The sequence below is a fragment of the Gobio gobio genome (assembly GCF_949357685.1).
Source record: "Gobio gobio genome assembly, chromosome: 12".
Classification (NCBI taxonomy): domain Eukaryota; kingdom Metazoa; phylum Chordata; class Actinopteri; order Cypriniformes; family Gobionidae; genus Gobio; species Gobio gobio.
In genome coordinates, this window is record NC_137105.1 from 43,334,629 (window position 1) to 43,478,807 (window position 144,179).

At 41.0% G+C, this 144,179-nt stretch overlaps 3 protein-coding genes across 7 annotated transcripts; 1 reads left to right on the plus strand and 2 right to left on the minus strand.

The window, feature by feature from the left end:
- Positions 1-1,469: 1,469 nt before the first annotated feature.
- xrcc3 (X-ray repair complementing defective repair in Chinese hamster cells 3) lies at positions 1,470-8,410 on the minus strand. Its single transcript, XM_079831174.1, has 7 exons — positions 8,037-8,410; positions 7,821-7,958; positions 7,520-7,732; positions 4,135-4,289; positions 3,849-4,061; positions 3,702-3,748; positions 1,470-1,955 (listed from the first exon to the last, which is right to left on the minus strand). Exons 1-7 carry the CDS (start codon positions 8,089-8,091, stop codon positions 1,724-1,726), a joined length of 1,053 nt encoding a protein of 350 aa, XP_079687300.1. The 5' UTR covers positions 8,092-8,410; the 3' UTR covers positions 1,470-1,723.
- Positions 8,411-8,616: 206 nt separating this feature from the next.
- brf1b (BRF1 general transcription factor IIIB subunit b) lies at positions 8,617-116,809 on the plus strand. 3 transcript variants are annotated; one of them, XM_079831175.1, is made up of 19 exons: positions 8,617-8,853; positions 9,408-9,608; positions 27,854-27,934; positions 32,211-32,384; positions 37,069-37,100; positions 40,718-40,790; positions 52,582-52,731; positions 55,770-55,863; positions 56,179-56,305; positions 57,593-57,632; positions 57,969-58,064; positions 58,235-58,522; positions 75,545-75,609; positions 77,135-77,216; positions 77,625-77,677; positions 87,641-87,912; positions 110,303-110,357; positions 115,115-115,307; positions 115,671-116,809. In XM_079831175.1, exons 2-19 carry the CDS (start codon positions 9,428-9,430, stop codon positions 115,706-115,708), a joined length of 2,094 nt encoding a protein of 697 aa, XP_079687301.1. In that variant the 5' UTR covers positions 8,617-8,853; positions 9,408-9,427; the 3' UTR covers positions 115,709-116,809. The 3 variants fall into 3 exon arrangements, with proteins under 3 accessions (XP_079687301.1, XP_079687302.1, XP_079687303.1); XM_079831176.1 differs by having other exon boundaries at positions 8,849-9,287; XM_079831177.1 differs by lacking the exons at positions 8,617-8,853; positions 9,408-9,608 and adding an exon at positions 27,691-27,763.
- btbd6b (BTB (POZ) domain containing 6b) lies at positions 41,702-48,278 on the minus strand. Of its 3 annotated transcripts, none has more exons than XM_079831182.1 (5): positions 48,138-48,278; positions 45,124-45,418; positions 44,949-45,039; positions 44,738-44,856; positions 41,702-43,315 (listed from the first exon to the last, which is right to left on the minus strand). In XM_079831182.1, the coding sequence occupies exons 2-5, from the start codon at positions 45,327-45,329 to the stop codon at positions 42,283-42,285; spliced, it is 1,449 nt and encodes a 482-aa protein (XP_079687308.1). In that variant the 5' UTR covers positions 45,330-45,418; positions 48,138-48,278; the 3' UTR covers positions 41,702-42,282. The 3 variants fall into 3 exon arrangements, with proteins under 3 accessions (XP_079687308.1, XP_079687309.1, XP_079687307.1); XM_079831183.1 differs by lacking the exon at positions 48,138-48,278 and adding an exon at positions 45,638-45,874; XM_079831181.1 differs by lacking the exon at positions 48,138-48,278 and having other exon boundaries at positions 45,124-45,889.
- Positions 116,810-144,179: the final 27,370 nt, after the last annotated feature.

Here is a 144,179-nt window from a genome sequence, read left to right on the forward strand (position 1 = left end):
CACATTGGATGGTCGGGTGCGTGTGCGTCGCTTACCTGGAGAACACATGGCACCAGGATGCACTATGGGAAGAAGACAAGCCAGTGGAGGCAGTGTGATGCTTTGGGCAATGTTCTGCTGGGAAACCTTGGGTCCTGCCATCCATGTGGATGTTACTTTGACACGTACCACCTACCTAAGCATTGTTGCAGACCATGTACACCCTTTCATGGAAACGGTATTCCCTGGTGGCTGTGGCTCTTTCAGCAGGATAATGCGCCTGCCACAAAGCAAAAAGGGTTCAGGAATGGTTTGAGGAGCACAACAACGAGTTCGAGTTGGCCTCCAAATTCCCCAGATCTCAATCCATTCGAGCATCTGTGGGATATGTTGAACAAACAAGTCCGATCCATGGAGGTCCCACCACGCAACTTACAGGACTTAAAGGATCTGCTGCTAACATCTTGGTGGCAGATACCACAGCACACCTTCAGGGGTCTAGTGGAGTCCATTGGCGGGTCAGGGCTCTTATGGCCGCAAAAGGGGGGCAACACAGTGTTAGGTTGTATATTGTATATTGGTGTAGGCTATATTGCTTATAAAAAATATTTATTTAGTCAGATACTGCAACTTTTGAATTGCCATCAGTGTTAAATGGTTTAGCTGGTTATATGCTAACTAGCTAAACATTAAAATAAGTACAACTATCACATTTTTTCATGTCCTCTGTCCTTGTCTCACAGCTGCACATAGATCACTGCCCTCAACTTCAGGATTAGATGATCTATTAATTATATAATCTATTAGGACAATCCCATGCAAGATGTGGCATTTACAGAGTTTTGTTGGATCTTAGCTCCCTCTGCTGGACAGAATCGCTGCAAACCCGGAGGCTGCACTCTCTGGGCCGCATTTCTAGGACCCTAGCAATGATTTCGTTGTTTAATTGATATATTGTCCTAACCAACCCCTAGCCCTAAAGTTGGTAATGCTGTTCAAATATTTAAACTAATTCAAGTAATTAAGTTTAAAATGGCTGTTTTGTTATGGTGGGAAAAGTTTGAATCAGGTCTCCTCTGTTGGAGTACAATCGGCTAGATGGCGCTGTCACAAAAATAACGTGCTTATTATTGCTGCTTATAAAATGGATAGTTCCGGCCCTTGATTATGATTGGTTGAGCTGCTATCGAAGCCGTTACTTGTGATTGTAACATAATATCAGTATTAGTATTATTGCGCCATTGAGTCTGTGTGTTGCTTGGCAACCATTCCGCTTCTGAAGAACAACACTATTTGGCAGAATAATTATTTTTATCAATAGCATTACGTGTCTGTGTTTATGAAAACTTGCATGGGGAATAACCGTTTTATAAAAGCAATAAGCATGTGAAGCCGTGATTTACAGTGAATTTAGCTGTTCATGCACTGTAAATCACAGGCTTTTTACGCTATTGGAACTGTTTTTGTTTGAAAACTAGAACAACACACGGGTATATAAGGAAAACATTTATTCAGTGTCTCAAGGGCATAATATAATAAGTAAAATTATTATAAAAATAGGGTTAGATTTTACAAAATGATTGGCACATAATACCTGTGAGATTTTTATATTAATAATAATGTGCATTCATTTCAAATGGTAAAAATGTAACCATCCTAACAAAATCCCTAAAACATTCAAATGTGCTTTAAAAACATGCATGTCCATTAGCAGCAGGTGAATGTATTCTCCTCCATCTGCAGATCAATCATCATGAAGAGCGTCATCAGGGATCCCTCGGACTCCTTCCTCCCAAACCCCACACAGGCAGCTCGCTCGAGGGAGGTGCGGGGCGAAGACCACTTCTAATTTACGCGGAGCACAACTTCGACTGTCCGATGTTACTTGTCCTGCCAATCTTGTGAGCATGAGTCTCACCATCACTTGATTGGCCCAAGCGATGCCCAATGCAGGAAGCACCTTACTGCCCACCAACCTGTGTACGTTAAGTAATAGAAGACTTATTAGAGAGCTTAAAAAGCTCAAAATATGATCTGTCCATTTTTGTAATTACTTGGGATGTGCGGGAGTAGTCGAATAAAAGACACTGCTGCCAGTCGACATTGGAAACACTAGTTGTTACCACTGCAAGCTTTTCTTGTAATTTCTCCACCTGTCATGTGTACAGGTACTTTTCATACATGAGAAGCTCGTTTAAACCCAGACACACAAGCGGTAATGAACAAAAATACCTTGATGTATGCTGAATTATGTTGGCTACATTTTATTTGAGGAATTCTGTTTATAATAGGCTATTGAGTTTTAACTTATTAATCATGCACTGCCTAATGATTCAGGTGTTTTGAATCATTTATGTCTATATTGGTTAAGATTGATTAAGTGAAGGCTTATGTTTAATGAATTATGATCATAATGCAAGGCAAGCATATATATTTTTTTCATTCAGTGTGGGATTTGACTTTTTGAATACTAGATTAAGTAGGCCATTTCAAAGGAATCGCATGTACAGATTTTTAATTGTACTCTCAGAGTTTGTTAGACTAGTCGGTTACAAAATTTCAGTTTAAACGTTAAAGGTTTAGTTCACCCAAAAATGAAAATTAGACCACGATTTACTCGCCCTCAAGTCATCCTATAGGTGTATATGACATTCTTTTTTCAGACGAATGAAATTGGAGTTATATTAAAAATGTCCTGGCTCTTCCAAGCTTAGTTACAGTGAAAGTAACCCTTGACCCCTTGACGCATGCATATTGACAAACGCAAAACAAAACACTGGTCATGAATTAGAGCAGGGGTGTCCAATCCTCCTCCTGGAGGGCCACTGTCCTGCTGAGTTTAGCTCCATCCCCAATTAAACACAGCTGAACCAGCTAAGCTGGTCTTATTAGGCATATTAGAAACTTCCAGACAGGTGTGTTGATGCAAGTTGGAGCTAAACTCTGCAGGACAGTGGCCCTCCAGGACTGACTTTGGACACCCCTGAATTAGAGTCTAAAATTTGAATTTTTAAAGAGAAATGGCCTTTATTAACCCCCGGAGCCATGCGGAGCAGTTATATGATGGATAGATGCACTTTTATGGACTTCAAAAATGACCCAAGTCAATGCCATTATAAAGCTTGGAAGAGCCAGGATAACTCTGATGTTATTCGTCTGAAAGAAGAATGTCATATACACCTAGGATGGCTTGAGGGTGAGTAAATCATAGGCTAATTTTCCTTTTTGGGTGAACTATCCCTTTAATGAAATTAGTTGTGGCGCACATCCCTAGTAATTACATTAAAGTGCATCACAGTGCTGGGTAGTAACTGATTATATGTCATCTGGATTATGTAATCATATTCCAAAAATGAAATACTTGTTTTATAATACTCCTAATCAGACTACAGTTACATTTGTGTTGATTACATTATTTCTTAATATTCACAAAATGCCAGTCAATTATTTTTTGTTTGCAAGTTTTGTTTCTAAAACAGCATATTGCTTAAATATGTTCAGAAAGTCTTTCAGATTAAAAGTCACATTACCTTTTAATAATATTAGCAAGCTTCAATAGATAAATGAGTCGGGTCAAAACTAATCTAAAAGTAAACAAAAAGTCAGATTATATAAACTAAAATGAGTAACTATCTTCAATTTTCATCATGTAATTTGTACAACCCAGCACTGGCTGTTATATTTTGGCCCTTTTGCTGCTGGCAAAACACAAACACACTCACCCATAGTCGCACCTTCCTGGATTTGGGCCGTCCACAACATCTGTAACCTGGGACAGACAAATACAGTGTGAACCATTTCTTTGTATAGCATATACAGTGCATATTGTAGAATATCTCTGATTCGGTGTTCGACTGCCGCTGTCTGACCTGGTTGACGCAGACTACAGGTGCACCATATGCATGACTCAGGCGGTGGAGTGTACTGGAAAAAGCCAGCAGGTGCCGTGACCTCTGTATAGCCTCATCAGCCTGGAACTCACTGCGAAACAGAGCCGCCACAGAGTCCACCACCACCAGTCTGACCAGACCTTGCTTCAGCAGCACAGGCACACGCTGAGACACGCACGCCTGCAGAGCCTCCTGCTCACATATGCACCAGCATTAATACCCTTCTAATGGTTAGTAACTTGAGATGAATTTTTGCCAGTCTCACCAGGTCAGATGCATGCTCGATGTAGACGCTGTCAGTAAAACGCCGGCTGTGGATCAGAGCTGGAGGCAGATCTGGTCTGAGCCGGGACTGCTGGGTAATGAGTTGCCGTAGTCGTTTGATGGGGAAAGAGTCCTCAGTGCAAATATAAACTGCTCCTGTTAAATGACCATATACAATGTGATTTAAAACAGCATTTCATCAGAAATTTGTCAAAACGATTACTTTCTTCTCAACTCTCCTCGTACCCCAGTAATCTCACATGTTGCCACTAGAGTTTCAGATGATATCTCAAACTGTGCTCATATTTCACAAGATACTGAAATAAGTGTCTATTTGATGCATTTATAATGAAAACGGTCTTTGGCAGTGGTTCTCAATCAGGAGGCCGGGGCTCACTAGGAGACATCAAGATATTCTTTATTTTATTGACCCCACTTAAAGGGATAGTTCACCCAAATATTAAAATTACCCCATGATTTACTCACCCTCAAACCCTCAACTCACCTAGGTGTATATTACATTCTTCTTTCAGACGAACACAATCAGAGATATATAAAAAAAAATGTCCTGGCTCTTCCTAGCTTTATAAACGCAGTGAATGGAGGGTGAGATTTTGAAGGCCAAAAAAGTCATAAAAGTAATCCACACGGCTCTAGGGGGTTAATACAATCTGAAACACGAGCGATGCATTTGTGTAAGGGCGTTTTCACACCTGAAAGTCCGCACCAAGGTCCGAACCGAAGTTCGTGTTTTGATACATTTTATACATTCGGTTAGTTTTGGTTTGGTTTGGTTTCACATTGCAATTATGCGAGCGCACTAAAGAACTTTACATGACACACTTGCGTCCACTCGTCATCTATGTGGGCTGCATCTGGACATTGATTGGTTTGTAAACGGACATGCGTCTGACGTCAGCGTCTTTGATAAGAATGAATGAACGGACGCATATCGTTGCCACTATTGAACAGTGCGCATTGCTTGAAAAACTTTCTTTAAAAGTGGACATTTCAAGCTTTATATACACATATTTCTCATGTTTGTGAGACAAGTAGCCTGGTTTATTTGAGACGCTCTCCAGTTCATGTGCAAAGCATGTGATCGCTCCCGTGATTATTGTCTGCTATAGACCATTTGCTTCTTATTTATTAAATTCAGGCAATTATCTGATGAAACGTTGATTAAAATTAAGATACAATTTATACAAAACAAAATTCACATTAAAGAAAGGCTTTCTAAGCAAAATCATACTAAATTTCTTTCAAAATCATTTCTGACCTTCTGACCTCTTTTCACTTTTCATAATCAATGCAGCCTAGATGAAATTTAAAAATAACATTACAATATTAAAAATAAACAGGAACTTCCTCTAAATGGTCTGAAAGTCCGAACCATACAGAAAATGCTTTCACACTAGAAACGAACCGAACCTTTGTTCAGTTTGATCCGGACCAAGACTACCTCTTTTCGTCTGACCAAATTTCATCAAATTTCAAACAAGGTAGGTGAAAGCGCCCTTAGAAAAACATCCATATTTAAAACTTTATAAACTAAAATAACTAGCATCCAACAGAAGGCGGTGTGCATTGATTTCCGGTGAAAGAGTAACCCCTGACCTGACACATGACGTACTGACGAATGCGGAAGCGCAGAGGATAGCGCAAAACAAAACACCGGTCATGAATTACAGTCTAAAAAGAGAATTTTTAAAGAGAAATGTCAGAGGAGCTTGAGTTTGTTGCCCAGCTCTATTTGTTTGAACCGCGTGAGGCGTCAAAGCTTACGCTACTCCTGCATCCTACGTCACACATCACATCAGGGGAAACTCTTGCCGTAAGTCGACTTGCATAGGCCGTCTGCCGGAAGCTAGTTATTTTAGTTTATAAAGTTTAAATATGGTTATTTTTCTTACAAAAACCCATCTCTTTGCTTCAGAAGGCTTTTATTAACCCCTCTGAGCCGTGTGGAGTATTTATGATAGATGCACTTTTTTGGACTTCAAAATCTATTAGAGCAGTGGTTCTCAGGCTGCCTCTAGTGGTACGCAGAGGAATCACGAAATAGAGTAATGTTAAAACACAATAAACAATGTTGTTTACATTTAAGTACAGTACAGTTTTAAGTACAGTACAGTTTTAATTAAAATTTTAGGTACAACAGTGTTAATGTAGAAACTGTGTATTTATAATGTTAAAGTGGTTGACAACAATAAATATTCTTATTAGGAATAAACTGCCTCGTTTTTTAACTGTGCAGAGATGTAGTTGAATAGCTACTGTATTTTAATGTTGGTCATTAAAGTGGTACTTGGAGGGCCAAATATTTTCTGAGGTGGTACTTGGTATCAAAAGTTTGAGAACCACTGTATTAGAGCAATCCCATATGCAAGATGTGGCATTAACAGAGTTTTGTTGGATCGTTGCCCCCTCTGCTGGTCAGAGCTCATAAAGAGTCACAGGTGACTTTAACATGTCTCAACTCCCAAGCACAGAAGAAAAGCTGACTTCAAAATAAAGACAGCCATTCACTACATTATAAAGCTTGGAAGAGCAATTTATATTAAAAGACACCTGTTAACTGCAAAAGAATTAAGAATTAAGGTGAAGAATTAAGGGTGAAACCATCAGGAACCCTTTGGTCTCCAGCGCCACCATTTTCCAAAGCTGCAACCTACCTGGAGTCTCCAGAAGTGCAAGGTGTCAGGATCTCAGAGACTTCAGTTAGGTAAAGAATCCTAAAAAATTACCCCCACTAGATAAGAATCACAAGCTGAAGTGTTGTAAAATACATGAAGAAGGTTTTTTTATAGGCTTTATGGACAGATAGGTTGAGAGTGACTCTTGAAGGACCAGCACCACATCCTCTAGTACCACTGTTTGAAGAATTCATCTTCCAGAATCTGGCAGTACGTTTTGGGAGTTCATTTTAGTCCATTCTGAAGTCCGTTTTGCAGAGATGGACTAAAAATGAACTCCCAAAACGTACTGCCAGATTCTGGAAGATGAATTCTTCAAACAGTGGTACTAGAGGATGTGGTGCTGGTCCTTCAAGAGTCATTAGTTATTAGGATTACTGTGGTTTGGAATTGGTCAAATGTGCCTGGAAAAAAAATATGATCAGAAAATCAACGTGCCTAATAATTCTGCACTCCCTGTATAGACTACACCTAGGATATCATTTTCATTTTTGGGTGAACTATCCCTATAACATTTTTTTTTTTTCGTGGAAGAATTGGAACTTCCAGTCTAGGAAAACCTGGATATATGAGGGAATTTTAAAAGTGTGATACCTGTAAATTAACGTGTGTGAATACTAGACATGGAAATGCAATTAAATGTTCATTTTATTGAGTAGAAATTGAGTTAAACATAAAAGAGAGACTTACCTGAGTTTAGCCCTCCGTTTTCCTGTGGATACTGGACAGACAAGCAAAGCTGCAAACAAAACTGAGTTTTCCCAGCGGCACTCTCGCCTGCCAGCTCCGTTATTCCTCGTAACGGGAGACCGCCACGCAACAGACCGTCCAGAATGGGGCAGGCAAAAGACAGCCTGTGTCCGGGCTCCAAAAGAGGACATTCTCCCTGGATCAGCTGTAGAGCTGGGAATACATTCAAATAATAGTTTTGCTTCAAAGATAGCTGATTCTCAAATAATACTAGATGGTTGTTGCAATAAACGAAGCCCACCTGTGACCGGGCTGGACCTGCGGACAGAAGCTGCCACGGCACAATGCAGGCGCTGGACATCCGCCTTCGACAAGCGCGTCAGTCTCTGCAGATCTGGACCAGAGACACAGAGGATCTCCTTCGCTGATCTAAAATTGGCTAAACAATAAAATATCATTAAACAATAAGCGATTTCAACTTTTGACTGAATGTACTCCAGCGGGAACTCGTATCAACCTTTTTTAACAGCAGCAATAATCCTTGGATTCAGCTCGAATTGTTCCCAATCCATCACCTCTCGCGAATCTCCATTTAAGCGGCGTAACGTTAATAAAATAACGTTTATTTATTATTTTAACCTACTAAAACTACCAGCTCACATTTTGAACTGCACACCATTCACTTCCTGGTTAACACGTCATAAATCTTGTCAAAATCGAAGTCTTTAACGATTTTATTTTTTTAACCTGGCGTTGTTTATATTTCAAGGACAGACAAGCGACTACAAATATACAGAGTAATACTTTATTTTAGCAAGTCAATAAAAGAAAGAATGAAATAACGTTTCGGGTAAACATCTCACGCCCTTCATATTATCGCGCTTTAAAACCGGGGTCCTCCACTGGCCCAGTGCATATCAAAATGGGGGTGTTTTGAGTGTAAATGTTTAACTAAGTAGATTAACTGGGATTATAATGAAGATACGTTTATTGTTAATATTTTCTAAAAGAGTAAATCTGTCATAAAGGGCACACGTTAGTTAAATAAACTCATCAAAATAACTAAACAAAGAACTACTGCATAGGGGCCACCCCTCTATATTCAGTTTTTCGAACGGCCCCTAATGCCGTATCCAGAAAGCCTTGGTTGAAGTCACAACTATAATGTTGTTATTAGATAAACTTAAATATTTTACCAGAACTTACTGACACGTTGTTCAATAAAATGCATTGTTTGAAAATTAAATAGTTTGTGGAAGCTAACAATAAATAGGACTCGAGGATACGGGTTTAAACTGTGTGATCTTAAGTCAAGTCTTTACTTCCTTTGACTGGTGAGTGGTTTGCTATTGAAAGCTAGCGTCTTTATATTTAAGCGCGTCTGTATAATATGAAATAAAAAATAAAGCGATACATTAGGCTGTCTGTATTATGTTTACGGTCTTATCATATAACGTTAGCTAGCTTTTCATTGTGTAGCATATGTTGACCTTTATAAATCATATCAAAACATTAGCTTAGCAAGGTTTATATATATACTAGAAATATACACTAGATATAATGCTAATATGAAGTTTATCCTAATATAAATATATATTCAATAATATTCGAATGAAAATGGTTTAAGTGTGCATTGTGTGTCTTTCGAGCGAGGTCTGTTGTGTAGCAGAGCGGAATATCAGCGGCGTTAGCAAGCCGGCGACCCGAGTTCAAATCCCGGTCTGGACGTAGTTTGGTTATTACAATATCGTTCACAATATATTAGATGGTATTATACAATTTTATGAAGTATCTTATTATTATGCTATCCGAATAATAATAAACCGACAATGCAGATGGTGTGTGTGTGTTTGTTGTTAAGTAATGGTGTACATGTTGTCTTCTTCAGGTCTGAATCTTCCTGCCAGTATGAGCCGTCAGTGTAAGAACTGTGGTGGAGTGGACATCGACACAGACCCAGCCCGGGGGAGTGCGGTCTGCACTGCCTGTGGCTCGGTTCTGGAGGATAACATCATCGTTTCTGAGGTTCAGTTTGTGGAAAACAGCGGAGGGGTGTCTTCAGCGGTCGGCCAGTTTGTATCTGCTGATGGTAAGAGATGTTCAACTTTAATTGAACCTGAACACCGGTTTTGTGGGGCACCAGTGGCAATCTTTTTTTAATTTATTTTATCAATGCTTAAAGCAATGTACAGTCTGTAGCAATTAAACAAGAGGAGAAAAATGGGGGATTTAAAAGCAATATAAAATGGAAATAATGAAAAGTTTCACTAAAAATAGGAAACTAATTGCAAACAGGTAATGTTCTTAAAGATAAGTTTAAATTATGTGAGGTAGCCTACTGCTCAATTTATTTCATACAAATATGAAATAGAGGACTAGAATTTCAGTATTTGGATATGTGAAAGTGGAAATTGGTAACCAACAGGATCAGATTTATTACATAAAATTATATATATTTTTAAGCTTAAAACCACATCCTTTTAATACAGTGCACATTCATTATAAATTTCACTCCTAATCAAGTTTTTAACAAATGGACAAGTCCCCCAAAAAAGCTGGATTATATAAAGATATAAGTGTGAGATGAGATAGCATTTTGGTTTAGCAAGCAAATGGACTCAAAACCCATCTTAAAGGGATAGTTCACCCAAAAATTAGCCCATGATTTACTCACCCTCAAGACATCCTTCTTTAAGACGAACACAATCCGAGTAATATTAAAAAATATATCATTGCTCTTCCAAGCTTTAATGGTAGTGAGTGGCGGTCTTAATTTTTAAGTCCAAAAAAGTGCATCCATCCATCATAAAAGTAATCCATACGACTCCAGGGGGTTAATAAAGACCTTCTGAAGCGAAGTGATGCATTTGTGTAAGAAAAATATCCATATTTAAAACTTTATAAACTAAAACAACTAGATCTTTATAAACTAAATTAACGATTTCTTAAATATTTTCTACCTTCATTAAACATTTTCATTTAGTTTTGTGATCTTTATTTTCATTAAACGGGATTATTTCTGCTTTTGTAGGCTCATTTAGTAAACATAAGTAACTAATTTAGACACCCAAACTGGGTGCCGATGTGATGGCACATCATGCTCGGCTAGATTCGCCTCGAACTCGTGCATATTCGGAAGTTACAAAATTTGCAGTGCACACCGGCAAGCGGAATGGGGTCTCGCTCTCTCAACGCGCACTACCGCCCACGCCGCGATGACATTATTTTTGTTGCACGCTCGTGCAGAGGCGTCAAGTATAAACCAAGTTTAAGCTTTGACGCCTCTCTCGTTTTCAAACAAATATGGCTGGACAACAAACTCAAGCTCCTCTGACATTTCTCTTACAAATTCTCGTTTTGGATTTCTAATTCATGACCGGTGTTTTGTTTTGCTCTATCCTCTGCGCTTCCGTGTTCGTCAGTACGTCATGCGTCAGGTCAGGGGTTACTCTTTCACCATAAATCGATGCGTACGGCCGTCTGTCGGGAGCGAGTTATTTTAGTTTATAAAGTTTAAATATGGATATTTTTTTTATACAAATGCATCGCTTCACAATTTTTGGGGGATTCAAAATCAGGACCCCATTCACTGCCATTATAAAGCTTGGAAGAGCCAGGAGATTTTTTATTATTACTCTGATTGTATTCGTCTGAAAGAAAAAAGTGGGATGTGGGATGGTGGTCCAGTGGGTTAAACCATGGAACTGATACGCAGAAGGTTCGATCCCAGCAGTCACCACCAGTGTGTCCTTAAGCAAGGCACTTTACTCCATGTTGCTCCACAGGGATTGTCCCTGTAATAAGGGCACTAGTAATAAGGGTAAGTTGCTTTGGATAAAAGCGTCTGCCAAATGCATAAATGTAAATGTAAAAGTCAAATACACCTAGGATGACTTGAGGGAGAGTAAATCGTGGAGTAATTTTAATTTTTGAGTGAACTATCCCTTTAATCCATATTAATAGATTAACTAAGAAAAATTGCAACCAAACTTGACAGCTAGCGATCACAGCATTTCATTTGCAAAAGCAGCTTTGACATTCTTATAGCAAAAGATCTGCGGAAAGGATGACAGGACATCAATTTGAATGGGCTTGACTCTTCTAACAGGGACATTTGCCATGCTATTAACCCATTACAAATAAATCTCATTGCACTTGCCCAGTTAGCTCATCATGACCAGAATCAAAGTGTAAATGTACTATACATAATTCAGAAATGGAAATGACCTCTTATTATTCCTTTATGAATACTGGAACCGTAATGACTTCTTTAACCAGGGAAGAACAGAGTCCCTCTCAATTTGTCATAGGATGATTTTCTTTTAATGGCCTTTATTAAGGAACGACAATATCCAGTTCTGATTGATTTTTGCTGTTGTGTATGCATAAAATATCATTTCTTAATTCTTTGGATTGTAATCATCTTCATGCATTAAATTGTTATGCTCACCTGCTACAAGGCCTGCATTTTTCCATCTGTACTCTTTACGTGGCTGAGCACTGCTTTCAGTGGGAAGTTTGTGCTTACTCTTCATGTTGAATGTGGGAAGTATGTAACTCTTTGAATGTTTTTGGCCCCATTCACTTTTGCTTTCTTCGGATTCCCGAGAAATAATATTTTTGTTGTAGAGCGAAGAATCTTTTAAAGGGGTGGTAAACCACGATTTCACTTTTCTCACTTTAGCTAGTGTGTAATGTTGCTGTTTGAGCATAAACAACATCTGCAAAGTTACAACGTTCAAAGTTTAAGAGATATTTGCTTTTAAATAAATCAATTTCTAAGGACTACAGCAAACGGCCGGTAGGCGACTACAGACATTCCTCTAGGGTTGCTGACATCACCAGCCCCAATATTTACATAAACCCCTCCTCCGAGAATATTAAATAAGGGGGGGCGAGGCCATTTTGTTTCGCCGCGGGTAGCGTTGTTGAGGTTAGTAGGCTGGAGTGTTGTTGCCGCAATGCTGACGAAACGCTGTTATTTTCATCCGGATTGCAGGTCCACTTTGTTCAGCCTTCCTAGGGACGAGGGTGCGTTGCAGTGCGTTTAACACACAACATGTTATATGCATGTGTGTATGAGACAGAGGGGAACAGGTCGCATTTGCAGCAGATATATGCTGCCCATCATAAATCAAAGAACGAGACAGACAGGGGTCTGAGGAGAAGACTGGAAAATGTGACATAATGGACAATATTCGTCTGCATTTGCAATACACGAGCCGCGGTTCAGCTGCGCGAGACAAACACTGCCAGTGTGAATCATGCACGACGGGCGCTCGCGGCTCCCGCTGCACATTTCACGGAGGAAAGCTTCCACAATCTTCGCGAGTTCAATGCAGGATTCACACAACGGCTTGTCCTGAAAGATGGATTTAAAAACAGAAGCTGTTTACGGGCCACAACCTGTAAGTCTGATTTATTTTTCGTCTATGTGTTTTCCTGTAATAGTTCGTATTGTTAATTGTACATTGTAGCAAGGAAGTACACAGATGACAACGCTGTTTGGCTCTGCAAACCAGTCTGTTAAATGCTCATTCATACTTAACGTTATCCGACAAACACCTAATGTTACAAACTTTTTTTTAAATCTCAACAGCGAACTTGGCATTAGTGTAAATTATTCTTTGATTAGAGCTTTTATGTATTGTTTATCTACAGGCTTGCTAAACATGGGTCTGTGTTTGATTTGGCTACTAGTAAAGTCAATGTTTAGTGTTCGTTTTGGGTTAATAGTTCTTGCGACAGATATTTGGCTATAATCGTTCTAAAAATACAAAAGTAACAGTGCCATTCAGTAGCGATCACTATAGATCCGCAGTCTTTACTCTTGAGGACTGAACAGGTTCTGCTCGATCATCTTCACTAAAATTGTCTGGGTCTGATTCGGGCTCAGATTGGTATGGTTTTATTGACGGCATTGTTTCTAATACTACCCAAAGCACAGTCTATCGGTAAAGGTAAGGGGCGTGACGTTTCCGATAAACGTGCACTAGGCGGTTAGTGAATCACAACACACTGGGCCAGCTGACCAATCTGAGCCCATCGCGTATTTTTGAGGGACTGGCTTCATACAACCCGGAAACCATCAGACCGTTTTTACAAGGAGGGACAGAGCAGTGTAGAATAAAGGTCAAATATATGAAAAATAATGCCATTTTTTAAAAACGAAGCAATGTTACAGTGCACCCCACAAACACAATCAAGCCTTCAAAAGAATGTGTTTTACCACCCCTTTAAAGGCAGATTGTTAATTAGTTCATTAAAATGATCTGAGGAGTGTTGAAAACCACCGTCAGGAGTGTAATTGTCCATGTATTCTCTCAGGTAAAGCTGGTCACTCTCTTCATTGCTGTTTAGATTGTAGTTTGTTGGATTACCGATAATAATGAGAGACTGTAAAAAGGAAAGCAAGGTTTCATTTAAGACGTGTGATGAACCTGAACGGTCATCACCAATCATCACAGAATTGTCCTGATTTAGACCACTCCTTTTCATAGGCGTTTTCTGTGTGACATCAACACGGAAAGACTTGTAGTCTTCAAACAAGCTATCAAAAAAGTTCTCCTGACCATGTGTCATAGATGGACCAGAGTTGTGTTTAATAATCGTTTGAGGGGTAAATTGTGCACCAGATTCCTTGAAGAGTTGGGTACGCCTGCATAGATATAGAATATTGGTGGCATCGTAACTGTGTTTTGATGTATAAGCAGGGTGTGGAAGTCCTTTTTGCAGAAATTGTGTATCTGTTGGACTGCAGCCTATGCCAGACTTGATCTGGCTGTAAGAAAGGTTGTTCGGCCACAAGTAGAGGCTGTGTGAGAGCTGATAAGGTTTCCTTGTGGTCCTTGTAGGTTATGTAGAGATGCCAGGTCCTTCATGTAAATGTCTGGATGTAAAATCCTTTTCAATAGAGTCAAGTGGATAGAAGCATCTCACAGTGAGCCTGAAGTATTCATAAGAAAAAAGAAGAAGAGGTGATCGGAATCGTTTTCAAAGATTCAATCGGCACCTCCGTCAGAAATGACCTCATTTTCATGTACAATGTAGCCATCACTCACCTACACAAGCATGCAAATTGCATTGGCAAATATACACTACTGTTCAAAAGTTTTAGGTCAGTAAGATTTCATTTTTTATAGAAATTAATACTTTTATCTTGCAAGGACACCGATCAAAAGTGATAGTAAAGACATTTATAATGTTACATGGTTACAACTTGCATGGTTTCCTAGTAGTGCAACTGCTTTCAACATTAATAGTAATAATAATGTTTTTTGAGCAGAAAATCAGCATATTAGAAGGAAGCATATTAGATCATGTGACACTGAAGACTGGAGGAATGATGCTGAAAATTCAGCTGTCATCACCAGGAATAAATTACATTAAAAAATTATGTATTTTATAAGTAATAACACAGTATTCCTGTTTTTACTGTATTTCTGATTAAATAAATGCAGCTTTGGTAAGCATAAGACATCTTACTGATCCCAAACTTTTGAACAGTTACAGTAGTGGATTCATCATAAGCATAAGGTCAGTGCATTTACCAATAATCTAGTCCCACATGTGGACTCACCAAAAGAAAACATGACCCTTGTCTCATCAGTTTCTTTGGGTCTGCATCTGGGTGTCTGAAGGGTCGTGCTTCTGGCTGGTACCGTTGGCCAGGTGTTTGTAGTGGTCGCCACCACAGTCATCGCTCCATCTGTGGAACACACTGACTAGAGCAGTAGAAGTTTTTTGATTATTAGTTGAATAGTGCTTTGATGTGCTCTTGTGAATCTCCAGAGTCTTTGGGTCTCTATAAGAATCTCAAAGGTGCCAAAGAAACAAAGTTTCTCAATGTGATGTCCTGTAAAAACAGAAACCTAAAATGTTATAGATTGTTATAATAATCCCAGCTTTATTTTGTTGAATATTTAATTACTACAATAGTAATTTCTCGCTAGAAATTACATCAAAGGTGGAAAAAAAACCCACACACAAACTTTCAGCTGCCATATACTTTTTTTAGCTCAACTATCACGGAATGGAACGCAGAGGATTGTGGGATACAAAGGCCATGAAGGATACATCTATACTGCCTTCAAAAATAGATCAGATGAAGGAGACGGGAAGTAAAGCATCCAAAAGTGGATTCGGATGTGCCTTGATGCCTTCCTACTCTACCTTGGAATGCATTCTCAGAGGGCAGCTTTTTTAAACCTTTCGCACACAGCCATTGATCCTGTTGATGCATAATTACCCTATATACTTTAATTGTAGGTGCATTTAAGAGATTTTCCTTTACAAGCCAGTAAGCAAGCCACAGATTATTTCCAGATGTTGTCAATAGAGCATTTAACTTATTTTTAAGCATTGTGGTTTAAAAACAGGTGATTTTAAACAGTTGAAGAAAGATAACTCATTTCAGCATATGAGCACGCTATCAGAGAAACTGTTTCTCAGCGCAGTCTGAGAGACGTGCAACATAAAGCCGCTGCTCAAGCGCGTGAGAACTGAACTAAGTGTTTTTTGCCGTCTAATTGGGCTTGAACGGTTAAATACACATAACTGTGTCAAAGTGACTACGTATTTGGAAGTAAACAGTCATTTATTTCTTAAGTGAATGTTAGCAGGTGAGAAAACGCACAAGTATAATTGATCCGCAGTGGTGGAAAGAGTACTGAAAAAGCATACTCAAGTAAAAGTACTGTTACTTGTCAAAAAATGTAGTGCTAGTAGAGTAAAAGTACCTGTCCTAAATACTACTCAGGAGTAGGAGTAAAAAGTAGCCCTTTTAAAAGTACTCAAGAGTAGTGAGTAGTGAGTATTATGCTATGAATGTTATTCCACCTTATACCCTGTAAATTAAAAATGTAGCTTCTCTTTTATGGATGATTCTCAGTAAGAACAAAAAAACATGAGATCAACAGTATTTCAATATTTCTCCAAGTTTTTTTTGACTGCTAGCACTAAAAATACAGCCATGTAATATTCAGAGGTGGACAGTAACTAAGTACATTTACTTGAGTACTGTACTTAAGTACACTTAAGTACAGTATCTGTACTTAATTTGTACTTTACTGGAGTATTATTTTTTGGGATACTTTTACTTTTTACTTCACTACATTTGAAAGACAAATATCGTACTTTTTACTCCACTACTTTTATATCAAGTTCCTCAAAGACGAAAGTCATTTCTGTAGCAGCTTTGAAAGTCAGTGGATGATTTTTTTCTTCTTTAAAATGTTTTTATTTATTTTTTATAAATTTTTTTGCAGACAGCCTATCAGTAATCACTCATGTAGGGTCATGTGAAGTTTCCTAAAAAATGTTTGAACACTGATCAGTTTATAGCAAAATGGAAGAAGACGGTTCCTTGGCACAGTGTGTGCATCCATGGCCATACATGGCCAAAAGTGTGTTTCAGTTCCCATTCAGTCGGTCACGTTCGACGTACGTCGGACGTACCGACGAATTGGGATCACTTCTGGGAGCCCCTATCAGCTTCGAGCTATCTAGAACCGGCCAATGAACAATTGGCGTGCGAGATTTGCATCTCGCGCTCCGCCCCGCGCCGCGGGTATAAACAGGAAGCGAGAGCGAATGCACGCTGTCATTCACTTCGGAGCCACACGGCATGAAGACAACTCTCACGCATTTGCTTGAGTTTATCGCTGCTATCAGCAAGAGTATTCTAAGAAGACCGGAGAATCCAGGAAACGAGTGTTGGAGAAACGGCACACTTCAGCGGGATCCGCGCTGACTCATCGGCTGCCTCTGCAAACAGAGAAAAACTGCTGTTTTCACAGCAACGAGCACTGTTGGTCTGGTTGGGCGTTTTTCCTGTTTTGAGTACAGGCACGGGCTGCACAACAATCCCGTGCGCTGTCGCGTTTCCCCCTGAGTGCTTCAGCACAGAGCGTTTCCTCACAAAAGAGTTCACGGGTGACGTGCCGTCCTTTTCAGGATGTCTTACCACCCGTGCGTTTCTGGATGCGGTCGTTCCCTGTCCCCTGCTGACGGTCACAATCGCTGTCTCACGTGTTTGGGCACACAGCACGCTGAGGCGGCGTTTGTGGATAGTTCATGTTCCCACTGCGGGAACATGACTATCTCGGAGCTAAGATCGAGACTCTCCTACCTCCGGGCTGGGGGAGTCCCCTTACCCATCCCACGAACCAGGGCTGCCCCTAACCCGGGCGGACCTGCTTCTTTGGATGGCCAGGGTGATCTGAGGATTACGTTTAGGGCAAACCCGCCGAGCGACCCTCCGCAGGCCCCTAATCCCTCAGCTCCGCAGCCGGTAGAGCCTCCGAGAGAACCCGCTGGACCCTCCCACGGGAGACCAGTGGTGACTTTTGGAGCTCCAGCAGACGAGCAGATGTCGATCGCTGCATCGGAGGGGGAGTTTCAGTCCTCGGAGGATGAAGGGTCAGCTGTACTGCCTCCCTCTGGGAGAGTGGCAACGGCTGCCCCGGACCCTGAGATGGCTGCTATGCTTGCCCGGGCCGCCGAAAGGGTTGGGCTCGAGTGGAACCCTCCACCGTGTCCCGAACCCTCTAGGTTGGACGATTGGTTCCTCGGGGTGGGTCGCGCTGGTTCTCAGCGTCCCGCCCCGACACCTTTCTTCCCGGAGGTGCATGAGGAGCTCACGAGGTCGTGGACGGCACCTTTTTCTGCCAGAAACCGGCCGAGTGACTCCTCCCCCCTCACTACTCTCGACGGCGGGCCAGCCAAGGGTTACGTGGGGATCCCGCCAGTGGAGCGCGCCGTCGCGATGCAACTGTGTCCGGCGACCGCCTCTAACTGGCGCGGTGACCCACGTCTCCCGTCCCGGGCCTGTAAGTTCTCTTCCAGTCTGACTGGGAAGGCTTACAAGGCCTGCGGGCAGGCTGCGTCCGCCTTGCATGGCATGGCGCTGCTTCAGGTCCACCAGGCCCAGGCGCTCCTTGACATGCACAAGGGTAGGCCTGACCCAGAGCTCCTCCGGGCCTGTAAGTTCTCTTAGTTCTCGACGGACCTCGCCCTCCGGGCGACGAAAGTCACCGCCCGTTCCATCGGTCAGGCGATGTCCACGCTTGTGGTCCAGGAGCGTCATCTCTGGCTTAACCTGGCTGACATGAGGGAGACCGATAAATATCGGTTCCTGGACTCCCCCATCTCGTCAGCTGGGTTATTCGGCGACGCGGTCGAGAGCTTCGCCCAACAGTTCTCGGCCGCCCAGAAGCAGACGGAGGCGATCAAGCACATCCTGCCCCGGTGGCCCGCTGCTGCCTCCACCCCGCCGCCGGCGGCAGCGCCTCCGACTACTCGTCGCCGAGGACGTCCACCCGCCGCCGCCTCCGCCCCCGCCAAGGCACCGCAGCAGCCTTCCACCAGCCGACGGCGTGGGGCCGGCCGTGGGAAGGATGTCCAGCCCGCTCAGGCCGCTGCCAAGCCAGGTGGCAAGCGTCGTCGCAAGCGACCCTGAGACGGGCCGCCCAGAGATGGAGGAAACTGCTCTGAGGGAGATGGCTGCAGCACCACTCCTTCCCCCGGAGGAGGGCCGGGGGAAAATCTTTTGTTTGTCTGTTCCGCCGCTGGTCCCAGTGCCAGCGGCACCCAAAACATCAATAAAAGAGCAGTTTCCAATATCTCTGGGTGCCAAGAGAGCGCGCTTGGCGGTGGTCGACGCTCCCATGCCTCGCCACCCTCAAGTACCTCTCCCTTCGCCAGCAGGGGACGCCGGCTGTCGGGACGCACACAAGCGGCCTCCCCACACTCGCACGTCCCCTCCGCGGATGCAGGTAAGTGTTGCACAGCACACTCAGATCCCGCTTCGGGCCGCTCCCATGCCGTCCGAGCCGGATCCCTGCGTTCCGCCTCGCTGCCCCGCTGCGGGTACGTCTGTGGTGCCGATGGTCCCCCTTGCTCGGAGTCTGGGAGCCTGGCTAGCGCTTCCCAGCCCGTCTCGGTGGCTCATCCGTACCATCAGACTCGGCTATGCGATTCAGTTCGCCCGGCGTCCCCCCAAGTTCAGGGGCGTTCACTTCACGACTGTAGTGGAGGCGAACGCCCCCGTGCTCAGGGCGGAAATCGCTGTCCTACTGGCGAAGGACGCGATAGAGCCGGTCCCTCAAGCCGATATGAGGTCCGGGTTCTACAGCCCGTACTTCATTGTACCCAAGAAAGGCGGCGGGTTACGACCGATCTTGGACCTGCGATTCCTGAACCGGTCCCTTCACAGGCTGCCGTTCACGATGTTAACGCAGAAGCGCATCTTCAGGTGCATCCGTCCCCAGTTTGCAGCGATCGACCTGAAGGACGCGTACTTTCATGTCTCGATTCTCCCTCGACACCGGCCCTTTCTGCGCTTCGCGTTCGAGGGACGGGCATATCAGTACCGCGTCTTACCCTTCGGCCTGTCCCTGTCGCCCCGCGTCTTTACGAAGGTTGCGGAGGCGGCCATTGCTCCCATGAGAGAGCATGGCGTTCGCATCCTCAACTACCTCGACGACTGGCTGATTCTTGCCCAGTCGCGAGAGCAGTTGTGCGAACACAGGGACAAGGTGCTCAGTCACCTCAGCCAGTTGGGACTTCGGGTCAACTGGGAGAAGAGCAAACTCTGCCCCACGCAGAGGATCTCTTTTCCCGGTATGGATAGACTCGGTCGCCATGACTGCGCGCCTCACCGAGGAGCGCGTCCAGTCGGTGTTGAACTGCCTGAATTCGTTCAGAGGCAGGACAGCGGTTCCACTGAAACATTTTCAGAGGCTCCTGGGGCATATGGCATCCGCAGCCGCAGTAACGCCGCTCGGATTGCTTCATATGAGACCGCTTCAACGCTGGCTACACGATCGAGTCCCGAGATGGGCGTGGCACAGCGGTTCCCTCCGCGTCCAAGTGACTCCGAGGTGCCGCCAAACCTTCGGCCCGTGGTCGGACCCTCTGTTTCTCCGGGCGGGAGTTCCCCTAGAACAAGTGTCCAGGCACTCCGTTGTCTCCACGGATGCCTCATCCACGGGTTGGGGTGCCACGTACAACGGGCTTGCAGTTTCGGGTCTGTGGACGGGGCCTCAACTGCAATGGCATATCAATTGCCTCGAGTTGTTAGCAGTTCGTCTTGCACTCAGCCGCTTCAAAGTGCCGCTCAGAGGCAAGCACGTTCTGGTCCGGACGGACAACACTGCGGCCGTAGCGTACATCAACAAACAGGGTGGTCTACGCTCCCGTTGCATGTTGCAACTCGCCCGCCATCTCCTCTTATGGAGTCAGAAGCATCTGAGGTCGCTTCGTGCCGTTCACATTCCGGGCCTGCTCAATCGTGCGGCCGACGAGCTGTCACGTCAGCAGGTACTTCCGGGAGAATGGCGACTCCATCCCCAGGCGGTCCAGCTAATCTGGAGTCGTTTCGGGGCCGCACAGGTAGACCTGTTTGCCTCCCCAGAGACGACCCACTGTCAGCGGTTTTATTCCTTGACCGAGGGGACCCTCGGGTCGGATGCCCTGGCCCACAGCTGGCCCCGGGAAGAACGCAAGTATGCGTTTCCCCCAGTGAGCCTTCTTGCGCAGACTCTGTGCAAAGTCAGGGAGGACGAGGAGCAGGTCCTGTTGGTCGCTCCGTATTGGCCCAACCGGACTTGGTTCCCGGAACTAGTGCTCCTTGCGACAGCACCTCCCTGGCCCATTCCTCTGAGACAGGACCTCCTGACTCAGAGACGGGGCACCCTATGGCACCCGCGTCCGGACCTCTGGAAACTCCATGTTTGGTCCCTGGACGGGACGCGGAGGTTCTAGGTGACCTACCGCAAGCGGTAGTTGACACCATTACTTCCGCTAGAGCCCCCTCTACGAGGCGCCTCTATGCGTTGAAGTGGAACCTGTTCGTCGACTGGTGCTCTTCTCGCCGAGAAGACCCCCGAAGATGTTCGGTCGCATCTGTGCTTACCTTTCTACAGGATGGGTTGGAGCGAAGGCTGTCTCCCTCCACCCTCAAAGTCTATGTCGCCGCTATCGCCGCTAATCATGAGCTCGTAGATGCAAAATCTCTAGGTAAGCACGATCTGATCGTCAGGTTCCTTAGGGGAGCGAGGAGATTAAATCCACCTCGTCCTCCCTCCATACCCTCTTGGGACTTGACTCTGGTGCTAACTGCGCTACAGAGAGAACCTTTTGAGCCTCTGCAGTCAGCTGAGTTGAAAGTTCTGTCGTTAAAGACAATACTCCTGACTGCGTTGGCCTCCATCAAGAGGGTAGGGGACCTGCAGGCATTTTCGGTCGACGAATCGTGCCTGGAATTCGGGCCCGGTAACTCTCATGTGATCATGAGACCCCGGCCTGGATATGTGCCCAAGGTTCCCACTACTCCCTTCCGGGACCAAGTGGTGAGCCTGCAAGCGCTGCCTTCGGAGGAGGCAGACCCAGCCCTAGCTTTTCTCTGTCCCGTCCGTGCTCTCCGGACTTACGTGGATAGAACGCAAAGCTTCAGGACCTCAGAGCAGCTCTTCGTCTGTTACGGAGGACAGCAGAAGGGAAAGGCTGTCTCCAAGCAGAGGATGGCCCACTGGATAGTGGATGCCATCGTCTTGGCTTATCAGTTCCAAGACGTGCCCTGCCCGCTCGGGTTAAGAGCCCACTCCACTAGGGGTGTTGCCTCTTCCTGGGCGCTGGCTCGTGGCGCCTCGCTGACAGATATTTGTAGAGCTGCGGGCTGGGCGACACCTAACACGTTCGCTAGATTCTATAGCCTGCGTGTAGAGCCGGTGTCTTCCTGTGTGCTCACTTCCCATAGTCAGTAACACCGAAGTACCCGTTCTAGTGTCGGCTTGCTGCGCCATTCCCTCCCCTATGGTATGGATGCGTGCGCTTATTCTGCTCCAGTCGAGTTCCCCGGAACGGCGAACCCTGTTGAGTCCTCCGCAACCCGCGGCAGTCGGACGTGGCGGAGCGTTCGACGCCAGGTCTAACACTTGTATGCATTGGTGGAACTTGTGTTAGGCTGGGTTCCGTATGTAGTGACCCCCACGGCGGTCCCATATGTGTATTCTTCCACGGTACGGCTCCCTACGGCGAGCCCGTGTCTTTCCCTCGGCAGAGCTCCTCTGCCGTCTCAGGTACGTGTTGTCTCCCTCCTAATTGGCCGGGGCCACCCCTGGGACTTCCGTATGTTGTGCTGCCCACGGCCAGCCCATACGTGTATTCTCCACATGTTAACTCCCTCTGGGCATGATGTGGCTTCCGCAGCTGCCTTCACAGGCACGCTTTCCCAGCGTTATCCAATACAGTCAGCTGAGTGGGTCTTGCGGAACAGCAGCTTTGACTCTCCCTGCGTGAACCTACCCGCCCGCATCAGATCGGGGTCTGTGGGGCTCATCGCTGGGCGCTGGAAGTGGTAGTAACTATGGCGTTTTCCATAGGGGATCCCAATTCGTCGGTACGTCTGACGTACGTCGAACGTGACCGACTGAATGGGAACGTCTCGGTTACGTATGGTAACCCTCGTTCCCTGAAGGAGGGAACGGAGACGTACGTCCCGTCGCCACAGTTGCTGTACCATCACTGCAGGTCGAGCCACTACGTGTGGCTCCTCAGTGAAAAACAGCGTGCATTCGCTCTCGCTTCCTGTTTATACCCGCGGCGCGGGGCGGAGCGCGAGATGCAAATCTCGCACGCCAATTGTTCATTGGCCGGTTCTAGATAGCTCGAAGCTGATAGGGGCTCCCAGAAGTGATCCCAATTCGTCGGTACGTCCGACGTACGTCTCCGTTCCCTCCTTCAGGGAACGAGGGTTACCATACGTAACCGAGACGTTTTCTCAAAAGATTGAAGATTAGTTTAGTTGGCATATACTTGACGCATGTCTCATAAAATGTACAACAAATTTTAAATGTCTCGGAGAAAGAGAAGAGTAAACAGTTGGGAGAATATCGGATGCATATCAGAGTATAGGATCCATGCATTCTGCCATAAAGTGACAGCAGCTTTATAAAGAGAATTGTAACTTTTATACAAGTATTGAAATCAGACATCCCAAGTCTCCCGGAAGTTCTGGGAGTCTCACGCAAATTGATAGCGGCTCCCTGATGCCCGCAAATTAGTTAAAATCTCCCAGAATCTAGAGCGGGCACATGCACACGTTAGAGAGGGAGGGGGAGCGAGAGACCTTGTGTGTGTGCCTCGAAGCGCATGTAAGACAGAGAGCATCCTGATTTCGGCAAATGACATTTCGCAGGTTGGGATGTCTGTGAAATGAGTTTAAGGTGGTCGTATGCTAGCATGTCGGATGGAGCATCACCGACTGGCTTAAACCACCATGATGGCATAGAGTGCATTTATACAACAATGCAACAATAATAAAATAATGCATAAATAAAAAAGAAAATGTACTTTTGATACTTAAGTACTTTTAAAAACAAATACTTCTGTACTTTTACTTAAGTAAAAATTTCACTTGTAACGGAGTAATATTTGACCAATAGTACTTTTACTTTTACTCAAGTAATAGAGTTGTGTACTTTGTCCACCTCTGGTAATATTTGAGAAAGCAACCAATAATCTGGTAACATTTATGCCAACCATTCTGTAGAGGTTTTCTTACGGTTAATTAAAAAAAGGTTGCAAAGCGTTGTACATTAAAAATTTTATGTAAAAAAAGAGTTATTTCTTTTCAAGACGCATTCATTGTACTGTTTTAATTTCAATGGATGTTTTCTCTGTAAAAAGAATACACTTCAGAAATCAGAATTGAGTAACCACTGATTATTTTTTGCTTGCAATTAAAAAATAAACCTGATTTAAATATAAATCTGATGTTTTATGAAAGTTATTTGCTATATACATGGACAAAAATTTTAAATCTCCATGTGAGAACACATTACATTAAAATATGCACTTCAATAAGCTGACAGAAAGCAGGTTAATGCGTTTACATGCTGAGCGAAATCGATGTAAGGGACAAAAATCTAGCAGTGCCGATCGGTTAATGCCTAATACACTTTAAAGCCTGGCAGACAATAAAGCTAAATGAAGTGTTTCCAGCAGATGGCACCGCAAGCTCATGCAGCGCTAACAGAATACGTACCATTTGTGCGTACATTAGAAAATGTAATATTCTGCTGTCAATTTTTAATAATTGTTTAAGCCAATTTCACGATTTCAGTCATCATACAGTAACCAGCAACAACCCCTTCATAAAGTGTGTGTGCCTCTCACTCTAGGCTGGTCGCTATCATGGTTGATTAGACGGGAGTCACACGCGTGACGCATGGAGTCACAGGACTGATCATTCATCATAGCCAATCACGTTGACAGGAAAAAAATAAACAATGTAGCGAGTGCAGGTTTAGGGAAAATAGTGCAGTAAAAGTACCGATACAGCACTTAAAATGTACTCAAGTAAAAGTAAAAGTACACTGCTTTTAAACTACTTAATAAAGTACAATTCCTGAGAAAAACTACTCAATTACAGTAACGAGTGTATTTGTAATTCGTTACTTTACACCACTGTGGATCCGTGCAGTCGGTCTTAAAGTGACAGCACCCACATTTGCCAGCTGTCATTATTAATGCTAATCAAACAACAAAAAAAGAGAAAATCTCTCACTGCTCTTGACTGAATCACTTTTGTAACTTTAATTAGAATAAATGAGTGTACATTAAAGTACATTGCAAATGCTGCCTTGGTGAACAAAAGAGATTTCTTTCAAAAAAAAATTTTTTTTAATCTTACAAGCCAACTTTTGAGAGGTAGTGTTTTTTTTAAATATCATCTTTTGTGTTCCACTAAAGAGCGTCAGTCATAGAGGTTTGGAACGACAAGAGGCTGAGTAAATAATGACAGAATTTCATATTGGGGTGAACTATCCCTTTAATTTTAATTTCACCTGCCTCTGTGATTGAATGTGGCTGATTGTATGCAGAGGGAAAGACCGCCCTTTTTGGAGTGGAATCAGCCATGTATTCCATTCGCCTGGCATCAGAGATAGACATCACATCCAAGCGTTACTGATTCAGGAACATTATCTGCCACTCAGAGATAGCCTATCGCTGGGCCTACAAGTGGAGATACAGAGCCAACAATGAGAAATAAAAACCGTAAAAGTTCACATGTGCCAGTAATGCATCAGCATTACCAGCCAGGCTTCTTTAGTAGTGCTGTTATCGGATGTGCAGGGTACATCTCTCACCACCGCCACCTAGATCAGAGAACACCAGATAAGGTTGAATATAACTTTATTTTAGTATTTTTTATATACTATTATAGTATTTATTAATTTGATTTAGCGTATATATTTTAAATATTTTTTATTTTAGTTAATTAATTTGAGTAATTTAGTTAGTGCTTTTCAGCTTATATTTTATATTTCAGTTTTAGGACTTGGTGTATTACATTTAGTTGCCAAGTTTTTTTCAATCCAATATTTATATTTTATTTCAATTAATGGAAACAATTTGCAATCATTTTAGTTTACAATAACACTGCTGCATACCACACAGGATTTATATTGCCTGCCTCTCAAAATCCTACCTCAATGTAGTTTTCTTCACAGATGATATCTTTTGCAGACCAGTCAACCGGCAGCGTGCATGTCTTTCCCCGTATTGTCAGTCAAAACAAACTGACTTGAAAAAGACTAGCAAAGCTAGTTTATTGTCATTCTACAAGACATCATACAACAGAAAATATTATCAGAAATATAGACAATACTTCTAAATATGATAGTTCTAGAACTTACCAATCAATATTTCCTTTTTTCAATGAAGTCTTGTCTGGTTTTCGGTGTGGCAGGAGACATAAGAAGTCCTCAGGCCGTTCAAGTTGATCAACGTTTAGCCACACATGGATGCATGATCCTCTCACTAATGATATGCACTCCATTTTCAACTTAAAATATGCACTGATATGAGGATTAAAACATTTTGGCCTGGTTTCACAGACAGGGCTTAGTTTAAGAAAGGCCTTAGTTAAATTTGGATATTTAAGCAGCTTTTATAAAAATGCCTTACACTTAACATTACTGGTATGCATCTACAGATAAAACAAGGGCACTGACATTTTTTAAGATATGTCATTGCAAGTTATTTTCAGTTAAAACAGCTCAAACATGCATTTTAGTCTGGTACTAGCCTTGTCTAGGGGATTGTGTGATAATTTGTGGTATAGATTAACGTCAAGCCATGTCAGCAAGTATGCCTACAGCCTCAAATCTTGGGACACGGCCTGCAAAACCCACATCAACTGACACTCGGTCTCAATGACACCTGGAGCAATTAAAACTCATTATTGGATTTAACAAAATGCAATATTATATGTGACTCGGACCACAAAACCAGTCATAATTGATCAGTGAGATTTATACATCATCTGAAAGTTGAATAAATAAGCTTTCCATTGATTTGTTAGGATAGGACAATATTTGGCGCGAGATACAACTATTTGAAAATCTGGAATCTGAGGGTGCAAAAAAATCGTAATATTGAGAAAATCGCCTTTAAAGTTGTCCAAATGAAGTCCTTAGCAAGGTATATTACTACTAATAATAAATTTATGATATATTTACGGTAGATAATTTACAAAATATCTTAATGGAACATGATCTTTACTTGATATCCTAATGATTTTTGGCATAAAAGAAAAAATTATAATTTTGTCCCATACAATGTATTGTTGGCTATTGCCACAAATATACCCATGCGACTTATGACTGGTTTTGTGGTCCAGGGTCACATATATGCTGAACTTTGTGTGTTCATCACTATAAACAGACCTGTGGTAACATAACTTTCATACACTTTGCACAGTTGAAAGCAAAGGAAGAGAAGAGAGGTTGAATCCGAAATCGCCCCCTAAACCCTCAATCACTATTCCCTATTTTAGTCCACTAATACAGTTCACTTGAAGGAGTGAATGAAAACGGTGCAATGTGGGATGGAATGAGTGCACTCACTAACGTCCACTATGGTTTCGGACACCACTACAAATGGCTGTCCCCTCAAATAGTGCCCTATTTAAGGGTATAGGGGATGATTTCAGATTCAGAGTTTCCCTGACTTGGTTATCAGTCCCAGGTGTGTCTATTAGTCTCTTTTGGTTGCTAATAGGAATACTTGTGTGGAGTGACACTTGGCAACTGGTAGGTGTCACTGTAGTAACCATACAACGATAAAACTGTTATTTACACAAACAGCCACTTGAGGGTGCTATAGAGCTTTATTTAAAGGCTTATATTGTCACTTGTAGTAATAATGGGCTTGTATTTGTAGACCTGTTTATATACTGTAAGCCGTATATATTCCTATATACAGTAATTCATCTTGGCCTTTAAAACTTTAAGCATAATACATCTTTTTTGTGTGTGTTGTTTTCAGGTACTTCCAAAGCTCCGGTCCTGGGCAGTGGGTTCCACACAAGTCTGGGAAAAGAATCGCGAGCTCAGACGCTCCAGAACGGTAGGCGCACCTTTATATTAGTCAGCAGCAGTGTGTAGGTGCAGTCGGGGAATTATCATGCTTATAAAACATGTGCAGGCTTAAAGGGATAGTTAGTTATAGTTCACTCTAAATTAAAAAATCTGTCATTATTTACTTGCACGCATGCTGTTCTAAACCCGTATGACTTTCTTTCTTCTGTACAGCACAAAAGGTGAATTTTTGAGGTATGTTCTGGACACTCTTTTCCACACTGTGAAAGTGAATGGGAAAGGGTGCTGTGCAAGCTACAAAAATGAGTGAAATAAAAGTAGCACTTTGGTCTCTTGCATTATATTCCACATAGACAAAAAATCAAATATGGCGTTAGATGCATCATACAGCATTCTCGTTTGTGGATAAATATTCCTTCAATATTATGTTTCATAACTCATCTACATTCATTTCTGACCCAGTTACATCCCAAGCGCTAATTAAATTTCTATCATTTGCATCTGCGCTTTTCTGAAAATCACACAAGACATAATTAACTGTTGATCCATTTCATAGAGCTCCCTGATAAATGTCTTTGGGTTCCAGGTGTGTGTTGATTTAACAAATATAAGGCATGGCGTTGTGTAAATATGTCCTTACGTGTGAATCAGAGGGACTCTGAGAACAATGTGTTTTCACACATTGCTCAATTACAGCTGCCTGTCCTTGTGCGTTTTCAGAGCGGTTAGTTCACCCAAAAATTAAAATTCTGTCATTAATTACTCACCCTCGTCCCAAAACCGTAAGACCTTTGTTCATGACGTAGAGCGTCGAGAATACTTTTTTTTTACAAAAATAACTTTATTCAACAATTTTCAAATTTTATTGAACAAAAGGGCTCAGAAAGTCAGAAAGAAAATATCTTAATTTGAGTTAGTTTGGAGAGACATGAGGGTGAGTAATAAATGACAGAAGTTTCATTTTTGGGTGAACTAACCCTTTAAGCACTCAAAGCGACAACCCAAAATACTTTGAGAATCAAGGTCACCAACTAACACATGATTCATGATTCACAGAAACTAATGATTAAATGATTTGACACATAAATGTGCATATGAAAATGTCTGGTAGTTAGTTGTAGTTTAGATGAAAGATTCTTGTAAACTCATTTCCGACTTGAAGTGTCCCTGTGGTCACAAACACTAGATTCCATTCATTAAATAAAGGTGTCTCGTGTCCCTGCAGTGTTGCGGCAGTTATGTAATTCTGCTGTCATTCAGGGAGGTCACTGCAAACCTGGCTGCTAATCCAATGGCATGTGCAGTGTGAAAAATACTCTGGGATTATACAGGTCTGGAGTGTGTGACGGAGGGTTGGCACACAGTGGTTCCAGAATAGAGGGATTATGCTCTTAAAAGCTTTCAGAGTTATTTTTGGCCTTGGCCTGCCAACACGACACTTGACACTGCAGCTTTTGGGCTCCAATGTTGAGGGACAAAAAGTCCAACATCCACTTTAACATCTGTGGCTCTGTGATTATGTTAACTCTATATACCGTTAGCTAAAGCAAGGGTTTTCTTACTTTTTGATCCCAAGGACAACCAAATATGATGCAAGGGACCGCTTTCCTAAAGTATAAAAGCAGCTAGTTATTTTAATGTATAAAGAAGATCCATTTGTTCTGTGGGACAATATATATGTACAGTTGTTGGCAGAATTATTGGCCCCCTTGTTAAATTTGAACAAAGAGCCTGTAAAAATAATTCTGCATTGGTAATCCTTTTGATCTTTAATTTTTTTTTTAATCACAAAAATCTAACCTTTCATTTGAAGTAAAACAATTGAAAATGTGGGGAAAATCTCTTAATGAAATAAATGTTTTTCTCCAAAACACGTTGGCCATAATTATTAGCACCCTTTTATTCAATACTTTTTTCAACCTCCTTTTCCCAAGATAACAGAGTCTTGTTCTGTAATGCCTGATGAGTTTGGAGAACACCTGACAAGATATCAGAGACCCTTCCTTCATACAGAATCTCTCCAGATCCTTCAGATTCCCAGCTCTTCTCTTCAGTTCATCACTCATTTTCTACAGGGTTCAGGTCAGGGAACTGGGACGGCCATGGCAGAAGCTTCATTTTGTGCTCAGCGACACATTTTTGTGTTGATTTTGATGTTTGTTTTGGATCATTGTCCTGATGGAAGATCCAACCACGGCCCATTATAAGATTTCTAGCAGAAGTGTCAGGTTTTGATTTTTTTATCTGTTGGTATTTGCTAGAATCCATGATACCATGAATCTGAACAAGATGTCCAGGACCTCCAGAAGAAAAAAAATAGGCCCACAACATTATCCCTGTTTGTACCAAAGCCATCTGGCCATCATTTTTCTTTCATCTGACCCAGTCCTGTTCCAAGTTCCAGTCGTGTCTGACACCTGAATGCTGGAGTTTGTTTTTTGATGAGAGAGGAGGATTTTACTTGAAAACTTCCCGAACAACGTGTGGTGATGTAGGTGCTGTTTGATAAAATTTTTTGGCTTTCTGACCCCAAAACTCAACTAATCTCAGCAATTCTCCATCTGTGATCCTTGGAGAGTCTTTGTCCACTCAAACTCTCCTCCTCTCGTGCATTAGGACGATATAGACACACAGTTGATTGGAACTTCTTAATTATTGCCCTGATGGTGGAAATGGGGATTTTAAATGCTTTAGCTATTTTCTTAGTCACTTTCTATTTTGTGAAGCTCAACAATATTTTGCTGCACATCAGAGCTATATTCTTTGGTTTTACTCATTGTGATGAATGAATAAGGGAATTTGGCCTTTGTGTTTCCTCTTATTTATACTCCTGTGGAACAGGAAGTCATAGCTGGACAATTTCATGCTCCTAGTCACCCTGGTGTGCTAAAAAAATGAATGGGAATATACTATTTTACTCATAAAAAATGCTAGGGGTGCCAATAATTGTGTGCAATGTGTTCTCGAGAAAAACATTTATTGCATAATGTAATCCCCCCCCCCACACACACACTTTCAATTATTTTACTTCACTGAAAGGTTAGATTTAAAAAAAAAAAAGAATGATCAAAAGGATATGTAGATTTATTTTTACCGCCATCTTTGATCATATTTACCAAGTGTGCAAATAATTCTGACCACAACTGTATATATACCATATATAGATAATTATATATGTTAAATATATATATATATATATATATATATATATATATATATATATATATATATATATATATATATATATATATATATATATATATATATATATATATATATATATATATATATATAACATATATAACATATATAATTATCTATATATGGTATATATACAGTTGTGGTCAGAATATATATATATATATAAAAGGTAATTATGTTTATTATTTTTATACTGTCTTTGCACTAAATCAAATAGAAAAGTCTGTAAACCTGAAAGTTAAACTATATAAAACTATATGCACATTCTACAAACTGTCAATATAATACAGTAATAATGATTAAGATTATTATTTACAACCAATATTAATAAAATAGAATAAGGCAGAAATATTTTAAAATCCCAGAATGTTTCCTTGCTCCCACTTGCAGCCACCTGGGGCTCCACAGACCCCGGTTTAAAAATCCCTGGGCTAAGGAAAAAGTTTGATGCGTCTATGCATCTGCTGAATTCATTAACACATACAGTATCTGCAGGTTTAGAAAACAGATCGATGAAAGCATTTGTGTCTTATAAACATGTGTATGTGTGCAATTTCAAGCATAATTAATGACCTGAACTTGTGAAACTCATCAACTTCATCTGAAGCAACCTAAATCATTCTCATTGTTTACAATGGGGGAGACTTTTACTGTCTGGGTGAACAAGGTCTTTTGCTAAATGATGTATTAAGTAAACAGAAGTCTGCCAGATAGACTATTGGAGTGTTTTTTTAATGTGGATTTTAATATGCTAAACACATCGAGGCCCGCCGTGGGATTTCAGGGCAGACTGATTTATGTGTCCAATGAATTACAACATGGCCTGTTGTTTTGAGCTCATCTGTGAAGGAGTAAATGTACGACTGTGAAAGAAGGGGAAAACGGGACGTGGCCTCACACGGGACGTAAAACAGCTGTCTCTCTGCCCGTTTTCACTTCCAGGCTCCACTAAAAGCCTGTCTGGCTGTACACCGTTCTCATGACATCAGTGCTACTGGAAAACCAAACACCTGCGTGTGAAGTCATGCCTCGGTGCGCAAGCGTGCGCGTATGCATGTGTGTATGTTTGCTCAATCTGATGCATATGTGTGTCCTGTCTCTAGGGAAACGGCAGATACACAACCTCGGCAGCCAGCTGCAGCTGAACCAGCACTGCCTGGATACGGCCTTTAATTTCTTCAAGATGGTTGTGAGCAAACACTTGACACGAGGGCGGAAGATGACACATGTCATAGCCGCCTGCCTCTACCTGGTCTGCAGGACAGAGGGAACGCCACGTATCCTTCCCACATTGATCCTTAGGGTGTGAAACCCAAGAGAAACTCTTTGTGAATGGTAATCCTTCGAGAAAAGTGTGCACTGTGCACATTCAACCCGAAATAAGTACAGGATTTAGCTAACTAAAGAAAGTATAAATGTTTAGATTTTTCAGGTCTTTAAAGGATAAATAACAGTAGAGTTTCTGCCAATCTCATGTTAATCTTGAGTAGAGTAGTATTGCATCCTTCATATCTCTGAAGAGTCTTTAGTTTTATCATATTTATAAAAGACAGTTACGCTGTATCGATTCTTTCTGAAAACAGCCACACTCGTACATAATGACATATAACTTTCAATTCACTATACGTTCGTGTTGTTTTCATTATATGTACTTACACGCCGATTGCCAACAAAACACAGACATTTGATGCAGTTTCACTCACGGCCTGCTGTTTCGACTCATAACAGGGAACAAACAAACACACTTGCAGAAGTCCGTTGATGCTCCAGAAAGAAAAAAAACTGCATCCACTGTTTCCTTAATGCTGGGTTATTTGGGAAGCTGAACAAGGTTATCTTTCCCTCACAACCAAAAACACACTTCTTTAGTGACATTGTTGAATTCGTGGTCTAAAAACAAAATGACAGCAGAAATGCTCCGTCATACATCCAACTCGTTTTTTATTTTTATTTTGGCCATGTTTAGCATGAGAAATGAATGTAGCTCAAATAATATATTATGGCACTTGCAACCCCAAGGTCATCGGTTTGATTCTCAGGGAATGCATGAACAGATAAAATGTATACATAAGAGCAATTTAACTTTCTTAGGATAAAAGTGCCTGCCAAATGCATACATTTAAATGCAAAGAAAATGTGAGGTTTGACAGCAAAAATATTAGTTAGTGGCTGTTTTTTTTTTTTCATTCTTTAATTGATGGCAATCCGGTAATCCGACTTCAAATTTATAATATTAATAATATTAAGGAGAACTGGTAGCTTACATGTTGTTCCATTCTGTTTTTACAGGAATTTGACATTTTTCACTTTAAAATGCGTCTAGATATACGCTAGACTTGTCCACAATAGACATTCTACTAACTTTGCAACTACGTGTCATCTAACTTATTAGAATATTAATACTAGACTGTTAAGTTAGGGTTAGGGTTAGGTGTCTGCCGGTAAGTAGAATAAGTTGGCATAGTCAGTAGAATGTCTGTTGGTTGGGGAGCATCAAAATAAAGTGTTAGCAGATATTACGCTACTAATATAATGAGAGTTAGATGACATGTAGTTGCAAAGCTACTTAGTGTTAGTAGAATGTCTAAAGTGGACTATTGAAATAAAGTGTTTCCTTTCTATGCTTAGACAGCTTCATCAGAAGTGGGAACAGAACCAAATCAGCATAAACCAGCATAGAAATTCATGTCTCTTTTACCAGTCCATGCTTTCCCTAGGGAAAACCCGGTTCAGGGTCTAAAGGGATGTGTCAGGATGTGAAAACAATAGTGCTCAAATATACTGTCAGAGGTGAAAGAGAGGAAGAGGAAGAGAGTTTACTGCACCTTTAGGGATCTCAGAGGATGTTCCCTGGAGTAAATTATGGAAAGCATCCCAGCAAGTCACTCTTCCAGTCACTACTCCCTCATTTTGTTAAAAAGATTTTCAGTGTACGCCCTGGTCGTTTAACCTAAATGTATGTCTTTTACTGTAGTGAAAATGTGGAACTCAGTCATAGTGACTAGTGATTTTTAAGGAAAATATAATTTCCCTGTTCCACATTTTAAGGTTGTTTTTTCCCCCAATCTGTCAAAATTGTGTTCTCAAATTATGTGGGTTTGAGACTCGCCACACCTGTGTTACAACAGCATGCCTGGATAGTGTTACACCACTGCTTTCTCTCTCTGTCTCACAAACAAACAGACTCTTACACCGGCAAGCACCATCCTATCTGTCTTCTTGGGTCACACCCAGATCTCCGCTCTGCTTTTGTGTATATCGTCAGGCCTGTCTGGGTACCTGGTGCACCGTTTAGAGTTGCCAAAGGAGAATTGTTAGCTGTCCCTGGGTGGGGCTCTTTCAGTTGCATGCAAAGATTCGGTACTTCACGGTAAACAGCAGAAACACAAAGAAGTCGCCCAGTTCTTTACAGACTGCCAAACCCATTCCAAACAGTGGACTATATTTAAATGTGTTCTGCTTTGCCTCATCGAACGTCCTTACATTTATCTCATGCATCTTTGTGATATGATATACAGAATGATTTGGTCTACACTGTAAACCCGGATAAGTTGGCAAAACTCAAAAAATGAATTTAAAGTTTAAATAAGCAGAACAGATTTTTATTTTGTACTCATGCATTTTAATTGTATGAGTACAAAAAAACCCAACATAAGAGAAACTCTCCTAACAGAAACTCTTCTAAACTAGCATAACAACACATTAAATATCAAAACTCAAAACAATGAAACAAAATTTTAATTACTTAAAATGTGTCAGTTTTGTGAACTCAAAAGTAAAAGAAAGTTGTAAAAGTAAATTTTTTTTTTTTTGAGTTTTAGGGTTTACAGTGTATTTTACAGAATTATTTAGTCAAATTTCACTTAAAATAAGTATTTTACGAAGTATTTAAAGTAGTAGGTATTGAAGTGTTTTAAAATAAGACAATTCTCACATAAAGTACTTGAATTATCTTGACTTTCACTTTTTTAGTGTGAAATTATTAAACTTCTTTCAGCATTTTCTTGTTCATTTTAGCCATTTAGCAGCGTTTTAAAGGGATAGTTCAGCCAAAAATGAAAATTAGCCCATGATTTACTCACCCTCAAGTCATCCTAGGTGTATATGACATTCTTCTTTCAGACAAATACAATCTGAGTTATATTAAAAAATGTCCTGGCTCTTCAAAGCTTTATTATGGCAGTGAATGGCTGTTTCTGTTTTGAAGTCAATAAAAGTGCATCCATCCATCATAAAAGTAATCCATACGGCTGCAGGGGTTAATAAAGGCCTTCTGAAGCGAAGTCATGCATTTGTGTAAAAATATCTATATTTAAAACTTCACAAACTGTAATCTCTAACTTCCGCTATTTGTCCCACGTGTTCACGAGAGACTGGTGTTCCAGCGTATGACATAGGACGCTCCGGCGAGAATAGTTCTCGCGAGAACCAAGTTTTGTTTTGATCTATCCTCTGCGCTTCTGCAGTCATCACCAGAACTTATGCTACGCCTGCGTCCTACATCATACGCTGGAACGGCAGTCTCTTGTAAACGTAACTTAAATATGGATATTTTTCTTACTCAAACCCATCACTTCGCTTTAGAAGGCCTTTATTAACCCCCCGGAGCTGTGTGGAGCACTTTTATGATGGATGGATGCACTTTTATGGACTTCAAAACAGAAACAGCCATTCACTGCCATTATAAAGCTTGGATTAGCCTGGATATTTTTTTTTAAAACTCTGAATTGTATTCGTCTGAAAGAAGAATGTCATATACACCTAGGATGACTTAAGGGTGAGTAAATCATGGGGTAATTTTCATTTTTGGGTGAACTATCCCTTTAACATTTGTGGAGTGTATTTTAGGAACAGCACATCTGTTTAGACCATGTTCTCTAAGGTGTAGATTGGCTGTTGTTCTGGAAACATTGATTCAATGAGCTTCAATGACCTGATCTGTTGATTGTTGGGCTGACCGGTCATGATTTCAGAGGCTCGTCATGCAGAGATTCTTGGTTTGTTGCTTACAAAGACAAGGGGTCCTTCAAATGCAAATCTTACACAGTGGACACTACAAGCCATACATGGCCTTAAAAACTTATGTCAATAAATGCATGTATTTCTCTAAAATAATCTCATAGGTTTTGATCATTTTGGGAGATGCCACAGCATTAAGCAAGAACAATGAAGTCGAATCACAATCAAATAGAACCAGATCAGTATCTGAAATCAGAAATCACATCAAATAGTGTGATACCTGCTGCAAGAACACCTGCTGTATCCCTGATCAGTGATTCTCAAGTAGAGGGCCTAAAGACTAAAATCAAATCGAGACATGAGATTATAGTGCTTTCAGAATACTAAACACTAAAAGTGTCTCCTAATATAATTGTTTACATGTGTTGCTGTTATACCTATAATTTTAATTATTTGCTGTGTTGCTGCAGTTTTTGTCAATGGTTCATATCTTGTCTTGTAGTGTTTAAGAGATAAAGACAGTTATCAATATCACTGATTATTTCAGTCATATAAGTATAAATACTCTCTTTCACACCAGGCCGTAATTAAGGCCGTCAGACTCCTGATAAAGTGGGATTAGCTTGTCTTGTAGTGATGCTAATCTCTGTGCCAAAGGGGGCATTAGTCACCATGGAGACACATGCCTCAGGTGTGTGTGCCGATCAGGTGAGCAATAACAGATGGTCAGGGTGAATCTCTTGCAGAGATAAGGAGATCCTGTCTGAAGCCCATTGATGTAGAGATGATCAGTGAAAATCGAAAATCCCCCAGTGACAATTACAGAGCCGTCCGATGACTATTAATCACTGTGACCAGGATTAATTTAGGAGCGGAATTGACTTCTTATTTTTAGCTATGTAGTAGAACAAAGATGTTTGGATCTTTATTGCCCTTTTAAACATTTTTCTGATATAATCCATTTGTTTTGTATACTCCTTCCCTTCCTTAACTGATGTGCAGACATGCTCCTGGACCTGAGTGATCTTTTACAGGTTAGCTGCCTTTCATTTCAATTTCTTTCATATTTTCCCCACAGTATTCCAAATAACATAATGCAATCTAATGCTAAATTGCATGATGTTCAACCTTCAAATAATCTATTATACCCTCCATATGACCATATGAAAGAAATGCTTTATGAGGTATTGCACATGACATAACAGGCAAGCAGACCATGTCAGAAATTATGATATCCAGTCCAGCTCACTTACTAAAATAGTTTCTCTTCTTTTAAAATGCCAGATTTTTCACTTTTTCAACAAGTTTGACATTTTCAATGGATTTAATGCAGATGCCAAAATGTTGTATTTCTGAAATCTGATTGGAGAGCTGCACATAATAAGAATTATATAGTGGCAAGTTTTTTGATACCCACATACCCAGCACTTACTTGGCACAGGAATTGCTTACTGATATTTATTAATAAACTATTTAATTAAATGTATAATTAACTATTTATTGAACATTAGCATATTTTTCATTAGCGTACTTGATTAAGTCCAGTGATTTTACAACAAGAGCATTATATTGCTTTTTTTAACGCTTTATTAGACAAGATGTTACTATGAGGCTACATTTTGTTTTTGAAACAATAGACAGTGTTGTCTTTATGACAATAAATACCCTATAGGATTTATTTGTAGTTATTTTACGGCCAGACATTTTGGTGCTTAAGCACTGGTGTAATGTTATTTTTACTCCCTCAGCTGTCCACTGAACTGTATCTGCTATTGAACAGACACTAGATGGTTGGGGCGGAGGCTCAAAAATGTCATGAATCTTTAGCAAGTGCAGCCACACCCAAATCTGACAAGACCCCAATATATCCTGCCTGGATGCCAGGCTAACTAGGGACCTGGTGCTGAGGTCATAACCCCTTCTGGTCTCTAATGTGCTGTTAAACGTGCACATATTACAGTGTTTTATATTATACTCTACCACAGAGGTCTTCAACCCTGCTCCTGGGGTGGGGACCCACTGTCCTGGAGAGTTTAGCTCCAAACCTAATCAAACACACCGTAACAAGATAATTATGCTCTTCAGGATCACTTGAAACAGAGGCTAAATCCGAAATCGCCCCATATACCCTCAAATATGGCATTATTTGAAGGAACAGCCATTTTTAGTGGTGTCTGAAGCCATAGTGGACGTTATCAAGTGCACTCATTCTATCCCACATTGCACCACTATAACGAGTGTACAACCGATGTACTCTCTGCGGCTGTCCGAATTCACTCACTCATTCTCATGAACTGAGTAGATTGCATACCAAAGCCAAAGCTCACGTTTTATGTACTCACACTGTACGGTCCGATCGTCGAGCGTGACTTGACTGCTCACACTATACGTGTGAAATATGCGTAATAAACCCCCCCGTACAGATTGCGCCGATAGACCATGATATGGTGTAATATAGCCAAATGCTTGTGTGATATCCACTGACTCACCTTAAAACGGAAAAAATTGTCAATATTGCGACGTGACATTTTTCTTTATCACCAATTGTCAAATGATGGACAACGGTTCACATTTCCTGTGAAAAGTGAAACAAGTAAATGACTGATCAAGTAGCTGAATTAATAAAAGAGGCACTGGATAGGCTACACGGTGGTTTGGAAGACTTGGATTATCCATTTTACCACACAAACTGGAGGCATGCAACCGCTTGCTAAATTGCTGCCATTTGATAGCTGCCTAGAGAACTTAAAGATCGTCCTCTTTTTCTTTTCTTTCTTGCTGCATTAAAGATGAAATGGTTCAACTTCTGCTTTAGTGCACGCGCAGTGAGGGGAAAATAGGGCAATCAGTTTGTAGCTCTGCTTCAGCTGTGCGATAACCTCACGAGGGGCGACTAGAATTTCTGACATACCAGAAATTAATCCGATTGCCGATCGGGAGAGGTTTGTCGCACGAGTCAGAATTCGGCTCAAAATCGGACGAAAATCGCACAGTGTATGCCCAACTTTATTGGGAGATAAGAAGGGCCGTGGCTCTACCATTGGAAAAAGCATTACGGCTAACTTGAATGCCTTGATAACCAATCACATTACAGCCTTGATGTCGTCATCGAATTTTGTTCATCAATCACTGGCTGCGTCCAAAAACCTAGGCAGTGACTCGTTGCCATGCTGCCTTATCAGACAATGTCTTGTAAGGCAGCGTTTGTGCATGAAGGCACCTCACGAAACTAATCTCGGACAGACTTCTTAGGCAGTGTAACCGTTGAATGATCTACAGCAAAATAGAGAGAGCTTTGCTGAGATCTAAACAAATATTTAATTACTACATTAGTCATTTCTTGCTAGAAATTACATCAGAAGTGGGAAATGTTGATAAAAAACGTACATTTACACACAAACTGACCAGCAAACGGGACCCACTTTATATTAGGTGGCCTTAACTACTATGTACTAACATTTTAATTAATCATTTGATACAGTGCACTTATTGTGCACATACATGTTTTTACATTGTACTTACATTTTAAAAAATACCTGCATGTAATTACATCTGTAATTAATTTCTGTAGTTACATTTGTAATTACACAGTTGACACTTCCCTTACACCTAACCATACCCTTAAACTTAACCTTACCCTTACCACCACACCTATCCCTAACCCTACCCGTATCCCACCTCAATATCAGCAAAAGTGTTTTGCAATACAATTTGAACACAGTAAGTACATTGTACTTATTTTTTGATGTAAATACATAGTACTTAAGGCCACCTAATATAAAGTGGGGCCAGCAAACGCAACTCTCAGACCCCATCTTTTTTCCCCCAGCTCAAATGTGACAGAATGGAAAGCACAGGATTGTGGGATATCAAAGGCAGCGAAGGATACATAAGTGCTGCCTTCAAAAATTGATCAGATGAAGGTATCTCAGGAGACAGGAAGTGAAGCTAACATTAGATTCGGATGTGCCTTGGTGCTTTCCTGCCTTGAAACGTGTCCTCCGAAGGCAGTATTTTCCAGCATTTTTCGTTTATTCAGTGTAGTGAAGCCTCTCTTCCATTGACATCTATGCAAAATAAGGCCTCCCTGCATACTGCAGCATTAGCAGGCATTACGCTTTTTTCAGCTAAGGTTGCAGGCTTGTCTTTAAGTGGCTTTGCCTGAAAATTGTTGTGAAATTCAGTTAGGCTGAATCAGGTTGGATATAAACTTTGCAGGACAGTGCTTCTCCAGGAGCATGGTTGAACACCTACCGATCAAAAGTTTGAGCTCAGTAAGGTTTTACTTTTACTTTTATTCAGTAAATTCATTTTATAATATTGCTAAATATTCCTATTTCAAATAAATGCTGTTCTTTGGAACTTTCTATTCATCGAAGAATCCTGAAATAAAATGTCACCATTTCCACTAAAATATCTATAAAGTACTGGGTTATAATCTGGCTTTATGATCATGTAATGGATTTGACAAAATAAAGAATGTTCCTCACTGATTAATTTTAAAGTGGAAATGTTGCTATATATAAGGACTAATGAGAAGTAATTATAGAACATATTTAATTACCCGCGTCAAGAATCAGTGATTGGTAACGTGTAGAGTTGAACCCATTGAATACTTCACAGTTTTCAGTTATATTTCTTATTGTTGTAGGTTAATGTTTACATTCTGGGAAAGACCTTCCTCCTGTTGGCTAGAGAGCTCTGTATCAACGCTCCGGCTGTCGGTAAGTCTCCCTGTAATGACCTCTCTCTGTGACATATCTAATATAATTCAGCTGACCGGAACAATGCTTTTGAATGAACCTCATTAATAAAGCAGGCAGCATCTCTCAAAACAATTCATTTGCTAAATTGGTTATCAATAATACACCATAGCTGGATCAATACAAGTACTCTCAATCTGTTCATCTGATCTGGCCTATGGATTCCTAGTTGCATCAAAAGGGAGAAGATTTGCTGTTGTTGCGTGTTGAGCTCCATTTTCTGCAATTCAAACTACTTCAGACACAGGTTGAAAATGTTTTACCCATCTGGAAATTATATTCATGGCGAGTTGCAGTCTAGCCAGATGTAACTAGGGGGCACTGCGTCATGTCAAAAAACCCATTATGGTCCATCATACTCATTGCAAACCTTTTTCCACCTTCTGTGCACATTATGAGAACAGAACATGTCTGCAGTTTTTAAAACAGACTCATCAGATTATAGGAAGCAGAGACAAAATGATTCAAGTATACACCAGAGAGCATCCCAATGTTAAAGTACTGGGCATAATCCCAGAATGCTGTCTGATTAACAGCTCTCCATGTGTCATAATTCCATATTCATCTGTTTTTGTAGGGGGTTTTTTTGGTCAAAAATCTGCTGTTTTACCAAGCTGCATCTGCTCCATGTTTACTAAAGCCTTAATTAGAATGCAAACGGTGGAGCAGCAGATTCTATGGGCTCAATTCAACAGACTCCCCATTCAGTTCCTCATGCAGCCCGCTGGGGATAATAGGTTCTTTATGTGGCCTTTCAAGATGAATATTTCATCCACTCTTAACAATCACTGTCTCATTAACACAAGCCCACTGCATTTATGGTGTGTGGCTTCATTTTTTTGGGTTTCAGTTCAAATATAATGCGCATGATTACATATAAAAAAGCTGTTTATTTTAACGCATATATACTTGTATACACTTTTAGGGCATCTAAAATATAGATGGAGTTCAACCGCCCTCGCTGCTGAAGTCAGGACTGAGCAGAATAGAATCGTTTCATGATTCATTGATGCATTTCATGAGTGCATGTATGAGAAGTAAAAACAACTTTGAGTCACAAAAACGTTTATAATCTGCAGTTCAGGAAGCGGATCACTAATACAGGACATTTTATTTGTCAATCAGCATCAAGCTGAAAACAAATAAGTTATGTACAAAACATGACACACTAGTGGCTTCCGTCCACTATCAGAGCAGTACAACTATCTCATTTATATATATATATATAGATCTGCTTGCTGCAGCATCAATAATTAAATCAAATATATATTTTTTTGCAATAAATAAAGCTGAAGAACATTCCTTCCATCTGAGCCCATTGTGGTACTGAGGAGCCGTTACGATTGAGTTCACCACTGCTACATAATGAAGGCAAGAGCCTCACAAGACCCTGTATTCAATCCATTCTAATTCCAGTGAGCGGAATGCACTGCTATGGGACGTCGTGACAATTTCAGGCATAGAAAACCAGTTCTGGGATCTGACCCCCCTGCACGCCAGTTCCGTTAGTACTGTCCGAGGAACACTGGAACTGGAAGGTCACCTTTCCACATTGCACTTCCGTCATACCCTCCTGTCCAAAGTAGCTAAGTTCATTCCCATCTAATACGGCACTGACTGTGTAGAAGGTGTCCTGCTCCACTTGGACCGGGTGTTCAAACCATACAGAGAAGGTGCCGCTGGATCCATCTGAAACAAATTTTGTTAGGTTCTGGGCCAGGGTCACGCCTTGGCGCTTGAGTTCGATCTTGACGCTGTACTCTGCCTTTCCACCACTGGAACCAAACAAGCCAAGACCCGCGATAAAGATCCTCTTGTCCACCGCGAACTGGATGCTATCACAGCGTCCGCGGTAGCGCCACTGGTTACTACGGTAGGCCGAGGACTGGAAGCGATGGCAGCGCTGTGGTGTCAGACCCTTTCTTTTTTGCAGTGGGAATTCCAGCTTGGGCTTATTAGCTGCCGTATACCACAGAAAGACATCGTGAGTCTCTTCCAGCGTTAAAATGTCTGACTGCGCAGCTCCGTTGGCAAACTCCTCCAGGGTCATGGTTGGGATGCGAACCAAGTAGAGAGCCTTGCCCAGCACTGCCCTTTTATTACGGGCGGTCGGTCCCAGTCCCTGCCTTTTGCATTCAGCCACAGACCAATCGAGAGCCGCCTGGAAGACCACCGCCTCCCGGGTGTTGAGGGTCTCTCGCTTTAGTATGATCTCCAGCGTTTGAAGATCAATCTCACAGAAACCCTCAGAGTGAAGCGCCAGCTCAGCCTGAGCATCAATGACCTCCCAACATCGCTGAGTCAGATCAGGCTCCTCAAAAAGTCGACTCTGGGACAACAACACACAGGCATTTTTGGCCTCTAGGCTCGTCTCCAGAAAGGTGACACAGGCCTTAGCCAGTGCAGGCACTATATACTTTTTGGCAGCGTACAGAGTGGCCAGCACTGTGTCCGCTTCAAGTTCAATCTCATCGCTGTACATGTACCTGAAAGTGAACACAAAAAGGACTAAGAAATCATATCTTTCCAATAGTTTTACAAGCATTAGGCTTTGCAGTGATTAAGTTTAGAGTCAATGATTTAAAAAATCTTGGTTCAAATGCATCTTGAAAGTGTACTCTTTGTATATTCATTTTAGATTCATATTGTTTTGAAAAACACAACATTAAAGAAAACTCCCAATGTGATGACTCAAAGTAACCATGTCCCTTAAACCTTGAAAACACATGACGATACATTTGTTATTGACAATGTTTTTAAATATATTTTTCAATGTACATCATGAATTCATAAATATGACATTTTATGAGTTGCACCACATGACATTTCATATCCTGAACTAACTTTGTCAGAAAAAGTCACATTGTCTGATATTATAAGAGATTATTGACATCGATACAGTCACAAGGGACTATTTTATGTTTTTCTTTTCCATGTTGGTTGCACCAAATGACTTTGGTGGAAAAAGAAGGCTTTCAAATATTACTTAAGAGTTCTCTAAGATTTTTTGGGGTAAAAAAAGAATATTAATTCAGAAATTAAAAAACAGGGGTGTTTTAAAGTCATTGTATATATGATTTTAGTGCTGTCAAATCGATTAATCACGATTAATTGCATCCAAAAAATTTTTTTACATAATATATGCATGTACTGTGTATAATTATATATATATATATATATATATATATATATATATATATATATATATATATATATATATATATATATATATACACACATGCATGTATACATTTAAGGGAAAATATATATTTATATATAAAATGTATATATAATATAAATATATATACCGTTTATACATGCATATATTTATGAAATATATACATGAAGGAGTGTGTACTTATATATATACATAATTATACACAGTAGACACACATATATTATGTAAACAAACTTTGATTAATCGATTTGACAGCACTATACATTTGTTAGTGACACAATGTTTTTAAATATATTTTTCAATGTACATCATGAATTCATAAATATGACATTTTATGAGTTGGAATAATCCAAAGGAATAACATTTTTTGATTAATCGCGATTAATCGCATCCAAAATAAAAATGTGTTTACATAATATATGTGTGTGTACTGTGTATAATTATTATGTATATATAAATACACACATGCATGTATATATTTAAGAAAAAAATATTGTATGTTATATTATAACATATTATATTATATGTATACAGTATATACATGCAAATATTAAATGTATACATGAAGGAGTGTGTATTTATATATGCATAATTATACACAGTACACACATATATTGGACGCGATTAATCTCGATAAATGGATTTGACAGCACTAGAATAAATTAATCGATCAAGAAAAAGAAAAGGCCTGTCACATCATTCACCCATATGCATTAGAAGTAAGACATACTTCAAAAGGATTAAAAAAGCAGCAGGCTCCACGTCAGGAATATGAATCTCAGATTCTCCTTCCGCTAGATCTCCGTAAAACATGGCACCAAAAACAGAACTCCCCACTGCCAGCACATACTGAAAGCACAAATGTCACACAAAAGCAGTTAAGCATACGGTTGATGAAAGAGCCACTCGAGATGCATGTTGACACGGGAGGATGCGCTCACCTTGTGTGCTGGAACTTTTTGGGATGCGCCAGGAGGACCCACAACAAAATGAACATCTGCCATGAGTTCGTTATTGAACATCAAAGCATTCCTGAAGAGAACAGAATGCAATGGAATATTATGTTTTTGGACCAATAACAGCATCCTAGATTATTTGAACATCATGCGCCCTTACCTCTCTCGCAATGTAGGATGGGTGGACTGCCAGCTGGCAGTCTCGACGTTATTATTGTTGATGTTCTGCTGAGTGGCAGTTGTAGTCGGCGTTGTCACCGTTTGAGTGACTTGGACGATAGTCTTTTTGCCGGCAGCTGTTACTGCTGAGCTGTTACTGTTAGGAAGGTTGGTGTTTATGCTGGCAGGATAGAGTTCTGCAGCCATCTTCTTCCTCAAGGACAAAGTCACGAGTTCATAGCATACTGGCAGCTTGCTGAGCTGTTTCCCACTCTTTCTTGTCCTTTTTAAGGTTTCTGGAAGCAAAAGGAAAAACGTCAAAAACTTCATGATCCTGCCATACAGGCAATCTGGCGTTGTTGGCATCAGCAAGTCTATCCACCGGTTTCTAAAAGACAGGTGTATCGGGGGGGGGGGAACTGCTCCCTTTTGGTTTAATTAGAAACTAAAAGCATCGGTCACTTAATGCACACGCGCTTCCATAGCTCATCTCCCTCTCTGGCACATTTACAAACCCGAAATATTCCAGCTTGAAGGACTTTTTCCTCTTTCTCATCGCATCCTCACGAGTCCTTGAGCTCTCGCCAATACGGTCTTTAATACGATGCTTGGTTGAATATGTCAGAGGTCTGAGTCGACCACGGAAAGTGCTACGTTGTCCTGGTCTGCCTACATATCTGCGTGTATCCCCTCTCTACTCTGTATTGTAAAGCCCGTTTTGTGTAGCGGGAGAGGACGCCCAGCTCTCGGCTGACAAATCAAACTACGAGTGAATCGGACGTCAGTGGCCCAGAGGCGCCTCCCACACCGCCGAACCGCCAGCCCCTCTCTCCGTCGCTCACTCGAGCACGAGTTAACCCCTTGCGTATTGTTTACTACGGATGCGAACCGAGAACCGTTCCGTTAAAAAACAAGCGAATCGAAAGATTTTGTGGAACACATTACTAAAATACTCTGACAGTGTTTCCTACACTACTGTTGTCGATTCCCGAACGGATTCTTATGAGTCGGCTGTTTGTAGTGAATCAAAAACATAGAACGCGACCAAAGAATGATTCTTATGAGTCGACTCTTGTGCATCAAAACATTTATGAATCAATCGGCAAGTTATTACTTTTTATGTACGAAATGATAGTGATGTAAGGCATATGTGAGACTTGCATATGTGACCCTGGACCACAAAACCAGTCATATTTATTTATTTATTTATGATTTAATGCCATATCAGCAACAGTGGCTATATTCATGGCAATCAGCAGTAGCCTATCACTTCAATACATTGTTTACAATAATTTAACAATTTTGTCCTAAAAAACAATCTCTATACAAAATCAGGCATATATACCAATAACAACAACAGCAATAATAACACCAATAACATAGAATCTTTCAATTTAATATTTGACAGAAATTCCAAAAATTACTCCAGGAGAAACCTTTTTAAAAATGTCCGTTAATGCGTTTTCTGAATAAAACCGTCTCTAATATTATTTAAAAAAGGACATTCTATTAAAATATGTTTTACACTCGTGAAATTCTTACACAGATCACAAACCGTTTTCTCTTCCCTGTTCAATAAATATGAACGAGTGAGTCTTGAATCTCCAATTCGGCATCTCGTATATACAACCTGGTCATATCCATTTTCCAAAACCAGTCATAAGTTGCACGGGTATATTTCCTATGGTTATTTGCAACAATACATTGTATGGGTCAAAATTGTTGCTATTTTTTTAATGGTATGTTCCGTTAAGATATTTAGTAAATTTCCTACCTTAAATATATATATATATATATATATATATAGTATTATTATTATTATTAGTAATATGTGTTGCTAAGGACTTAATTTGAACAACTTTAAGGCGATTTTCTCAATATTTAGATTTTTTAGCACCCTCAGAGTTGTATCTCGGCCAAATAGGCCTATTGTCATATAACAACCATACATCAATGGAAAGCTTATTTATTTCAAGCTTATTTACTCAATAATAATAATTAAAAAAAACTTAATGACTGGTTTTGTGGTCCAGGGTCACATTTTTATTTACCTAGTTGTTTACATGACAACGTGTAGTTACGGATAGCCTACAGATGCTGCTGGACACACTGTTTTTATATAAAAATTAATATAATATGTTACTTTATTATTAGAAATGCATGGGTTTCATTTGTGCTGCACCTAAAAAGCTAAACTAAAAATCACTGAAATGTCAGTAGGCTATACACACTTTTTGGAATAAATGTATTGCATTTATTTGTATTCTGTTGAATCTGACTGACATAAATGTCATATAACAATAAATGCAATTTATTATTTAGGCTAGATACTAAAAGAACACTAACTTAATGGGCCGTTAAGCAACCCGAATCGTTAACGGGAATCGGCATCGGAACGGAATCGTTTAATTCACGATTCCCATGTTGACAATATGTTCACGTCACCACTTCCACCAACACGGGCACATAAAATCAAGATGTATCATATCTTACACTAGTGTTATCCATGTCATCCTCACCAGGGGCCAAGCAGATTTGATCTGCGTTATATGAAATCCCGCGCGAAGCTCGAAGACCTTTTTTTAATTTCATAAAGTAACTTTTTCCTCCAACACGCAAAACAGACCTCAGCATCGTAACGCTTTACCAGAATCACCGAGCTTCAGTTGCAGTGTTTCAACTTCATCAGTCAATTTGCTGATGCAGCCTTAAATGTCTCATAAGGGGATAAACATCTGCAACCAACAGCTCAACCTACTAAGCAAATCTTTGATGTGGTCGGTAGAAATATCGCGCGCGCTCACCATTAACATGCACGATCAATGATTATAGCGCGAGCGTTATTTACACACCGGGTTTAAAGAGATAAAGTAGCAGCAGAACAGAGCTACCGTCCGCATAGACTTGTCCACCAAAACGGACTCTTTAGTCGAAGTAATATATATCATTATTCGCGATTCAATAGAGCAATAACCGCAGAGGAACTTAAATAGTACATCATTAGTCATTATTTACCTTATTGTGCCGACCGAAGCGTAGCTGCCAGGAAAATACATTCAGGTTAGATGTTTGAAGGCTCGCTGGCAGCCAGGAGCCATGTTAAATCTACAGTGTGCTATGAGAGAGGGGGTTGGGCTTGCACAGCTTTCCCGGATCTCCAACAGAGGGCTCCGGCGCTGGAAACGGGATCCTTCGCCTACGATAAGCGGCTTATCTATCTCACACAATTTAGACAATGATGTTTTTTGCCAGCCAGAGTCTGTGCAACATGCACACAGTGAGTGAAATGTTCTGAGCACTTTTAGTAAGTCACTTTGGGTCAGAGAATCTGGGTAACGTCTCAACGGTGCACTGAGTAATGTTTTGTTTATTAAAAAGTTTTATAGCTAGCTGCATAAAGAATTTAGTTGCATATTTTGGGGAATTAAAATGATGTAAATGTGCATGAGATGCAGACTCCAGTCATATCAGCCTTTTAGAAAAAGCTGTGTTTATTCTACAAGAAGCAGTCGCTGGTGCCATGTTGGCATTACATGACCAGCCAATAATGCAGTTCTGACTAATGCTACTACTAATACTTTATTATAGTGCTTTTAAGTGTCCAAGGTGCATTTATAACATAACACAGCACTATTTCCGGGTCCAAACACTCTTTGCAATGCCAAAATTACAACAAATGGTGCTAATATACTCACGGTGTACTGTAATAAAACTGAAAAAACTCTATTTCCATATCAAAATCTCAGATCGCCAGACAATGTTGTATAAAACATTGAAAAAATCTATGTCCTGGACATCGTGAGCCTGGAGACTAGTGTACATGACTTTTTAAAAGCTTATAATCTGTGATATGAATAAATAGTGCTCATAAACTGCTGTTGAGAGAATTCTCAATTGAAACGATCAGAGGCTTGAACCCGGAAACAGCATTCCTTACGTCACAACTTAACAAGTGGATAAAAAATAAACAGCTTTGGTGTGAAATGGTTGTGGATAGAAGGGATACAGCTACGGCCGCAAGTGGCGCAAAATCTCACTGTAAAATGGCAATGAATTAAATTTGCTATCAGATTGTGTTAACCTAACCCTAACCCCTAACCCTAACCTACCACAACCCTAGACCTACCCTTACAATAATCCAGATACAGTAATTAATTGTTGTTCAGCGTGACAAAAAATGATGCAATATTGATGTGCTCATGCCCAGTAAGCCCTGGTAGGACAATCTGGCCATTGCTGTATCCCTTTTATACCGCCAACTGTGTGAGATGGCAGCAAGTAAACAAAATCCATGCACCCCGGCCAATAGGTGTCAGTATGAAGTTCAAAAGCACTGATAATATTGGAATGAATAAAAAAACAACTAAATGCTAACACAAAAACATACAAGGGGTGCGTTTCACTTTGCTTTCAGACATAGGCCTACAATTGCAAACTTTCCCTAGAACTTCTCTTCAGGCTATATCTTTACACAGACCCTTGACCCCTCGGTTTTGAGGGAGTGACTTATACAGTATGGCCCTGTCCCAAATGGCACCCTAAACCCTCACGGTCTTCCTCTGAGTCCGCACTTTCACAACATAATGCCGCTTTGACTGCCGGGAAGAAGTCCGTTGCTTAACCCGCACCAGGGCTCGGCACACCTGCAAACTTGTCGCTTTTCGGCGACAATCGGCGTTTTCTTGGTCAATTGGGTCATTTACGTGAATCGTGTTTAGAACCGGAGAGTTTTTTTGGGGGGGGGGGGGGGGGGGGGTAGATTCGGTTCACGCGTGTAACATTACCGAACGGTTTCCGAGTGCAATCTGTAACAGTTCACAGTCGGCTTGTCATTCAGTCCACAGAATTTAATTCACTAGAGGATTCAAATCTTTCTGCTCTATATTAGCCTATATATTCATTATATTCTACTTAACCTGTTAGTGATGTCTTGATTATTTCATGCATGTTAAATAAACCTGTCATGAAAATGACAGACACTGTGTATAAATTATTATATTTCAACAACGAATTGGAGAAAAAACTATTTTATGATTAGATTTAGAAGTGAATGCAAAAACTGCCTTTTGTGAAGTTTACATGTTTGCGTACTGTGTTATTTGAGTGTTGATTATTAGACCTAAAAATAAATTGCAACTGAATTTAGGCTAATAGTTTGGGCTCTCTTGTTAACCTTTAATATTAATGTGCAAGTAAGGGCTCCCTATATAATTTACAGAAATATCTTCAATAAACTTTGAGATATAATTTAATTAATTCAAGGACAGACACTTTTTTTCTTCTTCAGTAAACCACTGTTAAATATAAAAAATAAATAAAAAGCAATTTTGTAAATCTACTGTACCAAACTCGTACCGAACCGTGATTTCAAAACCGAGGTACGTACCGAACCGTCAGTTTTGTGTACTGTTACACCCCTACTGTCAGTCTTTTATTTTTTGTGTCATGCGTCACAACACTTCCTTGAGTTCCAGGCGTTTCCGTGTTGTAAATAAAATCATTTTTTAAAATATTAAATGTGTCATTCTCTTTAAGTCACGCTCAGAAATGTGTCATTTGCATATTAAAACCACAAAAAAATAGAGCCGGGGGCAGCTTCGTATACCACAATGCAACACAGTTGTGACATCACAGCAGAGCATAAGTTACTAACCTCCACCCTATACTACTGTGTTTGATATATGAGATATTTAGAAATAACCACGTAATACTTGTAGTTACCTTAAGATGACCATATATTTTTATGCAGTTATAGTTCATTGTATTGTTAGAGTTTTTCCCAACAGACAGGCATAACTATAGAATGGTGCATAAAACAGTTCTTGAAAAGAAAAGGTTGTAAATAATAAAACAGCTCCAAAGCAAATTCCAAGTGATCAAGAGTTATGGCTTTCCATTTAAACCCATTACTTCAACTAATAGTTGGAACTTGCGCAATGTTAGCAATGATGGCGAGGGAAGGGCATACAAATTTGAACTGGAACACAGCTTGAGTGCACCTTTAACTATAAAGTGGTGGTGGTTGAGGAGATTCCCCCCTTCCATGTAAAGCGCTTTGAGTGCCTAGAAAAGCGCTATATAAATGTAACAAATTATTACTTATACACCCCCTAAATTACTTCTTAAAGCTGTCACAATAGGTGTTACAACAATAAAAATTCAAGGTTGTTGATATCATTCAGCTGTTTTGTTCTCTCAGTTATGAATTATTACAGTTCTATGTTGATTTTTTCACACATTGCCACTTTGTTAGGTTGCAGAATTAACTGTATATTGAAAATACAGTTTACACTACTGCCATGTATTACTGTAATTGCAAAAGGTTTGAATTAGCACTTTAAATTTTGCTCTCTCACTGCATCAAAATCAAGCTTTCCCCTAAGCAAATGATGATTTGAACAATTAGAGACACATCAGACAAGGTCACAGACTGAGTTTGAGACGTTTGATGGTCCCTGGATGCATCTTTTAGGGGATGTCTTTGTTCAGCCTAGATAAGAATACATTTTAGCAACACAATGAAGAACATCATCCACAATTTTGCTTCTGTAGGGTGTCTGACTTTATTTTAAAGGATTTTTCAAATCCTGCTTGTAGTGCTTGTCCACGACCCTCACCAAGAATGCTTTCAAAGGCCTCTGTTTCCCGTCCCCACTAACAATTCTCAAAATATATTTGATTATTTCTCTGTATTCATTTATCATTTTTCCCTTAATCAAACTCTGACAGCCACAGTCTCACAAATCAGATATTTTTTACAGCCATGACTGAAATAGAAGTCTGAAAATCAATTTATTTTTCAGTGCAGTATGGATCATTCCAAAGAATGTTACATGAGAAAATTTAATTTTTCTTAAGCGACTTAGACTATTTCCTGTTTCACAGATGGCACTGAATATTTGCTCTGTCAACTGCTCTGCTCTATGTATTAATATGATAATTTAATATAAAATTACCTAGATGTATAAAAAGGCCAGTGACAGACACAGTCTAGGGAGATTTCAATGAACATACTATGTCTCGTAAGTGCAGGTGCAGTCCCCATAGTGTAGCCTTAGATAGGATTGTAGATGGCCGCCTTTCTTAGCTGAGCTCATTTCCTTCTTAATAGGACAGCTGTGATGTTTGGGCTTTATTGGGCCAGCAGAATGAGTTTACCCAAGGACTTAGAAGTAGGTGGAAGTGAGGGATATTTGCTCCCGCAGAGTGACTCTAAGCCAAACCACTTTTAAAGGTTCCCATAGGGGGACTGTGTTCTAGATTCAACATGGAGTCAAGGAGAACCGCAAAAATGATACTGTTTTTAATCCTTTGATAAGGCGTCAGCTAAATGAGGTTCACAGAGACGTGGAGCCTTGATTTGTAATAACTAGTTTTCAATCCAAAGTTACATATTTAGGTTATATTCCCAGGTTTGTATCCAGACGCTGATTACAGATCTGTTGATTTCTATCTATAGATCCGTGTCTGTACATTCCACGATTCGCCCACATGTTGGAGTTCGGTGAAAAGACTCATGAGGTTTCGATGACTGCTCTCAGACTGTTGCAGAGGATGAAAAGAGACTGGATGCACACAGGGCGTCGACCATCAGGCTTGTGTGGTGCAGGTATATTGTCTAATGTCCAAATTATAAATCCTTTGTTGTATTGTCTCTTAAAGGGATAGTCCACTCAAAATGGACAATTCTGTCATCATTTACTCACCCTGGTGCTGTTGCAAACCTGTATGATTTTCTTTTTTTATCTGTGGAACTCAAAAGAAGATATTTGAAGAACTGTTTTTGTCCATACCATGAAAGTCAATAAGGTCCTATAAAATCATTGTTCAACTCATGTATTCAATGTCAAATCAACACCTAAAGGGGTACTTCACCGCTGGAAAGATGAACGTGTATTTAAATTGGGTCATTTATGTAGTAGAAATGTGAAATTATTTTAGAAGTTGGTGACTTCTAGACTGAGAAAAGACAGAAAATGTATTTTTGGCTCATATGGATGAAAGACAGCAACTCCCAGAATGCACTTGCTTCGCTGCTCTACAAGGCCACTCCCAAGCCACGCCAACCGGTTACATCTCTTGCCCAAAGCGCCTATTTAAATGAGTTTGTCATTTTACCGTTTTGTTGTTGTGTTTTCATGAACCCACAATTCAAGCAACCCGCCCCCGAATTGGCGCTAATTTTAAACTGAAACTAAAATGAGTACGGCCGACCGGCATTCATTCACGGCCGCATTGTCAGTCATTCACGGCTGCACAGTGCTTGTCCAGTTTGGCGCGTTTTCAGTTCATGCCTATGGAAGCACCGTAATGAATATCCGTGCGGCCGTCTGTGTCTTACATTCTGTGAGTGAGATCTCACCCCTGTGGGTGGGTTGAAAACATGCGGAACTAGCTCCTACTATTGGCTGTAGTCTCTAGCCTCTGGCCAAAAAAGCCTCCGATGATGCAAAATGACTTTTTTCCAGACATAAAATACATAAATCTCTCATCTCAGGGGGACATGGGGGGGGGGGGAGCACGATCATTTGAATATACCACCAGGTTTTTGCTGATACAAAGCTTAATGCTAAATCGCTGAAGTAAACCACTAAGATAATGACTTTTATGCTTCTTTTATGTCTGTTTTGGCGTTTGAAACTTTTGAACCCCATTGGTTATTATTGTATAGACAAAACAGCTGAAGCATTCTTCAAAATATCTTCTTTTGTGTTCCAAAGAAGAAAGAAAATAATACAAGTTTTGACTGACATGAGGGTGAGTAAATGATGACGAACTATCCCTTTAAACCACAGTCCTTTGTTTGTTTTGGATTAACTTTCAAGTTGTTAAAAAATTCACTAGATGCCTCCTTTGTCAGCTATCAAAAATAGCCTACTTGTTTTTTCAGTCTTCAGTTCTGCGCATCTGTCAGATCATAAAGCAAATCCCTTAATGTGCTAAAAGTTTGACATGGGAACTGGAGCAGCGAGTTCCATAACAAGGATAAAAACAAGATCAGCAAGTGCTTTACCACCGCACAGATCTTGGTGCCCTCGATCTGAAGCAGAACTGTTGGTCCCTGCACTCTGTCGTCAGCAAGATGCCCTGACTGCACAGGAATAGAAGGCAGACTTCCTGCCTGCATCTCTAGTTCATCCCTCTCTCACTGTCTCACTTTTCTTATCTAACATCCGCTGCTGCAATATCTGAATAATTAATAATTCATCATTAATCATTCACAGTGTTCAGGGGAATATGTTAAGTGTAAATGTCAGTTTTCTGTATTGAGGTTGATTGTTTTAGAACGAGGGGAGTGAACACAACTACACTTCACCTTCTGACTCAGAGTGTGAACAAGGATCAAGATAAAAGCAAAATGAAAAATAATGGGTGTCACCCACTGTACATATGTGTTTGTTTGTGTGAACGTTTTCACATAGAAATAAAAATTCATCAATCATTTTGCAGAATTTAGGATATACAGGTATTTAGAATATACATTTATTTAAAAAAAACAGTAATGCTTTTATTTAGGATGCAGTACATTGATAAAATTGACAGTGAATTATTTTACATCGTTAAAAAAAATCTAATTAAAATAGTGTTGTCAAATCGATTAATCGTGATATGATGATTTGATGCTCAAGAAAGATTTCTTATTATTATCAATGTTGAAAAAATTTGTATTTTTATGGAAACCATGATACTTTTTTTAGGATTCTTGATGGATAGTTTTAAAAGAAAGTTAATTTTAAACGAGTGCTGTCAAATCAATTAATCGCGATTAATCGCATCTAAAATAAAAGTTTGTGTTTACATAATATATATGTGTGTACTGTGTATAATTATTATGCATATATAAATACACACACAAATATTTAAGAAAAATGTGTTATATTTATTTATAAAATATTTATATTTAAATATAATGTAAATTATATAAATATATGTACAGTATATACATGCAAATATTATGTAAATATATACATGAATGAGTATGTATTCAAATATACATAATAATATACACAGTCTACACACATTATTATGTAAACACAAACTTTTATTTTGAATGCGATTGATCGTGATTAATTGATTTAAGAGCATTCGTTTAAAATGAACTTTCTTTTAAAACTATCCATCAAGAATCCCCAAAAAAAGTATCATGGTTTCCATAAAAATAGAAATGTTTTTAACATTGATAATAATAAGAAATCTTTCTTGAGCATCAAATCATCATATGAGAATGATTTATGAAGGATCATGTGACACTGAAGACTGGAGTAATGATGCTGAAAATTCAGCTTTGCCATCATAGGAATACATTACATTTTAAAATATTATTTTAAATTGCTATAATATTTCACAATATTACCGTTTTTAACATAAAATATTATATATTATACATAGAGACTTGTTTTATTGTTGTTCTCTTAAAGCTATATTTAAATAATGTCTACTAAACGGTTACTGTATCGCACAACACACCTCAGCATCTGCAGAGATTCTTTTTACAAATGCTCCATTCCTATTGAAAATGCACTCCCAACACTTTTGTATGGCATATACATTGTATATTTGCATGGTGGTGAAATGTCATACAAATTGAGAACAATACTGTTTGGGGACAAAACATTTATCCTCATTTTCTCTCCCTTGTTCCCCCAGCTCTGCTCGTGGCAGCTCGGATGCATGAATTCCGCCGTACAGTGAAGGAGGTGATATCTGTTGTCAAGGTGTGCGAGGCCACGCTGAGAAAAAGGTGAATGTCATTGCTGATCTGAGCAGATTCTTAGGGAAATTGCCTGATGTGTCACACAAAAACAAGCAGTGTCCCGGCTGTTTGATACATAATGCTTTAATACCCCTCATATTCTTTGTCAGAAGAAAAGTAATCGGAAAAATCAATCAGAATACAAGCGGTCAGCTGGCCTTGGTATAATATAATATAGTTAACGACTTATTGGTATCGCCTAGAATTTTAATACCAGTGCATCCCTAGTTAAAACTCATTTGATAGGTTGTGTACCCCTGATGCCTGTACTGTAACATTTCACCAAACTTTTCTTCTGCCCAGGCTGACAGAGTTTGAGGAGACCCCCACCAGTTCCCTGACCATTGATGAGTTCATGCGAGTGGACCTCGAGCAAGAATGTGATCCTCCATCTTTTGTTGCTGGAAAGAAAAAGCAAAAGATGCAGCAGGTACTCATATGAGACACACTACTGTTGAAAGGTTTGGAGGTTTAAATTAATACTTTTACAGGGTTCGTACAAGGTGCTTAAAGTGCTTGAAGTACTTAAATGTGACTTTTTGAAATGTAAGTCCTGGAAAACCCTTGAAAACAGCCTTTTTGAATTGGTACTTGAAAAGTGCTTGAATTATTGAAAGACAATATATGTGAAATTAGTGTTTCATTTGATCAATAAATAAAAAAATTCACACAAAATGAACGCTGCAGCCCGTCTGGTATAGATATAGAGCAATTTACATGGCTATGAGCATGATATTGCTCCTATAAATATCCAAGTATATGATACAGCTTTCATTTTTCAGGTCAATTATATATTCATGGGGGAAAATCAGTTTGAATAAGAATCAGATTTGTATCCTTTCAATGGTAAAAGTTACCACAGTCATGGCATGTGCTGCACTTTATCTGTACCATTTTGTTTTATTACTTATCTATTTACCTTTTTTAGAATTTGAAAGATGATAAAGATATTGTTTAATAAGTGAGATCTCTGATTCCTTGAAAACCAAAAAAGTAGTGCTTGAAAAGTCCTTGAAAGTCCTGAAATTTCATTTTACAGTATCTGTTCGAAGTTACAAACCCTGCTTTTATTCAGCAAAAATGCATTAAGTTGATCAATAATATGATTATGAACTACAAAGGCACACTAATGTTCAAAAGTTAAAAAAGTTTTTTTAATTAATACTTTTATTGAGCAAAGACACATTAAATTGAAGTGACAGTAAAGACTTTTATAATGTTACAAAGATTTTTATTTTAAATAAATGCTTCTCTTTTGCACTTTCTAATAGAATCCTAAAATAACAAATGTATCACAGTTTCCTCAAAAATATTAATCAGCACAACTGTTTTCAAAATGTATGAAAAGTAGAAATGTTTCTTGAGCAGCACATCATAGTATTAGAAAGATTTCTGAAGATCTTGTGACACTGAAGACTGGAGTAATGATCCTGAAAATTCAGCTTTGCCATCACAGGAATAAATTACATTTTAAATATATTCAAATAGAAAACAGCTATTTTAAATCATAAAAATGTATAATAATAATACTATTTTACTGTATTTTGGACAAAATAAATGCAGGGTATCTTTTAAAAATAATATATTTAAAAAATCTTACCAACCTCAAACGTTTGAACGATAGTGTAGGTATATGTGTGTGTGTGACCAGAAATTAAGCTATGAATATAAGACTCTGGATAAATGGTTCTCTTAATTAAATGTCTTTTTTTTTCAGCTGGAGCAAGAGTTGGTCAAGAAACTTGAGGAATATCAAGGTTAGTCTGTCCTCCTGGAATAAGATATTGATTCTCTATATTGACTCAACAAGGCATCTGAATGCTCTCTGTGGTGCGTTATCTCGACTACACTAAGCATTTCAAGATTTTTTCAATGATTATGAATAGCAAATGCCCCTGTGGTTTGGAGCACCCACCTTACCGACAGAAGCTGTTTTAATGAATGGTCTAAATATATATGGACTATACGTAATGCGTTCCATTAGCAAATGTGATCTGAACATTGAACACACTCTACCAAAGATATATGTTGAGACAGAAAGATTGAACTGTCAATCAGAGACTCATGTGTACATCTGTGTATGTTGTCTGCAGGTGAGATCAACTCATACCGCGATGAGATTGAGACACAGCTGGCAGGGAGCAGCAGAACCAAACTGAGAGGGATTTATGCCTCCTACGCAAGAGAAGGTAGATCAAATCAAGCGCTCTGCATGTTTATTTAGTACACCTAGGCTCATCTCTCAACAGTACAATTCGCTGATGATTTGTTCTTAATAGAGATTATTGTGTGGTTTTATGCTGATGCACGTGCAGAAACGACAGTGTTGGTTTTAGATTATTCTCTAACACACTTTCAGAGGATGACTGTGTGTCTTTGGCCTCTGGGGTGACTGGGGACGAAGATCCAGAGGATGAGGAAATGGAGGCAGCAGCCCAACACCTCAACCATGAGTTTATCAGTCAAGTGCTAGAGCAGGGGGACCAGCAAGAGACGGAGAATAAGGAGGGGAGTAAGAATACAATACCGCTCTCTAGTCAGTCCACACATATGCCCCTGACAGCCCTCCTCGGCCCTCTGCCCAGTGCAGCCAGCCTTGGTCTAACAGACTCCATTCGGGAATGCATCGTAGAGGAGACTACAAACGGTGAGTGTCCCACTTCCTCAGCACAGGTTATTTGGCTGAACAAGATGCTCATTACAGCATACTGGGTTTATCCTTGGTGTTTTATGAATACTACAAGGCTTCCCCTGGTACTGGAAAACTTATTATTGTCGCAAACAACTGGAAAATGAATGTAAATTCAGAGTGTGGCAATCTTGTATTCTTGTTGGTAACTGAAAGCATAATCAGATTAGCCAAAATATTTAAATTCACAATGAAAGCAAAATATATAGAAATAGTGCAGTGTTTATAAGTGATTTATCCATGTACATCATGTAAAAAACAAAACGAAAAGTGCCTTCAGCCCTCGAGTCCAGAACTCAGGGTTTGATTGACAGCTCCAGCGATTGTAAAGGGAGTGTCCTTTGATCGCTTTCTATATATAATTTAATCAGTTTAAATAACAGATTATTTTCATCCTACTGAGAGACACAATGTGAAGTTGCCCGTTGACCGTCACTGGTTTGATTTACTGACACATAGACAAAGAACATCTGACTGTACATGAATCATTACATATCAGAAATCACTGGTCACTGATCAGGCTTTAGAATTAACACGATTACTAATATGTTGTGGCATTACTGTCGAGTCCAGAGCGTAAAAGTCTGTTTGCAAATCCTGCGCCAAAATTGTGACCGATTTACCAAAGAATCCACAGTGAAATGTACCACATACAAATAAATAATGCTCAACTGAGACAAATAACTACATTCCTAGCATTAGGATCCTTTGGAAGGTAATGTTATTTGTAGTCTATCCTGTATTGCTCCTCTCTCCTCGTCATCTCACTAACACGCCAGTGGGCGGGGCCAAAGTTGCAATGATGAAGTAGGCTTTGATTTTCTTCTGCAGAGGCGGTCTTTCACCTGTCTATGACAGGCACATTTCATAATGTGCATTATCTGCTTGGTAACAATAAAAGCTGGAAGGTAACAAGGAAGTTTTCAGTTCTGAAACTTACAGGATATTCTTATAGTATGATGACCTCTTATACACTCACCGAAAGGATTATTAGGAACACCATACTAAAACTGTGTTTGACCTAGGGATGCACCGATACCATTTTTTCAGAACCGATCCGATATTTAAAATACTGAGTATTAGCCGATACCGATACCAATCCGATACCAATGCAGTTTTGTTTAAATCTATGTAGAATTTCTATACCTCAGTGTGTTGAACTGATAATCACTCTTTTGTGAGTTAAACACAATCTACTAAATACAGACAACTTCATTATAAAAAAAAAAAAACAAATTATAAAAATAAATCACAATCTATGACAAAAATACTACTATAAAAGTGAATAAGTGTAGCTCTAAATCTGGTAAAATGTTGTAAAAACATTCATGAAAAACAAGTAAATACATTTATAGATATAGGGTCTATACTAAGAAATTAAAAGACATTTATTTTAAATGTATAACGCAGCTTTTTAATGAGGCAGCAACATTTTATAGGATGATGCGCTTGAAGCAACAGAGTCACAGCGCGCCGCTCCGTCCGTATTGAAAAATTCTACTTTAAAACACAAAGGGAAGATAAATCTATGCGTAGTGTGTCTATCTATGCAATATTTTACTGAGGCGTTTCTTTTAACAGTTCACAGTTCATCAGTTAACACTTCAGTTACCGTGTGTGAAGAACAACACAATCTCTGGTCCAGTGTTGTGATCTAACAGACACCCGGTAGAAAGTAATGTAGGGAATGAGGGAAGCATTCGCGGGAACTTGAATTTAATGATTAAATATTCATTTGTACCTCACATTAAACTATGGAATGGCTTCAGAACACTTTATATGGTGCACGAAGAAGAGTTGATGATGCTTTATAATGTTTTTGTGCCTTTTGTGGGGCACTGGGGCTTAACAATAACACAGAATATTACACGCACAGTATCGGATTTGGATCGGTCCTGTCTGATCGATACCCGATCCAGCAAATAATGGCGGATCGGAGCCGATACGATACTGAGTATCGGATCGGTGCATCCCTAGTTTGACCCCCTTTCGCCTTCAGAACTGCCTTAATTCTACGTGGCATTGATTCAACAAGGTGCTGAAAGCATTCTTTAGAAATGTTGGCCCATATTGATAGGATAGCATCTTGCAGTTGATGGAGATTTGTGGAATGCACATCCAGGGCACGAAGCTCCCGTTCCACCACATCCCAAAGATGCTCTATTGGGTTGAGATCTGGTGACTGTGGGGGCCATTTTAGTACAGTGAACTCATTGTCATGTTCAAGAAACCAATTTGAAATGATTTGAGCTTTGTGACATGGTGCATTATCCTGCTGGAAGTAGCCATCAGAGGATGGTACATGGTGGTCATAAAGGGATGGACATGGTCAGAAACAATGCTCAGGTAGGCCGTGGCATTTAAACGATGCCCAATTGGCACTAAGGGGCCTAAAGTGTGCCAAGAAAACATCCCCCACACCATTACACCACCACCACCAGCCTGCACAGTGGTAACAAGGCATGATGGATCCATGTTCTCATTCTGTTTACACCAAATTCTGACTCTACCATCCGAATGTCTCAACAGAAATCGAGACTCATCAGACCAGGCAACATTTTTCCAGTCTTCAACTGTCCAATTTTGGTGAGCTCGTGCAAATTATAGCCTCTTTTTCCTATTTGTATTGGAGATGAGTGGTACCCGGTGGGGTCTTCTGCTGTTGTAGCCCCTCGGTTGTAACGAGTGGTTATTTCAGTCAAAGTTGCTCTTCTATCAGCTTGAATCAGTCGGCCCATTCTCCTCTGACCTCTAGCATCAACAAGGCATTTTCGCCCACAGGACTGCCGCATACTGGATGTTTTTCCCTTTTCACACCATTCTTTGTAAACCCTAGAAATGGTTGTGCGTGAAAATCCCAGTAACTGAGCAGATTGTGAAATACTCAGACCGGCCCGTTTGGCACCAACAACCATGCCACGCTCAAAATTGCTTAAATCACCTTTCTTTCCCATTCTGACACATTCAGTTTGGAGTTCAGGAGATTGCCTTGACCAGGACCACACCCCTAAATGCATTGAAGCAACTGCCATGTGATTGGTTGATTAGATAATTGCATTAATGAGAAATTGAACAGGTGTTCCTGATAATCCTTTAGGTGAGTGTATGTCAAAAGCTCAAGGAAAATTAGATTTCTCAGTTCATGACACCTTTAACACCCAATGGACAAAATCAAGGCCCGTCCTACTTTTTTTTTTCTCATTTGAGAAGCTGTATCATACATCACAAAAGGGAAGGAAAAAATGGTCACAATGGTCACAAAAAAGCAAGAGTCTAGTCTTCCATTGTTTTTTGTAAATAATTTGCATTGCTTGAGATACAATTTTATAATAATATTATATTATTAACAATATTTTATTCCATTTTCATGTGGGTCCAAACTCTCATGTTCCATTTATCTGTTAAAACTAAATATTTCCTGAGTATATCAAGCAGAATTTGTTCTTCAAAGCCACTGGTTTTCTTTGTTATAAGATGAATGACCGTAGGAAGTATGGTGAATGTTTAATCTTTAGGAAAGCTTTAACCCTTTGCTATTGTGAAAGTCAGCTCTCCGATGGAGGGTCTGCCAGACATAATCACTTTGAGCTTTTTGAAATCCTTTTAAGACATTTAATAAGTGCTGCTCCAATTTGTCTGCTTCATGCTGTACTGCAGAGGAAAAGCCACAGATGTACTTTCTCATTATAGTGTTTTTATGCTGATCTTATTTCAGTTTATAGAGAGCATATGATTTCAGAGATGGGAAACGTATGGGGCTTTACTCAGGGGTTGTTAGATGCTGTCTTGCTTTACTTACACAGATGACTGTATTTGTTGTGCGACTGTTGGTCAGCGGAATACACATGAGAGAATCCAGTTAAACATAAACAATACAAGCACTGCTGTTTAAAAGTTTGGGGTCAGTAAGTCTCTTATGTAGCCTGGCGTGGCCATACTCAATTCTAGTCAGAATATGAGTCTGGTACCGCTCCATTGAGCTTTGATTATGGGGCGTGTTTCAACCGAGCCAGGAAAGACCTCAATTGGATAGATCCACAACCAATCAGAGCAACGGAGCGACGCGTAACGTTAGTTGTCAAATGTCAACAGAACTCAACTGCACTGTGTTGCCAAGTCCGTGTTTTTCTCCATGTCCGCGGGTTGAAGCGACCCCAATTATGTGATTATATAAACCCAGGAATGCGAATTTTAGCAGGCAACCTTGCCAAAATAACATATTTTGCCAACCAAACGTTTTGAGTAGCAATTGTGCGCGACATTGCAAAAACACTTGGAAACCCTGTCTGCACGCACGCATGATTAAGTAACGTTACAAGAAAAACATGAGTGTAAACGATCTTTGGCAGTAATAAAATAATTTAAGGATACACAGAGTACTTACCAACACGATCATCGTTTCTGAGAGAAATAGTAAAGGTGAACGCATATACGAACAAGTTCTCCGTTTAGGATAAGAGCAAATTCAACCCAAGAGCCTTCGATGACGTGGATGATTACGTTACTGTTGATCATCTGTCCATCATCGTCTAAAGCCCGCCCTGACAATTTCATTGGTCCGAACAGTTTCTGTTCGGGCATAATTCCTCCTCTATGGAGCGAGTCCAGACCGAATTGCCCGAGCAAAACATTTTGTGGGCGGGGCTAAATTCGGTTGGCATCCAGGCTATCTCTTATGCTCACTAAGGCTGCATTTATTTGATCATAAAATATGGTAAAAACAGTACGTTTGTGAAATATTAGTTAAAATTAAACATTTAGTTAAAATTAAATGTATTCCTGTGCCGGCAAATTGTCAGCAGTCATTACTCCAGTCTTTATTGTCACCTTCATAAATCATTCTAATATGCTGTTATGCTGCTCAAAAGACATTTCTTAATATTAATGTTGAAACAGTTGTGCTGCATAATATTTTTGCGGAAACCCTGATAAATTTTTTCAGAATTTATTTGAAATAGAAATCTTCTTTTCATGTCAATTTAAAGGTGCAGTGTGTAATATTTATGGGGATCTATTGATAGAAATGCAATATACATAACTATGTTTTCAGTGGTGTATAAAGACATTACATGATGAACCGTTATGTTTTTATTACCTTAGAAGGAGTAATTTCTATCTACATACTCCACGGGTCCCCTAAACGGACAAACTGCTCTACAGATCGCTAGTCACGCTCTGCTCTCTCCGTCGACAATATTTTTGTCCTGTGTCGGCCCCCGTAGCTTCTCTATGTGCTCCGTAAGGGAGGGGTGAGCGTTGGGGGGGATGCAATTCACAACCTCATCACTAGATGCTGCTAAAATTCACACATTGCACCTTTAATGTGTCCTTGCTGAATAAAAGTATTCATGCTTTAAAAAAACTATGTTACCCTAAACTTTCGAACATGGCATATATGATCATATTACTCATAACCAGCACATATGCGGTTAAGCAGTATTGCTCCACAAACATTGATAACATTGAGTTGGACCCATTTTTAAATCATCTGGTCAGGACGCATTGATTGATGTGTATGTCTGCAACAGATTACTTTATTTACCAAGAGCTTTAGATTATTAAAATTCATTAAAGGCAGCTCTGAAAATAAAATGTGATTGGATTCAACAGAATATCACGAGACCATCCCAGCAGCAACACATCTCTGACCTCAGCACCTGCTCGCTAGTTGAACTCGGGCCATTCCCTTTTAACCTTTGACCCCGACCCCTTTACGACTCCTCGACCTAGGTGTTCCCTGCAGCTCAAAGTGACCAGCAGCAGTGGTTTATCTGAACACAGCATATGTCTCCTCAGGCCAGTGCAGGAGATCGGAGCTGAGTCGTTTTATTTTAAAGCAGTCCAGACTGTGATCTGCTGTCTGGGCGGCTTTCCGTGGACTATTTCTGCTATGGCAGTTTGCTGATACATTTCCCTCAGCATCATTGTCCCTTTGCAGGAGAAGGTGATGATTCTGCAGGAGTGAAAGCCTCTTAGAGTCGCTCATAAAGATGGCTTTATGGGGTTTCACTCAGCATGGATGAATCACTGCTCACAACAATACACACAGCAGACTATAGGAGGCCGAAGATGCACTGTTGGTCACTCTGAATGTTGAATTGTGGAAATGTGTTGGTTTGTGTGTGCTTAAAGATGAAGAAAGAGCAAGAAATTGAGAGTTTTTTCAAGCATTGCATTTATTTCCATTAGAATGAAAGATGTGACATCAGAATAGAATAATGAAATAAAATATGCATATAAAAATGTATATTTTACACAGCTATGTACATTAGAATTGGTCCTTAAAATGTATTTATTATTTCATATTCCAGTGTAGCAAGGAACAAAATTCAGGCATTGAAAAAGCAAAAAGCTGCATTTTTAAACTGCTGCAGTATGCAGGTCTGCATAAATTCTGTGTTCTTTAAATAGGGAACACATGAGGCAGACAGAGACAAAGTGAGAGAGAGTGAATGAGGAAGAAAGCGAGTGACCGAGAATGTGTGTGTGTGTGTCTGTGTATGTGTGAGGTCTGGCAGATGCCTCTCTCACTCTGACAGGCTGTCGGTACTGGAGTGTCTCACTCTTTCAGACTGACTGTCTCTTCAGTTCTCTAGGGACTCATGAGATTCACGCTCTCTCTCTTTCACTCTCTCATTTTCACTGCAGTGAAGAAAGTGATGGACAATTCCACAGCCTCCTTTCCATCAAAAGCATCTGTTTCACGCGAGTTCACTTCCCACCGGCTCACCAGTTTTAACCCAGAAATCTTCCTCAAAAATTATTCAAGGAGTCATGCTTATTTAATCGATATATATTTTCCAGAGCAGTGAGTGCAGTGAAATATGAATTTTATCTGATGATGATAAAGGGGGTTGGGAGTCCATTATCAATTCTTGTTTTTCGCTATTCAATATATTCCAACCCCATACAGAGCTGGCCACCAGATCTTGGGTAATGCATTTCAGATTGACTGTGTGTGTGTGTGTGTGTTTGTGTGTGAGAGAGAGAGAGAGAGAGAGAGAGAGAGAGAGAGAGAGAGAGAGAGAGAGAGAGAGAGAGAGAGAGAGAGAGAATGAAAAGATGAAAATATGGGAAAGATTTTCCCTTGGGCTTGCTGTGGTTTTTATGAACCTTATTTGAACTTTGCCATTTTAAATGCCAGGCATTAGCCAACATGTCCACGACTGAGAGGAGAGAGGAACTTTACTCAAAGGAGAGACCTGCCTGTCTTACAAAGCTTCCTGGGACCCTCCCTTTCTTGGATCTCTTTGAAACCAGGATATTTTGATGCTCTAGTGTGATGAGCAGCTTACAGCGTTGAGAACCTCAGTACCGCAGTCACAGCTTCAAAAGAATCTCAATTTCCTCTGCATGGACAGCATGTGTTTTTCATAAATTTGTCTAAATGACTCTGAATCATCTGTGAGTACTGTTACTGTTTTGGAGCCGTGGAGCCGAGCAGTTACAGTAGCACACATGCTCTCATACATTTTTGTTCATGTGGATAAAACAGTGTGACATTTTCTTGTCCCGTCCCCTATTTCTATTCTTCACTATGTAAGTGAAAAAAGTTTCCTCAGCCTCTTGTGGACTTATAACTGGCCCTTTTACACAGGATGTGCTCTTAGGGATGCACAATATATCGGTACCATAGCGGTTATCAACTCAACTCTCAGCTTTATTTATATAGCACCATTAAAAACAACAATTGTTGACCAAGGTTCTGTACATTATATCAAGTACCAGCAATATATAGCACCATGTAAAACATAAATTAGGACTTAAAACAGACCAGACACAGCACAAATCAGCTACAATTAAAAGCCATAGAAAAAATATAGGTTTTGAGTTTTGCTTTAAACTTGTGCAATGTAGAGGCAGTTCGAATGTGCAGCAATGGCAGTTTCAGCCTAGCCCGGGGAACATTTAACAATCTCTGATTGGTTGACCTAAGGGACCTTCCAGAATTGTGAATGGATAATAAATCGGAAATATATACTGGAGAACAGCCAGTATTATTTCTGTCCTGTTGATATTGGTATATTTTTTTTCATGCACATTTCCACTATTTTTAAATTTAGCTTACCTTTGCCGCAGTGTTGTTATTGTAAAAGGGTACATAACACACAGTTTCTGCCAATCTCAATATTTAGGGCTGGGTATTGTTCAAAATCTTTTGTTCCGGTGCCAATTTCGATACCTCAGTTTCGATACCGGTTCCTAACGATACCTTTTTCGATACCATATGTTTTAAAGGGATAGTTCACCCAAAAATGAAAATTTGACATTTATCTGCTTACCCCCAGGCCATCCAAGGTGTAGGTGTCTTTGTTTCTTTAGTAGAACACAAATGGAGATTTTTAACTTCAACCGTTGCTGTGTGTCACTCATAGAATGCATGTCAATGGGGTCTAATTCTATTAGGGTAAAAAAAACATGCACAGACAACTTCAAATTAATCCATGCGGCTCGTGACGACACATTAATGTCTTAAGACACGAAACGATCGGTTTCTGAGAGAAACCCAACGGTATTTATATCATTTTTTACTTCAAATATAACACCATGTCCAACAGCCCCGAAAGCGCAGCACTTCCGGGAAAGAAGGTCAATGTACACGATCTAGTGTAGAGACCTCACTTCCTAAATACCATTGGGTTTCTTGTGCAGTGGCTCAGTGGTTCATGTAGGTTGGCTACAAACCGGATGGTTGGTGGTTCAATCCCCGGTTCCACCTGACCAAGTGTCGAGGTGTCCATGAGCAAGACACCTAACCTCAGCTGCTCCCGACGAGCTGGATGACGCCTTGCATGGCTGACACCGCCGTCGGTGTATGAATGGGTGAATGTGAGGCAATATGTAAAGCGCTTTGGATGGCCATGGGTCTGTTGAAAGCGCTATATAAATGCAGTCCATTTACCAAATACATTAAACACAAAACTTTTATTTTTCACCTTAATTAAAACAAATTCTGTTAACACTTCTCACTCAGGGTAACATTATTAATAAAACTGGTTGTGCTTTTTGTAAGGGTGATCCGATCAGGATTTTTGGAGCCGATCACCGATCGTCGATCACAGATACCGATCTATTTGAAGCCTTCTTTTTATCATGTATAATTATTTATAGGGAATTTTACAGACATTCATTCAGGGCCTGAATTTTATTTCTGACAATGGGGGAATCCCCCCCCCCCTTTAGTGCAGATGCGATGCGCTAATGTGAAGCCATTTGAGCATTTTGAGAGGGAAAGAGAGAGCGCGCGCACGCGATGATTCACTCGCGCTGTTTGTGAACTTACGTCTCACAGAAAGTTTTCCTTTTGCGCCTTTGGTTGCAATACTCTTATCGCATATGTTGCACTTTGCTGACTCGGCATCCACTTTTATAAAGTATAGCCACACTTTAGACCTCTTTGGCATTGTAAAACGACATTAGAACACATGAGAAAAAACAACTACACTTGTGTTGTGTGACTGCGAGTATCTTCAGAAATCCTCCCCGTCACGTGGTGGTGGACAGCCAATCGCCGGTGCTTTAGGTCCTTGCATGCAAGTATGCTACAGGCTCACACAGACACAGCCGCTTGGCTTTTGGAACCGAAATTTGGCATCGAAAGATAAATCATTTTTCGATACTCATAGTTTCAGAGTTTTTCGTTCGATACCATAAAAGTATCGCCGTTCGGTGCCCAGCCCTACTCATGTTAATCTTGAGTAGAGTAGTATTGCATCCTTCATATCTCTGAAGAGTCTTTAGTTTTATCATATTTATAAAAGACAGTTACGCTGTACCGATTCTTTCTGAAAACAGCCGCACTTATGGAGGCGTGCAGTGGGCGGAGCTAAAGAGTCACGAGCACACACACACACCTATGACACACACACATATACAATACATCATGACATATAATTTTCAGTTCACTATACATTCGTGTTTTTTACATTATAGGCACTTAAGCGCCGATTGCCAACAGACATTTGATGCAGTTTCACTCAGGGCCTGCGGGTTCGACTCTATCTGGGAACAAACAAACACACTTGCAGAAGTCCATTGATGCTCCAGAAAAACAAACTGCATCCCCTGTTTCCTTAACACTGGGTTATTTGGGAAGCTGAACAAGGAATAAAAATAAAAAAAATAAATTAAAGCTAATAATAATACCCAAGCATATAACACAATTACTAAAACTTAAAAATAAAGAACTAATTCAAAATATTAATATTGATAAACAATACTGAAATAACACTACTTTGCCATCATCGATTCTAACACTCACTGAAAGTTAATCTTTAGAAACACTTATAATTGAATATTTTAAATTGAAAATGTTTTTCATAATGTGCATTATAATGTTGTGATAAACTTATACATCATTTAACTTTATTGTGGAAAAACAGACATGCATTGCAACACTCAAAAATGTACATATAGTTTATGTTTACATAGAAAAACAATTAAAAATGTCACAGACGAATGCAAGAACATCCTGTGTGAACGGCCCCTAAAGTTTTCAGGTTTAAGCTCCTATTCCAGGGGTAAAAAAGTGAAATTCTCCTCCTGTATGTACTGAGGGGGGCATGTCATGAGTTTCCTGCAGCAGAGACACTGATTGATTACACCTCCTGCAACTCCTCCCAAACTGCATTGCTGCATTGCATTTGCTGTTATGCACTGAGCTTCGTCTGTGGTGATGCTGCCTCATGGTCCAGTGCGCTCTGAGCGCTGTCCCTCCCTCTCTCTGCTGTTAATGCCATTGCTGCTCGCATGTGTAAAGTATCGATCTAATGGCCTGCATGCAGTCAGGCAGCTGTGCTTGATTCAGAGTGATTGGCCAGTGGCTCGGGGAACGAGAGAGAGAAATGGGAGACTGCGTGTAGATGGAGATGACAGGACATTCACCGAATGACGCATGGGAAAGCACGGCTTCTGCAGGCAAATACAGCGTTTAACCTTTCAAGCGGATGTGTTTGACGTGATCAAAACACGTTGAGGGATAGCAGAGAGCAAACGGCTCTTTTGTAGTCTATACACATTTATAGTTAACTGCTTGTGCAGAATGTCAATGTGTTAGGTTAGATAGCTCTGATCTGAAAGATAGTGTAACTGCCTACTGTAGCTGACCCGAAGACAAGAATACACACACACATACATTCTTCACTCATTGGCCTGTTTGCCCACAGCACAGACAGTGGGAGCAGGTGGCGAGGTTGGAAAAGGCCCTTAGAGGTTATCGTGCCATATTGCAAGAGGTTTTTTTTTCTACCTTGTCCTCCTTTTTGCGTGAAACACTCTCAATCCGCAAGCTCTTTCGATTTTTTTTTCAAGCATTCAGCAAAAGAAGCTAGAGTAAATCTGTGGATCCTAAGAACAGGGACTTCTCTTGTTGGCATTATGAGACATCTAATAATTCACTTTCAAAGCATAACACCAGTTGATCAAGAAATTGATTTGATTAAATTAAGTTGTAGTTCAAACTATAATGGCTTGTAAAATAAATATCTACAAACATTCGTTCTTTCAGTCTCAAAATGCAAATGTTGCTCCCAATATTCATCTCATTGGCATTTCACAGCGAAGCATCAAGCTGATCTGTTTATTTGCATAATGATTCAGACGATTCATTATGTAATCTGGATTAGGTTCAGTCAAGTGCATGCTCGGATTAGAGGCTCGTTTCTCATGGAAATATGTTGGAGCATATTGCATTATGAGCATTTAATCTTGTTTTGCATTCTTCATATCATCGCACACCCAACATGTCAAGTTTTTGAAGAAGCCAGTAGTTAAAGGGAGAATCTGGAATCCTTAACACATTATTTTTCACACAATTTACTTATCTGTATACCGCTGTTTTCACTGTCCTCAAAACGGCTTGAAAGATTTCCCTGTTCTATGAAGTCCCTCCTTCAGAAACACGTAACGAGTTCTGATTGTGCCAGCGGTTCCCGTGTTGTGATTCGACAGCAGCTTAGGGCACGCAGAGCGCACGTTACCGGAAAGGTCACGCCTTTCACCATAACGGGGATGCATGCGCTCAATGATCTCTAAGTACAGCGTCCCTGGGAAAGCCAAACAAAGGTGACTTGACTCCGGGATGAAAATAACAGCGTCTCGACGACATGGCAACAAACAAACTATATGAACGCAACCGAACGCAACACTTCCTATTCTCCACGCGGGAGCAACAAGACCACGCCCCCTTTTTCGCGCGTTCTTGTGGGCGGAGGTTATGGTGCGTTCCATTATGGTCAACGATCCGACTCGGCCCTCGGATATGATGTCACTTCCACACTTCAAGCGTTCTGGTATGTTTTGCGCGTCCGAGTCGGAGAAAAACATGGACGGCGCCTCGTCATGCAGTGCGCGCTCCACACTCCGCACACACACTTGGTTATGCGCCTAATAATAGCTAACAATAATCTAGGTTAATGTTATCAAATCAAATCATGCATTTTCTAACGTTACCTACCGCGAGTCAGCGCTGCGCCAGTTTGAAAAAGGCGGGTACAGGACCCTTTTTAATGAACGTTTGTTGTAGGTCTACTAGGCATAGAGATATCTGAACATCTTTGCCAAATGAACATTTAAACAACTAAATCGGTCCAAAAACAATGAAAACAATTCATACTTACAAGTCACACAGGTCGCAGCCATCTTGTATTCCGATTCGGAATTCTTGCTCGGTGTCCTCACGGTTGTCCAAACTTCCGAGCGGCAAAATCCGAGGAAAGGGGGCGTATTGGTGCGTGTTGCTAGGTAACGTCTGTCTTCCTAGTCGGAGCTCCGACACGGATAAATAATAGAACGCAGCATTTGTCGACATACTGCTCTACTGACGTAATTAAAGCAGGAAATACCAGGATGTAGTCCTAACCAGCCGTTCGCTGTAGGCTTTGAAAGGGAACTTCTGTTAAATAAAATATCTCGCTTGGCATTGAACTTTGAGCTTTATAATTTTACAGGTATTATAAATGCTCTAACAGCAACATTACACACTAACTAAAGTTTGAAAAATGGGATCACGAAGAACAGGACCTTTAAGAGATTAGGTACAACCCTTGGACCATGTGCCTGGTGCGCCGACCTTTTTTTCCGTCGTTAAATTAGCAAACGTGGATTCGGACACACCCTAAGTGTGTACCTGCGCCATGCGCTTCAGACCATGCGCTCAGATCGTTAAAATAGGACAAATATTTTCAGCTTTTTAGTAGTCTCAAGCATTGCACACATTTCATTTATGTTCAAGTTGGTTATGTGAATTCACCGTGCTGACCAACAGAAAGCTTCTTGATTTGAAAGTGATTTCTGAACAGCACTTCATACATCTTATTTTCACTTGAGGTTGTATACCGTTCACTGCTGGTTGCATAGCTAAGCCTATGTGACCTTTGGGTGACTTCTTTCACGTTTTTCAACCCCCTTCGAAACCGGAGCACCTTGTGAGAGGCTACCATCATCAATCCAACCACAATCAGCCACACGCCAATCTTCTAAAGGGCAGAAACCTGATCGTGCCATGTTGTTTTTCTTTCTCCCTTCTATCCAAGCCGGCTGTGCAATCGCTCTGGTGAAACGCTGTGATTTGCTCCACTGGGTTTGATATGTGACAGCCCTAGCAAGCTGCCTGCAAACAAGCCCAATTCCCTCATAGACCAGTGTGCCCATGTTGGTCCATGCCTGAGCAAGTATCCTATCTCCGTCTTATGGGCGAGATACTGGATTCAATTACAGTCCTGCTAAAGAGTTAGAATTCACCTCCCCCTTGAAAACCAGGTGTTAGAGGAGCAGGCAGAAGGAGATAGAAGATGTAATAGACTGTATGGAGAAGGCAGTAAGAACAACTACACACAATCCATATGAGACTGTTCAATACATATGAGGCTTTTGACTGAAACTATGTGACATGTACAAAAACATACCTTACACAACTACATCCATACACATTTGCTTGATAAACACATTTGAAGCACCGAGCCATGTTGCACATACTTGAAATGGGAGGATAGATTTACCTTCAAATGTCTGTGCTATTGAACTGGATGTCTTGTTATTCATGAAGCATGTCAACAGTTTAACTAAATTAAACCAGGGGTCTTTAAACTAAAATATAAAGGCAGCTGCATATGGATAAAGACCAATTTGAGAATATAACTATACATATTATAAAGACAACATGTATTTATATTGTCATTATACTAAATAATATTATTAAAATGTTATCTGGACACTTTTGTATATTTTAATGGTAACACATTAAAGTTTTCATTAATTAACTACTTTAGTTAACATGAACTAAAAATGAACTAAGTTTAATAAATTCTGTAGAAATATTGTTCATGTTAAAGGTGCAGTGTGTAATATTTATGAGGATCTATTGACAGAGATGCAATATAATATACATAACTATGTTTTCAGTGGTGTATAAAGACCTTACATAATGAACCGTTGTGTTTTTATTACCTTAGAATGAGTCGTTTCTATCTACATACACCGCGGGTCCCCTTACAGTTAAGTCACCATTTTGCACTGTCATGTTTCTCCAGTAGCCCTAAACGGACAAAATGCTCTATAGAGCGCTAGCTACTGTCTGCTGTCTCAGACGACGACATCTTACACCACCGTAGTTTCTCTATGTGCTTCTAAAGCAGGGGTCTCCAACCTTTTTTCATTTGAGAACTACTTTTTTAAAAATGAAAGTCACAGAGAGCTACTCATGTTATATAATACTTAAAACTCTTAAGTAATGCATCATAATTGTCATATTAACAACTATCCAAACTGTTTTACACCTGAAAGAGTGTAGTAGTAGTTCCAGTAGTCGGTACCAATACCATAAACATTTTACGGTACTCTGCCCCAATTTTGGTACCACAGCCAAATGTTTTTTATTTAAATTTTATTTAACTATTTTTTAAAAATCAATGTTTGTTATTTATGATGATAATCATAAGTAAATAATACAAAAAACAAGTATGCTGTTTAAAAGTAAACATTGTTTATACATGAAAGATCAAGTAAAAAATAAGCAACCATTAATAATTATATAATTAGTATTATTTATTTCATAATTATAATTATTAGTAGAGACATATTATTATTACATAGAGACGTAGCTAAATTGACTGTAGGCTACAATCTGTAGTCAATTTCTTCACGTTAAACCAAACTTTTATTTTGACGGGTTGCCATGAATACCCTTTGAGTGTCTGTGTTCATGATATGACAGTGTCTCAATCAGCTCCCTAGTTCAGTCATACCCCTTTTCCACCAGAATGAACCGGGTGCTAGTTCAGAGCCAGTGCTAATCCCAGTTCATAGTTGGTTCGACTGAGGAGCCTTCTAAGAACCGTTTGCTTTTCCACAGGCTGAGAGCCACAACAGAGCCAGGTCTTACGTCACTGTACACACAGTGCACCTTAAATTTCAATATTTACTAATACATTATGGAAATCAAATGTTGTAATTGTTACTATTAGTTAATGCACTGTAAACTAACATGAACAAACAATGGACAGCTGTATTTTTATTAACTAACAAAGTTGAATAAATACTGTAACAAATGCATTGCTAATTTTTAGTTCATGTTAGTTAATACTAATAATGTAATGTTAACAAATGAGACCTTGATGTAAAGTGTTACCATTTTAATACATTTATTCTGTGTAAATTTTGTTTTTCGTTTTATAATCATATTTTATTTTAATATCATTTAACTGTTGAAGTAATGTTCGATGTATAAAAATGTATAAAAATAGTTTTTATTTTTCACTGTTTGGGTCAAACGGGAGTTAGAATCTCTATTTAGAAGGTAATGTTGAGGTTTGTATCTCAAATGATACTGGAGACTACAGCCTTTGAAGTTGTGTGATGTGTCATAAACCTCACACATGCAAGTGTGCGAGTCTGAGATGAGGGCAGATTGTGACCCATTTTCGTTTGTCTCAGTTCAGATATTTAAATCTGTTCTCCCTGGCCAGTCTTGCTGTGAGAACGTCAGAGCATGCGAATGCGAGTTGGATGGCCACAGTAAAGACGACGTTCAGATCTTTCCATGTTCAATTAATGAACATCTGGTCCTGATCCACCGAGGCTCCACCAATCCAATCACACTTTTCCCAGGCCAACTTTTGCAGATCTTCGTATTTGGAAAAAGGCACTTTTGTCATATGAAAATAAGTTACATAGAAAGTCACTGTTTGCTTTAGTTTAATCCTTGCTTAGATTTTTAAATCTAAGTAAAGGTTAACATGGATAGATCACGCAAAACTTAATAGAAATAGTAATCAGAATCAGAGTGTTTCTTTTGTGTTATTTAGATAGTTTATACTTGATCCATCATGAGTAAACACTATTGATTATTGCATTCCAAAAGTTCACGTGTTTTTAATTCTCTACTCATTAGATTCCCATTTACAGGCAGAGATGCTGCTTTATATTGTGACTGTTTTCTTTCATCATGTCTATTTACAGCTCCCTCTTCTTTCCCTCTTCTCATTTATATTGATATTTTCCTACTGAAACATGCTAATTGTATTCAGGTGGTGTTTATAACACACATTTATGTGAACCTGAGAGCATTGTATTATCATACAGTAACGTTGCTGTTAATTTTTGCCTCGGTATGAGATTTTAATTTAGGGATTAATAAATGTGACACCGTGGATTTCAAGACAATTTGGAAAGTATTTGAGGCACACACAAAATCCTTTAAAATCACTGCTAAGCCTATTAATGGCAATTACACAACAAAGAGCTGGCAGTGCGTGCATTATTGAGAGAATGCCACCAAAGTACTTCCCGTATAGTCAGTGTACCATCTCTGACAGCTGTGGACTGCAGTCAAGCAGGACGATTATCTTCAGTTTCATTCTGAAATAGAAACCCGCCTGAATATCTTGCATGCTGTCTGATGGTAAACACTGTGTCACGTGCATCAGACTCCTTTCATTATTTTTTTCTCATGTTGTTAATGTATGTATCTTTGTCTTTCTGTAGTGGAAGATAAATCAGATAATGGGGAACTAGATCTAAATGGGATTGATGAAGATGAAATTGAAAAGGTATGTATTCGCTTCATCTTACCCTGCAAAAATCGTTTTCTAATCAGTTTTTTTGTCTTTTTGTAAAAAAATTAAAAACATCTTTACAAGAAGATACATTTACTTGAGAAAACTGTGTAAGATAATAAGACATACACCAATCAGGCAAAACATTATGACAGGTGAAGTGAATAAAACTGATGGGGCTACATAGCCGCAGACCAGTCAGGGTGCCCATGCTGACCCATGTCCACCGCTGAAAGCACCAACAGTGGGCATGTGAACATCAGAACTGGGCCACGGAGCAATGGAAGAAGGTGGCCTGGTCTGATGAATCACGTTTTCTTTTACATCACGTGGATGGCCGGGTGCGTTTGCATCTCTTACCTGGGGAACACATGGCACCAGGATGCACTATGGGAAGAAGGCAAGCCGGCGGAGGCAGTGTGATGCTTTGGACAAAGTTCTGCTGGGAAACCTTGGGTCCTGCCATCCATGTGGATGTTACACCCTTTTATGGAAACGGTTCAGGAATGGTTTGAGGAGCACAACAACGAGTTTGAGGTGTTGACTTGGCCTCCAAATTCCCCAGATCTCAATCCAGTCGAGCATCTGTGGGATGTGCTTAAAGTGTAACTTCAGTGATTTAGCATTAGTCTTTGTATCAGTAGAAACCCAGTAGTATATTCAAATGATGGTACTTTCCCCCCTCATATCCCCCTGAGACGAGAGAACTATGCATTTTATTTCTGGAAAAATTCCTCCGATTGACGCAAATATCGTCATTTTGCGTCGGAGGAGGATTTTTTGGCCAGAGACAAAGCCTACAGCCACTAGATGGAGCTGTTCCGTATGTGTTTCAACCCGCCCACAGGGGAGGGATCTCACGCACAGAGTGTAAGACACAGACGGCCGCACGGACAATCATAATAACAATCATAATAACGGAGCGCGGTGCATAGTAAAGTGAGTGTTTAACGCTTAACGTTACCTCAGCTCTGCTCAGCTCTTCATGAGGAATGAAATCTGACACTGCTGCGTCTGTGCCGTGACTTTCGTTCGGCTCACTCACACTTTATTGAAGACACATTCAGTTTTTAATTGCAGTGTTTATTCTCTAACTTAACGAAATTATTGTATTACTATGAAGATCAAAACGATGGTGTACGGAGTGGCCTCGTAGGGCAGCGAAGCAAGTGCATTCTGGGAGTTGTTGTCTTTCATCCACATGAGACAAAAATGCACTTTCTATCTTTTCTCAGTCTAGAAGGCACCAAATTCAAAAATAATTTCACATTTATACTGCATAAATGACCCATAATGTTCATAATGGTCATAATGTTATGCCTGATCCGTGTACATCTCACTAAATGTTGTCACATATACTGATACTGTGTTGCTCCGAGAATGGAGCTTTAAACTTCTGCTGAACTTTAGCAGGTCATGTGAAGTTCAAAAAACTGATGCCTGATGTCCTGCATCCCAGATTCACAAATTATCACCTCTTAGCATTACTTATCAGCATAGCACTGTAATCTTCTTACAGTACATTCTGAACGAGATAGAGGTGGAGGCGAAGACAGAGCTGTGGATGAAGCAAAATGAGGAGTATTTGAGGGAACAGAAAGGTAAGCAAAAAGGAGAAGCAGCTTAATACATTTGCATTTATTAACACAATACATACTCATACATCCGATTTGACGTCAGAGGCATGTGTCTAACTAAGACACTGCTCAGCCACAGAGATAAAAAAAATCCAGTGAAAGGAAGGATTTTGTTTTTTTAATACTCAATTGGCACAGTGAACTACTTTCTGCAATTTCATCTCACGATGTAACCTTGTGCGATTAGGCTCGATTTTTGAGAATACGTAAATGGAAAATACCTGTGATAACTAAAAGACTGACCTTCTGAAGTTAATCTGCTCAACCTTTAAAAAGTTTGTTGAGTTTTTAAAGCCCTTTATTTTGTATTGCTTTTTTGTATCTACTCCATTTGATAAAGCCATTTGGTTTTATTTATTTATTTATTTTTAGAAAAAGAAGAAAAAATAGCTAAAGAGAAGGAACAAGGGACCTATAAGGAGAAGGTGAGTAAGTCATGTGTGTGTGTGTGTGTGTGTGTGTGTGTCTGGATCTTACTTGTGTCGACATGGGCTTCTCTCCCATTCCGTGGTCTTCAGACACTCAGCAGCTAGGGATCCTAGGAGACAGCATATTTTCCATTTTAACTTCATTTGCTCCTCTGGTTTCACCCCAGGCTTTCAGTGTCGTCTCTCCTTAACCTGTCTGCTCTGACATCTGCACCATGACTCCCAGTTGGGGTTGGATTAGCCAGCCCTGCTCTGCACCTCTAATGAGGTGCCTTGAGCCTGATAGCAATTTCAGATACAGTCGTCCACTTGCTGACTGTGAAGAGACTTGTTACACTTTGGTACACGAGAAACATGGTCAGCAGTGACCAGATCAGATGAGCTTGATTGCTTTTCCAGGCTACTAATGGGATTCTGTCACCTTGTTGTTGACAGCTGTTGGTCTGACATCATTATATCAAGACCTAAAGGAGAAAATGCACTGTTTAAATGATACCCAGATGCCCCCCCAAAATTTAGAAATACCCACTTAATAAATGAACAGCATGCTTTTTAGCCTTCAGAAACTGTTTTAGAAAGTCAAAGGACTCTTCGTTATGATTTAGGGTATGTTTACACTACACCGTTTTTAACTGAAAATGGAAAACTTGATGCATTTTGGCCAATCATTTACATGACGACAACATTTGGGGGCCTGAAAACACAAGCTTTTGAACATGGGTTTCAAATTGCAAAGTTTGGCAAACGATTGCCTTTACTATCTCCGTGTAAACAGCAAACATCATGCGCATGCATATTTCATGTTCACGCCATAGACTGTAAAAAAATATGAACGTAGTGTCCGTGACGTCACCCATAGGATTCTGAAGAGCAGTTTTGAAGTGGAAAGTAGGGACGAGCTGGCCGTTGCCATCTTGGCTGCGCATCATCGCGTGTCCCTCCCGGATAATAGAAAATGGGCAATTAGGCAGGACGTGGGCGGAGTTAAGGTGACGCGATGACTAACAGACAGCAGACAAATGGCTATCCACTAGGGGTGGGAATCTTAAAGGTCCCATGGACCTTTAAGTTTTTTCAGGTTTTTCCTGAAAAATCAGGAAGGTTTTTCAACATTAATATGAGTTCTCTTTCATCATCTCGTGTTCGAGATCCACCTATGGGAAGGGCATCCGTACCTGACCTCTGCAGAAGCATCCAATTGCACCAAGTCTGGCAAGACAGACAGGAGCGCGCAGCCAATGCCCGGTAAGGCCCCGCCCCTTACCTGCGGGCATATATAGCCTGCACGCGCTACTGTATTCCAGTTGACATTCGCTTCTCGCGATCTCTGCTTGTACACAGCTCGGTTGAATTGACCCTGCTCACTAACTGTCTACAGGAGGAAATATCCTTTCGATCAGCCTCCGCCAGGCGTGACAGTTTTCTATTCCGCCAGATTGTCTGTGTCTGCTCTCGGAGCCGCCCACGCTCTCACGTTTTCCTGTCCCACGGCTGCCCGCCACGGATTTCTCTACGTTTTTCGCCGGTATGTCGCTCTCTATCCCTGCTTCCTCTGCCACCAGCTTGTCACGGGCCTGCCCGGCGTGTGGTGCGCTTATCGCCGCTAAGGACCTTCACTCGTTCTGCGTGGTTTGCTTGGGCCTCAAGCACGCGGAAGAGGCCTTGGAGAATCCGGAGAACTGCAGCCACTGCCTCGTGCTGCCTAGGAAACTACTGCGACGCCGCCTTAAAGTTGCTGCTACCCAGTGCGGCGAGCTCGACTTTTCGGATTCGGACGTGAGACACGGTGACGACAGCGCGCCACCGGGGGCCTCCCGGGACGCGACTTCTCTTGTTTGGGCTGATCAGCCTAACTCTGAGTTCCCAGAAGAGGACATCTTCGTGGGCAACCTCCCGCTCGTCGACGAACCGGCTGGGTCCGGTGACGACGACGACGACGCGGGCCTTCTCGGGGTCTCCGAGGACGAGGATGCCATCCCGCCCTCTGGTATTCCCCAGGCCAGCGTCCCCGCGGCCTCCCAGTCTATTCTCCTGGATGTTTGTGAACGAGCGGCCGCTCGTCTCAATATTGAGTGGCCGGCTCCACAGAACGCCACCGACCAGGAGAGAGACATTTATGATGGGAAAGTGTTGGGAGCGCCTCCTGGCCCAAGGAAGCAACTCTTTCCCGCCGTTCCAGCATGTGCTAAGCACATGAAACATTACTGGAAGGATCCGCTCGACTTCAAACACGGTCTCGCGGGCCTGGAGGTTAAAGACATGGCGGCTCTTGGCATGGGTGAGCCGCCCGCTATAGAGCCCTCTATCGCCAGGCACCTCATTCCAGCCCAGGGAGGGCTGCTCGCCCCCCCTAAACCGGTTCTTCCTAGTAAGATGGACCGTTTTTCTGCCTCGGTGCACCAGGCCGCCTACAAATCATCGGCCTTGGCTGTTAGAGCCCTTAACGTCTCTTCGCTCCTTTCTGCCTACCAGGCGGAAATCCTAGAAGACCTGGGCCAACAGCTCGACAAGGGATCTCCCTCCCCTTCACTGTGGAAGGAGATCATCACGGTGAACGATCTCGTCCTCCGCAACGCTCGTCAGGCCGTCCAAGCCTGCGGGCGCTCCATGGCGCTTTCTGTTGTAGGGGAGCGCGCGCTCTGGCTCAATCTGTCAGGCCTGGCTCAATCTGTCAGCGAGAAGAGGCGCATCGCAGGCGCCCCGTTAGAGCCCAGCCGGGCTCTCTTTGGGCCCGCCGTCGCACTAATGCAACAGCGGTGCGACGACAAAAAGAAGGAGGACGAGGCTTTTAAGTTATGTCTTCCTAGGAAGGCGGCTCCACGCCAGGCGCCCCCTGCGTGTTTGCCTAACCCGCCGGCCCCGGCGCGTCACTTTCATCAGGGCAAGGAAAGGCCCCGCAACAAGCCCGGCCCGCAACGGCAGAGCAACCCACCCTCGACCAAGCCCTGGGGGAAACCTACTGCTGCTGCCGCCGCGGGAAAACCCCCAAGCTCTACCCCCAGCGACTCCAAACGCAAGCGGCCTGCCTGATGTTTGGCCGATGTGGGTTTGGGGTCCATGTTCTCGAGCGACAAGCTCTCTGGACTCGCTTCCCGCACTAGAGCCCCCGTCCAAAAGACGACGGGTCACTTCTGGAGGGTCCCCCCCTCCCATGTGTTCAGTGGACGTTGTGTGTTCTCCCCCGTTCAAGGGGTCTGTTGTGAGGATGTGTTCAAAAGCAGTGTCACCACACCGCACATGTTGTGTTCCCCTCACTCAGCTAATAAAGGCTTCGGCCCCATTGTTTCCCCGAAAACAAAACACACAAAAAAACACAAACACATTAAATCAAACGAATCAAATGAATTCGTTACAGAGGGATGTCCTCCCTCTGCAGGGAAATCACTTTTCTCTGCAAAGGGCGGACAGCTCTCTGAACCCACACATGCAGTTCCTAGTTTCCCCACTAGAGGGCGTCATTGCATCACAAATAAGCCAGCTGGGCACACACGAAGCCGGCATCGCTCGGGTGGGTACGCTCGCGAGCCGTGCGTCAGTTTGGCGAGCTGCAGCGGCACCAGAATGGGTGATGCGCACAATAGTGCAGGGCTATCGTCTGCAGTTTGCTATGAAACCCCCGTGGTTCAGCAGTGTTCTCTTTTCACACACAGAAGAGAGCACTGCCCACGTTCTGAAGGAGGAAATCTCCTCCCTTCTGAGCAAACGTGCGATTCAGGTGGTTCCCCCCAATCTGATAAACCAGGGTTTTTATTCTCGTTATTTCCTGGTCCCAAAGAAGGACGGTTCTCTCCGTCCCATTCTGGACCTCAGAGTGTTGAACAAACATTTAAGGAAATACAATTTCAGAATGTTAACTCATGGTTCGCTCGCCCGCGCCATAAAACAGAACGACTGGTTCACATCGGTCGACCTGAAAGATGCTTTTTTCCACATAAAGCATTTTAAGCAATTCGTTTGTTACGAATTCACGGTCCTGCCATTTGGTTTTAGTCTAAGCCCACGGTCCTTCTGTCTGTGCGCGGAAGCGGGCTTGACTCCCCTGAGAATGTCTGGTCTACGGATTTTGACATACATAGACGATTGGCTCATCATAGCCGACTCGAAGGAAAAGGTGTTGCAGGACACCTGCCGTGTGCTCGCGCACATCACATCCCTGGGCTTCAGGGTGAATGTGAACAAAAGCAATTTTGCACCCAGCCAGAATGTGATCTTCTTGGGCCTGGAGCTGAACTCAGTCTCCATGCGAGCGCGTCTCTCTCAGGAGCGCGTTCTCTCTCTGATGAACTGTCTATCGCAGTTCAGGGAGGGGGCGAAGGTGCAATATCGCACATGCCTCAGACTACAGGGTCTTATGGCTTCATCTATCCAGGTTTTGCCACTAGGACTCCTGAGGATGAGGGCGTTCATGAAATGGGTTTCGTCACTACATTTCAGCCCGTTACACAATCTCTGTCGCTCGGTAACAGTGACGCGCACCTGCGCCGCAGCTCTGCGCCACTGGAGGAGCACAGACTTTTACGCACAAGGTACCGTCCTGGGGACGGTAATGTTGCGGAAAGTTGTGACGACGGATGCGTCCTTAACAGGCTGGGGTGCCACCCAAGAGGGCAGAACTGTGAACGGTTTGTGGCCGAACAAACTACGTTCAGAGCACATCAATTATTTAGAGCTTCTGACCATTTGGAAGGCTCTGAATCATTTTCTGCCTCGTCTGCAGGGACATCATGTGCTCGTACGCTGCGACAATACCACGGCAGTGGCTTATATCAATCATCAAGGCGGCGTGCGCTCGTCGAAACTTCATGCCCTAGCTTACAAGCTGCTGGTATGGAGCAGACGTTTTTTCCTGTCGTTACGCGCGACTCATGTTCCGGGAATTCTGAACAGAGGCGCGGATCTTCTATCGAGGGGGAACCCGCTCTTCGGAGATTGGCGCATTCACCCTCAGATAGTGAGCATGATATGGATGAGATTCGGACAGGCGTCCGTAGATCTATTCGCCTCGCGCGAAAACAGCCATTGTCCTATGTTCTTCTCGCTAAAGGACTTGGACGCGCCCCTCGGGGTGGATGCACTGGCCCACCCGTGGCCCAAAGTGCTGCTGTATGCCTTTCCTCCCCTGTGCTTGATAATTCCTACACTGGCCAGGGTGAGAGAGGGGGGGCTGTCTCTCATCCTGATAGCTCCCAGGTGGCCCAAAGCGCCCTGGCTGGCGGAGATAATCCCTCTGTTACATGCTCAGCCGTGGCGCCTCCCCCTCCGCACGGACCTATTGTCTCAAGCGAACGGGGAGATTTATCATCCACACCCGGACAGGGTAGCTCTCTGGGCCTGGCCCATGAAAGGACGAACCTGAGCGCGTTAGGGCTTCCCCCGCGCGTGGTGGCTACTATACAGAATGCCAGGGCTGTTTCTACACGGTCCTTATAAGTGGCAAGTGTTCGATGAGTGGTGTGATGGGCGGGGTCTCACGTCATATCAGTGCTCAGTCTCTGATGTTTTGTGTTTCCTCCAAGACCTTATGGATAAAGGAAGGTCCTTTTCCACTATTAAGGTCTATCTGGCAGCTATCTCTGCTTGTCATGTGGGTTTTGAGGGCTCAACGGTTGGGCAGCATCTTCTAATCCGCAGATTTATGAAGGGTGCCCGCCGCTTGTTGCCAGTCATTAAGGGAACGATCCCTGAATGGGACCTCTCCTTGGTGCTGGAAGCTCTGTCTCAATTCCCTTTTGAGCCACTGGGGGATATTTCCCTAAAGTTGCTGTCCTTTAAGACAGCTTTGCTCTTGGCCTTGGCGTCTGCCAAACGTGTCAGTGAGTTACATGCACTCTCGGTTCACCCCTCGTGCATTAAATTCTCTCTGGGCGGAAATAAGGTTTTCCTTAAACCTAATCCAGCCTTCATGCCGAAATGTTTTCCTGCATTCACATCGGGGGTATTGGAGCTGTCCGCTTTTCACCCTCCGCCCTTTTCCTCCGCGGAGGATCAAAGGTTAAATGCTCTGTGTCCGGTCCGTGCGTTACAGACGTATTTGGCTAGGACCAGTGCATTCCGGAAGAGTGATCAACTCTTTGTTTCATGGGCCCCTCCCCACAAAGGGGATCCCCTGTCTAAACAACGCCTTTCGCATTGGCTTGTGGACGCTATCATTTTGGCTTACGAATTAAAGGGAGTGCAACCTCCAGGGGACATCAGAGCTCATTCCGCGAGGGGCTTAGCCGCCTCTTGGGCTCTGTTCAGGGGAGTATCACTGCAGGATATCTGCTCTGCTGCCAGTTGGGCTTCTCCCCATACGTTTGTGCGTTACTATAGGCTGGATGTTACCAAAACTCCGGTAGCACATTCGGTTTTGGAGGTGGGGTCTTCCTAACCCTGCCTTCTCTTGTGTGTGCCACACACATTTCATGTCCTGCTTGCACACCGCAGTTACGTGTGTGCGTCGGTGTGGCGGGTTCATGAATATGAGACGTGTCAAGCACCGCCCCCTTGGGGTGACCGTCTTTTTCTGGCTAACAGAACCTCACTGTGAGTATAATGGGCAATCGGGGAGCTGTCCATGTCTCTCCCATAGGTGGATCTCGAACACGAGATGATGAAAGAGAACAATAGGTTACTGTCGTAACCACGGTTCTCTGAAACATCGAGTGGAGAGATCCACCAGCCTTGCCCCGCTTGCTGCACGAGAAGCGAATATTCTTACTGGAATACAGTAGCGCGTGCAGGCTATATATGCCCGCAGGTAAGGGGCGGGGCCTTAACGGGCATTGGCTGCGCGCTCCTGTCTGTCTTGCCAGACTTGGTGCAATTGGATGATTCTGCAGAGGTCAGGTACGGATGCCCTTCCCATAGGTGGATCTCTCCACTCGATGTTTCAGAGAACCGGGGTTACGACACTAACCTATTGTTCCCCTAGCCTGAATATTGTCCCCAAGTGGATAGAAATGTTGATCGGTGTAAACCCGAGTTCTGGCTGTCTTTCTCTGCCTTTGAGAAAATGACAGGCCAGACGAGCCAATCCTGAAGTCTCCTGGTTTGACGTCCAAGCAGGAACGGTTACCTCCCTTTCCTCCGCCCAGAGAATCTGGCACGCCCATGCAAACGCTCGAGAGATCATTGCTTGTGAACGAGTGAACGCTGGCAGTTTCTCAGTGTTTGGATGTACATATGAAAACAGAAGTCTTTTTTCAGTTCCTTCTGATCTGTGATCAGTGATTTCTGATGTGTAGCAAATTATTTATTATTCGTGCACACAATGCGGCTTCTCTCTCTCCCGACAGAACGGTGTTTTCGTGTTTTCTATCTTGTGAGTCAGTGTTTTTGTACGTCCTCGTCGCGTCTATCGGTTCTAAAATGTGCATACAGTCATGAGTTTCTGCTCAACATCGGCAGAGCCACATCTTTAGAGATAAACCTCACACACGCCGAAGATCGGGCTGCACTGGCCGGTGGCCTTTAACATCCCCGACCCCCAGTACTGCATCTGGCCCACAGCGGAGGCACCAAACGCGGCGTGAGATTAAGCAGAAGGGGGGTAAGCGTGAGCATATCCGGGCTAGCCAGCCTAGCCCCAAAATAAACTGGATTACATTCGATTACTGCTGTTGTGTCTTTGTTTGCGCTGTGTACTCAACGCGCGTCACTGACGCTTTTATTTTATTTTAAAAATAATGCTATTATCAACACTTACTTTTAACTCGTTCATCTCGACAGCTGTAATGGTACTTTGCATGTGTTACAAAGTTGGTAATAATGATGAAGACGGACTCGGTGTGACTGGGACTCGTGTTTATTCAGAACTCTCAGATACAAACACAATAAACTCGCGCTGACTGACAGCGCTCTCATAACTCAGTAGTTACTATAAATAACTTTGTTAGCAATCGCTGAGCTCCATCTCTGGTACATTAGTGATGTCCGGTTCGCGAACGATCTTTCTTTTGAACCAGTTCTTTTTAGTGAACCGAATCAGTTCACCAAATCGGACTGAATCGTTCTAAACGGTTCGCGTCTCCAGTCAGCACTGATCCATAATTTACTAAAGTTACTAACTTTCTGACATGAGTGACAGTCCCTCCGACTAGAAATAGACTAATAACCTGAAGTATATGCTGTAACTAAAACAGTTCAGACATGCTGAGAACTGATGTGAAGTGAACTCAGGTCCATCCGTCTCTCTGGCAGCAGCTCGTGCCTGCTCGTGCCTCGTAGACCTCGTTAAACCACGCCCCCTCCGCTCATTTAAAATGCAAAGATGTCAGCCAATCACAACAGTGGGCGTTTTTACTGAAGTCTCACAGCAGACACGCCTCTTGAAGCAGGGCATTCAGCCACAGGGCAAACAGCAGTATAGAAAAAATGCCTTTTATTTCTAAATTATGACATTTTATGATGTAAAAGTCATACTAACAATATAAGTACACCTCAGGAAACATTATAAAATAATAGAAAAATGCCATGCCATGGGACCTTTAAGGCACTTAACGATTCGATCCGATTCCGATTCTGGGAGTAACGATCCGATTCCCAAAACAATTCTTAACATACATTTTTGGTAACTAATTATCCTGCTGTGCAAATATATGAACTTTACTTTTTAACCAAAATTGGAGCAAATATGTTTTTTGTTTTATAGTTAGAATATCTGTTTGACAGTATTGCCATATTAAAAATTATTATGAAGATTTCTTTCAATACTTTTATTTTATATTCAAGATTAACAAGCTCTAATGAAACATAGGAAGCCATACAATTGCAAAGAACAATCACTCGCTGAGAAGCCAAATTCAGTGTGTGTGCATAACATCTCACATGAGAAAACTTGCAGAGCCGCAACAGTCATGTTAGAGACATTTAACGAATCACTCACCAAAACGAAGTCTTTGTTCAGAATTTTCCATTCGTTTGAAACATTGTGCAGTAGTTCAGCAATATTCGATGCCACGGAGGTTGGTAGGTTTATGCCCCGGCCACCGCATGAAAATTAAAAACTTTTTTTGAAATTAAAAACTTTGCATTTAATAGGCAAAATACATTTTTGAAATGGGGAGTCAGCTGCAGTGAGCGCAGACACAGAGCGCCCAGAGAAACAGAGGAGCAACTGCTGTAAGGCGTTTGTACAAAACTGCATAAAACGTGCGGGTGTTGAACCCTCTCATCAGGAAACGTGCCCCCACGGGTGCGACGACCCTGAGGAGGTCGTAGTTTGTCCATTTTATCTTAAACGAAGCCAATTCACCAGCATAAGAACGTTCGCATATCAACAGGTTTTTCTGTTTGGCCAGTGACCGCACGCGCGCACAGTGGTGAAGTGGCCGTTTGAATTGAACACAGAATCGATTCTGAATCGTTAGATAACGAATCGCAATGCATCGATACATCAACCTTTTCTCCCACCCCTACTATCCACCTGTCACCGCCCTTAATTATGCAGGACTTTAAGGCTTTATATAATGTAAACGAACGAGTTATAAAAAAATTCACCCCCCTCACAGTTGTCATGAAGGACAAAAATAGGCACATAGACCAAAACCACAATTTGTACCAGACTGTAAACATTTTTTTTTCTGCTGTAAAGTTGGGCATTTTAACATGAGGCTCAATGAGATTCTGCTCCATTCTGGAGCCTGTCCCTAGTGGCCAGTCGATGAATTGCTGTTTAAGTCACTTCTGTATTGGCTTCAAGAGAAACTGTGGGAGATTGCCGCTTGGTTCACGTATGCGTATTACCTGTTCGTGAGGTGTTTCTTGACAAAGTGTCCGCCAACTACTGGCCTGGCATGCATAATACAGCCTTTTTAGTAATTTTCACAGATCCATTTTGACAACGTTGTCGTCTGTTTTTAGTACATCGTTGTCGTGTACACATACCCTCAGAGCTATCTAAGCACTGCAGTGTTAAGCTATCTAAGCACTCCAATGTTTGTTTTTCACTGTAAACAACTTTAATCCCAATTTTTCTAGCCAAAGAAGCCATCCAAGAAGCGAGAACCGATCCTGGCCAGCACTGCGGGAGAGGCCATAGAGAAGATGCTGGAGCAGAAAAAAATCTCCAGTAAGATCAATTACGATGTTTTGTGGGACCTCAACAGCAAGGGCAGCGGGAGCAGCACCACCCAGCAAGCTGAGGAAGTGCCCGACGGTGGCTCTGGGCGCAAGAAGTTGACCCGCCGCAAGAAGCAGCCAAACAAGAGCAATCTCGGGCTCGCTAAACCCGCGAGTCTCATGGGCAAGAGGTGAGAATTTAATGAATAGTGAATCTGTTGTTGTTGTTTTTTACTTGGTTACTGTTGGCTCACGCTGCGCTTTGCAACTTTTTCTACTTTTTCACTCCCAGAAACCACTAAGTCTGTCTTTATGTAGTAACAGGGACCCACTCCAAGTGGTAAAGAGCCTCTTTTGTTCCTCACACAAAGGACATGATCAAAAAGGCTGTTCCCTTGCCCTTGGAGGACTACATTTTTCTTCTTGTCGGCCTTCAACATTTTGTCTTTGCTTTGCTCCTTTGGCTGACCTTCACAATCATTTCCACCAGGAGAAAGCTTGTCATCAATTCAGTGCCAGGACTGTCTGTCTGCCATCACCTGGCACCCTGTAGTGCATGCTGGGAGCCTGCCCCTTCTCCAATTAATAGTCCTCCAGGGCTCCAAACGTCCCTGTGAGAGAAGTAATGAATATACGACAGACGGAGAGCAAGATCATGACTTCTACACTTTGGCGTTGAAAGATAATTTCTCATTGTGTGATGTCTTTCCTCCAGTCCATTTCGTTAATGATAATTACTAATTTCATACTGAATAGTGAGATGATGATGAATCAGACATACGAACGCTGCCGGAGACATCATATCCTGAAGCTTAGAAAAGGCAATTTACTGACCCCTTTCTTTTCAATCGTATATTCACGAACGTGTTTGAAACAAACTATACAACTTTCCCATTATTTTTTATTACATTTGAGATTTTAAAAAATATAAATATAATGGATTCCCTGAAGATATAAAAACATAGCTGGCTAGTGTTATCATTTGCTTTGTCTGGTGGGAATGCAATATATATATATTTTAAATTATTATATTTTGTTACAGTATCTTTCAGAAGTTTTGGGTTGGTAAGATTTTTTTGAGTCTCTTTGCTTACCAAGGCTACATTTGATGGTAAATACAATAAACAATAATACTGTGAAATATTATTACTTTTTAAAATAAGTGTTTTCTATTTTAATATATTTTAAAATGTAATTTATTCCTGTGATGACAAAGCGGAATTTTCAGCATCATTACATCAGTTTTCATTACATCAGCTATGCCATAATCAAAAATAATATATATATTTTTAGCAAAGTAAGAACTAATACTACAACTAAGAAACAAATGTGTACAAAGTTGCACAAGTCAGGATTAGTCTAAAAATGTGTGTTAAACTCACAGCACATGTAGTGATGAAGCGCAGCATTCTGAACGGAAACGCTCTGAGACGCCAGTCATGAGCTGCTCGTGTGAAAAGTGCGCTTTGCTTGACTATTTCTTTTCGTTTCGAATTGTTTCATTTAAAAGTGGACATTTCAAGCTTTCTATACACATATTTCTCATGTCTGAGGCAAGTAGCCTGCTGAGTTTTGGTTTATTTATGAGAGCAATGCAAGTGATCGCTCCGGCGCCTCCATGTCACAATTATTGTCTGCTATAGCCTATTTGCTTCTTATTTATTAAATCCAGGCAATTGGCTGATGAAACATTGATTCAAATTAAGATACAATTTATACAAAACGAAATTCACTTTAAAGAAAGGCTTTCTACAAAACAAAACTTAATGAAGTGGTCAAAATCATTTCTGCACTTTTCTTTGCACTTTTCATAATCAATATAGCCTAGATTATATTTAAAAAATAACATTATAATATTTAAAGATAAATATGAAACAAAATACATTGTTTAATGGCTACAACAAGTATAGTAGGCTACAGTACAGATAAATGTCATGTCTGAGCGGGATTGGAGCGAACGCCATTTTACAGATGAGCGGTTCATGAGTGGAGCGCTGGCATAGAGCGGATTATTGAGCTGAGTGTCACACCGCTCTGCTTCGCTCACTACAGGCTCGTTCACGTCAGAACGCCCACGTATTAAAAAATGGTCGGGTTTAATTCGGGCTCGGGCTCATAATTACAATTAATGTGTCGGGCCGGGCCGGGCTTGGACACAACGTGCATGGGCTCCGGTAGGGTCGGGCTTCATTTTTTGGGCCTGATCTAAGCTCTACTTTTTATTGAGTAAAAGTTGTCTTATTTTATTAAGGAATTCTGTGTTTAGGACCACAGGGTACTTATATTTATAAGTCATGTTTTATTGTTATTTAATTTATTTGTTAATTTTATACAACTGTTTATTCATGAGAATCCTTGTTCACCCCAGAAACTGGCCGAACCAGCAGAGGCCAGTGTAAAAATATGAAATCATCATATTCTGATGACACTGTGGAACAAATTGGACGATAAACTAGAATTTAGTTCCAGCTCCAGTTGAGAGAGCTTGTTCCCACTCCTGTTGAATCATGGGAACATTTGTAATGAGCTGCTATTGGAGAGTTTTCAGTTTTTTACCCACGACTTGCAAATAGCAACTGTCTAAGATATTTCACGCAGTACTTTTAGAAACAAATGGTTCGAAAAAGCCAGTAGCCCATTTTCTCTTTCTGGATTGACTAAGCGTGCAGAAATAAATGTCTGAAATTGCTCAGCATTCACAATGCATGCAGTGCTCTCTGTCAGAAAACTCTCACTCTAGCTGATAAAAGCACATTTCTTCGAAGATATTTGGTATATGAACTGGTATATAAGTTATTTTGGGGGGCTGAATAGACTAACACAGATCTATTTGCTTGCATAAAGACACTGTTGTTGCTTCTCTTCACTGCCTTTAGCAGCTCCCAGACTCCTTTTAGACGCTCCGCCAACCAGGTAGAATCAGGGACTTCCATCCCCCTTTACCAGCCTCAAACACCAGCTGCCAGATTAAACCTCTGCATGACCTCCAATCTAACAGCAACAGAGAAGCACTCCTCTTGAAAGATAAGAAGATAATTGCCATCCAGTTCCTTTTCTTTAATTTCTTTCCTCCTTTTTCCACCTGTTCAGACCCCCTTCCTTTTCTACCCTTGTCTTTTAGTAAAGGCTTACCGTTCTTAAAACTGCCAGGATTGGCTTTTTGAAGTGTAAATCTGATCTCGATGCATAGGGATGACCTGTCTATGCCTCTCTTCTCGGCGTACCTCTGAAAAAGTGACAGCCCGACAGAACGCTTCACCTCCCAGCTCCAGCGTGCTGCCTGATCCTGTTTCTGATCCTCGTTTTACAGTAACAGCTACCGCTTTGAAATCAGACTCACGATTCGAGGAGCAGCATTAACCCTGGGGACTTGGGAGTGAAGAAGTATATGTATTTCTGCTCTCTACCAGATCCAGTCTGGTTTTTTAGCTCCATGACAACGTGAGTGGAGATTGATTTGTAAATGTTAGCTTAAGGTCAGACGGAATGAGTTAGAGTTGTTCCTGAGATGTGCTTTCTACCGGGCCTACACTGAGTAAAGTTCACAGCACCTCTCATTTATTTCGCATCCGGAAATAGCCAATGAGCTTGTGTGCCCTGATGCGTTTCGCAGATCCTCCCTTTCTGTTTGACCCGGCTCAGTTTCCCACACTAAAATGTCATTGTTTCCACCCTAACGTTAGTCCACTTCCAGCAGTATGGCGTTTCGCTCATTATTACAGTGGGCTCTCAATGTCCATACTGTTTGAACCCGTCATCTTGCGTTCTAGAGGGCAGGAAACCAAGGCAACCGACTGTGGAGTGTGTCATTCAGTCCGTCTCAATGGAGTTTCTTGTCGCCAAAAGCCTGTCACCACCTCCTAGCAACTAGATCAGCAGAATGAGTCATTTTGTTTGTTTCTAGCGTGGCCACATTGACCCAGGACCAGCATGGAACCGTCTAGCGGTATAGCAAAGTTGTTCTCTAAAGACTTTTGTCATAGAAAATCTCTTGTGGTTGTACTTTAGGCCTAAGTGAGATGAGACGGTAGGAAGGACCTCTTAGGATCATCTTGTGCCTGGTTCTCGACCTCTAAGCTCTGTGAAAAAGGTTTTAGGCTGGGTCTCTCAGCATGGAGGGCTCTATTGTTTGAGGATGCCATTTATCAGTGGTTTGAGATCTGTTAGTCCAGAGGATGTCTGGTGGCGGGAGTAAGGGAGCCACATCCTGCTGATGGGAATCATGTTTGGTCGAGACAAAGCAGCTGGATTGTTTCATTTAATTTTGTGAGGTCATTCGAAATAACTCTGGATTTTAGAGTGGCCATAATGAAATCACAATAATAATAGAAGGAAATCCACAGTTGATCATAGATCTACAAGACAAGCCAAATGCTAGAGATCAAAACTGCTTATAATTGCTTTAGTTAAGTAATGATTTTGGTTACAAAACATCCTGACACCAATGACGCGACACTTTTTTAGCATTCTTCTTGGGTCTATAAGTATTTTCACATTCATTGTCTTCATAGCGATGTCAAAAATAGCCATGAACAAAACTGCCCAGCTCTGAAGCAAAACATATTTGAAAATCAGAGAAAGCTCAAATGCACAAGACTGTTTAATTAAAGGGATAGTTTACCCAAAAATTAAAATTAGCCCATGATTTACTCACCCTCAAGTCATCCTAGGTGTATATGATATTCTTCTTTCAGACGGACACAATCAGAGTTATATTGAAAAAGTCCTGGCTAATCCAAGCTTTATAATAGCAGTAATAGTTGTTCTGTTTTTGAAGTCCAAAAAAAATGCACCTGTCCGTCGAATAACGTGCTCCACGCGGATCCCGGGGGATAATAAAGGCCTTCTGAAGCAAATCGATGCGTTTGTGAAGAAAAAATAACCATATTTAGAACTTTATAAAGTAAAGTTCCAGCCGACCATGTCCCCCTGAGACGAGAGAATTATGCATTTTATTTCTGGAAAAAATCCTCCGATGACGCAAATATCGTCATTTTGCGTCATCGGAGGATTTTTTAGCCAGAGGCTAGAGACTACAGCCAGTAATAGGAGCTGTTCCACATGTTATCAACCCGCCCATAGGGTTAGGGTCTCACTCACAGAATGTAATGCACTCGGCCGCTCGGCTCGGGCATTCATAACGGGGCGGTGCGGAGCAAAGTGAGTGTTTCAACTTTTCAATGAATTCCTATGAAAGTTAAGCTTCCATAGGCATGATCTGAAAACGCGCGTCAAGAATGACTGCCACGCTTACCTCAGCTCTTCGCTCTCGTGATGAATGAAATCTGACTTTCGTTCGGCTCACTCACACTTTATTGAAAAGACACGTTCAGTTTTTAATTGTAGTGTCTATTCTCTTACTGAACTAAATGATTTTATTAATATGAAAATCAGAACAACGGTGGGGGCGGTGTCATGGTGGGCAAGTGATAACCAGTGGCCATGGCTTTGGGAATGGCCTCGTTGGGCAGCGAAGCAAGTGCATTCTGGGAGTTGTTGTCTTTCATCCACATTAGACAAAAATACATTTTCTGTCTTTTCACAGTCTAGAAGGCACCAAATTCAAAAATAATTGTACATTTCTACTACATAAATGACAAAGTTTAAATGCACATTTATCTTCCCAGCGCTGAAGTACCCCTTTAAGTTGTTTGTTGGAATATTCAGCGTCATTACTCCAGTCTTTAGTGTCACACGATCCTTCAGAAATCATTCTAACTTGCTGTGCTCAAGAAATATTTCCTATAAATGTTCATGTTGAAAAATGTAGTATTTTAGTGGAAACCCAGATCCTTTTTTTCAGGATTTTTTGATGAATAGAAAGCTATAACAAACAGCATTTATTTGAAATAAAAAATGTTTTGTAACATTATAAATGTCTTTACTGTCACTTTTGATCAATTTAATTCATCCCTGTTAAATAAAAATATAATTTTCTTTAGAAAAAAAAATCTTACGGATACCAAACTGTTGAATGGTAGCGTATATATATCATCACTTGGATCTCATGTTTTGAAAGGTTTATATGTTTCTGTTAAAATATGGAGAAAATTAATGAGATTTTTGCTTCCAAAACTTGCCTGTTGTGCTCTATAGGCCTCCCCACCGAGTCTCCTCCACACCCGTCACTCACATTAGCAGATGTTACAAGGCCAGGGTTCTGTAGGTGATGCTGAGAGGCCATCTTGAAAGCCTTACGAGCACTCTTACCCTTCTTTTCCATCTGCACTAGAGTCACAGAGGGAGGTTGACTCAGTCACAGCACACTTCTCAAGCTGTGTCAGCAGGAGTCTTCTCCCACTCATCTTCCCTAACTGACTTGAAGTCGTTAATGGAAACTTTTTCTCTCTCCTGGTGGCATGGAGCAGGTATGCATGTACAGATGTTATTATGATTGCAGGTGATAGATCCTCCTGTGCACTTTCCTTGCGACTGCAAGGTTTTGATCTCTGTGTCGTACACAAAGCGCTACAGGTTTTGGGCGAAAGCTGTTCCTAAGCAGCAGTCCCTGTAATGAGAAGAAAATTGCTACTTGCTCCATGGAGGCTTTTCGGCATGTCAAATTCTTCATGTGTGATCGGTTCAGGGCGTTCTCACTCCCACACACTGTTTTGTTTGGTGGTAGGCGAACAATATGAGTGTTTGAGACAGTTTAGAGGATAGTTTTAGTGTATTACACATTTGTGTGTGCATATATTGTAATTTTAGAGTGTCTGTTATATATATATATTTATTTTCAAATGGATATTTAAATATTTTATGTGTGTTTATGTGCCTGTATGATACATAATGCTGATCAAAGTCACAATAGTGAAATCAGGGACAAATCCCACCTTCCCTCTGTTGTACTGGGCAGCTGGAGAGTGAGTTACAAGGAGGATAATCACACCTTTCTTCTCCTCTATGGATCTCTCATTCTCTCGAAGCCTTGTCCCCAGGTCAGAACCCTGGGGCCTTCCTCAGTGGCCTGCAGGAAGTGTGATAAGATGCCTTGTCACCAGGAGGTGTGGAAACCACTGGGCCGTAATTGTTACCTCCTCCAGGGTCAGATTGCATGTCTTCCCTCTGTATCTCCTCCATTATGCTAGATCTGAGAAGAGCTAAATGCATAATAGCTTTGTCCTTCAGGAAAAGGATGCTCTGTAAGTATTTGTTAGGAAAGATTTTTTTGTTACCCCCCTTGCTCAGTTCATCTCTCAGACTCTGTAAGCTTCCCCACTGTTTTATGAGTCCAATGATATTTGATGGTTATTATTGGATATTTTTCTAGCTGTGCAACCACTTTGACGAGGAATGATGTTCACTCCTAAAGGGGTAATAGTGGGTTTGGCTATTATAGGTCATTGGAGTTGTACAGTAGTTTAGGCACTGGTTTGAATCCCATTGCTTGATGTTTTGCTTACATGCCTTCTACCCTTCACTTTTTGGTTGGACTATTTCTTGTGTTTCAGCTAGAAGCTATTTTTCAAAAATAAAAAAAGGCTTTGTATTTGTTTTGAATAAATGCATAAACAGATTTCTAGGGATGAGGGGGTAATTTAGACTGGGTAAACCCAGCCTGATCTGCTGGCGATTGGATTTTGCCCTGCAACTCATTCTGGAAACCTGTACATTCATTTCTACTGCTTCTGTTACACTTTTGCGGGAACCAATCACAGATTTATCCACCTGGCGCGCTATTGGCGGGTTTAACACGATGACGGATAGAGAAGCGATGGGTCGTTGTCCGTTGATCATGCCTCTTGTGGTCTGATTGGTTGAAGGACTATCCAATTGCGTACAGAGTCATTTAATTTATGCTCGTTTATCACGCCTCTTGTGCAGTAGAAAATACATAGCAGACTCTCCAGACCAATGTTCAATCTTAAAATGAGCTTGGTCTGGTGATAGCCAGACAAGGGGTAATTGGCTTTCATGAAACATTTAGGAGCCACATGACTCTTAGTTGACAAATTACAGAATTGCCTTATAGAGATTTGCTTTAGTTAATGTATAGCTTCTTTCATTTTTAATATGCATCTTAATTTACTCATTTTCATATGAACAGCATGTCAGTAAATAGACTGTACAGTTCCGTAAGTCTCACGAAATCTAAAGTACTCATCACAGTAATGATTCCTGGTTCATTTTGAAGCATACATCATTAAAAAATGACTTGTGGTTCAGTGAGGGGATGAGTTGTGAACTCTTTGAACGATTCACTAACTGAGTGAGTCTGATTCAGGCCTGAGCGAGTTCAAGACTCTTTAATGAATCATAAGGTGCAGTCACATTTACTACGGATTTGGGAGTTTCGCATGAGGGCGAAAAAGTTCCCCATGCAGATTTATTCATTTTCAAGTTGGTCATGTAAATTTGTCACGCAGACCAACAGAAAGCTGTTTGGTTTGAAAGTGACTTTTGTGTGAGCTGTGCTTCATAATTGCGCTATTGACAATAGACAATGAACCTTTTAAATACACTGAAATTTCGCTAATGGAACCGCAGCTTTAGATTAAAAAAATTTATTAGTTCTTTATAGCCTTTTTTGTGAGCTCATGGCTCACGTTGTGTTTAAATGTTGGTGCATTTTTTGCGGCCTTTTTTTGTATTTTTCGTCCCATTCTGGAGCCCTGATAAATCAATATTTTAGCTAATTAATTTTTAATTATTTATGAACATTTGCATTTCGTGTTTTGACCTGCCCCTCAATCTGCTCTCTGACTACCCCTACAACTTAAACGCGGATACCCCCAGCTGGAGAGCGGGGATTACAGCTGCGGAGTGGCACCCAAAGCTGGTGGAGAGCCTCCACCCATTACACCCCTCTCCCCACTTAGATTTATTTACACAAAGCCAGCTGCTGTATGATATTGGCTCAACAGAAATATTACTTCCCTCCCCTGTCAGATTTCATCGACATGTATTATTGACAGACTGGCATATGGGCCCAGCGGAGCAAAAGTGCTCCCTCTGAAATGGCTGAGTCTGGCCCCAGTTTTTTTTTTTTTTTTTTAAATGAGATCACACTAAGAGCCGTTTAAATGTGTTGCCTAGCTACAAAGCCCATAAGAACACATCAGTAATAGTGGAAGTGTTTGATTTCCGCCCTACAGCCTTCAACGTGTTATATATAACCCATATGTGAAGAGATTGTTAGCTTTGGTACTCAAATATTCATGAATACTTTGTTACTAGAATTTCATATATGTTTAATCTGCTGCTTCAACAACTGTGTAAATTTAAACTACAAGTACTAAAGCTTTTATCCTATGTTATTAAAGAAATAAGCCATGAGAGCTCATATTTATTTTATTAAGAATCATAATAGACAATCTTCCACAAATAAAATGGTTCATTAATTTTACTGTAGGCCATTTACAGTGCCCTCCACTAATATTGGCACCCTTGGTAAATATCATAGACTGTAAAAAAATATGGACGTAGTGTCCGTGACGTCACCCATAGGATTCTGATGAGCAGTTTTGAAGCGTAAAGTATGGACGAGATGGCCGCTGCCATCTTGGCAGCACATCATCGCGCATCACTCCCGGATAATAGAAAATGGGCAAAAAGGCTGGACGTGGGCGGAGCTGAAGTGACCCGATGACTAACAGACAGCAGATAAACGGCTATCCACCTGTCACTAGAAGTGGCCACGCCCTTAATTATGCAGAACTTTAATGCTTTATATAATGTAAACGAATGAGTTATAAAAAAAATTCACCCCCTCACAGTTGTCATGAAGGGCACAATTAGCAGTATAGACCAAAACCACAATTTGTACCAGGATGTAAACATGTTTTAATCTGCTGTAAAGTTGGGCATTTTACCATGGGGCTCAATGAGATTCTGCTCCATTCTGGAGCCTGTGGCCATTCAATGAACTGCAGTTTAAGTCACTTCCGTATTGGCTTCAAGAGAAACCGCGGGAGGTTGCCGCTTGGTAAATATGAGCAAAGGTGGCTGTGAAAATAAATCTGCATTGTTTATCCTTTTGATCTTTCATTCAAAACATTCACAAAATTCTTACCTTTCATTGAAGTAAAACAATTGAAAGTGGGGAGAAACTCACATTATGAAATAAATGTTTTTCTCCAGTGCATGTTGACCACAATTATTGGCACCCCTAGAAATTCTTATGAGCAAAATATCTCTGAAGTATATTCCCATTTATTTTTATTTTTTTAAATGTTTAGCACACCAGGGTGACTAGGAGCATGAAATTGTCCAGCCATGACTTCCTGTTCCACAGGAAACACAAAGGCCAAATTCCCTTAATCATTCATCACAATGAGTAAAACCAAAGAATATAGTTCTGATGTGCAGCAAAAGATTGTTGAGCTTCACAAAATCGAAAGTGACTAAGAAAATAGCTAAAGCATTGAAAATCCCCATTTCCACCATCAAGGCAATAATTAAGAAGTTCCAATCAACTAAAGATGTTACAAATCTGCCTGGAAGAGAACGTGTGTCTATATCGTCCTAATGCACGGACATTGAGTGGACAAAGACTCTCCAAGGATCACAGATGTAGAATTGCTGAGATTAGTTGAGTCTTGGGGCCAGAAAGACAAAAGAAATGTATCAAACAACCCTACATCAACACAAGTTGTTTGGGAGGGTTTCAAGAAAATTCCAAACCAAAAACAAACTCCAGCATATTCAGTTGTCAGACACGACTGGAACTTCAAAAGGGACCTGGTTCTGTAGTCAGATGAAACTAAAAAAATAGCTTTTTTAATATACCGCTGGATCTTGTGGATGTTGTGGGCCTATTTTATTTGCTGGAGGTCCTGGACATCTTGTTCAGATACATGGTACCATGGATTCCAGCAAATACCAACAGATAAAAAGTCCAAACCTGACGGCCTCTGTTAGAAATCGTATAATGGGCCGTGGTTGGATCTTCCATTAGGACAATGATCCAAAACAAACATCAAAATCAACACAAAAATGTGTCACTGAGCACAAAATGAAGCTTCTGCCATGGCTGTCCCAGTTCCCTGACCTGAACCTTGTAGAAAATGAGTGATGAACTGAAGAGAAGACCTGGGAATCTGAAGGATCTGGAGAGATTCTGTATGAAGGAATGGACTCTGATCTCCAAACTCATCAGGCATTATAGAAGAAGACTCAGAGCTGTTCTCTTGGGAAAAGGAGGTTGCAATAATTGGATGCTAATAATTGTGGCCAACATGAACTAGAGAAAAACATTTATTTCATAATGTGAGTTACCCTCCAATTTCAATTGTTTTACTTCAATGAAAGGTTAGATTTTTTGCTCATATTTACCAAGAGCGCCAATATTAGTGGTGGGCACTGTATGGTTTCCAGGCAAACATATTAATATAAATTGATATAAAATGTGTTGGTTGCGGCTAAGCCATCACAATTTTATTATGGATTGTAGCGAATGTTGATTTATCATTTTTATATTGTATATTATTGATTATAATGCTGCAGTAATAATCTAATAAATAAATTGAATAAATCTAACCTGGTTCAGTTATGTTATGCATTTCTGAAAACATGCTTTAGACTGCATATCGAACCATTGTATATGCCTTTGACTGATTGCCAGTTTATTCAAAGCTTTATCTCTCATAGACCTGATGGTGTTTACATGAGTGATTCAGTCTGCCTTGGAAAGAGTCCTGGGAGATCCTAGGAAATTATTGATGACAGAGCAGTGTTGGGATTGATTGTTAAGTGGGCAAATTTGTCTTGCATGAATTCGCTCCATTAGCCAGCTCATTCACCATCTGGCCCAGGGCGGGTGCAGGATGCCGGGGGGTGTGTGAAGCCTGGCATAAGGGCTGGGCGTCCTCACCAGCTTCACCCACTCAGCCCTGAGGGCACCCTGTCTGACCTGTGGATTGGCCCGTTTTTACCTCCTCCTGAGAGGTCACAATAGGGACACCCAAAATGTAGCACTCTGTTCAATAATGCAGGTCAGCCATCTGGTTCTGGTGATTTATTTTCAGTGAAGATGTCACAGTTCTGTTCTGCAGATTTACAAATTTTGACTTCACACTTTCGCCTGGTGTCAGGCACCTGTGAAAATCCTGTGAGGGGAAAGCAATGCACAGATGCTACCTGATGTTGTAGTATGTGAATTTGCCTCGGACCTCCATGTGAAGATCATAGCCTTTTGCCTCTATGGCTTTACTAGACTGACAAACTTTTTTCCATTTTAATGAAATTCATTACTTAATATATTAAATCGAGCCTTGTATTCTGTCATATTTAACTCCGATTCAACCTTTTAGGTTCCACTGAAAGATCATCCTAAGATTGTTTTAAGCTGAGACATTTCAAGGATCATAAAATATCTCTTTTGTCGGAGAGCAAAATTGTTGGTTTTGGATCCTACATGCAAAGGCATTAATTACCTTTATAATATCTTAGTCTCAGATGAAGTTCTGACAGCGTCGCATTATTTCACATTTTGTATGTAATTGAGGATGTCAGACTGAATACAGGCTCTGGGGACATAAAATGCCAGTCAGTGCTGTCATTTGTGACCAAAGTCTTAGCTAAGATGTATATCTCACAGTCTGACACAAAAGACTGTTGATGTAGAACATTCTGTATGTTCGCTCATTAAAAATTCACAAAATGCATATGTTCACTTACTGGAACTGTCATCATGTTTGCTCCAGTCTCTAACCAACAGAAATGGAAAGTGTATTTTATGGCACGGTACTTTTTACCAGTTACAACGAAGCTGCATGATAAACGTAACAAATTATCCCAGATGCATCTCAAACGTTTGAACGGTAGTGTACAGCGATGTCGCTGATAGGCCTAAGTACCAGTGATGTTTTAGTACTTAATTCATCAGTGTCTCAAAATTCAGATAATCAAGAATCTTGGTATGTGTATGCATGATACACTAACTCATAGGGAACTAATGAGACATACACTATATTGCCAAATGTATTGGGACACCCCTCCAAATCATTGAACTCAGGTGTTCCAATCACTTCCATGGCCACAGGTGTATAAAATCAAGCACCTAGGCATGCAGACGCTTCTACAAACATTTGTGAAAGAATGGGTCGCTCTCAGGAGCTCAGTGAATTCAAGCGTGGTACCGTGATAGGTTGCCACCTGTGCAATAAGTCCATTTCTGAAATTTCCTCACTACTAAATATTCAACAGTCAACTGTTAGTGTTATTATGACAAAGTGGAAGCAATTGGGAACAACAGCAACTCGGCCACGTAAAATCACAGAGTGGGGTCGGCGCACAGTGCACAGAAGTCTGCAACTTTCTGCAGAGTCAATAGCTACAGACCTCCAAACTTTGTGTGGCCTTCAGATTAGCTCAAGATCAGTGTGTAGAAAGCTTCATGGAATGGGTTTCCATGGCCGAGCAGCTGCATCCAAGCCTTACATCACCAAATGCAATGCAAAGCGTTAGATGCAGTGGTGTAAAGCACGCCATCACTGAACTCTAGAGCAGTGGAGACGTGTTCTCCGGAGTGATGAATCACGCTTCTCTGTCTGGCAATACGATGGACGAGTCTGGGTTTGGCGGTTGCCAGGAGAACGATACTTGCCTGATTGCATTGTGCCAAATGTAAAGTTTTTGTCAGGTGGGGGGGATGGGGGATTATGGTGTGAGTTGTTTTTCAGTGGGAACAGTTTGGGGATAGCCCCTTCCTGTTCCAACATGACTGCGCACCAGTGCACAAAGCGTCGGTCCATAAAGACATGGATGAGCGAGTTTGGTGTGGAGGAACTTGACTGGCCTGCACAGAGTCCTGACCTCAATCAATTAGACCACGAATTAGAGTAGAAACTGTGAGCCAGGCCTTCTCGTCCAACATCAGGGCCTGACCTCACAAATGCGCTTCTAGAAGAATGGTATAATTCCTATAAACACACTCCCCCTTGTGGAAAGCCTTCACAGAAGAGTTGAAGCTGTTATAGCTGCAAAGTGTGGGCCAACTCCATATTTAACCCTATGGATTAAGAATGGGAAGTCATTACTGTTCATGTGCATGTAAAAGCAGGCGTACCAAAACTTTTGGCAATATAGTCTACATCAGAAACTGAATTTAGGGTACATGAAGACTGTAAATTCAAACAACCTTGTTCATAGTCTCCCGCATACGTATTTGGTTTCTGGCCTTAATGTGACCCCACTTCACTACATCACACTCCACTGAAATTCACACTTACCTCACAGACCAAACACACACCTGCTGACATCATCGGTCACTTACCCTTCACATTTCAGAGTATGCACACACAATACTCAATGTGTATTTATACAGGACTCATCTTGACATCTAACCTCCACAGAACCCTTACGGTTCCCAGTGGTCCAGGTCACATGCCAGGGGCTGTTCAGCTCAGTGTCACTCGCAGTCGTGTGTGTAATATGTGAGTGTGCTACCCAGGGGGGTTGTGGGAGATTGTGTTGTGATGTGTTCAGCCCCTGCCGGGTATGAATGGGCAGTGCTGTGGAAACAGAGACAGAGAAGACCAGGGTTCAACAGTCACATTTAGAGCATGTCCTCGAGATACACATATCTGAACGGTCCTGTTCACTGTATCTCTCTTTTTTTCTCTCTCTCTCTCTGACGCTCACGGATCTGACATCTCTGGACGGCAGATGCCCGCTATTAAATGCATAAAAGAGCTCTTGAAGAATAATTGGATGTGTTTACAGGGTTTCGCCAATCTGACACTGGAGTTTTGGTGTTTTATTCTGCCTGGTTAAAGGGCCTTAGTGCCGCCCGCATGCGAAGTCGGCTGATTGTAATGTGTTTAGAGACGAGCAGACGGTCTGTCATAAATTGCATCAGTGATTTATAGAGAAGGCCGTGGGAGGGTCAGTATTCACTGTACTCAGGAGCCAGTGTAAGTGTGTCTGTGTTAGAGCGAAAATGTCTGACATGTGCATCAGATTGTGAGCTAATGGCTCAGATCCAAACCCTGATGAGCTGCCTTGCTGTCTGCTGTCTTCATAGGCTTCTACCTTCAAACACTGTGTTCTAATCTATTTAATGGGTCACATTAGCAAAACTTCTGTGAAATTTCGCAGACAAAATAGTTCCGTTGTCAATTATGTAGTTATGCAGGAAGCATACTTTCAAACCAAGCAGCTTTATATTGGTAAAAGTGTTAAATTGCATGTTCAGAGTTCAACAATATCAAATCCAATGCAAAATCCATCGGAGGAAACTTTTGCCTCACGTGTCCCTCGTTCAAAATTATCAAACTGATCTTATTGGAAAACCTAACTGTTACAATGTGCCAAATGAATTTGTACAATGTGAATCATACAAAAATTTATAAATGTCAGAAAAAAGTAAGCATGAAAGGCCATCCCTCAATTTAATAAGCAGATCGCACAAAAACGTATGAATCAGATTGTTTAAATTCATATGAATAGAGTGCCGAAGTAATGACGTCACTTTGTAGGCCAAAACGCGGAAGTGAGTTAGCATTTTAGCCCTATGGGTTCCCTCGCCCTAAAGTCTATGGGTTTTTTGAATGGGGTTTTGCTAAATCGCCTGAAATAAGGTCTGTGGTTAACAAAGCCTCTATATATTTTCACGTTTTAATCTATGACATAAAACACACTAGTTATAACCTGCTTGTGATTTTTTAAGACTTTATTGTGTCTTAAAAACGATGGTTGCTAACAAGTTGCTAAAAGGGACTACATCCTTTGGCGGGGACTTTAGACGTCATCGTGACAAACAGGCAATCTCTCACTAGCCCGCGTTTCAGCCTAAGAATGAAGAACTTATGTGGCGTGAATAAATCGCGCTATTCGCGCAAAGTTGGATGCTTGAACATTTGGAGTTTACTCTCTTCACATGTTTGTCTCGTTGAGAAATGGCTGACATGGGCTGTGTTTACATGTCTTTTTGTGTTAAAATCTACTGTTAATGTGTGACAACTTAGTTTTAAGACTTTTTCAGTCGATAATGTAGTTGTTTAAAGCTCAAATCTGTGGTTTATTTATAAGAAGAGTGCCTATTTAAACATTTTATCTGGTGTTATCGGAGTTGTGAGCTCCAGTGAGTCAGCGGCGGTCAGCGCTTGTTTAGCCGGCGAGAGTTGACTTTCCTCGGCTAGTCCTTCTGCCGTCTGCCGCTGGCTCTGATGTCTCTGTGGCGTCTCCAGCTATAATTAGTCTTGTGGAGATTTAACGGCCCATATTTGCTCTCATGGATCTATAATTTGTTCCCTGGCAAATCGTTTAGGCTGAGTGCAAAGATAAGTTTCATTACTTGTTTATTTTTTAGGCTATAACTACGTTACCGTTGTAAGTTAGCCGACTAGCACTGACTTTGAATGTTTGACTGAATTGTTTGCTTTATTTCATGTGTAGCTTATTATACGTTTTGTATTATTGATCATACATAAACTTGCATTTAACAAAAAGAGTCTGGGTTGAGTTTCATGTAATTTAATGTTATCACAGTGATAATCATATTGTCTGAAAAAACATTAACAAAAGATAAATCTCAGAGAGGCACGCATAAACAAAATTAGTTTCTAACATTTTTGGAAAAAACGAATGGGCAATATTTCTCATGAAAAAGTGGATAAGTGTTCATACACAGCGCAGATCATAATGAGCGAGCGTGCTTTTAAATAAAGTTTGAGGAAGCTTGATGATGACGTTGATCCGCGACCATGGTGTGCTGTAGTCCGTTTATAGCCTGCCGTTAGCATTTTATATCTGACGGCTTTATTTGGGCTTCAAAATGTATACATTTTGGATTAACTTGTAAAGATTATCTTGGTAGACAAAACGTGTAAGGGTCATTACTCTTTGTTGAACACAGATCTTATTTTTTGCGATTTTCCAAAAGTCTATGGGGAAAATGAATGGCTTTTTGATCGAGGGAACCCATGCGCCGCTAACTTCCGGGTTGGCCTACAAAGTGACGTCATTACTTCGGCACTCTATTAGCCACCAATTCGCCGAAACTTAAAATAGTTTCGAAATGCCTTGAGGATAGTGTTGGAAATGACAGATGTGTTGAATCCTATTGAGATGATGTACAAGGGTAAATGTGATGCTCAAGTTTTTGTTCCAAACCAGCCATGACCACAATGGATATTTTTGCTGATATTTGTTTCTACAATATTGTAATAGAGTATCCCCACCCACTGTGAAATCTCATTGGTCACATAACTGTACATTACACACTAAGGGCCAGATTTGCTAACAGCTTGCACCAGCGCAAACCCTCTTTGGGTTACTGTAATGATTTACTAAAGACACGCAGTGAAAAATTTGCGCTGGAAAGGCGTGGACAAAGTTTCACAGTTTATTTTCCTTTTCAGATGCAAAATTCATGGGAGGAGAGTATTTAAATCAATAATGCTATGTGATTTACTGGTGTTTGCGCCATGACAACCCAAAAAAAGCATGTCTTAAACCAGACGCTAACTGGTAGATTGTGTTGGTCGTTATGGAAATTATCCTGCTGTGTCTGTGTTCTTTAATTTGGGCGTCGTCAGTAGAACTTTCCACTCTTATCTGTGCTTTTTTGGAATTGCTCTCTCACACTAATTTGCCCTGTTTAGTAAATCTGGCCCTAAATATTGTTCAATTGGCTGCGTGGACAGATCATTTGTTCATCATTGGAAGTTTGTCATATTGTGTCTATTTAGGACATGATATTAGGTAGCATCCTTATTTATAATGCCCACAGTTGCTAAAAAACTCACACCAAAATGCATAAAATACATAGTACACACAAATATTTAGAGAAATATTCTTCTTACTTTTATCTATTTTGAAATATAGAAAAATATGTAGTGCTGTCTTCAGTTTTGGACAAAACAAGATGCCTTATGGAAGTAGAGCAGTGGGTCTCAGCAAACTTCCAAAAAGTGTCACATGAATTTCAAATATTGTGTTGGACAACAGGGCATTTATAGTCAAAAAGGTTGAGAACCACTGTCAATGTTGGTGCCTACTGTTTGGAACAACCTTATTTTACTGGGTTGTTATTATGAGCAGTATAGGATACATTTAGGGCGCTTTCACACCTACCTTGTTTGGTCCGGATTTTCTGACTTTTCAGTTTGGTCCGAATCAAAATTACAGGTGTGAAACCTCCCCTCGGTCCGGATCAAACTGAACAAAATTTTGGTTCGTTTCTAGTGTGAAAGCATTTTCTGTATGGTTTGTACTTTCAGACCATTTACAGGAAGTTCCTGTTCATGTTTATATATTATAATGTTGTTTTTAAATTTCATCTAGGCTACATTGATTATGAAAAGTGAAAAGATGCACAATATTTCAGAAGACAGAGGGTCAGAAATGATTTTGAAATCAATTTTGTATGAATTTGCTTAGAAAGCCTTTCTTTAATGTGAATTTCGTTTTGTATAAATTGTATCTTAATTTTAATCAACGTTTAATCAGATAATTGCCTGGATTTAATAAATAAGAAGCAAATAGTCGATCACATGCTTTGCACATGAACTGGAGCGCGTCTCAAATAAACCGAAACTCAGCAGGCTACTTGTCTCACAAACATGAGAAATATGTGTATATAAAGCTTGAAATGTCCACTTTTAAACGTAACGAAAAGAAAATAGTCAAGCAATGCGCACTGTTCAATAGTGGCAACGATATGCGTCCGTTCATTTATTCTTGTCAAAGACGCTGACGTCAGACGCACATCCGTTTACAAACCAGTCAATGTCCAGATGCAACCCATAGATGATGACGAGTGGATGTAAGTGTGTCATGTAAAGTTTTTTAGTGCGCTCGCATAATTGCAATGTGAAACCAAACCAAAACTAACCGAATGTATAAAATGTATCAAAACATGAACTTCGGTTCGGACCTTGGTGCGGACTTTCAGGTGTGAAAACGCCCTTAGAAAAGTGAATCATGCTGTAATCTTGTTTTATGGAGTAACTTGGAGCATACATTCATGGAACTACCAGACAGATATCACCGAATTAGGAGTCCTGAGGAATCACACCAGTCTCTGCGGAAAAACATTGAAATCAAAAATGAATCTGACCACTTTAAGGAATTTTCTACCTGTCAGTTATTTTGAGCAGCCAGGTTAGCTGACATTCGACTTGGAGGACAGGACTTTGTAGAGTGCTCTAATTCAGTGGCGGTTGGAAGTTAGTGAAGCGACTTACATCCATTTTAGCACATTTAAAACGAGGCAAATAACAGTAATTAGTTTACTTTATAGCAGATGCTCTTTACTGTAGTGTTTTGAAGACCCAGTTACAGCTCAGTCGTCTCCTCACAGCAAATATATAAGAAATGAAGACTTGTTTACAGAGAATATCTCTTGAATTAAGTTTCTTTTCCTTAACCCTCTGGTCAACAGATTTTTTTGTAATGTTTTAAGCATACATTTAACAAAGTTTTTGTTTAAAACAAGAAAAAAAAAATTTCCAGTAGGTGTAAGAATAATAAACTAGCATATTTCAAAATATATTCTCTGGGGCGTTTTACATAATTTGGTTCGCAAGTAAATCTTTCTTGTTTTAAAAAGGTCTTCCATTGTTCCCCCTTGAAGAAGACAAAACAATCGCTTGGACTTTCTACTCGAGTCTTCTGTACATTTTTAGCAGCATCCTCACTCACTTCAGCTGAGCTCGTGCATTCGGTATTGTAAGATTATCACCGTTTCTCAATCCCCGCAAGCAGAGGCATCCGATACACAATATGTGCTCTAGATTCAGCTAGAGGCCATTTCACTTTCTATGGCTGAAGATTTGTAAGTGTATTAGTCACACTTGGGTTATAGATCTGCGCCTCTTCCCAAGACTATTCACTCTGCGAGGCCGCTCCGGGGTGATTGTGTTTTCCAGTAATGTGTTGGATAATCCTAATACTGGAGATATGTTGAGGATGTGTGCCAGAGCCAGGACACTTGTGCATAGAGCAGATCTGGCCAGAACAGACTCGACTCGGCTCTGCCTGCCCAGCATGCTGCAGATGGCTAATGTAGGCCGCCACTCCTAATGAGTTACGACAAAGGAAGCCCCTTTCTCAGCATGTACTTTCTCTCTTGCTCGCTCTTTCTCTCCTCTTCCTCTCTTCCTTAAGCAGATTAATTAGCAGCACTTTCCCTTATCGGCCAAGAAAGTGCTCTCACTAAGTCCTCGGGGAGATCTCACCAGGGAGGCACAGTCGCTGCCCAGCTTTTCTGCACTTCACTTTGTGTTTATATGCCTGTGTGAGTGTATTTGTGTGGGTTGGTCTGTACATTTAGGCAAGTTTGAGACTATGTGAAGTTGCATTTGCATAAGCAGTACTTTCAGTACTATTGCAACTGCAAGTGTATCATAAATGAATACAACAGAGTGTAACCGAGTGAACAATTTACACCCTTCATGCCTGTTTTGATAAAGCTTTCCAAAATCTGTGGATTATTTGGCTTGCGTTTTCTGCGGAATTTGCTGTTAAAGGCAACTTTCTATTCACAGTCAGTGCTGTTTTGAATAGCATCGTGCAAATGATTGCCTTCTTATGATGCTGTTTTTATGCTCAGTCATTCAGCAGAGGCATTCAAAGACACTTTACACACCAAGCCTTTCAGTATTTTTGATGATTTTATTGGCACACTCTAATTTAAACCTTATGATATCATGCAGAGCGTTGACCGATTGAAACGAAAACATTCGCCAAGCATTCATATTTTTAAAAAAGCAGGTGAAGATGGTTTACGTGTTCGAGTAGAATATATACTCAGGGCTCCAGAATAACATTTGAGAGCAGTGGCACTGGTGCCACTAAGTTGGGGGAACTGATTTGGGGGAAGATTTAAGTTAATTTAATCATAAAATTACTATAATTTTGCATTAATAAGTGCAGTTACTAATAATATTACATGTTTGTTTAATGGAAATTTAACAGTGAAGCACTGAGCTGGAATTGAAATGCAGATAAAATACAGTAATGTGCAGAAAAACTCATTTTTATTGGGACAATAAAATAATAATAAATACTCTACTCTTAAATGTACCATGGTTCTTCTATAGTATCACAATGAACTGACTGACAGCTTCAGTGATTATTAAAGGAGAACTCTTTACTTGCTTTCTGTGTTATTCAATCACAATTTGAAGAAACTTTTTTGTTTTTCATGAGACTTTGTGACTTCATACGTTTTTCCTTATAATAGGGAGTGGAATTGGCAAATAAGTCAATAAGTGCGCCTCTGCCGCCATCTACTGGCTATAGTGGTAATTTTATGTCCTTTTTTAAAAATAAAAGTGCTTGTTTGCCACCAAGTGTTAGTTTTCAATTTCATACATCTTTAAACTTTTAGTTTTACAAATCACCACATTAAAATTGGATAATATTAAGAGCTTTGAAGTACTGGTATAAGTGTGAAGCACTTGAAAGCCCTTGAACGGTGCTTGAATTTCACTCTCAAAAGGTTGTACTGAGATGAATAATGTAAAAAAACAAAAATATTTGACTATTTTTCACAATACCATGGTAACATTTAGCGTTACGACATTAAATCCATGGTGAGTGTTGGTACTTTGTGGATTGAAACGGCTTCTATAACTTCGTTCATGGCATTCGTCCTGGTTTCCATGTCAGCGCAGTTTGATCTGATATGTTTGGTTTATAACAGAATTCTGCGCCGAATTTTAATGCTCGTTCCCTCTAGATCTCGCTGCGAGGTTATTAATACTGCGGCAAATTCAATCTTCAAGATCTCCCAGCGCTGTGTAGTAACCAGTGCCGCGTGATTGAGATCAGCCCGCGAGTAAACTTGTTCTGAGCTCGCGCTGCGCTGTCTATTATTGCTATGAGCTAATAAACGGTCCATGCAGCGCAGCTCAAACGAGTAATGTGGTTTTGTTTCACTTTCGTTTCATTTGCCGTTTGAAGAATCTCATATATAACAGAAATGGCAGCTCTTACCAGTTGGGCAACGTGGTGGCACCACTCTAACAAAATTTAGTCGAACCACCAGGAAAAAAGGTTGCAAAATGCGACAATTTGGTCGCAGTCTGGAATGTATTTTGTGCATAAATAGCTTGCCTATACTGTATATTCTTCTTGTCTTGTGTATAGAAAAGCACAGACAAAACATGTAACTGCCGTTGTACCACTTAAGCTCTGAACCAGCTCATCAATTATGACATAAAAAGCAGTTTGTCTTCACTGGGCACTCTAGACTAACCTGAAGCCAGATCAAGGTCATTCTCATTTCAGAACGTTCACTTTTCCTCTCTCCCTTCACCCATCCAACTAATTAATGTTTTATACCGGTCTCTTTAATATTAGCCCTAAATAGTTCTAGTGTTTGATGTTTAAATCCAGTCGCCGGGAAGTGTAAGCTAAGCATTTCATCAGCGCCACAGGGCTTCTTTAGCCCCAGTTGTGCAGGTCTCAGTGTGAATCTGTTGCTTTAGATATGCCTCAGTAATCTGCTGTGGGGTGGGAGTGAAGGAGGGGGCAGGAAGTATGCTTCATATTTTCATATTTTTAGATAGAAAATTAGGCTTGTTATGGGCTCTTGAGCTCTTCTGTCAATGCATGAGCTGCGGTGAAGAAGGATGAGGCCACTGAAAATTCACTAAATAATTATTTTACCTTTTTACCTTGTTTCTTTAGGCTCCGACCTTTAATATCATCGGCTCCCAAGAAGAAGAGGACAGCAGCCACACCGGTAAGTAGTACCTAGAGTAGTATTGCATCCATCATATCCCCGAAGAGTCTTTTTTTTTAAAATCATATTTATAAAAGACAGATACACTGTACCGATTCTTTCTGAAAACCGCCGCACTCATGGAGGCGTGCAGTGGGCGGAGCTAAAGATTTATATTATATGCTCTTGCACACCGATTGCCAACAAAACACAGACATTTAATGCAGTTTCTCTCACTTTGTTGCTGCTCCGGAAAAACAAACTGCATGCACTGTTTCCTTAATGCTGGTTTATTTGGGAAGCTGAACAAGGTTATCTTTCCCTCAAAACCAGAAACACACTTCTTTAGTGACATTGTTGAATTCGTGGTCTAAAAACAAAATGACAGCACTGCCGACGGCTTCCGTAACCCGAACGAAGCTCGTTGATGGGCGTACTCTTTCTCTTGCTCTGGTTGATGTGCGCACGCACTCATCTGGGAGAATTGCCCATACAAGGAATTCCACCCTTTATGACATCATACAGGGCCATACTCAAAAAAAAAACTTTCCGAAACGTATTTGAATCCTGAAGGAGTGTATTTGGCACAGAAATACTCTGTCCAACTGTTTGTTTTTTTTGGCCATGTTTAGTATGAGAATCCAACTCTTTAACAGTGTAAATAAGTCAGAATGCATGAAATAGCATTAGACGACCCCCCCCCCCCCATTAAAAATGAAATATGAATTTTCTCCTCTCTTTTTGAACAATGCACCTCATTTCTAGGTCTAATGTGATTACTGAATGGCATCTCGTGCAGAACTGTTTGCGGTTTGTTTTCTTGTTGACCTATTGAGCAATATTTCATGAATATCAGCTTAGTAGAGGTCAAATCAAATTCGCTTGACTAACCCTACTTGACTTCAGTGGTAAATCCATCACGATAATCAAATACATCATAGCTAAATGTCACGGCAGTAAATAGCGAACCAGCATATTTCACAATATGGGGTAAATATGGCATATACATTTAATTGAAAGTCAATATCTGTGATAAAGTGATGGATTGGCTTTGTGCTTTCGAGGCCTTAGTGTCTCTCTTCAAAATGGTCTGGCTTGAATATGTAGCAATGTCGCCAGAAGTCAACCATAAGAAAGTGCATGCACAAATAGACAAAGTTTCTGTGGCAGAACAAAATCAAACACAAAATGATTTCAGAGGTCAATGTCCCATCCAGGTTGCTACCAAGATCGGAAATAAGATCAGTGTTATATAATGTATTGTGCCTTTTTCTGTGGGATTCAGAATAGAGTCATTCTTAACAAAGAAACATTAGCAGTTCTCCCTTTTTTCCCACAAAACAAGAACAAGCAGAGCACTGTTTCATACAGAAGGGGTTTTAGTTCAGATGTGGCAGGGAACCGTAGAATGAAAGTACGACACAGAAAAGTGCTGGAATATTATCTCAAATTTTCTTAATTGTCTTGTTCCTAATGAGATCATTAATGCCCCAGCCCAGATTCTCCAGCTTTCAGGCCTCTGCATGTCTCTGTGATCCAAGCCTGGGTAACTCACTCAGGGTGTCACCCACAGGTGAGCTGCAGGGCGTCTTTTAGGCGTTTGCCAATCTTGGCAGTCCCTATTACAAGATCCCCGCTGCTGCTGTTTCCCCTTTACTGGCACCGCCTGAAGAGCGGCCTCACGGTACAGCGGCAAGTCTGTGCTATAATTACCACTGAGACTTTCATGCTCTTCCTCCGTTTTTCACAACATGATAATTGATTTAGGCCTCTGCTTCCCCTGAGCTGTACTTCCTTACACAGATGCCTGCTGGGAGATGTAGCCCTGATTCACTGTTATTTTTGTACTTTTTTCGATTTAATCTCTGTTTTTGCCTTGACTGTAATTTGAAGAATTACTTTTTTTTTCTTTTTTACTTGATTGGAAAGATAGCGGAGAATAATAGCAAATTATTATGGGGAGAGAAGAGGAATGGAATCAGCACACATTGCAGGCCAGATTTAAATGTGTATTTCCTTCATGTGCGCCATAATTGAATGTGTCAGATGCACATATGCTAGTCACCACACTATGGTGCTGACTTAGAATCAGTATTAAACATTATTATGGAAATTATTAATGAGGAAGAGGGGAAATGGGATCAGGACTTGTTGCAGGCCACCTGCATTTCCCACATGAGTACTATGATTGAACATATCAGATGCACGTATGTAGCGCCACGATTTATTATGTTAGATGTATATGTGAAATGTACATATCTTGCTCTTCAGAATTGAAAATTATTGAGATTATTAGGAAGAGCGGGAGGGAATGGGATCGGGACATTTTGCAGATCAAATTCAAACCGCCATTGCCCACATAAGCACCACATTTTAACGTTTTAGATGCACATTTAGGGGCCGTTACACAAAACCATTTTCAACTACACGTCAATGAAAACAACAAACATTGGGCCCTATTTTAACGATCTGAGCACATGGTCTGAAGCGTATGGCGCAGGTGAACTTAGGGCGTGTCCGAATCCACCTTTGCTAGTTTAATGAAGGAAAAAACGGTCGGCAGGTCCAAAAGGGTTGTACTTAATGAGCGTAACGTGCAATAAACCTCTCATCTCCCATTCCCTTTAAAAGCCAGTTGCACTTTCACCATGGCGGATTCACTAGTTACATGGTGGAATTTGCTAAAGGAAAGACTGAACGCTTCTCCAGAGAGGAATCCTTTTATTTTAATATTTAAAAAGGTTTTTTGCTTCTGTGCGTCCCTGTGTGTGTAACAAGCAGAGTGTACATGCGTTTTGCACCCGCCTATAGGTACATATTACTAACACACCCTAGCCTGACAAGCCAGACCCACATCAAGATGTTGGGTCTGGAAACTCACCATTGGCAGGGCTCAATCCGAGGGGCGGGATAAACGGTTGTCTTTCAAATTCCCCCTGCACGCAATTGGATGGCGCCATGAGCGCCACAACCAACCAGAGCAAAGAAGAAGGTGAAGCCGAGCTAACGTTAGTTGAAGGGGTGTAACGGTACACAAAACTGACGGTTCGGTACGTACCTCGGTTTTGAAGTCACGGTTCGGTACGGGTTCGGTACAGCAGTTTTACAAAATAGCTTTTTATTTATTTTATTAAACAGTGGTTTACTGGGAAAAAAAGTGTCTGTCCTTAAATGAATTAAATTGTAACTAAAAGTTTATTGAAGATATTGCTGTAAACTATATAGGGAGCCCTTACTTGCACTTTGCTATAATATTAAAGGTTAACAACATACCCAAACTATTAGCCTAAATTCAGTTGCCATTTATTTTTAGGTATAATAATCAACACTCAAATAACACACAGTACGCAAACATGTAAACTTCACATAAGGCAGTTTTTGCAATAACTTCTAAATCTAAATATAAAATAGTTTTTGCTCCAATTCGTTGTGGAAATATAATCATTTATACACAGTGACTGTCATTTTCATGACAGGTTTATTTAACATGCATGAAATAATCAAGACATCACTAACAGGTTAAGTAGAATATAATGAATATTTATAGGCCCCTTTATATATACTAGTGCATATATTTAGTGAAAGCGTTAATCTCTCTAGTCAACTCACAGCTGTGAACATCGAATGACTGCCTGAGGTAAATGTGAAGCTACATGACATTGTTTAGTTTACAAGCAGTTATATTGCAGTCTTTCCGCCGTTGAAACACTGATTTAGCAATTACATATGTGACACTAAGTTGTAATGTATCCTCAACATACCTTCAGAAGTTCATTCATGTTTATTCTTTAGGAAGAGATGATTGATCGCGTTCACAGATGATCACGGGCACGTCGCGCGACCGCTTGAACTGTGATGATCAGGCATCAATCACGCCACATTAAAGAGCGTCAAAACGGCATTTATCGTTTGAATTTCATTATAAAATGGACTGGATACTTAATGTATTCGTGTGGGAACTCGGACTGAAGTGTGTTCCACGCTTAAAACAAGCCGACTGTGAACTGATAAAGATTGTATTCGGAAACGGTTCGGTTCGAATACGTGTACCGTTACACCCCTAGTTAGTTGATAGACTTTCGACGTATCCGGTAGGCAAAACTTCGAACATATCTTCTTTTCTTAAGAATGACTTTAGTGCCGTTCTTTGTTCTTTTCTCAAAGAAAAGCTCAACTCCAAGTCTTCCAGAGTCTTCCGATTCAAAAGACCGCTGTTCGCCAGCTTCTTTGTTTACGAGTAGCACGCAGAACCTCCGCAACTCTGCCGCGACGTGCCGTCATTATGTTAAGCCCGCCCACCGACTCTACACACGCTGTGATTGGCCTGACCAGAGTTTGGTTATTCCAGCTTTCAGCTCTACCGAGAGTTGCTAGACTACACTCGCGGCAAAATAAATTTTCCGCCGCTAGGGTGCGTCTAGATTTCTAGGCTAAACACGCCCTTTAAATAACACAAAAAATACTGCGCTATTGACTTTAGACCAGGTTTTTGTTAGTCAATTGCACAGTCGGTTTCAGTTGCCTCAAAATAGCAACGAGCTATACAATAGCAATCAGTTTTTTTCTCCGCTCATATTTTAATGTTCATTTGTCTGAATAATGAGTGTGTTGCAGGTCTGTGTTTTATTGGTTGTTGTCCACTTTTCCACAGCTTTACACACCCATTTCTTGAGTCTTTTTAAAATCTGAGGTGTGAACGAGTGATAAAACAGGGGGGGGTTCATGAAACTTTAACAAGCTGATGTTTGTTGTTCTAAAATATTGCTTGTTTATTTCAGGTCACTCCCAACATCACCACGATGTTGCCTCCTGCAGCCCCAGAGCCCCTTCCGGCCCCCACCCCTCCCCCCGTGTTGGAAAGTGGGCCTGTGGCATATGAGGAGCCCGCTGAGGAAGAAGAGGAAAACGAGGAAGAGACGGAAGAGATAGAAGAGCCTTGTGTTAGCGCCATGGAGCTGATAGGTGGAAATGGTCAGTATGTCACTGCGGATTGTAGCCTTGTCACTGACAAGGATAATGAAGTCACGGCTCGAGGGTTCAATGATCAAGGGTTTCCCAGATTAGTTCCAAGGTCTGACTCTTCATCTTGACAAATTGTGTAATGCTAAGTGGGCTGTAACTCTCTGGCATTCGTGGCAGACTGCATTTGAAGTGTTTATCATCTTGATAAACTGCTCCTATCCCGTCTCCTCTGCAAGTCATACATCTACAAATACTTGCTTATCATAGAAGTGTCCTGGTAGCAGTCTACCATCTAATCTAATCTTTACCGTTCTGTCTTTTTCACCATTTATCTCGAAACCACTGAATTCATTTAAACCTTTGTCTTTACAGATTACGGATGTGAAGCTGAAGAAGAGGAGGTTTTTTAGACTGAACTGGTCTGCCCACCAAACTTGTCCTCCTGTCCTCTTGCATTACCCTGGGTAGTGAGGAGAAGAGCGTTTAAGGCACATTTGAGACATCTATAATATGCTGCACATTTACGAAAGGTCACTCTCCCTCACTGTGCATTATGACTGGTTAAACTGCAGCATTCGTGTGATGAGTGAGCTTCTACGGAAGAAGCAGGCTGGCAGCTTTAGACTGAAGAACAAGTGCGTACAACCATTTTTGCACTTATTTACCACCATTTTAGCCAATGTTCCACTAGAGGCAGAGTTCAAGAGGCAGGAAGCACTGAAGTAGTTTCCTGAGGATCTCAGAGAAGAAGATTCACAGGTGCAGTAGGATTTGAACATGTGAAGATACTGAAATCTGCTCAGCTTGCTGATGTTGAATGCATTGTTGGACAATGTACTAGCGATTTGTTGTACATTTACACTTGTACCACATTTATTGTACATATATAGTAAGAAGCTGTAAAAATTATGTCACTGTGTTTAACTTTAAATTTTTTAGCTATTTAATGCGACATATGTCTGTATATATGTATATGTAACAGTATTTTGTTACATGCACTTTTCTATTTCCTAATTCCAAGAAAAGTAAATGTGTTGGCTTATGATAAATATCGATGTGTAAAATACTGCAGTGTATTGTACAGAACTGTTTTGACCCTCGTTTTTATCGGTTTTAACTGAATATTATCATAAGATGTAGATTTCAGAGTATAGATCTGGGATTGTAAACTAGCGACTACAACAATATAATGTATGTGAATAAATTCACGTTTTTTTCTGGATGTTTTATGATGATTTTATAAAATGGTTAGTTCCAGTCCTTGATTCTGATTGGTCAATTGCTGTGTTTATTCAAAAATATGGCCACGACCGTGTATCACTACACAACACCCTTAGCAACCACTCTTAGCAACGTAAACAAATGTTTGTTCTCACTGATATTGTTCATTGAAGCTTACTGTATCATTTAGAGTAGAGTATTGTGAGAGAGTGAGCGAGTGTATTGCCTGGATTTAGATTTAGCATTTTCCTTCAGGTCAGTCCTATGTTCATAATAAAAATGTCCGCTGCAATATCTTGTCCTTTTAAGAGTTGATGGGTTTCCCGTGCCCTGACACTGACAGCGCTTATCAAAGCATTTGTCAGTTGATCTGTGTTCACAACAAGTTTCAGTCCTTTCAATACAAAAGTCTTCGCTACTGACTGACTCGCTCGTAAAGACAGTCTTTACCACCATCTAATGGTGTAATAATGTCACTTCTGTTGCTGCTCTGGGTCAGGGACTATTTTTTCCAGTGGAAGTAAGGCTTTTAGTGATTTTACTTCATGAAAGCTGTATTGATACATATCTGTATTGTGTGGTGCTGTGAATAAGTCACGGCTGAAGGGGTTGCAGGCACTTTGCGTCGTGCCTAACAACGCCCTTCAGCCGTGACTTATTCACGATACGGCACAGCACACTTTTTGCATTATTTTTGAAGTTTAAAAGTCCCCATCCTCTTTCATTTTAATTGAATGAAAAAGAGGAACCGCCACGTTCCTCAGAAATTCTCCTTTTGTGTTCCACTGAAGAAAGAAGGAAAGTCATACGGGATTGGAACGACACGAGGGTGAGTAAATGATGACAGAATTTTGACTTTTGGGTGAACTAATGCTTTAAATTGTGAATTCAGAGTTCATTCATAACCTGCAGATATATCACCCTGTAGCCCAAGACTGATTTCCCACTGAAGCGAAGCAGGGTTGCGCCTGGTCAGTATGGGAGACCTTCTGGGAAAACTAGGTAGCTGCTCGAAGAGTTGTTAGTGAGGCCAGGAGGGGGCGCTCACCCTGTGGTCTGTGTGGGTCCTAACACCCCAGTATAGTGATGGGGACACTATACTGTAACAAGCACCGTCCTTCGGATGAGACGTTAAACCGAGGTCCTGACTCTGGTCAATTAAAAATCCCAGGATGTCCTTCATAAAAAAGTAGGGGTGTAACCCCGGCATCCTGGCCAAATTTTGCCCATTGGCCTCTGTCCATCATGGCCTCCTAATCATCCCCATATACTGATTGGCTTTATCACTCTGTCTCCTCTCCACCAATCAGCTGGTATATGGTGGGCGTTCTGGCGCAATATGGCTGCCGTCGCATCATCCAGGTGGTGCTCCACATTGGTGGTGGTTGAGGATATTCACCCCTTCTATATGTAAAGCGCTTTGAGTACCTAGAAAAGGTAAATATATATACATATAAGGTATATATAAATGTAACAAATTATGAATGATTATTTCTTCATATATATTTTCCCTTTCTTGTTTCTTTTCATATTTTGGTCAAGAAACTACTGTACAGCCTCTTACAGCTGAGATTCCCAACGCTTTTTTCTGCCAAACCCGTTTGACAAAATACTTACTTGAAGTAATTTAACAACATATTTGCATGTTTATAGTTCTACCAGAAAGATTCGAGAGAATTAATGCTGTAACAATAACATTTATTTAGGAGCTCAGCAAGCAATCAAGTTCTTTGGCGTAGGCCCCATTCGTCATTCGCATTCCGAGGGTACGGAATCTGCGTATCCTGCCTGAAGACGAAGGCAGGGGCGCAGCCCACCCCCACAAAGTAAGGAAGGGGGCCATCTGGTGGTGGTGTGGTAGATGGAGGAAAAGAACATCCTGAAGTCTTCGGTGTAGAGTGGAGAGCCCATCTGGTGGTGTTGAGGATGATAGGAGGGCCCGACTGGTGGTGTAGGGGGGGGGGGGGGGGGGGGGGGGGGGGGAGGAAAGGTCCCATCTTGATTGTGGTGCTGAAGCGACAGTATCTGCGAACTCAGACATGAGTAATTACTACCTTTTTATGCTACAGAAAAGGATATGATTGGATAGATGAGCAGGCAATTAGTGACGTAACGATTGAGTCTTCCTGGCAGAACTTGCGCTGGCTTCATTTCTCTAATGTTGGTTATTGGTCATATGCCATGCAGGTAAACAAAATATATATTTTTTTTTATCAAGTGTTTATTCATTCATTGTTTATTTGTATGATTCTATTGATTGTAAGCTTTTCATCTACGCACAAACCCTAGCCCTGCCCTGTCTTACAAAATAACAGCCTAATCTCTCCTTCACACAAGCTACACATCTGTGATACAATCACTAATGTCTCAAATCTGATTTGTTCAGGAGTCATGGTCAAGGTGGTTTAGAACAGCGATTCATCAGTGTTTCCTGGATTTCATTATAAGAATAGAGCAGTCTTTGTGCGACTATGATCTGAGCATCCATGAAACCACAAAAGCTAAAACATACAAATCCCATGTTCATTTGTGAGCACTGTAATGGCTAATGATATAGATTTTATGAGTCTGAGGTCAGACGAATGCATCGGGCTTTGCCTGTGGCTCATATACCCTGACAGAGCTCATCAAGATCATTAGGACGAAAGCCTCCAAAGAGATTCACTTGAACCATTTACCCCTAAATGACCATCAGCCTGTTTGTGTGAACGGCTGAATTCATACATGGCAGAGCAGTATGCGGCTACCTGGAGGTTTAAGATGCCAGCACATAGTACAGTATGTGTTTGCTTTTGAGAATATAGAGAAACTGCAGCCCTTTTAACCCGCTCTGGTGATCAGACTGAAGGGTAACAAGACACTATAATAGTCTGCTTCTGCAGTACTGCAGCCTGTCACTCACATCTGATTTGATTTGTCCACAGATGCAGGTTCAGGGTGCCCTTATACTTCAACTGTATCAGGTTCAGTTTCTTCAAAGCATTGCGTTCAAATTGCGTCCCACTCTGTCTGGCTGTAGACCTACTCTGGTTTCAGTTGGGCTGGTATATTAATCACAGTCTTCTCAGAGCAAGGTCAACACTGTGATTTTAACATCCTATGGCTAACCGCAAGCAATCGCTGGACTGTATATCATACTTACCAGCCCAAATTGATGTTAATATTACCATACAGCTTATTAAGTAGAGTTATGCCCATCACCTTTTCTAGACAACGTACTTGAATGATGATAAAGCAACAAAAAATGCAACAGATTTGTAGACTGGGTAAACCCAGCCTGATCTGATCTGCCCTGCAACTCAGTCTGGAAACCTGTACATTCATTTCTACTGCTTCTGTTACACTTTTGCGGGAACCAATCACAGACTGGCTTATCCACCTGGCGCGCTATTGGCTGGTTTAACACGATGACAGACAGAGAAGTGATGGGTCGTTGCCCGTTGAGCACGCCTCTTGTGGTCTGATTGGTTGAAGCACTATCCAATTGAGTCATTTAATTTATGCTCGTTTATCACGCCTCTTGTGCAGCTGAAAATACATAGCAGACTCTCCAGACCTATGTTCAGTCTTAAATTGAGCTTGGTCTTGGGATAGCCAGACAAACAGATTTGCATAGCCTGTTGAAAAAAACAGCATATGCTGGTTGGGTATGTTTTGAAGCATAGCAGCTGGTTTAAGCTGGTTCTTAGCTGGTCATGAGAAGGTTTAAGCTAGTCAGGTGATGGTCCTAAATTGGTCCTCATAAACTAGCTTATAACCAGCTAAGGACCAGCTCATGACCAAGTAAGGACCAGCATAAACCAGCTCAAACCAGCCACCATGCTTCAAAACATACCTAACCAGTATATGCTGTTTTTTTCAACAGGGTAGAAGGAGGAATGCGAGCTGTATCTAGTAAAGAGAAGGTCTTTTGACTCAGGATAGTAAGCAACCACCCTTGCAATCACCAACAACACTGATATCATGTTCCGTGTCATGTTTATGGGTGTAAAAATGTAAAGTCGATGTCCCTGCATTAACAGAGTGGGGTGCATCTATAAATTATTCATTCAAGAACTTTGAGCAAGTTTACTGCAACATTATATCCAGCATATTGCATATTGCATATTGAAAATCCAGCATTTAGTTGATCCTGGTAAGAGGGGGTTTGGCAGCACGGCATTTGTTTCCAGACGTACCGTTAAAGCTGCTATCCGTAACTTTTTTTGTGTTCAAGATTTACAAAAATGTAATAATGAGAATGTACAACATGAATCCATTTTCCAAAACGTGTTTTTGTCTTACCCTGAATCATTATGGTACACTTATAATAAGTGTTTATATTGGGACTATTTCAGACGGGTCTGGTAGGAACCGCTGCGGAGGAGCCATAGACATAAACAGAGAGAAGTAGCCCCGGCTGCAATGTTCTTCCGCTAGACGCATGCAGTTCTGTTTATTAACCGCTAGAGCACAAAAAGTTATGGACTGCAGCTTTAAAGAACGCAACACACATGTCACATGTCCCGTCGAATTCAACCAATCAGATAACTTCGAAACTCCTGAAGTGTTTCCAGATAAGTGTGCCAAATGTATCAGATGTTCAGCCAATGGTCCGTGGGCGTGACATCTGAGCATACTGTAAAAAATATGGACGTAGTGTTCGTGACGTCACCCATAGGTTTCTGAAGAGCAGTTCTGAAGCATAAAGTAGGGTCGAGCTGGCCGTTGCCATCTTGGCAGTGCGTCATCGCGTGTCACTCCCGGATAATAGAAAATGGGCAAAGAGGCGGGACGTGGGTGAAGCTGAGGTGACGTGATGACTAACAGACAGCAGACAAACGGCAATCCACCTGTCACTCAAAGTGGCCACGCCCTTAATTATGCAGAACTTTAAATGGTAAATGGACTGCATTTATATAGCGCTTTTAACAGACCTACGGCCATCCAAAGCGCTTTACATTTTTGCCTCACATTCACCCATTCATACACTCATTCACACACCGACGGCGTTGTCAGCCTTGCAAGGTGCCATCCAGCTCGTCGGGAGCAGCTGGGGTTAGGTGTCTTGCTCATGGACACCTCGGCACTTGGTCAGTTGGAACCGGGGATCAAACCACCAACCTTCCAGTTTGTAGACAACCTACATGAACCACTGAGCCACTGCCACCCCTTTATATAATAAGGCTTTATATAATGTAAACGAATTAGTTATAAAAAAAATTCACCCCCTCACAGTTGTCATGAAGGGCAAAATTAGCCGTGTAGACCAAAACCACAATTTGTACCAGACTGTAAACATGTTTTTTTCTGCTGTAAATTTGGGCATTTTAACATGGAGCTCAATGAGATTCTGCTCCCTTCTGGAGCCTGTCTCAAGTGGCCAGTCGATGAATTGCAGTTTAACCTTTGTGTTATGTTGCGGGTCAATTTGACCCGTTTTGATTTTTAAGTTGTCAGAAATATCAGTTAACCTATGTTTTTTTTTCTTTAAATTTTGTGACTTTTTCTCATTTAGGGTCATGAACATGCATGCAAAGTTTCAACACGCTGATGTGTTTTGAAATATACACACACATTTACTGTTACGTTCGTGATGTTCACGGGTCAATTTGACCCGCATATTTTAATGTTCTAAGGCAATTGAAGAGACCCAAAATAATAACATTTCTTGGTTATATTTTGTTATTTTAGTTTTTTACTAACCTATGAAGCTAAAAAAAAATAGCTTTTCCCCATTTTTTCAATACAGAAATATTTGTTGTATGCCAGAAATGGTAAAAATTAGCTATAATTTCTTTTTTCAATCTATCTGAAATAGTATCTAACCTACATTGTTTTTCTTGAAATTGTGTGACCTTTTCTCATTTAGGGTCATTAACATGCATGCAAAGTTTCAACATGATAATGCGTTGTGAAATGTGCATATCAAAATTGTATACACTCTTGCTGTTTGTGGGTCAATTTGACCCATATAGGACCGCTATTCAAAAGCAACTGTACAGACACAAAATACAAAACACTTTGTTGTATCTCAGAGCTCTTCAACTATTAACAACTTCATGAAGCAGCGTTTTGAAAAATCGGCCATCACTGTATAAGTCGTAAAAGTAAAGTTTAAAACAAGTTATAGAAGTTTATGAACATGAAAATATATAACATATATATTTTTATATTTTATATAAAATATACATTTTACAAAACATGTTAAATTCTAAAAGCTCAATAAAATCAAAGCTAAATATCTGAACAAATTCTGTACCAAATTTGAGGTTGATATCTCAACAAAAACTTTTTGTGTGCAGTACCAACGTTTTCCACTAGATGACATGTAGACTCTTCGATTTCCATATATGGTTTGAGTGATATGAACGTTATATTTTCATACTTTTCAAAATATCTATGAAGTAGACATCCTATTGTAGTAGTTTGGGCAGTAATGTTAATATTTGATTTGAATTCAATCTCTAAAATGCATATTAAAAAAAACATATGGAAAGAGTCAAAACGTGCATTATAGTTTGGTACCGCATCACAAATGACGAATTTATCGCGATTTATCTACTGCTCTGTCATCTCTTTTGAAAATCAGTCACAAAATATGAAAATTAGAGTCTGAAAGCTTTAAAATGCTATATAGTTGGTCAAGATTACTTTAGGTTTAGACTAAGATATTATTGTTCTAAATGTATAAAGGCAAGTGTCCTAAGGGCCAATCTTAAAAATAAAAATAAAAATGGTTAAAAGTATTTTTATAAATCGTAAATTCAGATATTTATTCTTTGTAATGTGTGAAAAGTATTGATATTAAAAGTTAATTGTTTGTACCTGATTGTATGTGTTTTTTCATAGTGTGATTTTTGGGGAATTGTATTGAATCCAATTAGGGTCAATTTGACCCGGACCATAAGGGGTGTAACCAGAAATCGAACAGTGCACGTTAAGTCACTTCCGTATTGGCTTCAAGAGAAATTGCGGGAGGTTGCCGCTTGCATCTGAGGCTGAGTATACTTAGTTCTTGCTTATGACAGTCATATTGACACCTAGTGGTGTGGATGTACCATCATGCAAAAGTTTTGAGTTACCGAAGCTGTTGCAGAAATACCCTATTCGCAGTCATCTATGATTTATTTATTCTGCAAGAGCAAAATAAAAGCGATTTTATTAGGCTACTGATGTAGTCTTCATCTCATTTGAGTGCAAGCCATTTTTAAAAAGTACTATTCAAACTTTTTAATTAGGAAAAAATTGCTTAATGCACCTTTAAAGGGAGACTCAATATTCTGAAGAATGTTGAAAACCAGTTTCGGTTCCCATTGACTTCCAATGTAATTTTTGTCTATATAATGGAATTTATATGAAAACTGTTTAGTTACCAACATCTTCAAAATATCTTCTTTTATAAGGGTGAGTACATTTATGATAGAATGAAAATGTTTGACTCCCTTTAATGTACGTTTTAACAAAAATATGTGCTTCGTCGAGGGATGAATTGAAATGACTCTCTGTCGTAATCAATGTCATGCCACAGATGCTGTTCGTAGACATTAAGTGGAAAATAATGGATGATAATGTCTTATGACACTCATTAAGATACAATGACTGTGATGATGGTTGTGGTGAATAAGTGATTAATACAGTCCCTTTAGGTTTCAGAGCAAATGCAACAATTCATGCTGTTTGCACCCTTCCAGTCTCAGGCTGTTTTGAGTTGCTCTTCGCCTTGAGCTATGGCAAAGCCTGTGGATTGTGCATAATCATTTTCTTGTGAGCCACAGGCCAGCTGTGTCCTGGAGGTTCAGGGTAGATGGCTGTGTGATTTATACAACGTGACTGTTCTCCTGTATGCTGTGCGCTGGCAGATAGCTCATCTGTCTCTTCTGGCTGTGGTCACTCCATTGGACTCAGGTGAGAGCAAACATGACCTCATTGATCTTGTTTACTGTGTTCGTTAGCGACGGGCCAAACCAAGCACAAAGTTTTGTTAAAAATTATTGGCACCCCTGGTAAATATGAGCAAAGGCGGCTGTAAAAATAAATCTGCATTGTTTATCCTTGTTCTTTCATTCAATCCAAAATAAAATGCTACAATCTGACCTTTCATTTGAAGTAAAACAATTGAAAGTGGGGGAAAATCACATTATGAAATAAATGCTTTTCTCCAAAACACGTTGGCCATAATTATTGGCATCCTTTTATTAAATACTTTTTACAAACTCCTTTTCCCAAGATAACAGCTCTGAGTCTTCTTCTATAATGCCTGATGAGTTTGGAGATCAGAGCCCATTCCTTCATACAGAATCTCTCCAGATCCTTCAGATTCCCAGGTCTTCTCTTCAGTTCATCACTCATTTTCTATAGGGTTCAGGTCAGGGAACTGGGACGGCCATAGCAGAAGCTTCATTTTGTGCTCAGTGACACTTTTTTGTGTTGATTTTGATGTTTGTTTTGGATCATTGTCCTAATGGAAGATACAACCACGGCCTATTATACGATTTCTAACAGAGGCCGTCAGGTTTTGATTTTTTATCTGTTGATATTTGCTAGAATCCATGATACCATGAATCTGAACAAGATGTCCAGGACCTCCAGAAGAAGAAAAAAAAATGTCTCACAACATTAAAGATCCAGCTGTATTTTTAACCGTGGGCATGGGGTACTATATATCCCTGTTTGCACCAAAGCCATCTGGTGGATTTGCTGCCAAAAAGCTATTTTTTTAGTTTCATCTGACCACAGAACCAGGTCCCGCCTGAAGTTCCAGTCGTGTCTGACAACCGAATATGCTGGAGTTTGTTTTTGGATGAAAGAGGAGGATTTTTCTTGAATCCCTCCCAAACAACATGTGGTGATGTAGGGTTGTTTTTGATCCTTAGAGAGTCTTTGTCCACTCAAACGCCCCTCTTCTCGTGCATTAGGACGATATAGACACACGTCCTCTTCCAGGCCGATTCGTAACATCTTTAGTTGATTGGAACTTGATGGTGGAAATTGGGATTTTCAATGCTTTAGCTATTTTCTTTGTCACTTTCTATTTTGTGAAGCTCAACAATCTTTTGCTGCACATCAGATCTATATTCTTTGGTTTTACTCATTGTGATGAATGAATAAGGGAATTTGGCCTTTGTGTTTCCTCATATTTATACTCCTGTGGAACAAGAAGTCATAGCTGGACAATTTCATGCTTCAAGTCACCCAAGAGTGCTAAAAATGTAAATATGAATGGGGATATTTTACTCATAAAAAATTCTAGGGGTGCCAATAATTGTGGCCAGCATGTTTTGGAGAAAAAACTTTTATTTCATAATGTGTCACAATGAAAGGTTCGATTTTTCTGATTTTTTAAAATGAAAGATCAAAAGGATTAACCATGCAGAATAATTTTTACAGACATCTTTAATCATATTTACCTTTGATCATATTTATACAACCGCATACACCTAAAAACATTATTTCATTTCTATGTAAACATGCTCTAAAATATTGTGCATTTATTGCATGAGCACTGGCTTTTTTAAATGCTGTTTGTGCTAATGTGTTTAGTTATGTATTTCCTTTTATTTTAAGAGGAAGCTGAATTTAGTTGTATAGATGTAAGGAATTTATATATTGAAATGTTTCCATGATCATGGGATAGGAAAAGGGGAAAAAAAATATATCTTACATGATTATTGATAGTAAATTCCACATAAATTGAAATGGTCTTTTACACTTCATAAATGCTTTTACTTAAATATTGCAGCATTTTATATAAATGTCAAAACTTCTAAACTTACAATGTGCATTACAATACATGATAAGCAACAATTTATGACAGGCTGTTGAATTATTGAAAAATAATGCACACCCAAGGTGGTAATACCGCCAAGGTCTGAGCGTTACTTTTTAATAATTTGGCTCATCATCAATTATTATAATCATGCTCTTGCAAACTATTCTAACTCAAACTTTCAGGGAAATTTTTTTAGATAAAGACTGAAAGAAGCTTAGTGATAGTGAGAAATCGCTGCGGTGTTGTTTGTTTATAGTCTACGATTAGCTTTTTATTTCTGGTGATTGTTTTTGGGTTTTAAAATTCATAAAAGTTGTGTCCATTTGTGAAGATTATCATGACAAACTAAATATGTAAAAATCATAAACTTGTGTAGGTCACAGAGCTTATTTTCTGTAATACTCCAAGAAAATGGAAAAATCCTGCTGGGTTTTGTCAATGATAACTTCTGGGTCGGCCTACAAAAATATGTCATCTTTGCAGTAAGTGGTACTCTGGCACCTTTTATTTAGACTTTTTATAGTTTACATAACTTGAATTTGTTATGTATTGTAGAAAATGGAAGTTTTTTTTTTTGATGTTGTCATTTAAAGTCAAAATTTCAACTTTTGACACGCTGTGAAGCTAATCAATGTCAGTTTCAAAACAGTGGACCAATCAGAAGAGGCTGGGGGTGGGGCAATTGTCACAAGCATGTGTAAACAATCAAACCATTCTCACTCCCAAAGCGTCAAAATCTGAAACATGGTCAAGTGCCTTCCGTGTCACAATGAAGATGCTAAAGGTACCCCTAGGCGTTCAATGCGCAGATGCTCCATTGATATCAGTTGTTTGCCTAATGTGTCAGATCAAGACACATTTAATTCTTTGCATTAAGCAGACATGATTTTATGAATATTTATAGGCTACTTTTATATTTTGGAGCTATTAACCCAACTCCTACCCTAAACCTACCCACTTCTAAACAATATAAAACACATAACAGACAAATAAAGTATACAGTCACAGGTATTTATTGCAAAAACAGTATTAACTCATGTTGCATTCCAAGTCTTCTGAAGTCATACGATATCTTCATGTAAAGAACAGAGTTGATCTTAATGTTTTAATCGCTGAAATGATGATCCGGCCGTTCCGTGAATGCACTGATTCATATCTCGTTCAAATGATACACCCGACTCTTTAGCATGACACAATCGGTCACGAGACACACACGAGCCAATGACATTTTACAGTCAAAGCTGACGTAATAATGACGCAATTGGTCACGAGACATACAAGAGCCAGTGCGATTTCACTATGAAATCTGCCGTAACGTTTCCTCGGGCGGCAATTTTTAAAATTTTAATGTGTTCATGATCTACGGCGGATGTTCAAAAGTGTCTAAATAGCATAAATAAAATACATGTAAATACAATTATGCTGGCTGATTAAATTGAGAATCACACTCATAATGGTAAAATCATAACCCAATATAACTTCATCATGACGATAACGTTCCCATGCCCAACGCGTGTGTATGACGCCAAAGGTTTCTCATTGAAATGAATAAAGCACCCTGCGCGTTGAAAAATGTCGCCTAGGGGTTCCTTTAGCATCTTCATTGTGATGCGGAAGGCACTTAACCATGCTTCAGATTTCGACGCCTTGGGAGTGAGAACAGTAGATGCTGTTCATCCGTTTCCATTATATTCCGTTTTTGCTGCTGTCTCATAACAGTCTTGTGAACCCTGTGAACTCTTTTTTTTTTTAAAGCAAGAACACATTCTGTGTGAACAACCCCTAATTAATTAGTATTTTTGTCATGTTTTCCCTTTATAATAGTAAAACTGTGTAAGATTTTGGGTCCTCCTGGTATTTGTTGTCCATTTGTCCTCTGTCCTACTCTTCATGTCTCTCTGCATCTCAGTTATTGCAGACTGTACCAGAGATATATGCGACCTATCTCTCTTCTCCTGCAGTGCACCAATTATGTAACCGTTCAGAGGTTGTCCCACGCAGGCACACAGAGATGCTGTCACGTCTCCAAATGATCAGTGTCTAGTAGAGGTACACTGTGTAAAGAACATCCTCTGCACTTTCTTTCCCTGCAGAGTTGTCTTGTGCTGTTGCCTGCTAAATTTACCGCGCTTGCCGTGATGGGAGAGCTTGCCAGGTCTGCTGAAGTGCGTCCCCTCACTGCTCAGCTGTTCTGGGAAACAGTTTAGCTGAAGAAGACCCCCATCCTCTGTACCTTCAAACTCAAAGCCCCATATCCCACATGCCTCTTAATTATGCACAAAAACCCAACGGTGCGGACAATAGAATGTAACACGCACATTAAGAGGTATAACACACCGTAGCCATGAAGAGAGAAACTCGCCAGGGTCCCATTCAAGTGATCTATTTAAACACAACGAGCCCGAGCCCAGCCCCCTCTGAGCCATCTGCTGCTCCGCCACTTGTGCATTCTTCTGGCTCGCTTCTTAAGCCCAGACATTTATTCTCTTCTAGTTGTTTTTACTATAACCTGTATTTAACCAGATTGCCTAATTACGTTCTCATTTATGAAACAAAAGGTGAGGGGCAGTTCAATAACAGAGGACAACACGTGACATTAGCTGCAATGCCATTGCACTGATACATGGTCATGTCAAAGTTATTTAGTAGAAAAAATTACTGCAAAATCTGCAAATAATTGTGAATGACTAGACTGCAAATTAAGTCAGCAAAGCTTTCCAAATCTTTTTGTTGACCTGTCTTTTATCTGAACGATGGTTAAACTCAGTGCTTGAAGTGGAAAAAATAAAGTGCCGGTACTCACCAGAGGGGGCGGGGCTTTGTTGGGGGCGTGGTTATGGGGGGATTGTTTAGTCAATAATTCAAGAAGGTCTGTATTTTAAAGCTCTTTCTAACTTGTTCTCAGCCTTAGAACTAACATATAGTTCTTGTAATTGTTTAACTATATCATTTGTTACAATAAGGGTTTATTTACAAAGCAAGACCATTGACGACACCTCATTAGGCTACCATGCAGGCCAATGTTCACTTTTTTCTTTCTTTTTTCTAATCAAATAGCAACACAGTTAGAAACTATAGCTGGGTCATTCCAGTAATGACCCAGCTATAGTTTCTAACTGTGTTGCTATTTGATGTGGTATGTGGTAACATTTTGGCTTCATAAATGTTGGAAAAAAAAGTACATGATTTTCAAGTTTTTAGCATTCTACCAAAATGGTGAATGTTTAACTAGTCGGAATACATATTGGTCAAGTTCAGGGACTAAAAAAAATAATAATTATGGGTAGTTTCATTGTTCAGACACGGGCCGTGAAGGTGTTCCACCCTGTTAGGGACATAGAAAGAGTTCCCTTTAAGTCGGTCACGTTCGACGTACGTCGGACGTACCGACGAATTGGGATCACTTCTGGGAGCCCCTATCAGCTTCGAGCTATATAGAACCGGCCAATGAACAATTGGCGTGCGAGATTTGCATCTCGTGCTCCGCCCCGCACTGCGGGTATAAACAGGAAGCGAGAGCGAATGCACGCTGTCATTCACTTCGGAGCCAAACGGCAGATGAAGAGAACTCTCAGATTACTGAATATATTGCTGCTATCAGCAAGACTTTCTTTTGAAGACCGGAGAATCCAGGAGACGCGTGTTGGAGGAACGGCACACTTCAGCGGGATCCGCGCTGACTCATCGGCTGCCTCTGCAAGCAGAGAAAAACTGCTGTTTTCACAGCAACAGCACTGTTGGTCTGGTTGGGCGTTTTTCCTGCTGAGTACAGGCACGGGCTGCACACAATCCCGTGCGCTATCGCGTTTCCCCCTGAGTGCTTCAGCACAAGAGCGTTTCCTCACAAAAGAGCTTCACGGGTGACGCTGCGTCTTTTTCAAGATGTCATACCACCCGTGCGTTTCTGGATGTGGTCGTTCCCTGTCGCCTGCTGACGGTCACAATCGCTGTCTCACGTGTTTGGGCAAACAGCACGCTGAGGCGGCGTTTGTGGATAGTTCACATTCCCACTGCGGGAACATGACTATCTCGGAGCTAAGATCGAGACTCTCCTACCTCCGGGCTGGGGGAGTCCCCTTACCCATCCCACGATCTAGTTCTACCCCTAACCCGGGTAGACCTACTTCTTTGGATGCCCAGGGTGATCTGAGGATTACGTTTAGGGCAAACCCGCCGAGTGAATCTCCGCAGGCCCCTAATCCCTCAGCTCCGCAGCCGGTAGAGCCTCCAAGAGAACCCGCTGGACCCTCCCACGGGAGACCAGTGGTGACTTTTGGAGCTCCAGCGGACGAACAGATGTCGATCGCTGCATCGGAGGGGGAGTTTCAGGCCTCGGAGGATGAAGGGTCAGCTGTACTGCCTCCCTCTGGGAGAGTGGCAACGGCTGCCCCGGACCCCGAGATGGCTGCTATGCTTGCCCGGGCCGCCGAAGGGGTTGGGCTCGTGTGAAACCCTCCACCGTGTCCCGAACCCTCTAGGTTGGACGATTGGTTCCTCGGGGCGAGTCGCGCTGGTTCTCAGCGTCCCGCCCCGACACCTTTCTTCCCGGAGGTGCATGAGGAGCTCATGAGGTCATGGACGGCACCTTTTTCTGCCAGAAACCGGCCGAGTGACTCCTCCCCCCTCACTACCCTCGACGGCGGACCAGCCAAGGGTTACGTGGGGATCCCGCCAGTGGAGCGCGCCGTCGCAATGCAACTGTGTCCGGCGACCGCCTCTAACTGGCGCGGTGACCCACGTCTCCCGTCCCAAGCCTGTAAGTTCTCTTCCGGTCTGCATCCGCCTTGCATGGCATGGCACTGCTTCAGGTCCACCAGGCCCAAGCACTCCTTGACATGCTTGAGGGTAGGCCTGACCCAGAGCTCCTCCGGGAGCTCCGGACGGCGACGGACCTCGCCCTCCGGGCGACGAAAGTCACCGCCCGTGCCATTGGTCAGGCGATGTCCACGCTTGTGGTCCAGGAGCGTCATCTCTGGCTTAACCTAGCTGTCATGAGGGAGACCGATAAATATCGGTTCCTGGACTCCCCCATCTCATCAGCTGGGTTATTCGGCCACGCGGTCGAGAGCTTCGCCCAACAGTTCTCGGCCGCCCAGAAGCAGACGGAGGCGATTAAGCACATCCTGCCCCGACGGCCCGCTGCTGCCTCCACCCCGCCGCTGCCTCCACCCCGCCGCCGGTGGCACCGCCTCCGGCTACTCGTCGCCGAGTAGCCGACGACGGCTGAACCGGACCCTTCACAGGCTGCCGTTCAGGATGCTAACCACCGCTCACCGAGACGGGTTATGCGTCCCATCGCCACAGTTGCTGTACCATCACTGCAGGTTGAGCCACTACGTTTGGCTCCTCAGTGAAAAACAGCGTGCATTCGCTCTCGCCTCCTGTTTATACCCGCAGTGCGGGGCGGAGTGCGAGATGCAAATCTCGCACACCAATTGTTCATTGGCCGGTTCTATATAGCTCGAAGCTGATAGGGGCTCCCAGAAGTGATCCCAATTCGTCGGTACGTCCGACGTACGTCTCCGTTCCCTCCTTCAGGGAACGAGGGTTACCATACGTAACCGAGACGTTATCACAAAATGTTAATAATGTAAATGTTAAACAATAATAAGTTTTTCTTGGATAGTATATGTCCCATATGCCATCATGGTATTTTTTTAAATTCTTGAAACAATAACAAAACTATTATTGATAAATAGAATGTCTTGATTATTAAGAACAGGTACTTTTTGTACCCATTTTTGCCAACAGGATGGTAAATAATAAAAAAAAATGTTCAAAAACATATATTGTATATGCTGTTAATGATCCTCACCTCCCAAAATAAAACATAAGTATGCAAAACATTTAACGTTGCTGTCAAATTATTATTTAAAAATGACTTGCCTAACAGGGTGGAAGACCATAACAGTGGATGAGTTTTCCGCCATTGTCCTGCATGATTTGCCATCAGTAATGTGTGGTACTGCACCTATATAACATGGTTTTATATATAATATTTATATATGCATATGTGTGTTTATAGAATTTGCAATATACAGTAAATACGATTTATTCTATTAGAATTTTCACCCTGTTAGGTTTATAGATCTAACAGGGTGGAATCAACAAGATGGAAAATTTTAAGATAAGTTAGCCGTAGCTCTTTGAGGTATCAACATTTAGCTAGCTAACCTTCTACCGATAAACAGAACTTTTATAACTATGTCAGATATGTTTAAAAAAAAATTGACCGGACAAACATTCTTCATAACAGAGCCTAATAGGGTGGAACTTTAAGAGTGGGACAAGCAGGATAACATTTCAAAAACTAAATAAAAAGGTAGAGGTGAGAGTTGAAGCTTACTTAATTTTGTACGGTTGAATTCCAGCAGGAAAAACTAATTATGTAATTTCCTGAAAATTGTCTCAAGGAAATTGTGGTCTTTTTTGGAAGTCGAGAAATACATACTAACAGGGTGGAAGATGACTTCAGGGACACAGTAAATGAAGACAATTGTAAAAAAATAACTATAGTTTCACATGATTTATATGTATAACTAGAGGTAGTTTAGCCTATTCTATAACATAATCTAAAAATATTTTGAGATTTTCATCATTTCATGGTTTATAGTTCTTGTGGAAGGTAATTACTTTGCACTGAGGACATGATAAAATTGAATGCAAAAATCAATAAAAAGGTGTGTAAAATACAAAATAGTATTTTTAATACCTATTATATCTGTTTAAGTGATAAAGAAGACCTACATTTATAATTTAAGCCATTTCTTATGTGACTCATTTTATAGAAAATATGAGTGGGTAAATCATAAAGACAGAAAAGTCACTGTATAACAGGAACGACCCAGCTACAACATGCGGCTGTTGTCATCGGTAGAAGTAGTGCCACTCTCGTCCTCGTCACCACTTGTGACCGCGACCGCGGCACAAGTGCTTTGTATTTTAACCATAGATTTTAAACGAGCAGCTATGGTTGCGCGTTTCACACACCCTCTCCTGAAAACTTGCGCTTTTCAATTGTAAAACTCAAGGGTGTATGGGTAATGTAGTCTCTGCTCGCAAATGAGCGTACCGGTACGCTAAAAGCACCTTCTGGGCACACGGAGAGGTGGCGGTACGCTCAAGAGCTATATTTGGAAGTGGCGGTACTGAGTACCGGCACGTACCGGCCCACTTAAAGCACTGGTTAAACTTCATGTTCTGTTGAGATCGCATTGACTCTTTTTACGCTTGGGGTCCCACATTATTATTTCAATGGTCCACTAATTGTCTACTAATACCGAGTTCACACTGTCCGATTTTAGCCCCAATTTTGACTAATGTGTGCTATTAAAGCTAAAAGTTTGTCAACTAGCAAGTGCAGTATTATAATTCAATTGTGTAACATTAAAGTATATGAAAATGAAGTGGATGAATGAATATATGAAATTGAATGCCTGAATCATGTCAGGGAGCCATATAAAATTCACTTTGACACTACTTCATTGCGTCACTTAAATGTATTAATTCCATGATGTTGAAGTTACATGAACAAATGATGTTTGTTTAACTTAATGGATTCATGTGGGACCGATGTACACAATTAAATAATGTAAACCCAACACACTTTTTTTTCAGTGTTGAACCACTGTAGTCACATGGACTATTTTAACGATGTCTTTACTACCTTTCTGGGCCTTAAAGTGGTAATTAAATTGCTGCCTAGTGGGGTCAGAAAGCTTTCGGATTATATTAATTTGTGTTCTGAATATGAACGAAGGTCTTACGGGTTTACGACATGAGGGTGAGTAATTAATGACATAATTTTCATTTTTGGGAACTAACCCTTTAACCAATGAAATTAGCTGGAGGGCGGGATTTCTGGTGGTTTGGGGGGTAAATTACGCGTTCACCACACATTGGCCGCCATGTTGAGATTACATGACCAGCTGTGTCATGAAATAGGCCAATTCACTACTACTACTACTACTACTAATGTACAATGTATACTTTATATAGCACTTTGCAAAACATGAACATCTAATCAGAACAAGAAAACTAAACAATAAAACAATACTCAAGAACTCTACACCAGAGAGAGATGATAAATGGTGCATGAAGTGGCAAGTATGAACACACTAATGAATGTCTAATTCATGGATGTGTGTTTTATGAGACTGTCAAAACAGTCAAAAATGAACAAAACAAAAGATAAACAAACAAGTAGCGTATCCTAGCCTTCTTATATCAAATAGTTTTACCATCTACTACACTTTGTTTTTCTAGTTATTTACCTAGAGAGGCAAATGAATTTGAGGTCTTGCACGTCTACAGAAAATATCTTACTTTTACATAGAAAAATATTGTGAGGTGGATTATGAAATCAGTCAATGTCTCTGATTTAACAGAGGAATATGCTTCACTGTTTGTCTTGCTGAGGCTAAGCACCAGTCTGTTTGAAAAGCATGTCTGTTGTCAGATGTATTGACTTTCATGTTCATTTATTTTAATGTAATGTTATGAGTCAACAATCCACTTGAGTATCTTACCGAGCACCAAGCATGACAGTATGTGAGTGGGTGAGACAATTAAGTCTGATTGGAAGTTCGTTGAGCATCTATGCCATTTCAAAAGTCAGGTTAAATGAAGTGTGCTACAACTGCAGATTGAAACGCATGACTGCCTAAGCACTCTGAGCTAGAGACATGTGTCTGGATCTGAGAATTGCACTCTGTGTAAGTTTACTTTGGGTATCAGACAAGCATTTTATATCATTTTGTCAGCCTCCTATGGTCCAAGACTAGTTTGGCAGGACACTCAAGCTTCTCCAGTCATTTCAATAGGATACCGCGTGATGGAAAGATTTCCCCACATAGATTTTGCAATGGATTCAAGTTGTTCATGTGAATTTTCCACGCTGATCAACAGAAAGCTGCTTGGTTTGAAATTTCGTGGACACAAGTGTTGCAATTTATAAAGCACTCCTCACACAGAAGTCACTTTCAAACCAAATCGCTTTCTGTTGGTCAGTGCTGTGAAGTGTGAATGCTCTACAACACGACTTCACCATCCAGCTAAGGTCGCTCAGAAATCTTGGAGTAACCTTCAATGACCAGTTGTCCTTCAAAGACCACATTTCAAAGACAGCTCGGTCATGCAGGTTTGCGCTGCACAACATCAGGAAGATCAGAACGTTCCTAACAGAGCATGCAACACAGCTTCTTGTCAAGGCCCTGGTCATTTCTAAGCTTGACTACTGCAATGCGCTTCTGGCTGGACTTCCATCGTGTGCGATCAAGATGCATCAAATGATTCAGAACGCAGCAGGGCGTCTTGTCTTCAACAAGCCCAAAAGGGCCCATGTCACACCTCTCTTCATCTCTCTGCACTGGCTACCACTCGCATCAAGTTCAAGGCGCTTGTGGCGAGGTTAGCGAGGGACATGGGAGGAGCGACCGGTGGGTGATTGAGAATGAGCACCACCTGCGAGTCACACTGGTCTCGAGTCCTCTCATGAGGGAGCCCGGAGACATATAAGGAGGAGCGACATCAGTGGAGGACGGGAGAGGACCAGGCCTGGAATTTTATGTTGTGTTTGGTTTATGTTTGTTTTGTACGTAGGCAGCAGTCGTCCGTGAGGGGCTGCCGCCGATTATTTTCATTTTGTGTTTATTTATTTGTTTAAAGTTGTTGAACGTTCACCAGTTCCCGCCTCCTTCTTCCCATATCAACGAACTTTCCTACATTCGTGCCGAAAACCCAGGAGGAAGGAGAGACATGCTTTCGAAGAGCCCTCGCTGCTGAGGGGGATCGTGGTGCTGAGGAGTTCGGGCAGCGTGGAAGAGAGAAGGCCGCGAGTGGCTGCCCGGGGCGGTGGTGCTGGAACGAGTGAAGAGAGATCCGGTGGGACGGAGAGCTCGCTGGTGTGTCCCAGGGTCGAGGTGGGGTGGCTGCCATTCTAGAGGGAGCGGAGGAATCGCCGGCGTTCGCCGTGGGCCGGAGCCTGCTACCGTCCGCCATGTTGGGGAGGAGCATGGAGCGCGGGACTCGCTGCCGGCTGCCCTTGACAGGAGGAGCCAACGCCGGCCGCCAGGGGGCGGAGGAGGATCGAGCCGTCCACCGAGCATCCAGTACCATCGCACAGCACCGTGAGGAAGAGCCTCTCGGCGGGCTGAGGACCGAGCGGCAGTGTGTCAGGGAACCGGACCAAGATCCGGTCGCTCTGGGTTCTCCATCTACTGTTCTCATACGCAGAGATTGGGGGGGGGGGGGAGTAGGCATAGTCACGGGGTACCCCTTGGCCTACGAGGGGTGTTGGGGGTATGTGGCGAGGTTGGCGAGGGACATGGGAGGAGCGAGCGGGACCGTTGGGTGATTGAGAATGAGCACCACCTGTGAGTCACACCGGTCTCGAGTCCTCTCATGAGGGAGCCCGGAGACCATACCTGTCAAGTATCCCGTTTTGGCCGGGAAAGTCCCGTATTTTACCCTTCTTTCCCGCCGTCCTCCCGTATTAGTATTTTCCTGTAAATCTCCCGTATTTTAACCTGCGTTATTAAAAAACAATAATACCGGAGTAAAAAAACAAAAACATTTCCGATCTGAGCTCTGTAACTAGCCTCGCGATAACTGTCATCTGCAGTAGCCTACAGTATAGGTGTCAGTTGTCGCGAGGTTAGTGTGTGAGGTCAGATGACGAGTGACGCGGGAAAAAACAAAACAGAGACGGATGATGGACGTAACGATAGAGACGCCGAGTACGAGGCACTCCTGCCAAAAAAAAAAAAACCTTGTGTAAACACCGTGATCAATGGGACAGCGAATTTAATTATATAATGTAAGTGACTTAATGTTAATTAATTGTTTATGGAACTGGCGTATGAAATCAGTGTCATTTCCAGTCGTGATGGTATTCAGGAAAACAACACTCTTGTTAGTGTAATGTTGCTTAACTGTATCATATGTTATAAATATAATAACTACACCATTTTAACCTTGTATGTTAACTGAGTTTCTGTCGGCGCTCATTTGTTTTCGATTTTCTCCTCGAGAGGCTGCGCAAGCCTCAACAGCAGAACATTGTTAACATCAGTTTATATTATTATCCACTATCGATCTCCACTTACACTAATGAATGCAGAATCATTATTGCACTTTGGTGATTCCCTAGTTATTTTTTGTTTTGACATTTTACTCAGGATACTTGTCCGTTGGGCAAGTAAAATTATTTTTCACTCAACAAGCGTTCATGTCGAGCCCTGTCCATAGCAATGCAAGTTCAGAAAGGGTATTTAGCATGGTACAAAAGATTGTTACAGAGAATAGGATGACATTAGACAACAGAACTGTTTGTGCTCTACTCTCATGTAAAATGAACCACTCTGGCCCAGCCCACAAATACACTCCTTCCAAAACAGTCTTAAAGAATGCAAAGTCTGCAACAGATTTGTACAATAGCTCACTAAAAGAGTAAAGAAAAGTTATGTGAAATTAAAAGAAAAGCAATATGAAATGAAAAGAATGTGTGGAATGAAAATAAAATGTAAAGACAAGCAATGTTAAATGAACAGAAAATATGCAAATAAGCCTTTTAAATAAAGGCTCATCATATATACCCTTTTGTGTTTTCATTTGGGCTATAACACCCGTCTTAAAATGTAAGGGATATGGAGCTTGGTTGGGGTGGTGGGACTGCTTGCGGTGGGCGCCGAAAAATTTCCCTTATTTTCAAATGCAAAACTTGACAGGTATGCCGGAGACATATAAGGACGAGCGGCTCCAGTGGAGGACGAGAGAGGGCCAGGCCTGGAATTTTATGTTGAGTTTAGTTTATGTTTGTTTTGTACGAACTTTACTACAGCGCTAATGCTTGCTTACAGATCCACCACAAGCTCAGCACCCGCATACTTCGACTCGCTCCTACGAGTCTACATCCCCACCAGAAGCCTTCGCTCGGCAAAGGAGCAACACCACAGCGAGGCATGAAATCCCTTTCGAGAACATTTTCATTCACTGTTCCTTGCTGGTGGAAAGATCTCCCCACCTCCATCCGGAATGCAGAATCACTGACAACATTCAAAAGAAAACTCATCTCTTCCATGAGCACATAACCTCATTTTACATAAAAAAAATAATAATAAGCAACATTTTCCTCTATTTCCTCCCTATTCTAGCTTATGCAACTCTAAGTACTGTCCAAGACTTAGTATTTCAGGCACTTTTTGTGATTTTTTGCCTCTTCATAACAGATTGCTTCCTGTATTCCTCAGTTTTAAGTCGCTTTGAATAAAAGCGTCTGCTGAACAACTTGAAAATGAGCAAAATGAGCCTCCCGATCGCACTGATTCCTATTGGAATGACTACATTTTGGTTGCAAAACTTTGCATAGTAACGCTTTAGACTTTCTTTTACAAAAACCAAATAACTTGATGCGTGTAAAGCGTGTTCTCAGTGTAGCATGTCAGGAATGTACTGCCCTGTCTCGTCATGGTTACCTTGTCTTGATTAATACGTTTGCGGTTGTGTAGAATTCACCACTGTATCATTTACAGGCTACAAGTGAAGTGTCTGATGGTGGAGATATTGCTGCAGGCTTTGATGATCAAAAGCAGAATTATGTCATGATATAGTAACAGATGAATGGGACTTTCCCAAAATGTTTCCCACACAGATGGTGCTGCTAGACAGGCGACAAGGCAGAGCACTGAGAGGAAGCCGTAGCCAAGCTGCATTGTTTTTAGAATAACAAAAGGTTCATTCTTTTTGGGGTCTCAGAGGGTGTGTTGACACTTGTAGTTGGGATGGCTCGGGACAAAAAAACACATTTAGTCTTGGTCCACTTAGCGTTCAGATTGGCATTTTTATCACCGAACCTAACGGCATAGGGATACGTTCACAACCTCATTGGTCGGTTTTTGTGATGTATTGCCTATTTTGAAACTTTCGAACATCCAAAACAATGCTGTGTGCTGAGATAAATGCGCTCGTTGTATGTGCATAGCCTTCATGGTATTTTGAGCTGAGAACTCGTGAAGAGCTTATAAAATGTGTAAAGGAGTCAAAACAGTGGCAGGAATCCCTCTGTCACACACACAAACAATTTGCTGTGAGGAGACGTGGTTCTGATGCCTGTGATGGCAATATCACAACTATATAACTAGAAAAAAATAGGTATGCTTGAGCATTCTGTCCTTTTTAGGGTCTCATCTTCCTGTTTTTGGTTGGTTTACATGTATTTGGTCTGTTTTTCATTCATCATTCGAACCGAAGCAGACCTAGACCCATCTTTTCAGCAGTCTCGATCTGCTTGTTTGGTTGCGCCAGGGTTCAGATGGCAGCGTTCATACATGTTCAAGTGAACCGCACTAACAGAGCAATCGCACCAGGGTTCATTTTAATGGAACCAAACATGCCAACCCTTAATGGGTTACATCCAAAAATGAAAATTCTGTCATTAATGACTTACCCTCATGTCGTTGGACACCCGTAAGACCTTCTTTCATCTTCGGAACACAAATGAAGATATTTTAGTTGAAATCCGATGGCTCAGAAAGGCCTCCATTGGCACAATGTACTTTACACTCTCAAGACCCTTAAAAGGTACTAAATACGTCGTTACAAAGTCCATCTCACTACAGTGGTTCTACAATGACTTTATGAAGCGACGAGAATAGTTTTTGTGCGCAAAAAAACCTAAATAACGACTTATATAGTGAGGACCGATTTCAAAACACTGCATCATGAAGCTTCGAATCGTCATGAATCAGTGAGTCGATTCAGCGGTTTGGATCGCCAAATTTACATGATTTCAGCAGTTTGGCGGTTTGACACGCAATCCGAATCATGATTCGACTAGCTGATTCATAACGCTTCGAAGCTTCATGATGCCGTGTTTTGAAATCGGTCATCACTATATAAGTTGTTATTTCGTTTTTTTTTTGCGCACAAAAACTATTCTCGTCGATTCATAAAATTATTGTAGAACCACTGTAGTGAGATGGACTTTGTAATGACGTCTTTAGCAGGGCCGTACAGAGAGTTCTTCAGGGGCAGGGGCTCAAATGTAAAAAAGGGGCAATATATAAATATATATCCTTATGCTCATCAAGCCTGCATTTATTTAATCAAAAATACAGAAAAAACAATAGCCTAATATTGTGAAATATTATTACATTATGTTCTTTTTAACTTTTTATTAATCCAACAATCTTGAAAAGAGTATCACAGTTTCCATCATTGACATTAAATCTTCATATTAGAATGATTTCTAAATGATCATGTGACACTGAAGAGTGGAGTAATGATGCTGAAAATCCAGCTGTGATATTTTAAATTATTTTAAAATAGAAAACCATTATTTTAATAATATTTCACAATATTGCTGTTTTTTATCAAATAAATGCAGGCTTGATGAACATAAGAGACTTCTTTCATAATGCTGCATAATATTAAAAACTGGTAATATAGGCCTAATAAAGTCCTTTCACGTAACCATGTCGCCAGTCTACACTTCACATAATAGGCCTGTAGGTGCCGCTGGCACTTGGGTTTTGTTAACTTTGATAGTTTCATGAAATAGTAAACGGTGTATCAATATACATAAATACAAGTGAATTTAACACTACTTACCATTAACGCGACTTTTGCTGCTGTGGTTTTGTGCAGGGATTTGTTTGTTGTCAGTTAAAATCCATTTTGTCAGTGATGCAATTTATAAAATGAGACAAACCGCAGGAAATCATTCCACAAACGTTAGTTCGTCTTTCCATGTAATTTTCAACTGATTTATGAATAAGAACAGAAAATTACCGCTTCACATCGCCCAATGGAATTTGAACTTGCTTTGCCAGATCACGATTGGTTGGTGTATATACATGACAAACGGGCATTGGTGAATTGTGTAATACTTTAAAATATATCATTTATAGATTTGTAATTAAATCAACACATTTGCTCTGATTATGGATGAAAAAAAAAATATTGGTTTATTTTTTCCCGTAAGGCCACACACTCTCTGAATGGACCATATTTGGCTCGAGAGCCGTTTCCGAACAGCGGAAAATCAGCTGTCAATCAAAAAGCACGCGACCCATAGCAACGCATTATGGCAACGCCTCAACAGAAATTGTCCGACTTTTGAGCCGTTCGTTACTATTGTATACATTGTCATGTTATAATAATCACATTTATTTAGTTTTATTGACCACGATATTATCATTGATATTTGTCTGAGAAGGGCACTTTTGATTCATTTTGAAAAAGGGCAGGGGCTCGAGCACCCAAAGCCCCCCCCTCTGCACGTGCCTGGTCTTTAGTACCTTTTAAGGGTCTTGAGAGTGTAGAGTGCCATTGTGCCAATGGAGGCCTTTCAGAGCCATCAGATTTCAACTAAAATATCTTCATTTGTGTTCCGAAGATGAACGGAGGTCTGACGGGTGTCGAACGACATGAGGGTAAGTAATTAATGACAGAATTTTCATTTTTGGGTGAACTAAACCTTTAATGTTATGAAGCGATGAGAATACTTTAAGTGCGCAAAAAACAAACAAAAACAGCGACTTTGTTCAACAATTTATTCTCGTCTGTCTCAGTCTCCTATGCTGTTGACGTTGTAACCGCAGTGACAACGTTGTGATACAGAGCCGGAGTTCTGACGTAGAACCCAGAAGTGCTGCACTGGGTGAAGAAATTGTTGACATGAGGGAGAGTAATTAATGACAGAATTTTCATTTTTGGGTGAACTAACCCTTTAAGGTTAGAGTGATGGGTGGGTTTGGGATCAGTGTTTGGTGTAAGCAATCTGTACTGTGACTGACGTGACATCTTTAGAATTGGCTGCAGGGCAGAGTTTCCACTGAACTGGTTTGGGGGGGGGGGGGTGACTCCATTCAGAACCAAACAGCTTCTAGAAGACTGGAAATCATTTTCATTGTTTTATTTGTAAAACTCTTTAAATGAGCAAATGTGCACCTTTAAAATAAAATATATATATATATTTTTTTTTTCTTCACCAAAACAGCACTGATAGTGAAGCTGGCACATCATTAATATAATTAATAGGAGCTCAGCTGCACAAGGCTCAGTGTGAAAATCAAAATCAGGGTCGATTTTAGGGCGATTTGTCACTTCAGTCATAATACATCATCACCATTCAGTCAGTTGCAAACACACACATACACACTTGCAGGCTTGCAGGCATTTGATGCTGGCCTATCTCAACATTATAAAACCCTGATCCAAACCATTGATCATTCACATCTGGTATGGTTTGAAATTCAATTAAAATACGCATTTTTCTCCGTTTTTAAATGTCATTCGGGACAATGCATAAGTAACATCATACAAATTTGTCTATAGCTGTGCCCAAATACACAGATTTCTAATATGGCGACTATGCGACTTTCACTATGTAGTGAATGAGTGAACAAGCAACCGTTCTGGACACATAAAATCCCTCTTTCACTTATATTCTCACACATCTCATGAGTTCAGCGAGTTCAGATGCTGTTGCAAACATGAGCAGAGGCAAAATTTCCTCACTGACAGCTCGCAGTTGTTATATGAGAAAGTCTGCTGACATGGTGTTGAGGTTTACATCATTACTATACTGGAGTACACTGAATATTGACTACACTGTGAACAAACTGATCAGATCATATTGCTTGAAAAATGACAGCGGCGACAGTTTAAAACAGCAGATTTGAAAACCAAATCTCTGACTGATAGTAGACAATTTAAATGAATGCTATTATTATACCCATGCCGATTTTAATGTTAAAATGTAATTATAGACTTGATGTGCCACAAAGCAGTCAAACAAGTATTTTCAATGAAACACACCCACCCTGACACACACTAGCAAAAAAAAAAGGCCCAAGTGCTGATAATTAAATGTAAATGATGTAGTATGCAGTGTTTATCTGTACATGTGGTTAAACATGCTATTTTTCATAATTATTTATTACCCTCTCCTCTGTCCCCAAAGAGCGTAATCAGATAGGAACAAATCACCCATGGCCTTTTAATTTTACATATTTAAAGGGACATCTCTAACATGCAGTGAAAGTGCTTTGCCGTCTGTTCGTTGTTCCTAAAATGTTGTGATGATCACAAATAACCCGCTTGTTATGGTTCATTCCATCCGAGGAAATTGCTGGAGCCGTTTTCACGGTTTGTTGAAGATGTGTGCATATAATGGACATGCGTGCCGGAGGTATGAAATGGCTGTTTTTGATTTGGGTTGTTCTTGTCTTGTTTGACCTGTAGGGCTACGCAGACACTCATAAGGAGCAAAAAGCATAATTATCATCCTCTTCCTGTCCAAATTCATCTGCATCATTGAGTGTGAATAAAAGCCTCTCCTTATTCCACGGAAATTAGTTTTATATCAAAGCAGTTAGTCCATGACTTGTGTTAATAAATGAATAACAATAGAAGGACACAGTTCAAGCTTAATCCACCCCCCCCCCCCTCCATTTAAATATTGCCATCATTTACTCATTTCAAACCTGTATATCTTTCTTCTGTGGAACACAAAAAGAGATGTTTTAATGAATGTTCACGCTGCTCTTTTCCATAGGGCCCTATTTTCACGATCTGAGCGCATGGTGTGAAGTGCATGGGGTAGGTGCACTTAGGGTGTGTCCGAATCCACTTTTGCTAGTTTGGCGATGGAAAAAACTGCGCTAGTCTCTTAATGAGTCATGGCTCAAGGGTGTGTTTTGGGCGTAACATGCATTAAACCACATTTTCAATCTGGGGTCTAGATTGACCCCCCGGGTCCCCGATTTCAAAACACAGCATCATGAAGCTTCGAAGCGTTATGAATCACCGATTCGAATCATGATTCGGATCGCGTGTCAAACTGCTGAAATAATGTGACTTTGGCGATCCAAACCTCTGAATCGACTCACTGATTCATAACGCTTCGA

What these genes read in the sequence shown, in the direction of transcription:
- btbd6b (XM_079831181.1), bottom strand. Translation starts at nt 45,488, where the DNA reads ATGCCAACAACGCCAGATTGCCTGTATGGCAGGATCATGAAGTTTTTG. An exon ending in CATCCTACATTGCGAGAGAG is followed by an intron (nt 45,040 to 45,123) that starts GTAAGGGCGCAT and finishes TGTTCTCTTCAG; the next exon opens with GAATGCTTTGATGTTCAATA. An exon ending in GCTTTTTTAATCCTTTTGAA is followed by an intron (nt 43,316 to 44,737) that starts GTATGTCTTACT and finishes GTTCACTTTCAG; the next exon opens with GTACATGTACAGCGATGAGA.
- brf1b (XM_079831175.1), top strand. Translation starts at nt 9,428, where the DNA reads ATGAGCCGTCAGTGTAAGAACTGTGGTGGAGTGGACATCGACACAGAC. An exon ending in CCAGTTTGTATCTGCTGATG is followed by an intron (nt 9,609 to 27,853) that starts GTAAGAGATGTT and finishes TGTTGTTTTCAG; the next exon opens with GTACTTCCAAAGCTCCGGTC. An exon ending in GAGGCCACGCTGAGAAAAAG is followed by an intron (nt 55,864 to 56,178) that starts GTGAATGTCATT and finishes TCTTCTGCCCAG; the next exon opens with GCTGACAGAGTTTGAGGAGA.
- xrcc3 (XM_079831174.1), bottom strand. Translation starts at nt 8,091, where the DNA reads ATGGATTGGGAACAATTCGAGCTGAATCCAAGGATTATTGCTGCTGTT. An exon ending in AAACGGAGGGCTAAACTCAG is followed by an intron (nt 4,290 to 7,519) that starts GTAAGTCTCTCT and finishes GTCATTTAACAG; the next exon opens with GAGCAGTTTATATTTGCACT. An exon ending in CCAGGAAGGTGCGACTATGG is followed by an intron (nt 1,956 to 3,701) that starts GTGAGTGTGTTT and finishes TAACGTACACAG; the next exon opens with GTTGGTGGGCAGTAAGGTGC.